This window comes from Agelaius tricolor, unplaced genomic scaffold (genome assembly GCF_023055355.1).
Source record: "Agelaius tricolor isolate 1412-34295 unplaced genomic scaffold, bAgeTri1.0.p SCAF_27, whole genome shotgun sequence".
Lineage (NCBI taxonomy): Eukaryota > Metazoa > Chordata > Aves > Passeriformes > Icteridae > Agelaius > Agelaius tricolor.
The window spans coordinates 9,526,058-9,647,362 of NW_027269287.1; the positions used below are offsets into that span (position 1 = coordinate 9,526,058).

At 38.1% G+C, this 121,305-nt stretch overlaps 1 protein-coding gene across 1 annotated transcript; it reads right to left on the bottom strand.

The window, feature by feature from the left end:
• Positions 1 to 16,105: 16,105 nt before the first annotated feature.
• Positions 16,106 to 88,141, bottom strand: TMC1 (transmembrane channel like 1). The gene is made up of 22 exons (XM_071448651.1): positions 87,988 to 88,141; positions 84,730 to 84,860; positions 82,801 to 82,945; positions 66,145 to 66,207; positions 65,641 to 66,010; positions 59,981 to 60,121; positions 47,183 to 47,273; positions 46,349 to 46,430; positions 43,347 to 43,453; positions 41,783 to 41,881; positions 38,115 to 38,257; positions 35,548 to 35,692; positions 33,359 to 33,553; positions 31,155 to 31,334; positions 30,786 to 30,938; positions 29,475 to 29,603; positions 26,464 to 26,531; positions 24,667 to 24,906; positions 22,051 to 22,176; positions 20,401 to 20,479; positions 20,171 to 20,306; positions 16,106 to 19,432 (listed from the first exon to the last, which is right to left on the bottom strand). The coding sequence occupies exons 1-22, from the start codon at positions 88,139 to 88,141 to the stop codon at positions 19,167 to 19,169; spliced, it is 3,243 nt and encodes a 1,080-aa protein (XP_071304752.1). The 3' UTR covers positions 16,106 to 19,166.
• Between the last annotated feature and the right edge of the window lie 33,164 nt (positions 88,142 to 121,305).

Genomic DNA, 121,305 nt, shown 5'->3' on the forward strand with positions numbered 1-121,305 from the left:
TAAAAATAAGCTGCAGATAAAAAAATGGTAAAATTATCTGAAAATCTTTAAAAGTGGCAATGAACATAGTATTAGTGAAAATAGATACAGTAAAGGATTTCATATTTTAAAAGAAATAAAAAGCCATTTGTAGAGTTGGTGGATCTTAAAAAATCTCTACTATCTTCTGCTTTTGTATTTAAGATGAGAAATCTCAAAGAAGAATAAATAAGTCAAATTAAGCCTATCTCTTAATTTTCTCTTGGATCAAGAGGGTGATTCTGAAATTATATTCCTGATTTTCCCGACTTAACTTCTTTACCTGGAAGAAGGATACAAGGGAGCAAAACGGAGTTCGTTTTTGGTGACCTTAAGCAAGCAGGCTCACATGTGGTTTCTGGTATGGTCCAACCACTGTAACCATTCAGCTCTTAGAAGCAGACTAGGGCTAATCAGAGTGTTCTTTGGCAGCACAGGACTGCAAATCCAGTCCTACCATGGTGCCTGTGACTGCAAGCCCAAGCAAAGAATGACTTTGGAATATAATGCAAGGAAAAGAAAAACACAGCATAATACAGCTCTTTAGGAGAAGGACCGACTGGACCCTTGTATGCACTGTTGTTTTTTTTTATCATTAGAATGTCTAAAATATTTTAATAGTGTTCCCAACATTATTGTGAATATGTATTTTAGATCAAGACCATTTGATAGTCTTCGTAAAAGAAAGCTGGTAATCATCTTGTCCTGTTAATTTTATTTTTTCAATGTGATCAAAATGTGACTTCTAGTAGCAACTTGAAGTTGCCATATTTCAAATGCCTTGAGTCAGAGAATTTCTTTTATGTGTATACTATGTATAGGGAAAAGAGAGAGGGAGAAAGGAAGAGAGGCAAAGTCTGTCATTCAGCCAAGGTTTAACACCCAAAGTTTTCATCAGAGTCAAATAGAGATTTGCATTGATCTGATGACACACTGAAGTTGTTCCCACGAGATGCCTATGTAAAGAGATATACCCTTTGGCATCTAGTAAGCTTAAGGAATTCAGTACATGTGTCATTCCCTTAAGGAGTTCAAATGTGTTTGAAGGAGGCAAACAAGGGCTCAATAAATTTCATAGTCTGGTCTGACTTACATAAGCACATTTGCTCACAGTATAGGATGATGCCCAAGCCAGAAAAAAAAGAAGAATATGATCCTACTTGTTCCTCAACTGCCAGTTTACTGACTCAAAGGTCAGGGGTGGATTTTTCTCAGAAATGCATTCACTGTTAGTACTAATCACTCTGTTAATAAAAGAAATGTCCTTTCAAAATTAGATGTGTTTCTATGTTCATAGTATTAGAGTCTCCATCTGATGGTGAAATATCTTTGCTATGTCTTTGAGTTATATCTGTGCATGGGTATGATGACTTGTGATCTGAACAGGAATAAATGAGGACTTAAACTCTGCAAATATTACACAGGTGATTAAGAAGGCCCTTTCTTTCTGGGACTGAATCATTATCATGTTACTCCCATTATGTGCCAAAGCAGCGCCATTGAAATTTACTGGAATGAAACACGAGAAGAGCATTAGTTGATCTCTATGTAAATATTGCTTATAACGTTAGTGAAGTTGTAGTCAGTATTTCACAGAGGATGAAATTTAACGAGAGAAATGAGCATGTCCTTTCAAGACCCCTGAAAACTGACTGCTAGTGTCAGCAGCAGTTATTAAATGTTTATTTTATTTTTTGAAACCATGACATTTTTCCAATAGTTCTTGAAGGCAATGGCTGTCTAGGTAAATAATATAGAGCAACAAAATGGGACTACTCATTTTTCTAGTGAACTCTTTTTCTAATCCCCTAACACTAATAAAGGCACTCCTTTAATATTCATAGAAATATGACTAAGGATATGATTTTGCAGTTTTGTTTGAAGGTTATTTGTTTCAAGCAATTTTATGCCACACAGAAAAGCAAGCTCTAGAAATCTGGTCACTTTAGAACCATTTTCTTGCCAACAGTGAGGTGATCCCTGCCCCCTTCCCTGCCTCCAACACACTAATTTTTTTTTAAGAGAGAGGAAGCTTTTGAATGGCAACAGAAGGATAGAAGCACCCTTAGGCTATTTCAGTCAAAATAGTGAATTTGTAAGGAATTCTCATTCTGTTTCAAGAAAGAAAATTACTGATAATCCTTGACTACCAGATATGTTGGCCTTAAGACAGAGAAGAAAAGATATGGAAAAAATATTCAGAGCAGGAAAGGCATCTGGCTTGGATAAAAAGTGAAAATTCCCTGATGAAATAGGTTTTAGGGAGGAATTTGAAAGATGTGAACTTGGCAGCCAAAAAGTTTTTTGGGGAGAAGAGTAGGCCATCTGGGAGGCAAAAGATAAGTGCAGAAAAGACAAGTGCAAGAAAAAGAGGAGAAAAGGAAGGGAGCAGTAAAGGAAGCATAAGGAGTCCAATGAGGAACAAAAGCAAAGGATCACCCTGAGATTCTGAAAGATCTCATTGTAAGATCTCATTATAATTTTGAAAGATTTAACATGAACTTTAATATACGGCGTGTTCTTCTCCAGCCCCTCTATCACCATGTTTGCTGTCAGACTATTTTTGAGCCACCCGATCCTTCTGATCTCCTTCTTTCCATTCAAGTCATGGTACAATTCTCTTGATGTTAGTGCTGTTTTCCACATATTCTCCCACTGAAAATTGAGATTTAGATAAGTCCTTATTATGGAAAGTATAAAATAAAGCAATAAAAAGAGGTCTCTGGTAATTTGAAAATAATAGTTCCCTGTGAACTTAGTAGGAGGTCTGAAGGACTGAATTATAACTTTTGTTATGCTGAGAGAAAAACAGTGACTTGATGAACATAGTGCTCTGCAAACAAAAGTAGAAAATCTGGAAGCACAACACAAACTAAGTCAGTCAGTTTAATGTTGCATGAAAAATAGGGCAGGATAGTGACCCAATAAACGGAACTGTGTATTAGGTGATCTGACTGTTGAAAATCCAGCTTGTGGAACAATCCTCAAAGAGCAGCAACAAGGATGATACCTACGCAGTTTGGGAGCTTGTCATGGAATGGACAGGCCAAAGAGTGGCAACACAGCCACACCACTGGGCCTCAAGAAATAAGAAGCTACAACTGATGATATCCAGGCAGCTTATGGTGAGGAGCAAAGAACTTGCAAAGGGTTCTGGGACCAGCTGGGAGTGCCCATGCAGCCCATGATTGGCCAGAAGGCTTCTAGAACATTCTATGAGAGACTATATAGATGAATAATGAGATGATTGGCTCTTGCAATTAAAAGATAACTATTGTGTGAATATTAATAAAAGTTTTAGTGATGTATAGTTATATTATTGTAGTTTAAATGTCCTCTGTTCTCCCCATAGGTCCCTTTTCCCCCCTGTATTGTGACCATCAGACAGCCAGGGTTATCTAGGACAGGTAAAAAAGAAGGCTGCACATGTGTCCCTTGCATGGGGCAGCTGGGAATGGAAAAGTTTGTTGCTTAGGGGGTGCAGCATGGCCTGATCTCCACTGAAGTTAAAAGAAAGCAGTCTCTACCAATGAATAGCGAAGAGCTGACTGACAGACTTTGGGAGGGGCCAGGGTTGGCTGATGTAACCCCCAGGGATATAAAAGACTGAGCATCCAGCTTGAAGATGAACCAGCCACATGGAAAGACTTTTTGGGAGTGTGAAAAAAAAGAATGGAAGTGTCATGTGAACCTTCTACTTGGAGCATAAATGTTAGCACCTACTTTAGAACTCATACTGTGGACAGGCATGGTGTATTGCTAAGCACTATGTGTTAAAGAACTGACTCAGCTCCTAAAGGCTCTAAGTCCATTGTGTTGACGGCAATCTTTTAAAGGCAAAAGTTCCTGTGAATGAACAATCATGGTCAAAGCAAGAGTGAGGAAGCAACGGAGAGAAGTAGTCACAGCTCAAAAAACAAATTCCATGTAAGAAAAAAAACCCTAAACACTTTGCTTTTTTCTAGTCTCCCCTTAATATGATTGAGAAATTAAATTTTGGAGTTACTTACATGCAAATTAGACATTATGGGAAGAATCCCAGCTATTGAGCTAAAGATACCTTGCAGTCTGATATACAGCTTGTTTCATATCTTACATTTTTGCTGATTTTGTGATGGAAGAGTAAGGCTTCCTTTTGTTTCTCTCTAAATCTCAGCAAGCAAACAGAGGAAGACAATTGAACTCAATGATCTTAAAGGTATTTTCCAACATTAATGATTTTATTCTACTTTATAAAAAATGCCATTAACTCTAAAGAGAGGTCCAGCTCTTTGAGAAATTATCCTAGGACCCTAAACCTTACACTCAGCAAAGCAGGATATGTGTTTTCCTCACAACAGGTTTCTTCAGTCTTCACTGTGTAACTGCACTCCTTTTCAGAGAGGTCTACATTACCTTAACAAAATAATATCTAAAGGAAATATGTCCGTGCATTCACTGATACAAAATAGATCATGTCTGACAGTATGTCATTACCTCAAAAACCACCTAGACTGTATCCTTCTCTGTATGTGATGTACTAGCCACCACTAAGGCAGCCTTTCTAAAACCTTCAACATTTTATCTTTCACTTTTTCTTGCCTCTGAGAATATATAGACTTTATAGCTAACTTTCACTAGGGTTTTTAATGCTAGAAATTAGGCTGTTTTATTATATGGCTTTATGGATACCAGAAGACCACCTTTTAAACTTTTTATCCAAATGAATAAATTTTTATGAGATTTGTTTGTTGCACATGCCATTTTTTTTCCTATTTATACTTTACTGACAGAAAAACCTGTATTTAAGTCCTAATCCTATGCAACACAAATATGTTGCAATTCCTATGCAAGTCATTTTATTATGGAGTATATTTACAATAACAGAACGTGGCAAAACTTTATTTTGTAAAAGGAGATTATAAAAATAAAAAACTTTGACAGACCAGACATATAGAAAGGAAGAGACATATGCCTTCTCTGTCTCACCAAACATGCCTGCCCAGGTCAAGGTCACAGTGGTTTCATTGCCTCTTTCTTTGCCTACTTCCCTAGCAAAACAAACTGCCTGTGAGAAGAGTGGGGTAAGCCAGTTTGATGCAGATTTTTGGGGGTGTTTATGGCACTAATGTAGCCGGAAAGCATCTGGAAAGAAGAGATTCACAGCTAATTAGAGTTCCTTCATGTTTCTTCTCCCTGCATGGGAGAAGCCAGTTGTGTATTAACAAGATTGACTCCTAGAGTCCAAAACTTTCCATCATCACCAAATCTAGCTAAGTCTGATATTTTTCACTGTTAAATCTAGTTTTCAGAGTTGTCCAAGCTGGCACTGCTTTGTGAACAACAGAGACCACTTCTGAACACACTATAGCCGACACAAAATTTTCAGTCCCATCTACCAAGATTTTTTAAACAGAGAATGTCAGCTGTCACTAGCATTAATTTTGATGGCTTCAGATAACCTTGTCATTCAGACAAATATCTTCTATGAACATTGATATGCTCTGAACAAAAGTTCTTCATTGGAATCTAGTGCTTTACTCCCGCAGGACTGCTTGCATGGCATTCTTCCTTTAACTTCCAAAAACATGGTTTTGTCTGAAAGACACCCTCTGAATCTTTTATACTGAAAGAAAATCCACGTCTCTAAAATAATCTTTGTGTTGAATGGTTCATGGAATAAATGATTTTGAAGATGAGACTAGTAACAGTGGTATTCAGAGAGGAAAATGTAAAAGAAATGTGAGGACAGAAAAAAGAGCACATCAGTTTAAAGAATCTAGAAATAAGTTAAATATTTAAATCTAAAATTCTTACTGTATAAATAAGACATTACATGATTAAACAAAAATAATCTGTTTACTTTTTTGTCACTGTGCTCTCTGTAAGAAATCTTACTTCTTTAAAGTACTCATGCTCAAAGCTGTGAATGTGTGTTAGAGTGAACTACAATCACCTGTTAAAATCCACAGCTGCAACGTCAAGTCTCATTCACATGAATGAGACTCACACGTGAATCATGAGATGTCATGTGAATGAGATTCACATTCTCGTTCACATGACATGAAGGCAGAGGTACTCACGGAAGAAGCTGGACAAGATTTTGTCTCCCAAAACCTTTACAAACTTAAAAAAAACAAAGCTTGAAAAAGGAATCAGAAAGAGAGGACATAAAATAAATCAAGGATCCTACTGAAGTGGGAGGATATATTTTTATGTCAAGAGACAAGTTGTGCTGTCTGTATGGATTTGATGGAGAAAACCACAGTGGTAGAAGTAAAATGTCTTGTGTTATTTAACAGGCAGCAAAATATGGTCAATTATGAAGTTTTAGCATTTGTAAGAATGCATTTTTAGTTATAAAATTTGAAAGCAAAAGTAAATTAAACATTCTATCCCCATGATATTTTGAAACCATTACCTAAAAAGTCCAGGTCCTAAGATTTATGGTTTTTCCTTATATATCTCCTTAAGAAGTACAATTCCAGGAAGACTAGAGGTCAGCATATAAAAAACTTAGATTTGAGAAAAAAAAATTTACACTAGCCCTAATAAATAGATTCAGAGAATTCATACTAAAGTTTAAAAAAATGCAAGTTCAAAAAATGAATGAAATGCCTGCAGGCATCAGTAATATTGACAGTGACACTCCATAGCAAGCAAAGACAAGAAGCTGTTTGTGAACATATGCAGAAAGGTAGAGCAAATAGTTTAACTTATGTGATATTTCTCCTTTCTTGCCAATACTAATTAAATAGATATACTTTCTCCTTTCTTGCCAATACTAATTAAATAGATGCAAAAAGGAGAAGTATCATCCACAGATAACCTACTAATATGTAGCATGTTCAACTCAATCAGCTCAATCTTTAATGCAGTTATTAATGTGGATTTCAAGAAATTTTTTTAACATCTGTGAAACCTGTTTCTGCTGCTATGACATTTGTGACAGATGGGCCTTATTTCCTCTTTGTGGTAGATACATTTGTCCTTTGCCATAACATAATGGAAACACTTCCTCAACAATAGCAACCAAAAAATATATAGATGAAGAAAAATAATCTGTCAAAAGAGTACCTGCAGAAGGATTTATTTAAAGGAACTATTCCTAGCCTCAAGGACATGATGGCACTTTAACTTGCCTTGTCTGTCAGTGCAATAAGAAACACATGAATTAAGTACTGCAGAACAAGAAAGGATTCCATTTTAACCTAGGGTTGAAATATTATTTATTTCATAATCTGCCTGCAAGTAAATAATACATTTTATGTCACAATCCCATATAAATTATATGCAGAGTTACAGTAAAAACTGGTTATTTTTTAATTTTTTTTTTTTTTTTACTCTTTGTGGCAATCTCTCCTAGAACACACTTAGAAGACTGACAAAATAGCATAAATGCTACCTGTAATACATCCTTGCTGTCTGCAAACATTTTCAGGAGGTACCCCGAGCTCTCAATATCCAAGTGAGCATTTTAAAAACATTGAAAAAAATCTGAAAAACCTTGTGAGCTAAGCACCAAGATAACAATTGCAAACCTGAATAGGCAACTACACATAGCACACAGGTAAGCAGCAAGTTTCCTGCATTTTCAGAGAACAGCCCCTATCATCTCCGGGTTCTGGAGTCTATCTCTGGCAGAGATGCTTTTCTTTTAGTGAAACAGGAGAAAAGGAGAAAGTGCGATCTACAGAGCAGTTTCCTATAGTGACATTTTCTGGAGAGGCAAAAGACAGTGGGAAAAATCTGGAGAGACAAAAGACGGTGGAAAAAATCTGAGGTAAGAGATTTGACACTGGAGTCCTGCACAACAAAATCCATTTGCCACCAGGACCTTAAGACAGAAAAGTGGGAGCCCTACCCTGACAGTTCACACTGTGGTCTGCAAAGCTTGCAGCTCACAGGATTTCAGCCTGAAACTGAGTTGGTTACTCCTTGTATAGTTTAGGCATGTATTGAGTAGCCTGGCTTTTAGCACTTGAAACAATCAAGTTTTAAACACGTCTAGCAATAGTGTAGCAGATATATGGGTACCAGAGTAGTTTTGTTAGTGGAAAGATGTGTTCACAGAAACTTCAGACAAGGTAGAAAAAGAAAAATTTTACTCTGTCATTCAGAATATAAGCCATGGAAGTGGAAGTTATATGCCTGTTTTGTGGGTACTGACCCTCGGTTGTATCTCTCAGCTAGGTGGAGCGGATACAGGAAAAGTATCCTTCCTTAACCATCTAACAGAGAAGTCTTGGCTGAGTCACTTTGGATGGTCATGTGTTTATAGACTAGCCCTAGCAAGAGAAGCCAAACTGAAAGAGCAGATTCAAGTGGCCTTGCTGGAACTTATCCAAAGCTCATCAAAGGTACAGAGATTATACTATCACTTGAAAAGCAAGGTGTGTGATTCTGCTATGTATCTTTGGCACATCATAAAAGAGTACAGACAGATTATTCTAAATAAGTAGTAAAATATTTCTAGCAAGGATGCTGTGAAAAAAATTATCCTGATGATGAAAATGAAATGGATAGAGAACTGGCTGAATGGTAGATGTCAAAGGCTGGTAATCAGTGGCACAGGGAAGAGTTGGAGGCCTGTGATCAAAGTTCAATATTGGGCCCAGTATCAATGTCTTCAATGAAGGGACAGATGCCTCCTCTGCAAGTTCACTGATTGAGCTGGGAGGAATGGCTGACACCCAAGTTCTGTGCATCCCTTCAGAGGGTCCTCAACAGGCAGGAGAGATGGGCAGAGAGGAACCTTCTGACATTCAGCAAGGGCAAATGCAGGATCCTGCACGTGGGGAGAAACCACTCCATGCACCCGCACAGCCTGGGGCTGACCTGCTGGAGAGCTGCTCTGTGGAAAAGGACCTGGGGATCCTGGTGGACAAGTTGTCCCTGAGCCAGCAGTGTCTCTGTGTGGCCAGGAAGGCCAGTGGTGTCCTGGGGTGCTTCAGGAAGAGCACTGCCAGCAGCTCAAGGGAGGTGACCCTGCCCCTCTGCTTGGCCCTGCTGAGGCTCATCTGGAGTGCTGTGTCCAGTTCTGGCCTCCTCAGCACAACAGGGACATGGAGCTCTGGGAATGGGTCCAGGGGAGGGGTACAAAGATGGTTAAGGGACCAAAGCATCTCTCTCATGAGGAAAGGCTGAGGGAGCTGGCCCTGTTCAGCCTCAAGAAGAGAGAACTGAGAGGGGCCTTATCAATGTAAGTATCTGCAGAGAGGATGCCAAGAGGATGGAGCCAGGCTCTTCTTGGTGGAGCTGAGCAGTAGGGCAAGGGGCAATGGGCAGAAACTGATGCACAAGAAGTTCCACCTGAATAGGAAAAACTTCTTTACTACATGAGTGACCATGCAGGGGAATAGATTGCCCAGAGATGCTGTGGAGTCTCCCTCACTGGAGGAAGATTATTTAAGAACTGTCTGGACACAATCCTGTGCCATGTGCACTGGGATGACCCTGTTTGAGCAGGGAGATTGGCCCAGATGATCCACAGTGGTCCCTTCCAACCTGAACTGTTCATGTGATTCTGTGATCCTGGAATTCTGTGATGATGCTGTTTTATATTCACACTTTGCTGGAATATGTTTTCTTAATTTCTTGCTGCAAGATTCCCATACCATTTTAGTTTTCTTGTGACTTACAACAGACAAAACAGATTTACTCCACACTGCATAGTGGCAGCTATAGCCTAGGTTACTTGGGCTTGTTCTGGTGGGGAAATTGCCTGGAGGGAGTATTGTTTCCTGATGTAAATTTATTTGTTGTAGTCAACTAAGAAACAAAGTGGGAATTGGATATACCATTGTTGTGCATAGCACCTGACTGTTCTACCTTAGATTGAGTTGAGAACAGAATCCTTTCTGCATTTCTATATTTTTTTGTGTGTTAGAGAATGGAAATGTGAAGTCTGAAGTATCCTTGAACTTTTTCACTCATGATGTGAAAAATGAAGGGATATGTGCCTTCATATACCTCTTGAAAGGGATGTCTCAGCTTTTTAAAACAGTGTTGTATTTACCTCCATGGACAGTTCGTGTGGGGCAGGACAATCCCTCTGCCCTATTCTGTCACAGTTTATAAAGGCTGTGGATTTTTCTTCAATCATATCTTTGCATGTAAGTTCTCACTCCTGTGGGGTTTCAGCCATGATATGAATTCTTTGCAGAGATGTTTGCTACCTTTGTTGAAGGAGCTACAGTTTGCAGTTTATCCAAACACCTTTGCTCTGCAAAAATGTTTCCCAAATTATCCTCCATAAGACTTATCTGAATGTTACTACACATTTATGCATTTATCCAGGGAAATGAAAATCAGTACTTAATCTATACTTAGTTATTTTAAACAAGACATGTAAGACACAGGACATTATTTTTTTGACCAAATAGAAGATTGTGAAATTAAAGTTTCCTTTGATGAGTTTGGAGTTTGCCTTTTCTGTATATAATGTTTAAATCTATCTTCTGTATGTTTGCCTCTTCTGTATATAATATTTAAATCTATCTTTTTGAACAAGCATCACATTTTGTCATATTTAAAGTGAGAAAATAGATGGACTAATTTGGTTTGAAAAGTACCTATAGATCAGATTACATGACTCAGCAATGTTGATTTAAAAGCAGAAATCAAAATACTGATTTTTAAGCAGTTACAGTACCAGTTATTATCTCTAAAAAACACATTAATATTGGACGGGGTTGCTCCCCCTGAATTTTTCCATGCACTCTGTCAGATGAACTATTAATTTTTTTATTTCTTTTAGATAGCCACAGAACAGCAAATGTACCACTGGCATCAGTTGAAACATCCTATCAGCAGACTTCTGGCCCTTCCACAAATTCCCAATTGATCTGAAACTAGTAGATTCAGATCAATTCTGTCAACTTTTATGGGATCAAATAGAAAGGATTTATTCTTTTGGAGCGGTGTGGCCGGTAGAGCACGCCCAGGCTAGGTGACCAGCCCGTCTCCAGCCAATGGGGCACTTCCCCAACTCGTGGTCAGGTACCACGCCTAAGGCAAGGAACTGCCTTGTGGACGTTGGCCACTGAAACTCCAACCCACAGGAGAAAGAAGAAGCATCTCTCAGTCTCTCGGTGCAATTGGGTTTATTGGGCCCCAGAGGGACCAAACACCCCCAACAAATCCCGAGGCTGAGAGCCCCAAAGCGGGGAAAACTTCGGGTTATAAGGAAAGTGGGAGGGGAGGGTGGTAACAAATCAGGAGCGAGAAGGGAAGGATACATTGAAGATTGACACAATGGCAAAACCAATCATAGATAACTAAGGGAGGGGCCCCAGTCCCTGAGCCAATCACCCAACACCCTGGCCAGAAGTTTCTGGAAAAAGAGGCAGGGGTGCCAAGTGACAGGCAGGCAACCGAGGGTGGAGAACTAAAAGGATACATACTGCAACCATGGTAACTGGGGAGGGGTTTGGAGATTGACATTTAACTGAACCAGGGCAGGACCTTACAGCATGACAATGGGGGAGAACAGAACAAACCCAAAACGAACAGCAACATTCTTTCCTAAGGCAATTACTCACACAGATGGTGGGAATTATCTTATGTTATTCTGACCTCTACTGGCGAGAAGACCAAAGGTAAATGTAATTTTATTTTTTAGTTTTCTTATGAGGCAAGTGGAAGACAAAGAGAAAAAAACCCACTTTTTACATCACTGTAAGCTTTAAAACCATTTTTTTATTATGCATACAAGTAATAGATTAATTTATATCTCATGGCCCACATCAGTGTGAAACAAATGGTTAGGTACTCACACACTTAGATTCTCACTTAGTAGCTCCTAGTTCGAATTAGAGCAGCTTTGTAGTGGGAGCCTCACAAACCAAAAAACATCTAAGCTACCTCAAAATGTTCCCATGTAGTTCAGGACATGATGTCGTCAGTAAATTTCACAATACAAAATGTTAGAAATAAAGAATTGGCTAGGCAGATGACTTTTTTAATAAGTTACATTCAACTTAAATTCAGCAATTAACAAAGTGAGGACATCAGGTGTTCTTTTGCAGTCAATGAATGTAAATGCTGGACTATGATCTCTTTTATCTCTATTTTTAAGTGATAGAATGAATAGGGTAGAAACTGAACTAAAAATGATGTCTACAGTTAGCAAGGAAGAAAGGCAAAGAGCAAGATTTCAGGAGAGAGAGAGAGACAAGGAAGAATTGAGGGACATTTTTCATCAAGTTCATGTACTGACAAGAAAAATGTGATGTATTTGTCTTTCTTCAGTTAAAACTGGGGAACTACTGAGACAAACTATTTCCTATTTCAAACACTCTGGAATATAAAAATATAGAAAGCATTTTACCAATCAAAATTAATTGAGGTGAGAGGCTCCTTCAAGGTAAAGGTGTGATTGAAAGAGTTAATGAGTGCCTTTTAGAAAGCCTTAGTCCTGTCAGGGATACCATATAATCTTTAAAAGTAAACATAGCCAGCCTGGGTTCACTCAGATAAAGGCCTAAAAATCCATACATACAACTAGCGACATTCTGGTGGTATTCTGCAAAATTGCATATGGACCTGAGTATAGAATAATGAGGTAAACCCATACATTAAGTAAGCAAATATCATTTTAGCCTCTGACTTGATTAAAAGCAAAAGGAAGAGTACTGGGATTTCTCTCTGTACATCAGAAGAGGAATCAAATTATGGAGTCCATGTGTGAAAGAAGCCAGAAAAAGACTGTCTGGCTGGTCTGTGCTTTCAACAGCAGTGGTTAAATACAGGAACTATCCTCCTGCCTCAGCCATGGTATAACCATCCCAGCACAGTGCCCCCAGTGAAATATGCATGCCTAGCACACAGGGATTGCTGGTTTCATAGAAAGAGTATGGCTATGTTCATAAACTGTGAGGATATACAAATATGCTGTGCCTTTTCTGTCCCAGATATGGGGCATAAAGGAGCAGCAGCTGCAGGTGGCAAGCCTCTCAAGCAAGCATGGCAGCTCAGGAAAAAATCAGGAAAAAGTCAAATCCCGATTCTGCTGGGTCAGATTGGGTCATGGGACATAGCTGGACCAGCTTGCCACTAGGAAAATGGAGCTACAGCCACCACCACAATGCTGCACAGAAAAGGGAAAGAAAGTCACTTCCCTCTTCTCATCAGTATCTGTCTGCTCTTCAATGATCCTGCTGCAACCTTCCATGGAAGTATTGCTAAAAGCCTGGTTCACAGGGAATCCAAAGCCAAGGTGTCTCCATACTGGCATGTCCCATTGGATGAACATGCAGGAGACAGCTCGGAGATTTAAGTCCTCCTTGATGTGAGGCAATGTTTAGAAGATGAGGGCCCACAGGTTGTTGACCAGGATTCCCACTGTCATCAGCATCCTGATGTGGAGGGAATGTCTGGGGTAGAGAAGATGATGCCTAAAGATTTTTTGCTTTTTATAAATTTTTTATCTATTTGTACCTTTTTAGATTTTTATATATATAGCTGTATAGTTTTTAACACTTTCTTACACTTTAGAGATTACCCTTTCTCACACATTTATGCCATCTTCTTGAAATTCTGTTTAGTCTTATTTTCAAGAAAAGAATTTCTAACAAGGGCACCCAGGTTTGAACCAGCATTTAGGAGACATAACAAAAGATGGCATGAGGAACCCCTCAGAGTCTTTCCAATAGGGCAGGTCCAAGGGTGGGTTAAGTTACCAGGACAACCAGTCTTCTATTCGATGTACCTGCTAGATGTACTAATGAATTAAATTGACTAAAAGTGTGGAAATCCAATAAAGTGCTTGTGCATACACAGCTATGTTTTGTGCACTTGAAAGCTTTCATTAAAGAGCTGCTCATTATGTTATTACCACTTTAATATTGTTTGGAAAGCTTTTCTTTTGATTCCAGGCAACAGGGAGCTGCCTGGACAATGTGCTTTAATCATAGGTTTTTCATTGCCCCTGGGAGGCAATACTGAAGCAGAAGAGGAAACCAGATTTCAACACATAACATGCTTTGGAACTTAGGACATCAGTGGTGGATGATAGGATAGATAGATAGATAGATAGATAGATAGATAGATTTACTCCTAGTCTTGCCTGGTGATAAAAGCAGCATCATATTATAAGGCAGATAGTGGGCACTAAAATTCTCTGAAAGCTGTTATTTATAGCAAATTGTCAGCATGCCCCAGAGAATCTCACTTCCAATACATGTTGTGCCACTTTCCTCTGTTTCTGGAAATGACAGAATATTTGCTTTCCACTGTGCAGCAAAGTTCATTTGAGGATAGGAAACACCAAGTGCCAAGGAGCTTATTCTGGCAAATATTAGAGAGCACAGTTTAAACTGAGAATTCCCATCTGCATGAAGCACACAAGAGCAGCAGTGGCACAGACAAAACTGTCAGTCTGCTTTCACATGGTAGGCCAATATAGACAATAAGAAACTGCTTGTTAAAAAAAAAAAAAACAACCTCTTTCTATTTTTAATCTGGAACAGATCTGATTATGATCCTTCAGCATCATTGTTTTTTGTGGTCATTAGAGATACCAGGACGTGGCAGAATGTTGGCGCTGGCAATCAGAACATGCCTTAAAAATTGTATGACAGATTTTAGAGTCTCTCAGTCCTAGGTATTTACACATTAAGGACTTTAAAAACACAGTTGCATGTCTCAAAAAAACTGTCAAGGCCACAGAAGGAGTGTGCCATAAGATAAACCACCACAGCAAGAACTTGAGACAAAAAATTATGACAGGGAGGTACTAATTCCAGGCCTGGGGAGGTGAAATCAGGTTATCACATTATGACTAACATATGTGAACAAAAATTCCCAGTGTGGCAAACTGTGGGAAAGGGAGCAACTCTCATATACATACCACACCAAGTTATGGAACAGCATCTGCTACTACCCCACAGATACTCGAATTCCAGATACTGGAATGTAAAAAGGTGAAAAATCCCCAGCAGAACAGTTTTTGGATACCCACAACTGGGAAGCCAAGGGTGAAGAAGAGCCAGTGGGATTCGAAGAACAGAAGAACCAGCCCCTGGATCCGTGGGTGCTGAGTATCTTCAGCTTGATCTCTCTGTCTTTCTCTCTACCCATCTCTACACACATGACTTCTCTTCTATAAATTTTTATGTCTCTACCTCACATTTAGAGTTAAATAAAATCCATATTCTCAGCTCATTCTATTATTCTCTGATATTCTTTATTTCAATGTATGGTCTTATTTGCACTTTAATTCGGGCAAAGGCATCTCTCACTACTCAGATCCTAACAACCAGCTCACCAGGCTTACCAGCTTTTGGGGAAAATATTTTTAGTGTATTAAATATGGTTCCTTTAAACAAGTGAGTATGACTTGCAGACTTTCTAAAACTATCTTTTATCCAAAATATCTGGACCCATGGCTCTCTCTGCAGAGCAGTTCTCAGGTGATTTAATAAAAAAAAGTTTTGAAATATTACATTTACTTTCAGCTAGCAAGAAATTAATCCCATGCTAATTTCAGTGAAATATTGCTACATATTTTCACACTGTAGGGATCAGATTGTTTCTTTACATAAGTTATGGTTTAGATTGATATCTTTCCAGAGGTTATTTGTGTTTTGCTCAAGAACTGGCCTTCATACTTTGAGAACTTACAAAATTATTTTAGAATAGTTTGTTTCCTATAATTATTATTACATATTGCTTTTTATCTTTCTTGAACTAATTTTTCCAGATCTTAAAAAAAAATTTTTGCTTATATATGTTTAAAAATCCAAGAGTCATTCCCTATCAGTTATGTAACCTAATTGTCCCAGTCTTCTGTTAGCCACTTCTCTCTCTTTTGGATAGCTCATTGCATGATAATAGCTTTTAGTTTGTAGATCAATCACTTGAGATAGCTGTGTGTACCATTTTGTAGTTGGAAAGTTCAATACTTTAAAATTATAATTTTTATGGGTAAAATTGGTATTGATTTACAACTATTGGCTCTAAGAATTATGGATATAACTCTTATAATATAACTGCTATAATGTAACTGATGCAATATTTTGAGAAAACTAGTTGTAACTATTATTGACAGCAAATTACAAAAAGGATTTTTTTCTTATCTATTTCCAAGAAAGAGACAGAAAAAATGTTCTTGGTCTATTTTTTTTATTAAGTTCTTCACAATGGATTAAGAATGTGAAATATTAAAAGCTCTCCACAACAATGGAGAGCTGGCAAGGACACAGACAAAGGAGTCAAATGCTAAGTAGTGAACATTATTTACCAAACATATTGTTAGTTGTGCAGAATACAATGTACACATATAAGAATGGATCAAAGTGGAAAATCAACCACAGGTATTGGAAATTCTCTTTCCTTTTGTATTTTCCAAACTAAATCAACAATAATTTTGAAAATTTACATACCTGTGATATTAAGAGTGGAGGCTATTATGTAAAAATGCACAAAACATTTCAACACAAAGTCAATGACTAAAACAATCCTCAAAGTGTGTAATACTATTCTTCATTATTATTTTACTAACACACCACCAGATGTGATTCATAACTTTCTATGACTATGCACTGCAACTGAGATGTTACATCTCAAAAGAAAGCAAAATATTCTGATGTCATATATTAGCTCTTTTCTTTAAATTTTCATACTAAGCAGAATAAAATAGTCAGACATTTGAAGTGCAGATCAGTACATTCTGCTGTTTCCCAGACACCCAGGGAGATTATATTTGTTTCTACATTGAATTATTATTATTGCCAAATATCTTTCAGCTTTTTATGCTTCTAATAATGTAAGTACAAGCAAATACTCCACAGAGAATGTTTACACCCAAATATGATACTGGTAGTGTTTTGCATCCTAACATTATCTACATTTCCATGTTGTACTGAAAAATAAAAGTGTCATAAAATAGAGTGATGAAATACCTTTACTTTTAAGTACCAAAGAATAAAAATAAATATCTCATTTTCAATCACAGAACAACATCTAGCTTTGCTATTGTTATTCACATTGGCTATTACATGCTCTGCATATACATGTATTTTATGAGAACACATTGATTGTTAAAAATCAGTACAGCATACAGATCTAACAGAAAGCTCCCCAGAACAATTTCAGCTGGAGATTCTTTGCTGTGTCTCTCTTCCATTCACAATGAAAAGAAACCCCACCGAATGAAATACTAAAACCACTAACAAGGAGAAAGTCTTCAGCATCCTCAGAAAATTTTCACTCCTGACAGAGCAAGGAATCATTATTAAGGTCTCTAGATGGGATATAAACATCCCTCTACATTTTAGGGAACCAGACTGCATGGTTCTTACAAGTCTAATTTACTCCAACACCTCTTGAAAAACTCCCCAAGCTCTAACATATCTTTAAACTCAATTTCTTCAACTTTTCTATTAAAAATCATGTATTTTCTGAGGAATATCCAGAGTTTTCTTATTATGAAATGCTAACAAACAATGAACTAAAATGTCTGTGTAAATCGATATTTCAAGATAGATCAAGCCCAACTGATAGGAAAAAGATCATTAGGAGAAAGCTTGTTAAAAGCATGAAAGCATTGCCATACTGGGTTTCATGTTTAGTTTCAGTAAGAAAACTGGCAACATTTTGTTTCTGGGCTAGAGACATATGCAGTTTAAAAACAAATCCTATTAGAAAAATTACCAGTTAATAAACAGTTTGAATTGCTATACTTGTTCCATGAGTCTGAAGTTCATAGATGAGAAGAAAGGTGAAACAACTTACACTGCACTTATCTGTACTCTCTCTGACTTAAAATGTAAGACTCACAGCACCTCAGCTGCAGATACATCTAGTATCTGCTCATGGAAGCAATACAACAGCCAAGTATAAACTGAACTTTCCTTTGTTTAATCCTTCCAAGCTCTGGCAATTGATTTAAAGACTGCTGTAGCTGGAGGTTGGCTCACTGTGGTTTATGGGGATACACAGACTATGCTGAGGGGTTTTGTAAGCCTCTTTTTTTTTTTAAATCCACAATTTCATTAGATGGAGGTTGTTTTGCGATGTCACAAACTTGTTTTGTACAAGGATATGGTTGAGATTTTTCTACTACACTAAATGAATCTCTGTTTTACAGAAGGCCCTCAAAGGAATTACATGTATTTTTTTGGAAGACAGTAAGTTGATTAATTTTGTTTCTATTAAGCTTGTGAGTCTTAAAATAATTATTAAGACCAATGTTCTGAAAAAAGAAATAAGATCAGAATAAAAAAAATCAACCTATCTTATTGAATTATGTAACATCAACTTGCCCCTGGGCTTATATCTATCCTGTGCTTCCACAAGACCTGTCAGGAAAATAACCTGTTCCACTTCAGACTACTTAGAGACCAATACAGGCATCCAGTCATAAATTCACAGAGAAGATTATGCAGTACATACTTTTATATAATGTTACGTTTCTCTATACTACTAGGGTATTTAGGAGAAATTACTCATTAATTGTTTTATCTCTATTTCCCAAATATCTTTTCTAGCACAGGAGATACTCCTTTACCACTTTGATTTTTAAAATGTATTTCTAGTCTTCAAGAACGTGATAAAACTATTAGTAGCTGAAAGTGGTAGTGTAATAGGAGTTAAATTTTCTTCATAGTTACAGGTGAACCACTGCTTTTCTTTTTCTTTTTTAACCCTTTTACAGAGACTTTAGATGGAATCATGCAGATTTCCCTAGTTTTGGTCCTAGTTTCTCCATGTACAATCTGAAATCTTTGGCTAAGCATATTTGAACTGCAGAGGACAAGATGCATGCAAGGTTTACCTGACTCTCATAGGCTTTATACAAAGCTGTGCTTTCAGTGAAATGCTCTTCTTAGGAAAAGATAAAGATAACAGGGACAAAATTTCAAGCTTTTAAAAAAAGTCAGCTGAATACAAATTGTTTTCCACTATTCTAACAAGTATCCCCAAAAAAATCTGTAATTTTAGCAATTTATTGATACAGACAACACATTTTCACAATGCCTTCAAATGCAAGATATATGCCACGTTTTCTTCTGATGCTCCCATGCTGCAGAAAACTGAAGCACATGGGTTTCTTCTATGCACATGAAGATTTATGACAAACATAGCAAGGTTCTGCTCTTACAGGAGGGTTTATGACCACACTTCTATTCTTCAGTGTCTTCTTAAGAATATATTCTTAAGGCTCCTTATCTGTACATGGGAGGGCCCCTAGGCATTCCTGGCTGCATCCCTGGGAGGCATGGATTTCCAGGTGGATAGCCTGGCATTCCAGGCCTTCTGGGCCCTGGTGGCCTTGTCACAGCTATGGATGGTGGAGGAAGGTTTCCTCCTCGGCTCTGTGGAGGATAGTGGCCATTCAGGACAGGGCCAGGATGCTGGAGAGTCTGAGATGAGCTGGCTTCTTGTGGCTGGCCCGTCTTTGATCCATTGCCATCCTGTCCTTTCTTGCTGTCTGAAATGTGTTTGGAGGACAGAATTAACAAATGATCATGCAAAATCCGAAGCTCCCTGACAGGGAAATCCAGCAGCTGCCTGACTATCCTAGATTGCAGTAGAAAATCTGGGGCTCCCCTACCCAAACCTGGGCTAATGCTCCTTCATAACCTTTGTGCTGTATTTTCCATCCATTTTTTCTGCAAGGCTCCCATGTGGGTATGTGGGCAGTTTGTCAAAATGCACTTAGATATCATCTATCAATGAAGGCAGTTATTATGCATGGCTCTTCCAAAGACAATCATCTCTCACCTGGGCTTCTTTCCTAGGCTTGAGGCTGTTTAGTGGCTGTAGGGCATGTGTGCATGATGAGGGAAAGGAAACAGTGAGCAAAATCCCTCAGGACAGACTTGACACCCACCTGCGCCAGCCAGGCTTTCTGATAAGAGTTGCTTAATGTGTTCTTACTACACCTTCTCCAGGTGAACCTGGCACTGGTGATAAATACTTTCCTGCATAGCTCTGCATCGACAAAATGCCACAGAAGGCTAGAAGATGTAGACTTTGACTGGTGTGTGATAGATAAGAAGGATCACTGGAGCTTAGACCAGGCTTTTTTCAGCAGGGTTGTGACTTTCAGTTTAATATAGTTCAGCTTTTTACTTTAATGTTGCTAGGTATGGAATAATGTTGCAGTATTTCTTAAACAAGCCAAAGAAATAAATAGGCTAATAGAGACATTCAGACCAATTCTTACCTTTGTTTGGAGTGGACTCATCTTGCTTGTCTCCTTTAGGCTTTGCCGGTGGTGGTTCTGTCTCAAATGGATTTTCCTCTTGTTCATTTGATTTTTGTGCCTTTTGTTTATTTCTTCTTTTATTTTCTTCTGCTTGCTAATGACAGGGAGAGAGATGGCATTTTTCAGTGACCCCAAAGTCTCTCTAGTATTTAGTAAAATACAAAAAATCAGTAATTCTCTATTCTTACACTTTGTAACTTCTTTTTAAGTTCCAAGTTAGCTTCCTTGTAGGATTTGGATGTTGCGTTGAGATAATAAATGCTCAGGCTAAATTTAAAAAATAATAGTTTCTTGTTAGACAATGATTTAATTAGAAAGACTCAGAATATTCCTTTAGCAACCATTACAGTTGTGATAATATAAGGGTGGTATCTTTTTCTCCTTTTTTGTGCTTAATCAGTACTAGTATTTTGAACTATAATGAACAATGTGCTTCCTTACATTATTCCTTCTTCAGAAGGCACTGTTATTTCAGGGGGGAAGATGAAAGAAATTATTCTATCCATTAATATTCTACATTCAATCTTATAGTATTTAAGAAACATGTTTCATTAAGTAGTGCTTAACTCTGAAATTACTTCTATAGAATAACTTACAAAAGTTAACTAAGTCTCATGACATACCTTAAAAATGAGTAAATCATATTTATGAAAACTCCTTAACAAATATAGTAAACAATCGGAAATACTGTCAAGAAAACAACCAAAATCACATTCCTTTTGGTTTTTTCCAGTTATTACTTCCTTCTTCTACTAAGAAAAAACATAATATTTTCATTTTTCAGCGTATAGAATTACTATTGTGACAACTTTATGAAATTAGTAGTTTTCACTGTCCTGATTTAATAAGAAAACATCTGCTATGAAGTCTTTAATTGACATAAGGAGTAAATAATTAATCAACACATGCTGTTTCCTCTGCTTTGCCTGATTTTGTCTTGTATTTTTCCTCTTTCTTTTTTTTTTCTTCTGTTTATTTTTAGTGTCCTTACCCTTTACAGCTAAGGGTTAAAATAGAATATGGCATCAAGAAAACCTTGGCAAAATTTCGTCTCAATATTTTATATTGCTCATATAAAATCCTTTTGTAATTTATATTGTGCTCTGTAATGTCTACATTTACTTGCAGTTCTGCAATGCAAAGTTAAATCCCAGTGTATCTTTGCATAGAATTAAATTTTAGTTCAGCAGTATGCTAAATACCGGATATAATAACCCTATGAAGCAAGTTAAAATGTCATGATAAAATAGGACTCAATAAAATCTCCAAGAGCAAATATTCCAGGGCCATTCTTCTTTACCAATTACTGAGTTACAAAAACCTCTACTAGCCTTGTTTCACAGTCTCCGAAACTCTGTCTCACGTCCCTGTCCCAATAATATAGAGTATAGTGTTTATCAGTTAAAGGCACTGAAGATCAGGTTCACTGAAAGTTACTGAGAATAACTTTCCTCCATGATGTTCATATTTCTATCGAACTTGCTAAGGATTTACAATGTGCTGTTGTGCATTCTGGACAAGATGATCAATGTCACAGCATTACAAATTCCCTATGGCCTTTTGCATTTTAATAGTTTTCTATCTTTTGTGGCAGGAACAACATTTTTTAAAAGCATAACTAAACAAAAAAGAAAGCCATTGAACAAAAAAGAGATATCAACGCTTCTGCAAATGCGTATTAAGTATGTTCAAAGAAAAAACTCATGAATTGTTCAAGTCTCTCATCACTGCACAATTAGCGCTGCATTTCTTAGATATTCAAGCAGTGATGATTCAGAGTGAAAGAAACTTATCAGGCCTTAGATACAGCAAGCATTGAGTTAATATTCTGTACGTACACCATCAGCAATATAAAGGGTAGGATAAGTCCAGGGTTAGAGGCATAACCAAATACCTTCCCAAACCAGGAAGGAAAGTCGTGCTCCAGAGTTTCTGATATGACTTCAAACATTCTAGTCTTCCCACTATTAAACAGAAAAGTTGACAATATCACATACAATTATTATGGCAACCATGAATATATAAGCTAATCAAGTCGCATCAAACCTGGAAAAAGGATAATATAAGGTATGTTAACATTATTTAAAACTTTACACTCTGGAGGGAATGTTGTTTAAAGTAGTATTTATATATTCTATGGGGGAAAAAAGACACCAAAATTCTTATTGTATGCTAATAGATTTTGCCAGGTTGCCACCCAAATTATTTCTCAGTGAATCAGTGTATGTGTTATGAACTCCATACCAGCAACCAACAAACAAAGCATTATTTGTGCTCTATGAAGACATGGGGGAAAAAAATCAAATCCTGTTTTTTATGTTTGACAAGCAAAAAGTGGTCAGCAATTATTTTTTGTTCCACCCAGTTCTTCTCATCTTTGATGTGTGACCAATGCTACACAAGTCAGTGGCTGTGTTTCAGGATATTTTTGCTGTTGTTGTAGGAATCTAGTTACCTTCATATGTAATTGTTCCAGCTTATTTATCATTTTCTCCTTAGATGATTTTCCTTCTGAAGTGTATCAATAGATGTTCTGAAAATCCCTTTCTGTTTATTTTGCCTTTTTCTATGCCTCGGGGCACAGAAGTTTGTAATTTTTAACCTGAACAAGACTGGTAGAATGGGTCTCTGTGTATCAATTCTAATTAGTAATTTTACTTAGTTGTAGGAATTGTCACCAAATTGCCATGTGATTGTCCAGTCATTGAAGTTTTCTGTCACTGCTTTTCAGTCTGGTAAAGAATTTCTTACAAATGGGTCTTTTTCTAAACTCATTCTCAATGTTTACATTCTTTCAATTAATATAAAAATTTTGCAGGTAAAATTCTTCTCTTCTTTCTCTTTATTTGCACACTCATAGTAGATGAGAAATTCCATCCTCTGCTCTCCTCATGCTCTTCAGCATGCACAAAGCTTTTTCTGTGGTGCTGTTGCTGATTCTGTCCTTTCTTCCCTACTCCTGACAGGTCTTTGTTGAATTGTGTATGTTGCTTTAATGAATTGACTATAATTAAAAAAAAAAAAAACAAACCAAAACTAAACCCTGAATGATTCACAAATTTCAAAAAGGATGGGACTCTGAGTTACCATCAGGAAAATGTTTTGGTTTTTAAATGTAGAGGAATGCTCTAACAGTATTTTTTCACCGGCTATTCCACTGTACTATAGTGGAATATATAGACTGAGGCTGAATGAACCTTCATCACTTTCAAGTGCTCCTCATCAAAAGTTACATTGAAAATTTCACTTTTTGATGAAGAACATGACAGAGAAAAAGTGGCAAGAATTATCCTTCTCATTTTGAAGAGTAATCTCACCATTTAGTTAATACCCAATTCAATAATTGCTGCTACTGAGATCTGACCACAAATATTTCCTTCAATATAGTTTTGCTAGGACTCAAAAAAAAAATCATAATTTTTATCGCTTATTTTGTTGTAAATTCTTCTCTAAATTCAAACAATTTTTTGTGTCATCAGAATTTTTGTCATGTCATGTGGTTCTCTCTTTTAGCTACCTACGACTATTGCAATGACAATCTCTGTTATTCTGCCTTTCACCAAATTTAATGTGGTGAGACTTCTGCTCCTTTACAAAGTGCACTGGGGATCACACAGATGTCATTCTACAGCAGTAATGTATTGTTTAAACCTTTCCTTGCAACCTTTCCTAGCCTCTTTTACAGTTCTCCTACTCTTGCTTTGTAAATATTTTGTTCAGAAATAAGGCAAGAGACTTTTAAAATTTTTAATTTCTTGTCTTGTCTTCTGTCAAGCGATACAACTCATTATAAATTTATCTCATGCTACCTGGCAGGTAAAGATGATTCAAATGATCCTAGACTTTCCAGGTACTAGGCACAGAAGGAGAAAGTGTGGCAAAGTCTAAACTACCTTGAATTCAAGATGTGTTTTCAGGGCAGGCCTAGCTTTTTAGAAAAGATCCATGTCTATGGAGGCCTTGAAGACTTCAGAAACAAATTCAGCTTCACAGTGGTAGTACAGACTCATGAAATTCTGGAGAGAGGCAAGGCATTCAAAGACTGAACCACTGCATATTTATCACACCCTCAAGCATTCTGATCTGCCCTTCATACAGGGCATACAGACATTTCCTGAAAGCCATCTCTTTCAAACACAACATGTCATTGCTCTACTCCGTAAGAATAATTTTTCTTCAGTGCAACAGTATTTTTTTTTTTCATTGAAATTAACAAAAAGAAAAGCTTTTCTGTTCTACACATCAGATAAAACTTGCTAAAGAATTAGTCAGTTTTCCAAGATTCCCACTTTGGGAGTTATCCACAATGGGAAATGCATCTCAATTAAACACTCAGCATATCAGGTCCTAATACTTATTATAGAGGCACTTTTTCATTACTGCCTCATTTACTGTGATGTGTGGAAGCAGGTCATTACAACAATTGTAAAAGATGGTGGTAAAATACAAAGAACCTGAAAGGACCACAGTCAAAAGATGGTGGGATGGAGACAATGGTGTACACAGCAGGCAGTGTGGAGAGAAAAAGGATGAAAAGCAGCATGGCCATGTAGAAGTTATTGGATCTGGAAGCCTTGAAGACTCGTTCCTGGGGGACATTGCAGCACATCACTGCCCAGCACTGCAGATACATCGATGTGTGGAGGCGGAACACATTGATTGCTGGGAGACATGGAGCATAAAAAGATCCCATCCTAGAAGAGAAGCAAATAAATAAGACAACCACTACTGACAGATTCCCTCTGTCAATGTGTTTTGCACACTGTGCACTTAGAAATTCATATGGCCAACTTTATGGGGTTTTTAAACTGGTCTTTGGTCTTTTTTTTTTAAAGATTGAATGAGTACAAAGATAATTATCTGTATGAACTTTCTGTTTCAAAGTTCTCTTTCTCTGCAAATTAAGTGAGGACTTGGTGAAATGTTATTCACTCTTAATTTTTCCAGGTAGCATCTTGCTTGTGTTGTGTCAAAAAAGGATAGCCTTTTGTTAAAAAACTAGGTATGACCAATTCCTATAGCTAGGTATGAACAAAATTATTTAATTCATAATTTATTATTTTTATTGATATACTAGCACTTTTTTTTGAAGGATATCTTTGCTTAATTGACATTTATTTTAGCTGATATTTCTGGGTTAATTTAGTGCTTCATGCAAACAATCTCTTTATTAAGAGATTTAAACAATCTCTTTATTTAACCATCAGTTAAATATGGTTTTTTTCCTTATTATATATGGTTGCATGGTTATGACACCGAAAGATTTGGCACATTTTTATTTTCATCACACCTGGTTTCTTATGTCATGCTGACTGAAGAGCATCTGAATTAATTTTCCTGGCCAAATAGTACAGAATACAAGAGATTGGGAACTTGCTTCTTCCTTAATCCTTGCTCTTGTGATCAGGTGACAAGGTGAGCAAGCTAAGCTGCTTTGCTCCTGAGTGCCTCAGACATTCTACTTGGAAACAGGAAATATATTTACATTAGGGTTGGAAAGACCTTCTGAGTACAGAAGAATGACAGGCTTTATTATATTAATGTATCCTCTTCCTCTTTTCATGTATCTTAAATGAAAAGATAAAGGGCTTTACTGAAGGGACGGCTTTTACCACACAAAAAGTCTAATCCGCCAAGTTAAATTAAATGTAAAAAATTAGGCCTTAGCAAGAACTGAGAAGTCAAATGCTTGCAGAGAACAGTTCCTTAGGAAGACTGAGCATGTTGCATGAGGACTCTACATGCTGGTGCTCTTTACCAGTCATGTAAAGTCCAAAAATAGAATGAAAACCTACACCTTTCCTCCTCTACATCTAAGGACTAATGCTCCAGTAGTAGCATTGTTTACACATTCATGTGACTGCACAGATAAGTATAAATACATTTGCTTTAAGGCCTTTTTGCATAGGAACAGGGGAAAAGAATGGTAAGGTTCACTGAAAGGCTAAATTTCAAAGCAAAACACTACAGCAAGTAGTCAGTGACCAAAGCGTAAATTTAATCTATGCAGATTTTTACTGGTTGGTCTTATCAACTCAGTGCAAAATCTTGATATATGTGATCCAATAATCTCAGTCCATAACTAGTTTTGAATTGTTCCAACTGATTGCAATGTACCAGAGTTTGGTATATATTGCATATACTTCCATCAGATTAAAGAAATGGGATAGGGTCAGGATTTCAGAAAAATCCTTCACAGATACAGATAAATCCCACCATCCTGCAGATAGAACATGCTTTGCCACACCTACCAGATCATGCCTTGGTTAAAGATCAGTCCCAGCACATTGCCACTTATATCAAACTCAGAATATGATGGCTGAAAGAAATTATACAGATGTTTTCATTAGGTTTGCACAAAGTGTTTTAAAATGAGTTAGAGCAGATGAAGACTGTCACTTTGAGGAGTAGCACCACACTGGCATCATGTTGCAAGGCCTCTTGTTGCATCTTATCAGTGAATAATGAAATAAATTATATAACTCAAGGCTACAAGGTAGTCTCTAATATAGTTTGCAGCATTTTACTGAAAATCTTTCTGACATTTGTTCAGAGGTAGGTGTTAATGGAAAATTCAAAATCATTCTGGGTACTGGGTAAATTTTAAAGCAACAATTCAGAAAATTTCCATTGGAGTGACCTCTGGTTGTCAAAATATTTTGTCCTCCAATACTGCAGCAGCAGTGAAATTTCATGTGATGAATGTGATTTAATTGATTTAATACCCAGTTGAACTCTTGCACTATTTTTCTTTTTTTTTCATATTCCAGCAATTGCACTTTAGTTTTCCTTTTGCATTGATAGAGGTTGCCAATCATTTTCTTTTCTGGATACCATATTTCTAATTTGAGTATTTGATTCTAATTTTTCCTTTAGGATTCAGAACTTTAAGAACTTTATAGGGTCTCATTATCTCTTTCTTTGCTGAAGAAAGCCCTGTATCATACATTTTTATTTCCAGTATGGACACATAAATACCATAAAAATTGTTTAGTCTTTTATTTCTGAACTAATAATTTGACCCTTCATTTTGGTTTTTCAAATCTTTAATACTTACTAATCTCTTATTTTACCTTAATTATTTATTTCTTATTTATTAAAATTTCCAGTTGTAAACATTGAATACACTGAATTTAAGCAACAATTGAATGGCAACAGATGTTATTCTGCATCCATATGCACCAGATCAAAACTTCCTGCTAAGAAATTGATGGCTTTAAATATTTGGCTTGTACCTGAATGTCTGTTTCAAATATATTATTTATATATTTATTAATATTATTTATATATTTATACACCGTAACAGGTGTCTTGCATGATTCACCATAATGATGGACAAAAAGACCATGAATAATACATATATTCCAGTTAATAATTGTATTGATAACTGATAGAGGGTAAGAGGGGTAAGAGGGGCATGAGATGCAAAAATAACAATTCCCTTACAGCTGAAACAAGACAAAGTCATTCTACTGAAGTCTTCAATTAAAGCCACAATTTTGACTTGTACTGTGCTGTGATTTTGGAATATCTGAAGTTTCTGCACTTTTTCTGTGTAATTTTATACATATACACATATATATATATGTTTACAGTGAAGTGATACATTTATGTCACATGTATTTATGAATCTGCTAACATAAGGGGAACAATTAAAGAGATTACTAATATTACACTTGAAAAGCAGTTGACTAAAGAGATCTTTATAGGTTAGAATATCAAACGAAACATGGAGATATTAATAAGATCATAGAGAATCAAATAATGTATGACTGCTTTTTTTAACGTAGGTACTAACATTAACAGATTAAATAATTTGAAATCCAATTTTTAAACAAATACAAATAAGGTCTTCCCACACAACATGCAAGTTAATCTCTGGAATTCTTCACCAAAGGACATCTTGATAATCAAAAATATTTTCTTTTAGCAAAAGGCTTAAAATTAATGCATATATATCCATGGCCACTAACCACAGAGACATAGGTATAGCTACTTCCTAAGAAAGATTTTCAAATGAGCTATTTCCAGAAATTCAGTGATTTCCAGTTTCAACTTCCACTTGTTGTTTCAGGCAGCTTACTGGACCTGGGGACCACAATGGACCAGAACATTACAGACATTCCTATATTCTGCCAAATAAAAATGTCAATTATAAAATGGTTTGAGGATCCCCTACAAGCAGATGTGTTGTTGTTAATTTTTCTGTTCATGCTAGATTCAAACTCTTTCCATTTCATTTTGATATTGCAACAGTTATTACCTGTTTGACTACAACCTGCCTAACCTTTGTATCCATCCCCACACTAGTCCTGCTGGAAGGTAAAACATAAAAATAATGCTGAAATTTCATGGGAGTCAGCAAGTAAGAATGAGATTGCTGCACCAGAAGCAAGAGTTTTTTAACAGAAAACATGAAAACTTTTACTTCCTCTGGAAAACTGGGACTTCCCAAGATGCAGTTCTTAGCAATGTGAGAATTTTTTACATGTATGAAGATAAAATTTTGATAAAAGAAGGTGTAAATTACAGCTATGACTGCTTATGTAGAGATACCCTTGATAACCTTAAATTATGTAGACTTTTTCTGTACTTCTCAGTAAGTACAAAACAGGCTTCAGGAGTTTCACAAGCTCTGACAATACCATGACTATTACTTAAAAAATGAAAAACAGCATCAGACCCTGAAAGCATAAGTAGCTGACAAATTTAGCTTGGATCAAGTCAGTGTGAGATGACAAGTCTCAACTTCCAAGTGAGGAGTTCTATGCCTGCTTATGTTATGGACCTTACTAATTTTACATCAGCTAAACTAATTCTAATGAAATACAGATATATTTATATATCTATATCTATATGTTTATACATTTATACATATAATAATACTTCTAGAACAGGATCTTTCATAATTTTCTCCACAAGAACTATGTGCTTGAAGACCCTATCCAATGAATGAGATAATACTCTGTGAAGTATTCAAATAGTATATGTGTGAAAAATGTGTGTTCTTACAAAGAAAATAAAATTTTCTCTTATAAAATAAAATAAACTACAGAAGTCCTAAAGTTACCAAAGTCTAAAGAAGAAGAAAAATATTAAGACATAAGCAAAATGCAAAACAAACCTAACACCATTTATTTCAGGGATTTTGAAGTTGGTGTATCTTAACCAAAGTTAACTCTAAAGCATTGAAAGGAAAATGAACTCTGTTACTAAATTGTGAAGTGATGGGTAACAAAGACATTTAAAATCAGATACTTACAAATCCGTACTCCAAATCCCAGCACCAGCAATAATTGAAAAACCTAACAAAGACAGCTCTCAAAAAATCGCCGATTAGAATTGTGATGTATGTTGTCATCATGTCAGAGACTGTCAGGCGCACAAATTCCTGTTAGAGCAATATTCTCTTTTAAGAATACATTTAAGCAATTAATAGTTACAATAATAATTAAATACTGTACTAGATATTTATTTGTGTTTATCCTGCTCCAATATGGACAAAACTCTTGACCTTCCTGCATTCACTGATTCTGTAATGTGCTAGAACTACTGCCCCTCATTTTCTAGAGTTCTTTAAATGGTTTTGACCTCTTTGAGAAGATTAAAAATTTAAAAAAAAAGTGAACAGCTTCTTTCTCAAAGAGTTTCAATGTCCAGTGGATCTGGAGAGAAAGGAAGAAAGCCCAAATGCAAATCCTCATATGAGCCTCTCCTTTTATTTTAGGCTTTTTATGTTTCATTAAAACCTGCTGTAACAGGCCTTACCCTGACAGCCCAGAAAGCTATTACTCTCCCTGATATGAAATTAAGGGTAAAATTATTTCAGTTATGAGCATTTGGTGTTCTTAGCTTCTTATTCAGCATCATTGAAACCAGAGGGGCTGATTTTTCTGTCTTTATGGTCCCTGCTAGAGATGTATTCATTTAGGAGGACAGATTGTCAGAGTGGTGGAGAAACAGCAAAATTTATTCAATATTGAGTTTGTTGTCATGGACAAATCAACAAGAATGAAGTAGGATCAGCTAGAGGAAAAGGGTAGGTTAGAAAATTGTTTGGAAACCACATTTTAAATTAGTGGGTCAATAAGAATGAATGTCCAACTTAATCCAATAAAATATTTGAGCAGATTTTCTACTAAACTTTTATTGTCCTTTGGCATTATTTTACTTGGCTAAAGACAGAGATGTCTTCTCAAAAGCATACTGTTTTAAGAGCTGTCTTACATACGTGTCCCTTCTGAGTTACTCCTTTATTTTTTCAAAATTAGTAGACAAGCAAGGCAAAGATGGCATCAGGAAGATGAAAATAAATTAGGGGATAGAGGAAAGGAGAGGGAAAAAATAAATACTTTCCATTCTATCAACTAACAGAAGAAAGAATTTCCTGTTAGACAGGATTCAAAGAAAATAAAATAATTTTTAAAAAACTTTTAGTTCAAGAGAAAGTCCCACATCTGCTTCTCCTCACATTGTCTCACTTGTTAGCCAAAATAAACAGAATTTAGATATCATATCCTGTAAGAGACTGTATGATCTATTTTCAAATCTGAGCTCCAAGCAGCTACCTTACCTGTCCTACCATTGTTTCCCAACATGGTCCTCTGGGGACATCAGCAGGATCCACCTGTATTGGAGGAGCAGTTGAATTCTCTGGAATAGTACCATTGTACAGACTGGCTTCCCATATTGTCATGTTATATTTGACTATCTTTTCTTCTTCCAGCTAAGTAAAGAAATAAATCAGGGGGAAAAAAATCAACATGAGTTTGTTACCAACCCTCAAGATTGTCTATCCCAAAATTCCCATTGCTAACTTAGGTAAATGTAATTTGCAGAACAGAACTAAAATGCCTTTCACTGATGTGTCTGTGGCTGACTGGAGTGCCTCAGTGTTGCCCAGCGACCTGTCAAACATAGTGAAGGGAAGAAAATATCTTGCCTTGAGGTTGATTTCATCCATTAGGGCAATAATGAAAGTGTAGAGATTGCCAAGAAAAAGAGCAAAGATTCTTCCCAGCTGCCATCTTAGAGCTATTCGAGGGTGGTAATTTTCCAGAGAACTGATTACATCAAATAAAGTTGGACAGAACATTCCTAAAAGTGACATAACCGTGTTCACCTGAGGAGGGAGAAAAAAGTTTACAGTGAAATGTCAGAGACAAATTAATCTATTAATTCTGATTTGGGTGAAAAATATATTTCCATTACTACTTTTTATTTGGTATTTGATTTAATAAAAACCAAAATCCGCTCTGAGTATCACAAGTTGATGAAATCCACACACAGTCCCAGTCTGCCTCTTTCAGCTAATTCCCTATTCCATGACTCACTAGACAATTGTATCTGAACTGTGTTCTGAGAGAACTAGGAACTGCTGATATGGAGAGTGAGAGAAAAAAATTTACAACATTAAAGAGAGAGAAGGGGGGTCAGAGAGAAAAATGTATTTTCCACAAATTCATCAGCATCCTGCTATTTTGCTGTGAATTTCAGGAACATATGGCAAAAAATATATTTACCCGGGATTCCTCCATCACATATAAGCTGTGTTCAGTTCCTTAATGACTCTAGTGTAATGAAATTTTCTACAAAAGCAGATTAATACTTTCATAAAGAATGTAAATTTTTAGAGCTTTCTTCTTCCTTGTACATAGGAACTGCACTTTTTTTAAATTTAAAATTGTACATTAGGTGTTGGGATTTTTTTCTGATCAAATCCTCAATTCATATATTAATGATGCAAACATAAGAAAATTCAATCTATAGAATAAGAAAAATGTGTGAATTTCACTCAAAGCCAAATATATTTATTGTAAAATATTGTAAAATATTAATATTGTAAAATATGAATATCCAATCAAGGACAATGTTTTGTACTCACAAATATGTTAATTACCTGTCAATAGGAAAAATTTTTAGCAAATAATGTCAGTATTGTTTTATCCACTCTGCTTTAGAGACACACCTGCTCCAGATCTTAGTTCTGTCACCTTAGAAGCATATTTTTATTACAGAAAGAAAAGAAAAACTATGAACATAAAGACAAATATTACCTACTTTCCAGATTACAGCATAAACAAATATAACAGCCTTTGGTAGCCCAGTTCCTCTTAGTACAAATCTGTTACCACACCTTTAAACTGAGAGAAAGCTGAATTCCTCCAAGCTCTGTTGTCTCAGAGCTTGTGTTGCCTTAAATCAAAAAGTTTTGTACACAATTTTTTCTTTCCTATCAAAATAAAATGTGATAATAACTAACTTAATCCACTCTCAAAAGTCCTATTTCTCTGGATTCCAGAAAATTATTTGATATTTTTGGATATTTGATATTTTAATGTTACTTTCTCAGTCAGGCTTTGGTGTTGAAAATTCTGGATTGATTTTCCTTGTTCCATCATCACCCATCTCACCAACTTTGTGAGACTAACACCTTTCTTGCCTTACTTTTAAGTCAGATATGCACTTTACACTCCACCTCAGAAGATAATCTTGAAGTAACAAACTAGTTTTACAACACACACAGTAGTATTTTTGCTAACAAAGTAAAACTTTCCCAGGTTTTCAAAGAGCACGCTAACTTCAGGTGCATACATACGCTGCTGTAGCAAACAAAATCATCATCTTCACTATACACCCCTATCAGGCAGGGTGCATCTGCTTTTGAGGAAAGCATTAGGCACAGATTAGGCACAAAAAAATTGCACAGGACACTTGGACAGGGCAAGTGGAACTGGAAGGCATTAGCCTCAACCTGTGCTACACTGCAGAGTTGTATCCATGATGTCTCAACTAACTTTCTCTGTGCCCACAGATCAATCAGTCTGTTTGGGCCAGTCTCAGGAGAAAAGCAAGAAGAGATTGGGTTCTTTGAAAAGATCTCATGAATCCATAGAGTATCTGGAAAACAACCCTAAGAGCACAGAGGAGGAAATGTAAAGGCCTCAAATGAGCTAAAGCTAAATACTGAGGGATATTTGAAAGAAGCAAAGTAGAAATTTGATGGAAGCAGAGAGACATAAGCAATTCTTATGTTAGATATTTCTTACCCACACAGAGTATTTAAACTACTGGGGGGAAAAAAGGCAACATGCAAAGCAGAGGAACACAATTTCAAACCACATCTATTATAGAAATAGCACGAACTTCATTTCTTTCCCACCACCCGTAGTTCTCCAGACCTTCCAAGGCAAATTGCTGGGATCTTCTGACAACAAAAAAGATGAGGTAGCCACTTCCAGCAAGTGTGCATAGGGCTAAGAAGTTAGCAAGAACCCTTAAGAATCGAGTCAAATGAATATTTTCTTCTTTTCGGCTTTCCTGCTCCTCCACAATTGCTTCCTGCACTTGTTAGAAAGAGAAGAATATTATCAATACTTTATTGGTCAAGGCCCCACATTGCTTCAATTGTTAGAAGTCAGTTAAATAAATTACAAAGATGCAAATGGACATCTGGGCTTCATGTTTTGAGATGAATGTATATTGTCTCATAAAATCCTGTTCAGGTCCTGGACGATTCTGGAGTTTTGCCAGGGTTTCCTTTGCCCCTGTTGAGTGTGCCCACAATGAGTCTTGTTACACCTGTACTCACACTTGTACACTATGTCAAAAAAAACCTAGCACATTCTTTCAGCTTGCAAGGTGAAATAAGGTTGAGTGATACAGCAACATAAATGTGTGATTGTCTGTCAGAAAAGGAAATGTCATGTTTTTGAAATGCGCATTTGTGAGAAAAGAGGTAAATGCTTTACTCTGAAAGTCAACAACTCAGAAAGAATGAAAAGATGTGGGAATCCCCCCAAAAAATTGGACAATGCAGAGCTTCAGACTGCACAACAAAATGTTTACCCCACATTTACCCTTGATCATAGCTGATAAATATTAAGACTCTAAAGCAACTATAATCTCCAGTTTTTACTCTTTCCAGGTGAAAGAGCTTTTGGTCTGGAGTATCCCCATAAAAGAAAGTTTTGTTACAGCTTCTACCTTCATTTAGAGATCTGTTGCCCAGAGGGGAAGATGATTGGCATTGTAATAACTGCCTTTCATGGCCCTGCTCCTTTTACAGCATGTGTTCGTCACATAAATGACCGGAGACTGCAACAGCTTTCAAACAAAACTCCCATGACCTCACCCAAGCCAAAATTTCATCCTTTCTCTCTGAGGTTCCTTGCTTGTTTGCAACAATTACAGTAAATCTTCATGAGTTTATTTCTCAAAATTAAGCCTTTTTCTCGACAGATTTGTATTCTTTCCCAAATAGCTTTCAGCATCTGCTCTAATTTGGCAGGCAGGCAAGCTCAAGATTCAGCACTTTCAATCAGTATTTCTCCCGTAATTGCTTTCTTGGAATCTTCTCTTGATGGCTTACACTTGAGGGCAGTTCTCTGTTATGCCTGCAGCTGAGGAGGCTGGTAGGGTGAATGGGGTGTGCTGGCTGTGGCACTGCTGTGGACAGGAAGAGTGCTCAGCTGAGCAGAGCAGCCAGTGTCGCAGTGTCACACTTGTCAGTGTGACTGCGAGCCTGGCACCTTCTTCATTGTCTCACAACACTACACCTGTTGTTCCCTGTACATTACATTGAAAATTAAATCTTCTTTTGCATGCTACACTGGCGTGTCCCAGCCACCCCACAGCATAAACATATTCATTAACATTCAACATATAGAATATATCCCGTCCACTGTTTTCACAGCCCTGCATCTTACATCTTGCCCCAGATTCCTTACATGACTACTCTTGAAATCAATATACCCTATACACTGGAAAAAGACCTAAGAACATTGCATTGCATATTGGGCTATATTTTATAATTAATTTGAAAGTAAGACATTTTCTTACCTAAAAGCAAGTAGAAACTCAAAATTCTGAGGTCAGTTCTTCTGATAAATAGCCCTATACAGATTATTCTATTATTTTGCCTTATATCTCTTCTCTGTAACAAGAGAAGTTGACAATGTGAGGTTCCCAAAAGGGGAGCAACATTTTGAAAAAAGTTTTTCAGACAAACACCATAGAAACTGGAAGCCATCAGAGATGAGAAAAAAGAAAATATTATTTTTACAGTAGAATCAGTTTTCTAAAACTGGTACTGTCAGCAGAGAGGACACAAAAGATGCTACTGTTATTTCTTTCACAATTCCAAAGGGAAAAAATCTGATAGCAGGACACTGCTATCACAGGTCTCTGATAGAGACCCAGAAGGGTGTACAGATGCCAATTTGAGTACATGTTTCTAAGCCTCAGCACACCTTACTCTTGACCTCAATTCCACCTGATTCACACCAGTGTGAAAGCCAAATTGTATTGCCTCTCCTTAGTAAACTCTGTTTTACCTTAAAGCTTGTTGTGATGGAGGCAAACTTATTATCTGCTGTCTCAGGATTGCCAATCAGATAGTCCCAGCTTGTGAACATTTTCCAGCTGAAATTAAAACTAGTGTCATCCCCACCACCGTCATCATTTGCATTCTTTGCCATTCTACAGAAAACACAAAGACACAGGAAGACCTTGTTAGCACTAGCTCTGCTTTGTGAGCATGACTTTTAAATGGTTCCTAATTTCTAACTTTTTTCCTGAAAAAACTCTACATCATTCTTGCTGTCAGTTATGCTTTATTAAATCTTTTTTTCTGAAACAAGTGACCAATATGGAGATTTTAATATTTAGACACTTTATGAGCTCACAACAAACATTTTGATGAGAAAGAATGAATGCATTTCATTAACCTCTCAGAGAAACTCTGCTGGTAAGCTTAATAGAAAAACAATATTGAGAAAAATTCTTAAATAGAAAGGTGCAGAGCATCCTGAACTGCAATAGACTTTATCAGAGAATTCACAAATAGAAAAAGAAGAAAAATGGAATAAGCAAAATATTCTAAAAAAAAAATTTTTAAAAATCAATGCATAAATAAAGCAAAACATAAAACAAAGAATATAAGAAATATTCTAAAATAACAAGACAGAAGAAAAAGTGGTTTTAACATATAAAATAGCACTCAAACAACAATCTTCCCTATCATCTCCTGTGCATATACTAAAATATTTATTACAGTGTCCAGAAACATCAGATTATTTCTTCAGAGAAGTATTTCTTCAGATTAAACTTAATCTTGTCTTCAAAGCTCTCTGTTTTAAAGGAGTTTCATTCATGTAAAAACCATGGTATTGCTTTGCATACTTTGTCACCTAATTCAAGAAGTCATTAAACACAAGGAAATAGTGTGCTGATAAGATACACACAACTTAGTCATCAGTATTGCTGGTCAGGAAAAGGTAGCACTTATTTTAAATCCTAATAATCCACCACAGCTATGCTATTAATAATAATGCATTCTATGTATTACATTTTTAAAAGTTCAGTAAAATACATGCTCTGAAATCTAGATTGAGAATAGTAAGTAAATACAGAAAACCTTTCTGAGATGCCAAAAATCAGTACCAAGGTTGGTCTTACCCATAAGAGTCAGACATCACAAGAGGTTCTTGATAAAGTCTGCCCAATTTCTGATTTATAGGCTAAGGCATTTCCTTCTCAAGAGTTTCTAATGAAATTATGAACATTGTGGTAAGAATATAATTTCTTTGCGATCACAAATGTTTCGATTTTATGTTATACACTACAAGAGTTGAAGAGAGGAGCCCTACATCTAAATATTTCCCCTAAATAAAATAATAGTGCTTATAGTCCTCAATATCTCTTTCACATAGACCTTTCTCTGTTCTCAGCCAACAGCAGAGAAATTATAGTACCTCCTGCTACATTGCTTTAAGCTTCTGTGCTCACTGTGCTTATTTCTGGAGAAACAGAAAAGAGCAGAAGATGGCAAGAACTCTCATATGACTCACGAAATATTGGTCATCATTAGTGCCATATGGCCAGATGGAAAATTAGCACATACAATGTTTTTTTTCCTTAAGGATATTCCTTTGTTTTGGGCTATGGGGTTTTCCTGCTATCAGGAATATTTTTTTGTCTGAGTGAGAGTCATTGAAATAAAATTGTCTGAGACTAAGACTTTTCTAATCTTGGTAGTTGTTTTATCAAAAATATTTAAAAACCTATTTTTGAACTCAATTGCTATTTTATTGTACTAGCTTGTTTCCTCTACAAAAATACGTATATGTGACTGAAGACATTTTTTTCCTCAAATGATTGTTGTCTTATGCAGGAAGACAATTTGAAAATAGAACATGAATTAATCTAGTGCTCATGCAAGTGAAAAATACTGGCTTCAGAACAAAACAATGGAAGTACATTAACTGCATTTTTCTCTATGTTTGAAAGTGTCTTTGAGTCTTGAACTGCAAGCTTCTTATTTTTTCCACAACAGGCTTTTTATAAAACCACTGCTAGACATGTACTACTGTGTTAGGTGGTCATCTTGCTTGAACCAAGGGTATTAAAGATTATATTAACTGGCAGCATTTACTGTGGAGTGTGAGCTACATGCAGAATTATTTGCCATTTGCTTCTTCCTTGTGTTCTTCCTTCATAAAAGTGTTTAACTCACATAAAGTACCACTGAAGGTAGAATTATGGAATTTCCTGGATTTTAGCTGAAAATCTACTGGATGCCAAGTATTATGAAAAGATGGGCTGACAGATCTCTTCCTCACTTTACACATTCATTTTTAATTTTGAAGTTCAGGAGGGAAGTATTTTGTTATTTCAGTAAAGATTTATTCACACTTTCACAACACTGTAACACAACTTCTGGTGAAGAATAGATAAAAAAATACAGGTTGAACACGTCTTACATAACTTTGACCTTGCACTTGGTCTTGCACTGTCCTGTACTTAGAATTACTGCATTTTTAAAAAAGACAGTCTCCAGGGTCAACAGTGAAATTACCTGCCTTTTTGAATGTACTTTTTTCCAGAGCCAAGGAGAACTTACGTTCGAGTGACAATCATAAAGCTATAGCCAATAGACCCAACTCCAACAAGGAAATATGAAAGCGGCATCCTGAACTTGAGCCACCCGATTGTCCTCTGGTTATTGTAATAACCATAAAAGAGTACAGAATACTGTGCAAAGCCCTGAAAAGTCAGAAAAAAGTTATAATGTTACTTTGTTATACTTTTATATATAATGCATATAATCAGTAAATGTGTCAATAGCAATATATTAAAACATTCATTTCATTGAATTCAAATTAGTTGCAAATATCACTATAATAAAGCTCACAGGATAGGAATAGTGTACCTTTATTTTAAAAAGACATAGGATATTTCGTAGCAACTTCAAAATCTTTTAGAGCTGGTCATTAACAATCCCTCTACGATTTAATGAGTCAAAACTTCATCATCAACATACTTCTTGTAAAGAAAGAAACATATTGTCTTACAAAAATTGTTTTTCAGATTACTTGCAGATAAAATCACATTTTTTAACTTAATTTTCACCTTTCTAAAATTTATTTGCCTGAATTTGATATGAAAATCTCGTATGCCTTCTTTGTCTAATAACAGTTGTCTGCTGTTCATTGGGTGATCATTCAGTATATATGATAACCAATAGGCAGGGGCATTTTATAGGAGATTATTCAGTATGTAATTTTTTTGCACACTTAAACTCAGTTCTAAGGCTGTAAAAAATGCACTATAAGTTCACTATCTTTCTCTGCAATCCAAAGTCTCTCTTCTAAATATCCTAATATGAATTTCCCTCTCTTCTATGGCTCAGACAGATGATTTTTCTAAATTTCAACAGTACATTATTGACTGTAAAAAATTGCTGGTGTCTGCATGGATGAAATAGTTAAATCTTCCTGGTAATTCTCAGGTTAGTGCAAGAACTGATCTCTTAAAAGAAGGCCAAAACCAGAGCCTTTACCAGGACAGCTCAGTGCATCCACAACAGTGGCAAACCTCCAGCTGGATGTAAGAATTCCAAGTGCAATATGTAGTATTTCACTGCAAAGTTGGAGGATAAACCATGCATAATTTTGACAGTAATACAATAATAGGAAGGGTTGGTGAAATAAAAAACCATTTGCTATCCTTGTTTTTCAGTTGCCTACTTCCCTTAAAATTAGTAACATCTTCCTCTTTTATTTTTTCAAAACATGCACTTGATTTATTGAAGCTTTTCCTATACATGAAATGAGTCTCAGACTTATTTGAAAATGAGTCTCAGGCTTATTTGAAAAACCTAATTCACAATTCTAAACTGAAAATTAAATATTAATATATGGCACACATAAATATTATTCAAAATATCTTGATCCACATATCTCATTTTTCTTCATCTCTGACTAGATTTGAGAGATGTGCTTATGCATGAGGGATAAAAATATGCTCATCTCTAATAAGGCAAGTATTCTAATGGAGCACATTTCTTGCTAAGTACTAGTAAAACATCTACACCAGTCAGGACACATTCAAATTCAATAGTATGTATATTGCATATTTTTGGTCACCTATAGCATCCTATAATTCCAGGTTTCAATATAGCCTAATGCACTCTGCAAAGCCTTTTGGATCCTCAAAAATCATTAAAATGCCTTTTTAGTCTCTGTGTTCTGCAAGTCAGGGGTAATTCCTGCACTGTGTGTCATTCAGTTTGTTGATTCCACAGCACTTCACCATAAGATTAGAAATAACTTCAATTCTGTAGAAGTGTGCATGGAAGATGTCTTTCACTCCTTTCTGAGCCTAACATAAAAGACTACTGATGGAATATGTTATTGCAATAAAGCTTGAGACTCTGATATTTTATGACTGGATTATAATCTGAAAACTATATGTTAAAACTGAATTCCAAGTAGAATATATCACAATCCAAATACACTTCCCTTTGCCATGTCAGTAATGTGAATCAAGCACAAGAGAAAGCAGAATGGGCATGTTGAGCTCATCTTTTCTTGTCTTAGAGAGTGGTTAGGTGTTATGATCCATTTATAAAGAGATGTCTCTTCCCAAAATAAGGTGACCATAAGAGACCATACTCTGAATTCAACAGCACAGATTTTACTTAATGGTAAGTGTGAGGGGGAGAGAGACACAGAGAGAGAGAGAGAAAGAAATGGGAGTGAGGGGGTGTAAGAGACAGAGAGAGAGAAAGAGGAATGGAGAGACAGAGACAGAAATTGAGTAGAAAGGTAAAGATATCACTATCACCACATGGATTCATGTGGCACCCTGCCAGTCCCTTTTCACCCTGGTCTTCTCAGTGGGGGAGTCCCAAGACATTCTTCTTTATACAGTCCAAGTTCCAAGTGTCCACGAGGTTCCCATAACTTGGGATGGCATGTGCTTCCTTTCTTGCTGTTTGCCACAGTGGGAATTTTTGTCCAGATGCTAACCAAAGCCTGGAATTAACTACTGCAGCATCTGTGCTCATCTCAGGTTCCATTATGTTGGCTTATCTAGTGGGGACAGTGTTTCCTGCTGCATTTTTTAATACCCTTACGTAGGGCTTCAAGTTCTTGGATTTTGTTGGAGTTTTGTTTAGGATAAAATATTGATCAGTGATGTGTGATCATTTATTTCTAAATTACCTGGTAGCATACAAGTGTTGCTAGCAGATGAAAGGTACTATTTCCTGTGATTTTTAAAGTACAGAGATGACAAGACACAGATGTCATTGTCTTCAGGGAATATATGAATTCTGACATACCTCAAGAACTTTTTTCCCCTCAATCTTTCATGTCTTTCATTGCCTTATTCTATGTTTATTATGTTTGCATTTGCTCCTTTTGTTAACTGCTACATTGTTACTTATATTAACTGCTACATGTTACTTGTATTTTTTTCTTCACACCTGTCAGTTTATTTCTGACAATTTTTAAAAACTTTTCCTGTCTTTCCACCATGCCTTCATCTATCTTCTCTGGAACACATTTATTTTACAAGCTTTGTTCTGATATTCTGTATAAAGCCCTTCTAGCCTATTCTCTTGGCAAAATCTTCAAGTTGCTGTAATTCCTTTTTTCTCCAATATTTCCCTAATATTTTTCTTTCTCATTTTATAATTTCAGTATCATTATCTAACTCACTAGCCACATGTTTAGATTTATTTTTACTGTCACTCAAATACACAACCTCTAATGCACTAGATGAAATGAAATTTTAAGAAGTAGTCACTGCAAAATGTTATATACATATGTTTTCAGAAAGATCTTCCAATGCTTTTTTGTCCAAGGAGAATCCATCACTGGCATTGTATGCAATCAAAGGGATAAAATGTGGAGTTCACTATTATTTTTAATGTATTTTCTTTTCTTTTTTTTCTAATTCATATTGCATTTTAAAACTCAGAATCTTAATTATATAAAAGCAGAAGACCAAATTCACACTTCAGAAATGGAAAGCCAGTACCCCAGAATGACAAACTAGCTTTGAGATATTTCCCCATGTAATTTTGGATTGCTACATATACTGAGACATGCTTGTGAATATCAAGCTTCATTATGCGTTTTGTCTGAAAGAAACCTCTATACAGAGAGCTTGGGAAAAAAAATATAAAAAATAATTTTCTTGTGAATTATGTCCTGAAATACTTCATATAAACAACTGAGCATTAAATAATGAAGTAATTATATTGCAAGATCATGCACTTACACTAAAATCCCAGAGGGTAGCAAAATTCATAGCAGTTGCTTCTTCAGCTCTTGGGACAGTTTTTCTAGGCAAAGAGCCATATGGTTTACCCATCAAAGCCTGAAACCAAAAAATGAGAGTCATTTCTATTTTAAAGAAAAATAGCAGCAAAAAAAAATGGACAGTAAACTGTCATTTCTTTGAAAGACTGGTTTTATGTTCCTAAACTCTCTAATGAGAAAGTCCTACTTCTACAATTCCCTTCACTGCTCCTCACGTTATTGATTGCAACTGTGTTAGCATATGCATTCAGGGATGTGTTCTAAATTTAAGGTTCCACTAGTATCAATGGATTGCTAACTGTGCCTCTTACATTCAAAGGCAAGAGTGAAGTGCATCCATATTTCTCTAATGAGTGGTGTTTATCTTACAAAGGCCAAAATTTTAATTTTGCTTGCATTATGGATTTTACTGGGATATTTCAAATGAAAAGTATGGGAAGATGCTAGGGAATCAGTTTTTGGATTTTGACATTTTCCCTCCTGTTGGCAAGATGCTTATTCAGGCACAGTGTATCTCCTCATGGGGTCCTTTTGAGGCTCGCTCTGAAAACTATTGGACATTTATTCTGTTTTGGCTTCTAAGGAAGATCACAAAATGACAATGCAAGAATATGCTGAGTTGAAGTGGACCCACAAAGATTATCAAGTCCAACTCCTGGGCCTGCAAAAGATCATCTCAAAGAGTCCTATCATGTGCCTGAAAGTATTTTCCAAAAGCTTATTGAATGCTGTCAGACTGGGAGTTGTGACCATTTGGGGACAGGCTCTGGGGAGCCTGTTACAGTGCCCAGCCATCCTCTGGGTGAAGAATCTTTTTCTGATATGTAACCTAAACCTAAAAGCCCTGCTTTTAGAAGGGCAATATGATGGCTCAAAGAAACCATCTCTGAGTTTCTTTGGAAGTATTACAAAGAATAGGAAGTATCACATTTCATAGAAGTAATTTATGTCTGAGTCCAATATCTGCTCTCTGTACCACTCTTAAAAGAGATGTTGCACAGTGTGAAATATGAGAGGTCTCTCGTGACTTTATAACCCTGTTACGCCTTATCAACATGTGAGTGTTACATCTGGAAGGATCCTCTGAGCCTCATGTGGATGCATCTTTCTATTGCAATTCACATTTAGACAAAATAGTCCCCCTGGAGTTTTCTTAGTCTCAGTTCCTCTACTTTGTTATGCACAGAACCACCAAAACCAACCAAACAAACAAATATACAAATCCACTTCCCCAGACAACAAAAAACCCCCATATCTATGTCATCCCAGACTGCAAAATCCATTTCAGAAGACAACCCTAAATATATTTTTACATTTTTCTGTCCTGTTTAATTCAAGACCTCTCTCTGTAGAGACAACTGTCCACAAAGGAAGCCCATTTTTACAGGTTTAGTATGGTCTAATACTTGCAAATGGAGCATAAAGAGACTAAAAACCTGTTTAAAGCTGCAGGCCTATGAAATCTCATTGCAAAGACAGAAATCCTTTGGGCAATCCTCAAAGATAATTTAAAAGACTCCCACCTCAGGCACCATTACAAGACCAAAGGTCAATCCAAAGAGAATCATATTTATTCCATACATCCAACGCAAGAATATGAAATAAGATGCTACTGATGAGCCAAAGTGACCTGTGAAAACACAAGATGAGATTAAAAGGCAGATAAACTGGTTCTTTGAAGTTATTTTATCTAAGGATGCATAAAATTTATTAAAAAGAAGTAAAATCAGGAGAGGCTTTTACACATTTGATGGATTCAAATTTTAATTAATTTTAAATTCCAATTAATTCTAAATTTAATTTATTTTAATTATTTTCTTTATTACCATAATTCTAATAATTTTTTTGCATATTGCATACTAGGTGTCTTGAGATGGCTGAAAAAACAAGAACAAAAATATAAAACTATTAGTTAAATAGACTTTCTAGGGTCATACAAAAGCTGTGATGCTTGCTATTATTACGTAATCTCTAGAAGTATGTTTCAATTTTTATCTTTTTTTCTGTCTGATGTGGATTTTAAGCATTCTTGACATGCTAAACCAGAACCAGCCCAGTTTTAATGGGAAGCAGTGCAGAATTAGCCAGCAAGGAAAGTCGTTCCAAGATGATAAAACACTTGCCAGTGCTGTTATTAGAGTGCTGACCAGACTTTTTTTCACTAGAGATGAAAAACATTAACTGCAAGTGTTTGTACCCTTTCTTTCTCTTATCTTCTGTTTATGTGCTCCATCTGTAGCCAGGTGTGCAGGCAATCCCATTTCTAGGTGAAGTTTTTGACCTGAGGCACCCCTGACCCAGACCTGTGCACAGATTACAGGCTGGAGGGGAAGCACTGAGAACCAAAAGCCTGTTTTGACCCATGCTCTGTAAGTCAGGCCAAACAAAAATAAAAGCTCAGATTCAACCCCAGTTTGCTTTAACACAGTTCTGCTGACTATAGGAGAGCTGTCAGTTAGAAAAGTATTAGGTTTCAGTTCCATTACCATTCATTTTCACAGGAAAAAATGACCTTTAAATAGGTTTTTTATACACAGTCTAGTTTGGCAGCCTGGAGCACACTGATTGCAAATGAAAAGTAAATCTCTCTGTTCAGAGACACTTATTTATATCATTATTCCCAAACTCTTTTGCAGACATATAACACATTCTTTCAGTCTGTAATATGAAGTTAATATATCTTGTGCTATTTGGGATGCATATATTCATATATGCATATATTACTGTAACAGCTCAGTTGGTAGAAAATTTAATACACTTAAATGGGTATAATACCAAAATATAAAAAGAGGAGGACTAAGAGACATTTATCACAGCTGTGCAAAGGGAGGAACAAGCCATTCTGTCAAGAATTTCAGTATTTTGAATCTACTTTATTCATAGTTCAGAATTAAACCATCATTTTGTAATTTTGTGTGAAGTGGCCAATCTTAGCAGCAACCAACATACTGGGAAGTCTGGAGAGAGGTATAAATCAAGAGACTTTGAGTTAGTCTATCTGGTTGTGAGATGCAGATTACCCAATTATAACCAAACTATAGCCCTTGGGGGACGCTACGGACTCAAAAAATACAGTGCAGGAAATTATGAATATTTCTGATTTCAGGTTACTTTTGTAGACCTCTCCATGCCCCATTATTTCCTGTGCTCAAATCCTAATAGCCCTGTAGTATTGGGAATACCTTCTTTTCATGCATTGAGTTATGGTTCTTGTATCAGTTACCCTGATGAAACCTCTGCTATGCATCCATTTGGAACATTTACAGTGAGGTAATGTGTTGGAATACCTGCATCGGTATAGTTACTGCAAGCCAATGCACAGACAACTCATGTGCTTTATTCTTTTTCACCAATCAGGCAAGAACAGACACCTCTGGTAAGTAAAAAGCTTAACTATGGATGAGGACAATTTGGCCATGACTGCCCGCAGCTGCATTTTCAGAGTGGGAAGAGCCAAACAGGGGCCTGTGACAGGGAACACGGAAAATGTCACAAATGGACTGCACTAGCTGTGAACAAAACCAGTCCGAGTTTCACCAGTATTTCTAATCCACTCTGAGGTGCAACATGTTCTGCGTATGAATGAAATTGTTCTAAGTAGACTTTAGCCATCATTTGCTGCACCCACAGCCTCACCACATAAGGCATTGGCATGAAGATTGGTGTGCATTTTATAAATTTCATCAGTGGAATAGGAGTCGCCCTGTCCCAACACAGGTCTGTGTGATTCCCATAAAGTCCTTTTGCACAGATAATACTGAATATCTGTTCTGTAAAGAAAAGAAGCATTTGAATTTTTTAAATATAAATATATCATACATTAGTCAGCTTCTCCTTTAAACATCAGAGCCCCAGCATTAGATTCACTTATTGTCCGCATGAGGATACAGCACAGCAGAGCTTGATACCCTTTGTTCTGAAACCAGTCTCCCTGTTCTATAAGGGACTTGCGTCTTGAAGAAGGGAGCTCACCATTCATCACTTGAACACAAAACTGAATTGTGACAGACCCCTACTCTCAAATCTACCCTTAGTACTAACTACACTGCCTCATTCCTATATGGGGCATCCAAGACCAATATTGCACTCTCTGTGTTTTATTATGTGCCTGAAAATGAGAGAAAGAAAACTTACATGAAGCTCAAGATTATGAAAAAAAGAGGCATAAATAATTGAAATATTTGCAGTATAGTCTATATAGTATAATCTGTAAAAAATAAATATAGACAAAATAAAGTGAAGGTGAATAAAGTGAATGGCTAAATCCCAATTAAACTTTTCTAGGATTAATTTCAACACTGGCTCTTTAACTGCTACCTATATAGTGACAATTTTAATCGGTAAAGTGATATCCTCTGAAGAAAATTTTCAACTAGTTATATTATCAAGCTTAATAAATATTAGTGAAAAAATAAATACTCATTGATTTTAAACTATACATTGAATACAGACGCATATACTAAAAAAAATTATCATTTGGCAGACATCAGAAATATCATGCTAAATCCTATTCTTACTTACTTACTTTCAATCTCCTTAATTTTCATTTCCCAGGGTATGCAGGCTGTCTTAAAATTTTCAAAATCTCTTTGAAATTTCATCCATTTCTGGAAAGAGTCAGAGAAAAGAAAAAAAAACAAAAACCACAGCATTATCTCAGTGCCCAGATGCTCAGTTCTTCTTGAGCTAATGTAACCCCTTAATCATCCACAAAATCCATTGGCAGAATCCACAAAGTAATTGTTTGTGAAGAGCCATCTCCTTTTGTTTATTTTAAAGTCTTCTACTGGATTTGTGTGAAGCTCCTATTTCTACCACAAGAAGAATTATTACCTAATCACTTCCTTTCATGAAAATCTTTTTTTTTTCTCTTTTTCTTTTTCTTTTCTTTTTCTTTTTTCTTTTTCTTTTTCTTTTTCTTTTTCTTTTTCTTTTTCTTTTTCTTTTTCTTTTTTCTCTTTTTTCATTTTTTTCTCATTTTTTCTTCTCTTTCTCTTTCTCTTTCTCTTTCTCTTTCTCTTTCTCTTTCTCTTTTACAGAAGGCTGTCTCAAGGGAAAAACTGAACTTTGGATTCAGTCCACACAAACACCCAATGCACATAAAGACAAATTAGCTTTCACAAGATATTGAACCCTTGCAAACTCCTGTAAAACAGCTGATTTTTGTTTTGATGACAAGTTTCAAAAATCAAACCATAAGCTTTCATTAGAAATATTTTCATGCAAGAGCAGTGAAAACAAAAGTTTAAAATCCATAGAGAGACAAGGAACTCTACTGTGGAAGATGAGTACCCATGGCAATAATCTCCAGAAGGCTTCCCATTAGCTTTACAGGAAGTTAGTGAAACAATCAGTTTACCTTGGTCATCATCACTTTGTATGCATAGAATTTTTTTCCTTTTCCTTTTCCAAGAGCACCTTCAAACTTCTCAACAAAAAGCTGTGCTTCCCTGGAAAATGAAGGCAAAAGAGAGATATAGATTATGTTATAGTAAATTTTATATTGTCTCTATCATAATAATGTTTTCTTTTTTCTCCTCATAAAATCTTGTTACCTTAGTAATGTTTGAACTAAAAGCTCAGTATTTTTGTATTTTGCAGAAGACTCTATATGTAATGTGTATGTAATGCAAAAATACAAGCAACTTCATTCACCTGATCTAATACATATTTGGAGCTAAACATATTTGGAGCTCTCAGATCTGCCTTTGTCCAGTCAAGGTTACTAAATATGTTTAATCACAGTAAGTCAGTAATCTGCCTTTTGCAGTTCAGCTACTGCCTATTTATGTGATGCACAAACAGTTATTCCTGTTATTCTGACAGTTATTCCAAAAGAAGAAAGAAGCATCTTCATGAGACATTGTGGGTCCTTGGCTGTGATCACCTTTCTTGCTTTCTGTAATCCTTTGCTTTTTCCTACTCTTCTAAGTTCTTCCTTGTTCTCTTCTTTGATAGTGAATAAAAGTGAATAACCATTTTAATTACCAACATTTTATCTCTTTTGTGTCTTAGTCATGCTCTGGATACCTTTGACCCTCTCCCCTCTGTTTTCTCAGCTTAGGATGCATTCCCATGGACAGAGATGTGTACACTAGAATTCTGGTTCCTTTTGCACACCCCCTCAATACTACATTTAATTTAGCCCTTCTGAATTTCTGTATGTATCTTCTCTAGCTGTACCATTCCCACAGTAATTTCTTTCAGACACTGGTCCCCAAAAGGCTAAAATTTTGCCTATAGAGATATAATTTAAATAATATAAAGATGAAAGGAAGAGTTTGAAACTCTTTTTAAAATGCATAAAGCCCATGGATAAAAACAATAAAGAAATGAGGTCCAGTGCATTCTAATGTTTCCTCTATTTAATCCAATTTTCATGTATGACTTTCCACTATGTCTCTCCTGAGAAAATGTGCTCTATAGGCTAAATGTCCTAAACCACTGGACAACAGACTAAGGATTCTTAACTCTCAGTGTACGCACAATGCTGTAAACTGTTTTGTTGTCACACTGTATAACTTCAAAGCACTCTATATTATGTTTATTATTATTATATTGTATTGCCCAAAGCATCTGGGAGAAGGTAGACTATTGGGAAAATACTAATTGTGATGCATATTGATGTTGATGCACTTTTCTTTCTTTCAGAACTGCTACAGATAAGTTTACCAAGTGAAATTAATTATCATGCTAATATTTTCTGCTCATATATTTTATACAAGAAAGGAAAAACATAGTTTTAAACAGCAAAATCTGGCAGCGCTAATGACAGTATAGCAGTGTAGTTGAGATACAAGAGAATTAAAATTATATGAGAAGAAGGCCATTAGCCATGACATAACTTTTCTAATTTAATGGTTAAAAATCTCAACATCTATAAAAGTAGCTGTGTATTTTTAGTAACTGCAAATGCTTAGGGTAATCGTCAGTCTGAAGATCTATCAAAGCTTTTCACAACTTAGACATCCACTGCAACAGTTGCTTTAACTTGCAGTACCAAGGATAAGCACACATAAGTGCAAAATTGTGTTTTTGAATTTCATTTTCAGTCATTGAGAACTTTCCTTATTTGAGAGTCCTCCGAGAACTCTCCCCTTCCAAGTGCTTTCACCCAAACCCTGCTGGTGAAACATCAGGGCCAGTGTAAGTTCACCTGGCCTTCTCAGGACTACTGCATGCATTTTCCAGCATTTGAAACTATAAATGCTAATCTAATCACCTTTTTTTTCTCTCTATAGCAAAAGTGAAGATTCAGATTAGAAAAGATAAAAATACCCAGCCACCCCCACAGCCACAGAGCCCACCTATTGATCAGATCAAACATGTTTCTTGAGGATCAAGTCAGTGTACTTTTAAAGGTGTAGATCCTTTATTTCCAATCTTGTGCTTCTAGATCACATTTGTATTCTGGATCGTTACATCTGATCTTTCTGTATTTAGCTAGTACTGACACTGATTGGTGATTCTTTATTTTCAAAGCCACTCTGAGTCCTTTACAACACACTGCTCACATATCATTTTTTCATTTTGATTCTCTGAAAAATCAATTACATTTCAGCACTTCCAAGTAAGTAGTAGAAAACAGATTAATTCTGCTTCAGGAAACCTGTGTCCAAGGGTTGCCTTTAAACCCAAGCCTCAGGATCCACAATCTTACTGCTCTGTCAACAGATATAAAGGCATCCTGACAGCAGATGGCAGCTTCCTCCCAAATTCAGCAGACAGTGCTGGAACAGTGCCATAAAAGCAGGAAGACTCAATAAACTGCATACCTACCAATCTCCCTGGTCAGCATACTGTATTCTACAATCACTTCTATCACTGGGTAATTCAGGCTTGTTCATGAAAATTTTCTGAAATCAAAACCTACAGAGTAGAAATCTTGTGTTTTCAGTCACTGGTTATGTTATGCTGCAGAATATGAAATTTTCAAATTTTAAGTCAGGGTTTTTTTTAGAGTGGAGCAATAAGTTAGAAATTTAAGAACATTATGTGAAAACAGCAATAAATACATTAAAAATCCTTAATAGCATATATGAGTACTTTTTACATCTATAGGTGAAACACTCAAGCTCTCCACAAACTTGTTCTGATACAAAATAAGGCTAAGCCAAAACAGGAAGGAATTTTCCACTATCAAATTCCTAAAAAAAATTTATCTTAAACCCCTTTTTGAATTGTTTTAAATTACTACTGTAAGGTTTTCTACTGGAATTAGTTTTTCTTATCCTCATCTGCCTCCTGGACCCCTAAAATGCAATCTTTCAAGTGTAATCAGTATTTAAGCTTTTTCTTCAGGACAAACCAAGAAATTGCTTTCTGGAGGTGGTGATCTGGACTATAGATCTTATGCTGCTGATGCTCTTGAATGCTTCCCTGGATTCTGCTTTACCAGTGGCTGAAATTTCCTCTCTCCTTGCACCCCATCATTCCTAAATGTTTTATAACATTATTTTCACTGATTTTCATTTGGTTTCTCTGCATTGGATTAAGTTCATCATTGCATCACAAACAGCCATTTCTTACTGAGTGGTTTCAAGTGCAGTCAACTGAGTTGCACAAGAAAGACTGGACCAAGAAAACTGTTGGATCCACATGTGCAGAATATTTATGAAGATATTTTCATGTTTCATCATAGAAGCATGAAGCAACTTACACTTTCATTTTCTTAATAAATGGCTTTCCCATTCTGAAAAGTTTGTTGTATAATTGCTAAGTCCGAATGGCGGACTTGCAGTATCATTTTCACTTTCATTTTCATTTATTCTGGTCTAATAACAATGAACTTTAATTTATTTTTTTTATTAATAGAATTGCTGGTATTAATGCATTGACCATTAATGCACACAGATCATGACAAGAAGATATTTCAAACATGCATTAAAAATGGCAGCAATAATGTTTCCAATTCTTGTGAAGTAATGGCCAAAATCATCACAATAGTTAATAATCACCACATAATTAATAAAAGAGTAGCACGTGCTATATGGGCAAAAGAGAACAGAGTGAATGGAGTTAAATCCATCTGTCATCCAGTTGCACCAGTGTTCTCTAGGGCTCAGTACTGCGGGCAGTCCTGCTCTATTGATGTCTGGAGGAGGAGATCAAAGGCACCCTCAGCCACTTTCCCTCCTCAAAGGAGGTTGTAGTGAAGAGGGAATCAGTCTTTTCTTCCAGGTACAAGAAACAGGACAAGAAACAGTCTCAAATGGTTTCAGAGGACGTTTAGATTAGATATTACAGAAAGTTTCTTCACCAAAAGTTGTCAAGCATTGGAACAGGCTGCCCAGGTAAGTGATTGAATCACCATCCCTGGAGGTTTTGATAAAATGTGTAAATGTCATGATGAGGGACTTGGACTAGAGATGGACTTGACAGTGCTGTGTTAATGGCTGGACTCGATGGTCATTAGGCTCTTTTCCAATCTAAATTGTTTTGTATTATTGTTATGAAATTGAAAAATTACAGAAATTACTTTGTGAAAGAATAGTGGAAGTATTTTTTCACTGTTGGAATAAAAGAAATCAAGTTACCTTTGATGTTCTACAGGCATATCTTACATTTTCGTAGTTTTACCAATAACATTCTAAATAACATTTTCATATTGCTTATGATGCTGGAGCCATCAAACAGAATATGCGTTTTCTCTCCTCATCTTATCTTCCCCCACCAGCTCTGAGGCAGATTACTCATGACTTCTGTTTGTAAGTTACTTAAATCTCCTGACCTTAAAAGTTCAGCATCAACTTGGCACCATTCAGTCAGGGACTAGGCTTGCCATGTCCTTTCCATGTCTGTGATACATGTTCATCTTAAATATAGTTCAACAGATTACTTAACTAAGGTTTCTACCTTGATGTCTAATACCTTTATTTGTACAACCCTGTGGATTTCTGTCAAATTTTTACCTTTCCTCCGTTTCTTTTGTGCTATAAATAACAGGAAGAATAGGCAACTCTTAGAAATACTTTAGAAGCCACAACAAAAAACAAAAGTACATGTATACATATTCATGCCCACTTGGAAGTATTGTGATTTAACAAACATGAGGATGTGTCAAAAACAACGCAGACCAACAAAACCAAGCTTTGTAATCACTGGTATCATGTGTTAGAGGTAAATTATCTGTATCACAAGATAGGCCAAAGTGTCCCCCACTAGCTAACTGTGAATTTACAGAAGCTTTAGAGAAAGCTTATTAATTGAATTACAGATGCAAGAACCAATAAATGTTTCAGGGGGCCAGGCATTATTGTCCCAGAGAATCCTGAGTTAATTATTAATACAAGGTGTGGAGTTACAGCTTCCAAAGTGCTAGGTGTACAGTACCTCTGGCACTTCTGTGCTGCAGAGGGGATGCATTACAGCTCTTAGAGCTTGTTGCTAATGAATATGATTTGAGTGGACTAATCACATTTTTCAGTAACAGTTCAGGAAAGTTTCAGACTCTAAGAACTAAAAGTGCAATAAAAAGAAATGTTGATTGTCCAGGACTTTTGTAAGTCTTAGAAGATTGGCTGAAAACAGACTTCAAAACAAATGTTGGGCACAGATCACTTGAAAAGCAGCTCAGCAATAATAGTGGGCAAATTATATTGTTATTTAATACCCAGCTGGCCTCCAAGACAGCCAGTCTGGCCTCCAGGACTGTCAATCTACCCACAGTAAGAGAGATGAAATACTGATTGATGGGATTACAAGGAGTCCAACAAAAGATGAGAAATTTCCACCATCTCACATGTGCATCTCATACATCTTTGGGTTTGTATGCTTATAAAAGTTCTTATTTCCAATTCATTTATCTTGATAGGCAGTCCAAGTCCTGTAATAAAATTAATTATGCTAGAAAAATACTGAACAATCACCATAATGTATTCTGTCCCTAGCATGTGGTCTGCTATGATGCAGTGACCACATCAGTGGAAAAGGGAACCACATCAACCTGTTGGAGCTAGTCCAAAGGAGAACTGCCAGGTTGCTCCTAGAGTAACTTGGTTAGAAGGATGGAGCCAGCCTCCTATGAGGAAAGCCTGAAAGAACTGGGTTTGCATAGCCTGGAAAAGAAAATGTTTCAAGGTGACCAAATTACAGCCTTCTAGTACCTGAAGGGGACCTGCAAGAAAGGGGAGGGACTTCTTGTGAGAGGCTGTAGTGATGGGTCATGGGGGAAAGTCTTTCAACTGAGATAGAATAAGTTTGTATTAGATATTAGGAAGAAATTCTTTACTGTGAGGATGGTGAAGTGTTGTCACAGGTTGTCTAGAGAAGTTGTGGATGCCCTATTCCTGGAAGTATCTGTGGCCAGGCTGGATGGGGCTCTGAGCAACCTGGTCTACAGAAAGGTGTCCCTTCCAATGGCAGGTGGGTTGGAATAAATTTAATATTAAGGGCCCTTCCAACTCAAACTGTTCTATAATTCTAAGCAAAGAATAGATTCTGCACTGCACTGATTTTTCTAGGGGAAAAAAATTAGTTCTCCCATCTTTCCTTATGACATGTGTTTAATTGGAAGCCCTTCAAAAAGCCTAAACTTGATGTTTTACTATCTTTTTTTATGTAACTTGTTATTTCACTTGTTTTGATAGTGTACTAACTGTCTTGTGGTGTAACTTTAAAGAACAAGTTGGCACATCTCTGGGTTCATGCACTCAGTTCTCTAATTATATGTTACCATAATAAGCATTGCTGTTGGATACAAACTGTTCAGTTACTAATGGAATTTGTGCTTTTGTAGCACAGAATTTTGTCTATCTAAAGCGCCATGAGCACTAATAAGAGAAGTGAGATGAGTATACCAGAGGCAAGCACAGTATTTAAACTCTTCCCTTTTCTTCATATTGGTGCAAAACTCCATCAGAAAAATGTACAAACAAGCATGTGGTTTCCAAAATCCAGACTGAAACTGTGATAGATTTCCCTGAAGATTTTCCAGCTTGCAACAGTTGAAGCTCTGGCCCATTAGTTTGTTTGGGTTTTTTTTCAGTGCCTTCTTCTAATCAAAAAATCACAGAATCATAGAATGGTCAAGGTCGGGAGAGCCCTTTAAGGGACCTTATGTGCATCCATCCACCCAGCACTACCACTGTAACCCCAAAACCACTAAACCACATCACCAAACACCAGATCCAGATGTCTCTTGAAAATCTCCAGGGATGGTGACTCCACCACCTCCTTGGTGCATCCTATTCCAAAGCATGACCACCCCAGCAGCAAAAAAGCTTTTTCTAGTATCTAATTTGACTCTCCCTTGTCTCAGCCTGAGGCCATTCCCTCTTGTCCTCTCACTGCAGGCACTGTATCAGATTTAGGCCCCGACTCACCTCAGCCCCTTACAGGGAGCTGCAAAAAGCAATGAGGTCCCCTCTGAGCCTCCTCTTCTTGAGATTAAACAACTCCAACTCCCTCAGCTGTCCCTCATGAGAGATGTTCTCCAGTCCTTTCAGGAGCCTTGTTGCCCTTCACTGGACAGGCTCCAGCCCCTCAGTGTCCCTTTTAAAGTGAGGGGCCCAGAACTGAGCACAGACTTGAGGTGAGGCCTCCCCAGTGCCCGGTCCCGGGGCTCGATCCCTGCCCTTGTCCTGCCGGCCACGCTGTTCTAGACGCAGGCCAGGGTGCCACTGGCCTTCTTGGCCACCGGGCACACTGCTGGCTCATGTTCAAACAGCAGCCCCCAAGTTCCTTTCCAAAGATCAGCTCTCAAGCCACCTCACCCCAAGATTGTAGCACTGCACAGGGCCTGCTGCAACCCCGGTGCAAGACACAGCACTTGGCCTTGTTGAACCTCCTGCAGTTGTCCTCAGCCCCCTGATTGAACCTGTCCCTCTGCAGAGCCTTCCTGCCCTCAAGCAGACCAGCACCCCCGCCCAACTCAATATCATCTGCAAATTCAATGAGGGTACAGTCAATTTCCATGCCCAGATCATCAATAAAAATGTTAGACAATAGTGACCCCAAAACACAGCTGTGGGGAGCACCACTAGTGACTGGCCATCAGTTGGGTTTAGCTCCACTCACCACCACTCTCAGGGCCCAGAAAAGCAGCTAGTTTTTACCCTAGTGCACCCATCCAAGCCCATTTTTCTGGAAGGATGCTTTGGTAGACTTTATCAAATGCTTTATTGAAGTCTAGATAGATGACATCCACAGGCTTCCCTTCTTATACTAAGCAGGTCACTTTGTCATAGAAAGTGATCAGTTTGGCCAACCACAACCTGCCTTTTCATCAGTCCATGTCATCTGGGCTTGATCTCCTGATTGTCCTGCATAACAGCACTCAGGATAATGTTTTCCATAAATTGCCAGGAACTGAGGTTAGGCTGACAGGCCTGTAATTCCCCAGATCATCCTTCTGATCCTCCTTGTAGACGAGTGTTACATGTTGAGTGTTAGTCAGCTCAAACTTCTCCAGTTAACCAGGACTGCTGGTAGGTGATTGAATGTGTTTTGGTTCTGTCACCACTTCTCTTATTCCTGTGGGGTGGATCCCACCAGAACACGTAGACTTGTGCACATCTAATTGGCATAGCAGGACACTAACCATCTCCTCCTGGATTGTGGCGGTGTCACTCATTTCCCCATCACCAACTTCTTGCTCAAGGAGCTGGCTATCATAAGGAAAACTGGTTTTGATACTGATGACTGAGACAAAGAAGGCATTAAGTACCTCTGCCTTTTTCTCACTCCCTGTCAGTACACTACCCTTCGCATTCAACAAGCAATGGAGACACTCTTTTACCTTCCAATTACTTCAAAAGTCTTTATAGAAAAATTTTATTGTCTTTAAAAGTAGAGGCCAATCAGGTTCTAGTAAGGCTTTGGCTGTTCTCCCTACATGAACTTGTGGCATCCTGGTAGACCTCCCAAGTTATCTGTCCCTCCTTCCAGAAAAAATAGATTCTCTTTTTGTCCTGAGATCAGGCCTAATATTAACCAGCCTGGCCTTTTCCCTAATGGCCTGGCCTTTTCCCTTCCTGCATATGGGGACAGCCTGTTCCTGAATATTTAACATTTTCCTTTTTAAAGCATATTCATCCTTCCTGGACTTCTTTGCCCTTCAGGACTGACTCCCAAGGGTCTCTGTCAATCAGTCAATCAATCAGTTTATTCCCCTCTAAATTTCAGTCTCTCAAGTAATAATTAATGATCATTTTCACCTGGTGGTTCTTCAGGTAACTTTGTGCTGACCTGAGTAGGCAGTGTCAAGAAGAAATGTCGCAAGTTCTCATCTCCCATAGAAAAGGTAGAGCAACAATACTCACAAACCATGTAAACCAGTAGAAGGAAAATTACTAGAACAAGAAAACTCTTCTGAAGGTGAATATTTGTCTTAGAAATGACAAAAAAGTCTGGACTCTCTATACTCAGCAGCACAGACCAGCGTGTCCCCAGCCCAGAAGTCTATTGCTTAGGGCCTAGGAGAGTGGGGATGCTGTTGTAACATCTTTTCACTCATCTCCATGTCTTCTTCCTCTCTTTTTTCACATCTCCAGACATGTGAAGATCTGACCACAATGTCTCAAGGTGAGCTTAGAGTCTGACAGTATCAATACAGCTCAACTTGAAACTGCAGAGGGACACTGTATCAGAGCAGTATCCTCATCAAGTCACAGTTCTTCAGAGAATAATCATGTGCTGTTTGAAATGCATCTTTTTAGACACAGGGATGTAAATTAGAAGTTAGAGTTGATCTAAATAGCCAATGTAGTTCTATTAAGAATGCCACTTCTGCAATGAGCGCTCAGCCATTTTTTAACAGAAGGCATCCTCTGCAGAGTAACTAGTTCTACATCTGTGCTCTAAAATGATTGTTCATTCATGCATTTTTCCAAAGAATGAAGGAAAATATTTAACATTTTCCAAAGTAATCACTAGAGTTAAGCATAAATCATCTTTCCCACTATATACAGTTTAAGCCATGAAAATTTTTTCCTTTGAAAATGCTTAAACAACATTTTTAATTGTAAAAAATGCCTTGCTCTCTTATAACCACAAATTTCATTGGAAATTAAATCTTTCTCCCAAAATTGTTTGTTTTGACAACACTTCTTTTAAAAAAACAATATTTAAAATTAGAAGTCCCAACTGATGTTAATATTAACCATTCAAAATAATATAAAAAAGTATTTTTTGGTCTTGTTTTGTCATGGATAGGAGTATTACTGGATAGCACTTTTCTTCCACTTTTGGAAATAAAGATGCTAATACAGAACAAACATGGAAGTGGGGGTTGGCTTATATAATTACATAACATTTATCATAAGGGTGAGAAGAAACCTCCAATGAAGCATCTCTCAATTGTGAAAGCTGGAAGACTTCCAGAAATAGGGCAGTTTGCTCTTCTACCTGTAAGGAGATAGTTTGGTTTTTTCACCACAAATCACACAATATTCTAAATCCTTCACAGAGAAAGAAGCAAATGACAGGAGGAAATACTTACTACTAACTATGTTTCAATAAGAGTTTCAAGAGCCAGAAATGCTAAGACAAGGTTATTCAAAAGTCACATATTGATTTAAAAGTTTAAGGCACTTACAGCCAGCACGTGTCCATTTTTCTTACATACAAGAGCAATGCCAATAATGCCAATCTGTTAGACTAATGATTCTGTTATGAATCTTAAATTACTTGCTAAAATACAGAACATAGATACCTTAAAATATGCTGATACTATTGTAACTGTAATCACAATAGAGTCCCCATTTATAAGATAAAAATTTTACTTCAAGTTGCATAAAAACTCCAGGTCTTGTCTTGTAACTCAGTTGAACTTAGGCTCCAAATAAACAATTACAAAAGCAGGGGGTCTAGAAAATACGCTCTATAACTGTATTTTGGCATGTATATCCTGGGATCAGAAAATAATTAAATGGTTTAGGCTGTAAGGAATCTTATAGATCAGGTATTTCCAGACCCTCTGCCATGAGCAGAACACCAGGCCAGGTTGAGCAGAGCTCCATCCAGCTTGTCCTTGGACACTTCCCGAATGGGGCATCCACAGCTTCTCTGGGCAGCTTCATCCAGTGCCCCTCCACCCTCACTATAGAGAATATCTTCCTTACATATAGTCTGAAACTAAATTCTCTAAGTTTTTATTACCATTTTTCTTTAAGGTTTTATTACTTCTTGTCTAATTACTACATCTTCTTATAAAAATCTGTTCCCATCTTTCTTAAAAACCCCCTTTAAGTGTGGAAAGGCTGCTATAAGGTGTCTCCAGGGCCTTCTCTTCTCCAGGGTGAACAACCCAACTCTCATAGCCTGTGTTCATAGGAAAGCTGTTCCAGTCTCCTGACTATTTCTGTGGCCCTCCTCTGGACCCGTTCAAGCAGGTTCATGCCTTTCCTGTACTGAGGACCCCACATTCCAGGTGGGGTCTCATTAGAGTGGTTTAGAGGAGCAGAATCCCTTCCCTCATCCTTTTGGCCACGCTGCTTTGGGTTTGGTTTGCTGGGCTGCAAACCCACGTTGTAGGCTTTCCTTTGACTTTCCATCCACCAGCACACCCAAGTCCCCCAAAGGGCTGTCCAAGCAGACATTGACCACCAACTCCCTAGGTGTGACCTAGGGAGCTGGTCAGACAAATTCAGACAATTTCTTAGCAACCTTACAGTCCACACATTTAATCCATATCTTTAAAATTTGAGGAGAAGGATTTTGTGGGGTACTCTGTCAAAGACCTTACAGAAGTCCAGCTGAATAACATCCACAGCCCTTCATTTGCCCACTGATGTAGTAACTTCATCACAGAAGGTTTGCTGGTTTGTTCAGGCAGTTCTTTCCCTGGTGAAGAAGTGTTTATTGTCTCAAATCACCTCCCCATCCTCCAAGAGCCTCAGCAGAGGTTCTAGGAGGATTTTTCTGTGAATTATTGTATTAATAGAGTGTTTCCTCCAATACCAGTGCTCACAACCAGAAGTATAGAGGAAAAAATTACTTCTGTGCCAGCTTTCTTTGCCAGATATCCCAAGGCCCAGAAGTGTCTCTTGATCATCCTTGAGCTACATGTTGCAGCATTATCACTGCCCACATAGAAAAGCAATAATGGAAAATAGTCTAAGGGACATACCAAGTCACGAAGTTTCCTTGGAATTGCTATGAATTATGGGATAGAAGAATGGCTGTAAAAATGGAAGCTTTCTCCATAGGAAGACTATAAACAAATGTTAAGTTTATGTACATGGGGATCCTTCAGCTGTAGACTATCCAAAACCTAATCTGCTCATTTATATTTTGTGAAAATTGTCTGACCTTCACAATTCTACTCTACATCTCCCAGATACTGTTTCCTTTTACCTAGTTTGATTCTTTTCACTACCTCTTTGCAAGTTTACCCTTTCCAAAATTACCTTACCTTCTAAAAGGATAAATCTATGGACTTTCCACACCATATTTCACATCTGTGATTTCTCTTCATATTAAAAACTCTCTGCAGGACAGACCATCCTTTCTCTGCTAGATATGTTTTGTTGGTGTCCTGGTATTGCTGCAGCAAATTAGTTATCAAAAACAGGGGAGCATAGCAGTTTTGTGAAAAGAGTAAAATTCTCTCCATTTACTCAGTTCCTGTGCTTGGTGGAAATTTAAATGTAAAGAAATACTTCATTATTGCCTTCCAAGTAAATATAGCGATAGGTATGCTAGGGCAAAATGCAGTCTTCTATGTGGCATAAATAAAAATACGTGAAAGTACAAGTTCTGTTTCCAAGGAGTTTGCTTTCCCATAAGCTAATGTTTTTTCCTTTCTTTAAAGTCAGATTAGGGATAAAAATCCTCTCCTTTCTCTCTAGCAATCTTGATGTAGTCCTGCAGTTTCATAATTTTTCTGAGAGATATTAATGAGCTATTAATCTCACCAATGGAAGAATTCATCAACATCAACCTAACTGAAGAAAAGGAAAAGATTTGCGCTGGGTTGTAATGGAAATTCTGAAAACAAAAAGCTTAGCTTTCCATATTTGATTTCAGTTCTACTGGGACAAGAAAGCAGTGATCTGCAGCACCATTTACCTCCACTTTTGGTGAGCATACCTCCTAGGGAAAAGAGATTAGCTGTGGTCTGAAGTTAATTTTGTGAGTAGGTACAGAACTAAGTGAAAATTCAGAAAAACAGTGCAGAACAAAACAACAGACATTCATTATGGAAATCAAACCATACTTCAAGACAGACAACTTCTTCTTCATCTTCCATGGCTTGTTTCGTAGCGTGGCAATAAGTTTCTTTTTTTCTTCTACCTCTTCTTTCAGCTTGGCCAATTCCTCCTCTGTAATTGGCTCCTCTTCAGATTCAGAATCAGAGCTTCAAACAAAAGCAGGAACAAAAAACATCACCAAACCTCAGATAGGACAGATGTTTCCACAGAAAAACATACTTCGTGTTAATTTCTGTTAAATTTGAGGCTATATTAATGCCTTCACACTTGCACAGAAGGGAGGACACCCTTCCTTTAGACTTGTTATTAGTTTTAGTATGAAAGGCAAAGCCTACATACAAAATGCAGAGCTGGGGGACAGTGAGCAGCACTCTTGAGGTAAAATCTGACAGTCACATTGTTTCTGCAGCTGTAATTATCCTTCTTAGAGTCCCACCCAAACTCACTATGGTCAAGTGAGGATGCTCTAACTACAGCCATAAAAGCAAACTCCTTCACGTCAGTATGTCACAGTAGAGACAAATGACAGCCCATACACTTACCAAGGCAATAATATTTCATAGATGGGAAAAAATTCAAAGCCACATTTCAGCAAGCATTCAAGGAAAGGAGGTGCAATTGTAATGGCATCTCCAGGTATGTTGTGTCTGTGATCTGAACTCATTATCCATTTATCAGTTTGTTGTATCTTTGCAAAGAATTGCTGATTAAAACAATATTCACATTTCTAAATTCTGCATAGATAACCTTTTCTTTTGAGCAATCTTGCATCTCATGTAATAGCATGTAGCTATTCATTGGCAACAAGTGTTTCTTCTTTTTATGCAAGTGAACAGAAAAATTATAAAAAGGAAATCAATAGACTGACTTTCTGTCCTAAAAAGCTGACAGTGACAACTACCACTAAGTGATCTCTTGATGATAACAGTTTGACGCATTTCTGTCTGTTCTTGTTGTGCTTTCTTTAGCTTCTTTTGTTGATTTGCTTGCCTGTTTCTTTGTCTTATGAATGTTTGAAACTGTACTGAAGATTTGTTTGGGGTTTTTTAATGGTTTCTTGGCTTGATTGGAGAAAAATTAATTCTGACTTTATCAAACCAGTAGTTTTCAGGCTCTTTAGCTCATACTTCACCTTTCTGAGAATTTGATATCCAAGATCTGATGTGAGAGCTGAATTATTCATTACCTAATGTATAGGTTCTATCTCCTGAAAAATTTAGAAATTATAAAACTTTTCCTCTACCAAAACAGGTAACACAGGTCTTTTTAGAGATCTAAATGGCATAAATGACACAAGAGTTTACCAGCAAGAATACTTAAAGGATTCAAGATAAAGACATAAAATAGAAGCAAAATACTTTTTGAAACACAGAAAAATACAAGTTTGTTATTGGTCATCTGCCTATAGTCTTCATTAATTTTACTTAATTATAGGGAAAGATTAGGGGATAAGCTGAAAACTTTCAGACAGAAGTTAGCAAAGGAAAGAAAGAAGCTTCCATAGCTAAGGGTCACCTTGCTCTTAAAGGTTAAAATCCTATTTATTATCATAGAGCCATAGAATCACAGAATGGTCCAGGTTGGAAGGAACCTCAAAAATCATCTCTCTCTAACCCTCTCTGCCATATGCAAGCATGCCATCCACTAGATCAGGTTGCCCAGGACCCCATCCAGTCTGGCCTCGAACACTCCCCAGCTGTGGAGCACCCACAGCTTCTCTGAGCAACTTGATCCAGTGTTACACCACACTTGGAGTAAAGAATTTCTTCCTAACATCTAATATAAATGTGTTCCCTTTCAGTTTAAAACCTTTGTCCCCTGGTCTGTCACTGTCTGGCCATATTAAATTTCTTTCTCCTTTTCATAAGCTCCCCTAAAGCAGATCTCCCCAGAACCTTCTCTTCTCTAGGATGAGCAATTGCAATTCTCTCAGCCTGTCCTGTAGGAGAGGTACTCCAACCCTCTGAGCATCATTGTGGCCCATAGTGAATAGACTGTCACCTTAGAAAGTTGTACCCATCAGTCTTATTGTGTTGGGCTTTACATGGCAAAAAACAGTATCACAGAAAGCTTGAAGCTACATGAACAAAAACTGCTACTGAGAACCACATCTATTTATTGGCACACCAGAATTGTGAAGAGCAAGTTAAGAATGGCATGAAAACTGAAGTCAAATGGATAAAGGATAACAAAGTGATTTGTGCATAAAATTTTGAGAGAAAATGCAAAGAGAGTCATGTCTTCATGATGAACAGAAGGATTAAAAGTCTGATTTGAGAGAGCTCAGAATACATTGTCGCAATCAGCTGTTCTCCATTTTACTAAGAGGAGTGATGTGCCTGAAATTAAACATGTCCTTTGATGGAAGATTGCTGGGTTATGCAAAGCTGGAATTTGCTGGTTTGCAATGCTGCAGTGAGAGAGTGGGAAACATGAAGGCTTTGTGCTAATGTAGTGAGCTTACTGAGAAAAGGAAGCTTAACAGAACACAAGAGGTAAACTCAGGATAATATAGGCTTTGTGCCCTTTGCCAGCTACTGCTTTGTTTGTCTTTACAAACATGTCTCATCTTACATTCTTCACCTTCCTTTGGAACCAGAAAAATAATAAAAAATCCAAATTCCAGAGTTTCTTTAAGAAATCAGAGTTTTCTAGTGTGTTTACATTATGCAGCCAAACTTGGTGGAGTAGCAGCATACTTTTCCTTCAGCTCAAGTGGTGGAACACCATGTTATTCAAGTCAGGAAACCAGAATTCTGTCTTCTGCATTAAAAAGTCTTAGCCTTTCATGAAAGGTTTTTATTCACACATTTGAAAGTCAGAAGGGTTCATTGTGACCCACAGGCTAACATAAAGCACCAAGTGTCAATAAATATCTTGACATAAAGACCCCATCCTCCTTGGCTCCAATTCAATACACATCTAAGTCAATGGAGTTCTTGAAATCAAGTGATTCTTCCAAGTTGAACACACAACAAATTTCTTCACTCTAGTTTGGTTTTACGGCCTTATTATACACCTCTATTTTGGTTTTAGTTTCATCTCCTCTTTATGGATGTAATCTACTTTTCTCATTATTTCTGTGTATAGCATTAAAAATTAGGATGAAAATGTTTTCTTTGAGCAAGGATATTACATGATAAGACTGGTAAGACTTTGAGAGTATAGCATGACAATTTAATAAATTTTACTAAATTTGAAATCTTTCTTTCTAGTTTTTTTGTGTAAATTCTATTTATACAGATAATCCCTATAGCATTGCCTGTCAGTTAATACTATTCAGTTACAAAAAGAAGTAGTGTCTTAATCTTCCATGTACCTCCAAGCTTTTGCAGAAGTTTTATACTCTCAAGTGAACTTAATAAAAGTCAATTTACTCACAGATAGAGCTATGCAGTAGGAAGAATATGATGCCATTCTTTTTTTTTTTTTATGTGACAGCACAGAGTTTCTAAAATCAATCAGACAAAATGAAACAAAGCAGTAAAGAACTAAACCATTTTTTAACCCATGAACATCTCCAACCCTCACAGTGAGATTAAAGGAGCAAGTTATCATTGATATTTTGGGGTTGATGATTATGAACAGGGTAAAGCAGGCTCCCCTCACACCCTCAATAACAGGCAACAATCAGCCTCATCAACAATCATTAACATCTAAGAACAGAAGATTTAAAACTCACCGAGAAAGAACTCCTTTGATCATGGCATTACCCTGGGAAACTCACTACCACAAATTAACCAAGAGTGGAATATTTAAGTTTTGATAAAACAAAACAACTAAACCAGAAAATCAATGCAGAGTTCTTCTAGCATTCCCTTATGTCCTTTATGTAGACTAAGCAGTGCATGAAGAGGTTTTCCTGATTTAAATGAAAAGTACAGAGGAGGAAAAGGGCAACTGCAGCAGATTCAGATTCCTGTGATCTCATGAAAATGAGGCATGTTGCTAGAGTTTAGCAAAAACCACCATGACAGTGGTAAATACAATATTGTCTCTCTGCCAAATAGTTCCACTTTTCATTTAGGGAAATTTTTCTTGTATTTTCTTTCTCAACTTCTGATTTCAGGGTTTTCCTGCTATTTCATGCTGAAACACTTTGGCAGTTAAAAAACTGCATCAGCAAGGTCTATGCTTAAGCAGTATAGAGAATTTGTTGTGATAGGTCCTCCTGGATCTGCTAGAGTGGCTGTATTTCTATACTGCCAACCTTACTTTCCATTCTGAAGTCTTACAAACCCTTTATCTCAATCACAGCCAAACTGATCACCAGCCTGCTATCCTTCATTCTTACATTATTTTATCTTTTCTTTTGATAATATTTTAAAATATTCTTATTATTCTTCAATCTTTTCAGAAGCTCCCGTAGGTCTAAAAATATAATACTCTTGAGTTATCTTTGAGAGTGTCCTCAGTTTTTCCTGTTGTTAGGCTTAATACTTTAAGATCAATGTTTTGTTCAGGCAGCAATTTCAAGTTATATAGCCCAAAATTATTTATGTATTTTAATATTAAAAACTTTAGAAGACAATGAAAAACATTGTGCCCTGGTTCAGTTTTCTATTTTCAGTGGCATTTTTTAATTAACACTGAGTAAATGTTTGCAATGAAGACAAAAATAAGCAAAGGAACATAGGTTCACACAGTCAGAGCTGTTGCTCTGTTAGTACAGAAAACTGCGCACAGGAGTATAATTGCCATCACAGTGAAGAGCCAGCAGAAAGAAAAATTTTAGGGTTTCTCATTCTCATTGGGAAGGGAAATTAAGTAGAAAGGTATGGAAATGGGATCACAGACAAATTAATACAACAGCATATCTTACTGTATATTTTCCTTTTAGTCCTGCTGTGCTCTCCAGTGATGCCTCTGGGAACAGAAACAGCTGTAACAAGTGATGACTGAGGAATGGGAGTTTCTCTCCCTCTCCATTGAGATAGCTCCATTTGCTCCCTTATACATGGCTCCCAGGGCTGCTTCCTTTCAAAAGCACAAGACAAGGGACAAGGAGGAAGGGAATGCTAGGATGGCAGAGAAATAGAAATATTTTTCTGAAGGGCTCCCTGTCACTGGAGTCTTATAAAGACCCCAGGTTGCATTAGATACTTTGGAAAATTGAAAAGTGATATTTCAAAGGAAGTGAGTGGGAGACAGATTGGAAAATCCCATTTTAGTTTTTGGTTCCAGGTTCTTGAAATTTGGACACTGATATTAAATAGCTGGCTCAAAACTGGCTGGGAAACAAGAATGTGATCTTCTGAGAAGCATCAAGATTTTAGTTCTATACTGGAAATAAAACTTGGCTTTCTTAGAAGGTAATCAGCTTGGAGTTTGTGGCATTTTAGTTTCTCAAAAAGAAAAAAGCAGGGCAGATCTCACCACTTTCTACCACCTCTACCACTTTATCTTCTCCTCTGTCATTTTCACTCCCTTTCTCTAGAAAGCAGCTCACATACTTGGAATATAACTAGATATGACTTTCCAGAAAGTTTCCATTTCACTCAGCTGTCATTTCTTCATTGCAGGACAAAGAATATCTGTCCAGCTCCAATTTGACTGTCACAAGTAAGGGAGTCATATTGACTCTTGGTATTTCTCAGCTATAAGAGAAAACAGGTTTTATGTGGGACAACTATAGTTTTATTATAAGGGAAAAAAACTTAATTACCCTGATCCTGATTTCTTTTTGTCTTTTTTCTTCTTGTTGGCCTTCTCTTTTTTCCCTTTTTTATCAGACTTTTTGTCCCCTTTCTTCTCATTTTTACCTTTCCCACTTTTACCCCCTTTTTCATCTTCATCTTCTTCATCATCTTCCTTGGATTTCTGATTTGCTTGATTCTTCCTGGCTTTTGCAGGTTCCATATCAGAATCACTGGCCTCATTTCCAGCTGCTCGTCCTCGTCTACGGCTTCTGTGCCTGCGAGGCCCAGCTCTCCTCATCCCACCTTCATCATCCTCATCGTCTTCATCACCATGCCTGTCTCTCCCTCTGGCATGTCCTCTTCTGGTTCTTGGTGTTGCTCTCTTCTTCCCTTTATCTGTGATTGATTAAAAAACATAAAAACACATGAGAGGAGGGTGTATGTTAGAAGGAGACCTTTCCTCCTCCTTCATTCTTAGTAATAATCAGAAAACATCTGTGTCCAGCCTCAAAGTAATCCAGGTCACTGACCTGTTTCTTTGGTATTTTCTTCATTCTCAACTGCACTGCCCCCTTCAATGTCATCACTGCCATCTGTCAAGTGAAAAAAAAAAAGGCCAGTGGATATGAAGGGTAGATCAACGATTAGAAATTCAGGGGTTTCAAGAAATTCTTGGCAACCACTGCTTTGTACTTCTTTACAATATTTTATGAACCCAGCCTTTCAGAAATATGGCAAACAGTTTTCAAGAGGTAAGATGAAGACAGAAAAACCAGTTACACTTTCCTTCAGCACTCAAATAAATACACCTCAAAGGGACACTGGGAAGAACTCTTTTTATGGAAGCAATTTATAGGTAAAGAGGATGCTAAAAAAAACCCTAAAATTTGGAGAACAAGGATGAAAATGCTTCTCAGACAATTCTCTGAGATTTTCTTAAATATGAGAGATAAATAACTTGCTGAAATTAAAAAAATACTAAAAGAATCATTTTCTGATTTGACTGGAGGGCATGAAGCTCCAGACTTGCAGCATAGCTGAAGAACGCCATTCCTGAAGAAAGAGGAAGTTCCAGCAATCAACTGTCTAAGCACAGGGAGAAAACTTGTTCAGCTCACTTCTACGTTCTACCACATACAAGTTCTATTCTACCACTCTACCACACAAGAGGTTTTTAACATTGAAGGCTTTAGAGGGATAGTCTATTTTTAGAAAATTATAGTGTTTCTCCTTAGAAACGTCTTGCTTAATTTTTCATTCTCAATCATTCTCAATAAGCTCAATGAGAGACAATGTCTGTGCTACCTATCAATAAGCAGAAAATTATCCACTTCATTTGCCTGGTACACTTTGAAACTGTGATCATGGATTTATAGAGAATAAAGTAAATAATAAAAATACTTTCATATGTATTATATCCATCATAATATCTAATTAATATCTAAATAATATGCATTCATACATATTATTACAAATAATAATTTTCATACCAAAGTATTCTTTACATTGGTATGAATATATCACTTAACTTCTAAGTAATCTGAAACTGCTTCTGAAACTACTCCTGATATTCCCTAGGAAAGATTCTTCAGAAGAAATATCTGAGAAGCCAAGTTCTAATGAGCCCTTCTGAGGTATTTTTGAGCTTGTATGTGTGGCTAAACACTTTAGACACTTTGGTGGTATTTATAGAAATAGGTGGTAGTAGGAAATTAATGAGAAGACTAACAGAGATTACCATGAAACAGTAGAAGTAGCCAGTAGTTGTTCCACTCCTATATAATCTGTATGTTCCATGTATGTATTGTCCAGTTTCCCCTCTGGACAGGTGATAGGTGCTGATCCTTATAGCAGCATTTTTTAGGTAAGAAACTGCAGTATCTTCCTTTTTCAATAATCTCTAACATTTTTGAATTTTTCTTTATATCCTTTCTTCACACATTCCCTGGTTGCCCAGTTTCTCTTATAAATTTTACTAAACCACTAACAATTAATTGAAAATTTATACACAAATTGATTTATTTAGGCACTGCTGTGGCTAACTTCTTGACTTTGCCTAGTATCAAAGAAAAGGAGTAAAATGAAGAGTATGTCAGGCTGCAAACAAGGAGTCCAGGGTCTTCTTTCACTATGTGCAGTAACAGGCAAAATTTTATGAACCAGATTTTAACTGGCATATTAAAATTGAGTCTAACTTCCCTACACAAAACATCTAATTGTAATTACCTCTTTCTACCAGTCTGACAGCATCTGCACCATAATTTTTAAGATTATGCAAAAATATTGTCATTCAATATCATCATTGGAATGTGACAGTAAGTGCTCCTTTGTCCTGCCTGGACACATGCCTTCTGCTGCTGACAGTAACAGGATCTCTGTTGATAAAGACCATTGTGCTGCTATTGAAAGCTTGCAAAGATGAAGACAAACACCTCTAAAGAGATACTTTGCATGCAATGGGAGGGCACTGCCTATTATCAAAACAAATGTTGTGGCTGATCTCCGATGGCCGAACAGAAATTCCCAGGAAAGCAATTTGTTGGTTAGATACTGGCCTCAGTGCACCCTGATGAGCCATACAACAAGCAAACAAATGGACGTTTATCATATATACTGAAACGTGCATCAGCAGTGAAGTCTACCAAGCTTGAGTAGATGTCATATTGACATAACAATGACAGTGACAAGGGATTGTGAGACACAGAGACTTAAACAAGGTAGAAGATATCTGCTGGAATCTGTTTAATTCTAGTAGCATAAGGATAGCAAATTCACTACACTGAAAATTTGAGATAAAATTCTAAGGTAATTTACAGATTTCAGACTGCTTGGAAAAAGCATTGAAAACACTGCTGTGGGTGAGTGTATCTGAATATTAAGTTCTGTATGTTAATAGGTTTTTTTCATCTGAATTATCAGGCACCTGAGTAATAAAGAATAATTTTTTTAAAAAATAAGGAAAAAGCCAAAAATCAAACAGAAATAAATATTGCCATAAAACAAACCTAGAATGCATGACCAGTGATTACATGGGGCTATCAGCTAGAAATGGGTATTATAGACATGTCCAGCAAGCACTAGTGCACCTTCAAAATTTATGTCTGCAAAGATTTAAAATTGTATCTCCAAACTGAACTTCATATGGAGAAAAAGTGTGTTAACATGAAGACTGTTCGAGGTGTTCCCTTCTCATTCTGGTATGTCTATAAAAAAAGACATCTCTTCCAGGTCAGAGGCACATGCAGAGAACATTTTGCTGAAGCTCAAGGTAGAACTAAAAGTTATTGTGACAGCACTGATAGCAGTTGGTGCTGTTTAGAAGAGAAAAAAATCTCCGAGGAGAAGGAATGGAAGAACTGTGCTGAACCACATATATGTATGGGTTCATGGGTCACAGCCACCCCACACTGCTCCCACATTGCAGCTACCCCTGACAACTTGTACTTCAGACAAGCTGCATTAATAACTTTTGTGTCTGATTGTTTTGTACTTATTATTGAAAGACCAGTGTTGATAGTTAGCTGGGTACTTGAGTAATAAGATAAAAATTATTATTATTATTATTATTATTATTATTATTATTATTATTATTATTATTATTATTATTATTACTACTACTACTACTATACTATTTCAGGTTATAAACTCCATTATACTTTTCAAAGAGGAAAGGAACAGGCTAGGCAGCTCACAATGCAGCAATTGTACACAATTGGTGCTTGTGTAAAAGCCTGTTTCAATGAATTACCAGAGAAGCATTTCTACAATGTTCAAACACAGATAAGGGTTTTGATGACACTATATCTAAATGCAGTTTAGTACTTAATTTAAATGTTCTGCTGTAAACCACAACATAGACAAACAGTAGAGTTCATTCCTCAGGCACTGTATTTTCATCCTATGGGGAGCCAAAATGCATTTTTTTTATACTTTGGTTTGTAAAATTGTACTATTCGTTGCAGGAAAAAAAATCCTCACTATATGAGAAATTTGTAAACTAATCTTGAGAATTTTTAAACAGATCATGTGATCCCACGTATCAAAAGTTCAGTTAATCCTCCTGTAAAAACAAGTGTCACAAAAGCACTGTCTACAATTACCAATTTTTCCAGAAAAGGGTTGATAGAACCCCTTATCTTCACAGTGTTAATATTCATAGGGCTAATAGGAGCCTTTGACTCAGCTAACTTGAGTTAGTCTGACTCAGAGCAAAAGCTCAACTGCTACACCTTCCAGGATACATCGTCTTGTCCTAATGACTGTATACTTGCATATGTATCTTTAAGTATATTTGAAGATATTGTCCATAACTCCTTTTATTCCAGGAAATCCAATCACATTTTTATTTTTTTTCCAAGTAGTTTAAGGGAAACTTTCTCATCTTTCTAGATTAAGGGCAGTGATAGTGTAATCTAAGTAAGCTATCGTTTTACCCCAAGTCTTATTTAGACTATAGCCATAAGTAAGACTACAAGACTTAAAGAAGGTGTCCTGAATATGGACTCAGACCAACCTGCAAGTAACAGACACAGGCAGAATATCAGACAGCTCAGGGAGAGGGCTCTAAACATTGACATGTTGGCTGCTGAGGAAACTAAGGGCAGGAAAAAATGCATAACACTCTAGTTTTTGTTCTATCAGGTGTCTGTTTAGCAGATCATAAGAATAGTTTTACCCTTACCTTGATTTCCCAAGTTGTTTTTATACCTTCTATCAGAAGCTATTACCCAGATTTCATGCTTTGAATTTTTTTAAACTTATTCTACACTGACATAGTTTTATGGACTTTTCACTGTGAGAGGAATAATAATTCTTGAAACTAACTCATAAAACATGGCCACACTCTTGTAATATCTGTGCTCCCACTACTACTGTGTAAAGCTGACTGCTGCTAAGCAATTCGGCATTTTGGTGCTACAAAAAATTCAGTGGAATGCAAAGTAATACGTATATCAAAAATGCTGTCTGACTTTTTTTGTATATATTATGAAAACAAATTTCTACTTAATTAAGTGTCAAGACAATGAAATGGATCATCTGCCAACAGAGACCTGTAAGCAACTACTGCGTTTGTCTCTGAACTGGACCATGTCCTGTAAGTGCTGGAAAGACATCAGCCGAGGTAGATAATAAACTAAGTGTTCAACAAGAGGAAATGTCAGAAATGCAAGATTGTATTAGACAATAAATGCCTGGCAAGTACTAGTCAAAAAAGGGTAGTGTTATGTAACACTCTGTTCTATCTATTTACATATATTTCTATATTATTCTTTCTAATCATGTTTATATGAGAGTATCTCACAATAAATATCACTGGAAGTAACAATAAATATCACTGGAAGTAACACCTGTGAAATACACCAGATATACTATATCTCTATCACAGAAAGTCTGTTGGAAAAGTGAATTAGTGAAGGCTTCACCATGTAAGATTTGTGACTTTAACACTAGAGACCTCAACCTCTTAGTGTCTTTCCAGATTTTGGGAAGAATACCTTGGCTCACCTTGGGCACAAAAGAAGAGAGCTTGAAACACAGAAATCTCAAATAAAAATTACATTTATAGAGCAACCATAACACTCGGTATTTCAGACTATGCTTTATTTTTCCTCTGTTTTTTCCCAGTAAGTGTCACAAATTTTACTTCCAATGAACAAACATAACAATCACACAACACAACTCAAAAAATGCATCCTGACCAGCAATACCTATGGATTTATAAAGTAAAATAATAATCATTATTCAGTTACACACAAACTGGCTAATATATTGCTTGTTTTTTCCATCAAAATTGGCAATATCATAAATACCAAAGTAGGTAGAATATTTATGCTTCAATGTCATAAGAACACCAGGGTCTTGGAAGACTTACTGGTCTTAATGTACAATGTTGTGCCCTGCAGGCCTGTGTACCTGAATCATTTCCAGAAATTGCCTCTGGGGCAATGAGCTTTCCCGCTGCAGGAAAGAAAATTTGCCCACCTAATATTTGAAATATTTTAAATTAGTATTTGAAAACTACAGCTGGAGACCAGAGGGAGCAAATGAAATCCATTCAATCCATAAATAGCTCATTTCTTCTCCATTTGTAAGAAAAAATTACTGATTCTCTACTGAGCTCACATAGGTCATGTTGACACTGTAGCTAGTACAATATGCATCATCTGATTGCGCTCTCTTTCTTCCCAGGTCTCTGCTGGGCTGCACTTACACATGGCAAGGTTTGATAGCTGTCTCTCAGTTTGAGGGTCAGGACTTCTTCTAGCCTAATCCTCCCCTCAGTGATAAACAAGTTGTTTATTGCATTATTTCAGTGCAAGGATTCTAAAATCTGATTTTATTGTTATAAAGACGGATCAATGAGAAGCCCCTCAGTATTTCACCCCCTTCAGGGATATGTGCAAAAGTTTCCAGGCCTCTGTAACTCACTTCATCTCTATGTTCTCCTATCTGTGCCCTACAAAGGTCTAACCTTGGGGTGCTTCTCCTTATCCAAGGCTAGCGAGCTGACCAGCTGACCAGCTGGCAGGGCACATTGGTTACTGTAATAAAACAAGACAGCATTTGCACTTGGTCTTCATCACACAATGGGGCAGTGGGTGGGCAATTTTCCATTTTCATTGCAGGCTTTACTGCAAGAATTAGGATCAGAATATTAAGTGTTCAGTGCACCCTGAGGAAAAAAGACTGAGACTGCAGTAAACTGTACCAATCTGGCCTTTTCCAGTTCTGAAATGGGATTTATTTAGCTCATTGTCATTCACTTACAATGCTGTTAAAATGGGAAGAACACATATGTATATGGAGAAAAGTGTTTATATTCAAGTTAAAAATGGAGGGTTCTTAGTAGGTATGAAGTCAATCGTATTTTTTATTATTCATGAGAAGAAAGGTATTTTAAGGTTGATAACTAGAGCTGACCAGTTCACCACATATTCTTTTTACTATATTTAGAGGGTAATAGGCACTTTCCAACTGCTCCCTTTTGAAAATCCACTATGAAGATTTTTGACCTAGGTTGTCTTTTCCTGTATGAGATGTGAGAAACAATGAATTCACATTCATGAGCTCATCATAATGAGTTCATGAATATGAGTTCATGAGTTCAATCATAATAATAATACATATCCTACTATCTTAGATTTTACAGCAGACATGCTGTGAAACATGGAGAATCACCATACCAAGAATGGTTTCACTAGAGATAAAGATACCATAAAGAAAAAATGCATTATTTGAAACTGTTGCAAGAATATTCCTCGGGACTATCAGCAGTGATGACATAAAACCTCCTGTAAAGAAACTGCAACTAGATTAGCTCCTGAACTCTGTGCTATATAGCTCCAGCCCCTGGACTTTTTAAGTTAGGAGTGGATTGAGAACTACATTCTGGAAGTGTCTCATGGTTACTTTTAATGGAGGTTCAGCTTTTCATATGTTCTGAAATCATAATGCAGTCCTAAGCTGACTCACATGCTCTCATCTCCAAAGACACACATAACTGTCATTGCTAGGTTTTACTGTAAATTATATGTACAAGATAAATTTCCATGGAAAAACAAGAAGTGTCAAGGAGTGATCATGATTCAGAAATAAAAAACTTCAACTTCTCCAGATAAAAAGTGTACAGTATTGACTTGCCATGGGAATGATATCCTCTATAATTCAAATGAATAATACAATCACTGAATCAATACAAGTCAATTCAGTCATGTTTTTTCAAGTAAAATGCAGATGTTAATGGCAAACTTAGAACCTTGTTAGTCATAAAATTTGTTCATAATAAATTCATAATAAAAATGTGTATGTTCTATGGTCATGCTCATAAGGTTTCTTATGGAGATAAAAATTCTTTTGTAGTCATTAAGTATTTTGCCTATGCTGAATTAAATTCTGTGATTCTCTTGTATTAAAATGAGTTCCATTAGCATATACTGCTGGAAAATTAAATTGATCAATAAAGGGTGTTGTAGAAAAAAAAAAATGAGGTGGAGAAAAATAAGAGGATCTCAGACAATAAAAGGAAAGCAAATAAGATGAAATTTTAAAATGAACTGCTTTTTATATTCTGTAAAAATGCTCAGCAGTCCCTTATGATTTTTTCTATTGAAGCAGAATATATTTTATTAATATTGAGTGTTACAGTTATGGATTAAAAATCTAGGAAGCCCTGTTAAGTAATAACAACTCTGGTACTTAGCAAGACCTAAAGAGTAAGTCCCTTATTTTCTCCCATGCTGAAGACAAGAAACATCATGCATACAGTAGAGATCCTTGCTTTAGGAAGAGTAGCACTGCTAATGAGAACTGAGAACACTTCTCATATTAGACTTGCCTTGCACATCACCAGAACAAGACATTAGGCATTATTATCGTACAAAAAACATTTCTTAGATCCAGAATAGTGTAGTATTAATATAGAAATACTATTAATCTTACTCTGTAGAATGTTTGATGTTTCATACTAGATATAGAAAGCGGTAAGAAAAAGAGGCAATTTTTATGCGCCTTACAGAAGCCACAAAGTAACACTGTTTTCTTAGTATTTCCTACAAACTACATGTAAGTATAAGACAAATAACAGGGCTGTAGTCACAATCTTTTGATTTACTAATCAGTGGAAAAAAACACTATCATGCTACAACTAGTCAACTTCCAAATAAAACACATTTCTGAACAAAAGATAATGAATTGTGACTAACAAGATTTTATATTAAAAAGAAGTAGAAGAAAACAGAGTTTTCACACTATTGAGCTACATGCAGAAAATGAATATGTGCTTAAGTTGCATAATAATATTTGCAATTACCGTTTCCCTCTGCGGACTTGTCCTGTTTAGTCATTGTGGTGTTTCACAGGGCTGCTGCAGGTGCTGGATATACAGGAGAGCATCTGAAGGCTGGGTGGTTCAAGATGAAGCATCCCACAATATCATCCTGCCTGTCATTGAATGGGTGGCGCTGGTGAAGTTTCACTCACTGAAATATAAGAAGATACTAATTTCGTAAGTGATAAATCTTTCATGAGTGTTTAGTTTACTATTTAGGTTTGGCATACTAGGATTAAAAGAGTCAAAGAAGTTGTTTATTTTCTATTCTTATTGCTGAAAAAGCTCTTCTGCAATCTACTTACCTATGACAAACATAGGTTTAAGTGCTTAAGTGCCTTACTTAAGGTTGCACAGTGTCCACATGAGTATGCTCTCATGCTGTATTCAGATCTACAGTTCTGCACATAGAGAAAATTACACAGAATATTCTTCTGTCACAAAACTCAGATTTTACCAAAGACATGCTTAAATTGCATAGCTTTAATAGAATACCCTGGCACTGATTTAAAAAATCTTAGCAAAATGAGGTAGATTCTGACTTATCTGCTGGTTTGCATTTGCACCTCCTTGCAGTTCTGTAGGATTCTTGTTTCTGCCTTTATATCCAGATATTACACACTGAGATTACCAGTTTTATGCAGATTGGCCTTTGATCTATATTAACAGTGGAAGAAACCCAAAATGTACTTTACAAGACAAGTCAGGTTTGGAAATAAAAATCTGAAAGAATATGTTACAAATAAAAACAACACTAAATACAATTCTTGCATTAAGTATTTGTAATTAACTACATAATTCCATCATAACTCTTTAACTGAAATTCTTTCAGTGTGACCCAGCTGAAAAAGAGTGTGATCATCTGCAGAACAGCCTACCTTCTCAGATGCTCCTGAGTGGTGTCTGGATCGTCTTACATACAGGACTGTGAAAGCCATTTTTTTCCTTTGGAGCTGTCATTCAGGTGTCTGAAGGAAGTTTATCTGGAAATTAATCCAGTGAGGCTGACTACCTTACCTTTTCATTTTCTTTTAGCATGGAGCTGCATGGGTTTTTTGTTTTGTTTTGAAACATATTGCTATTTCTCTTAGAGTATTAACATTGTATGTTTGAAATATTCCCCAAGAGATTAAGCCTGCCTTCACAGTTGTAAGAGTCCCTGTCTTATATAACATTTTTTCTGAACTAGTACCTTTCCCTTTTGCTGCATTCTTATATTAGTCATTTCATAATATCCTTGATCTCTGTGGTTTTATTTACTTGGGAAAGACTTCTAATAAAAACCAAGAAATTTAGGAAAACATTAAAATAATCTCTGAATATCCCTAGTTATATTATGTTTCAAGTATTCAGAAAGTAATAATCATGTTCTTAAAATTCAGTTGGTAGACTTCTGTACTTCTTTAATAACAGAAAGAGGAATACCTTGGGAAGACTGAGGAGCATGGATTTGCAAGTACTTGCAAACAGAAGCAGTCAAAAAATTCTAACAAGGTATTTTGCTGTTGCAGTCAAAATGAGACCAGAGCACTGGTCCTATAAATTTTCTTCAGAATTTAAAGGCGAAAATTCACTTACATCTATTAGCCACATTGGAAAATATTTTACTGGATATATGAAAAGGAAAGGGAAAAATATTGAAGGCTGACTTATCAATCTTACCCAAAACAACTGCAAAACACAAAAATCAGAGATGCAAAGGCAATATTTTAAAAGATACATAAATAAAAGAGTTAAATATGCAGTCTGATGTTGTCTGTGGGTGAATATTTTCTATAATGTACATGAATTGTGAACATTTAGTTTTGTTTCTTAAGGTCTCCTGACTCAGTTAGCAACTAGATTTCATTAAATCCTTTTATCACAGCATAGCTTGTTAGTGTATCTAGTCTCATTTGTAGTTTATATTTGTATCTGTACAGTTAAATGTTTCTTTAAGTTCCTTCTTGCTGCCCTCATCAGTATGTCACTGTGGGGCTGCGGTGCAGACTGGATCACTAATCAAAGAAAATAGTCAGTTTCTTAAGTCAGCTTAGTGCAGTGATCCCATCCACAGCACAGTCCACAAACAATTGTATTAGCACAAGAAGAAGTAGTCAAATTTTGACATGATGTGGGAAAGAAAGGGCAGCCAGGGTCAAGAGACAGGAGACAGGAAGAGGCTGCAAAAATTTCAAGAGAGACTTGTCACTGGAGCTAACATAGCAAGGAGATATGTGCTAGATTTCCCTTTACCCTGGGGGTTAAAATACTAATCAGAGATTGAGAACAGTTTTTATTTATACTGGGTTCTCTTTACAGCATACGAGGCTTGAAAGACAAAAAACACAAAACTCAAAAAAACTCCAAACCAAACCAAATAGACAAACTAAAACCCAAACAAACAAAAAACCCATACAAGCTTTAATTTAGCTCTATACAATAGCAATGAAATCAGAACATACAGAATGCTATTGATAAATAAAAATATATTAAAATAGTCTCAGTGCAGACAAGTTTAGAGAACTTGTCTTAGTCCTGGTGGAATTTGTTGAACACTGTGAAAGTGTCCATGTTGGCAAACATGTCACATTTTATTCCCTTTGTTCAAATGTCCATCTCTTTGTCAGAAAACAGTTACTATACATTCTGAATGTATAGTATGCATGCTGAAGCATGCATAGTAGGCAAAAGCTGAGTATGGCAATACACAATTATCCCTACCTCAGCTGAAGACTCGTAATGAAGAAGAAGTGGAATGTACTGGTCTGCATACCCTTCTGCACACTGCTGAAGTGATAGCCATCTGCCAAACAGATACATCCAGCTAGGGAAAAGAGCAATGACACCAAAGAATGATGACTTAACCATGTTTTGTATAAACATTAATGCCTCAGTAAATCTGCAAGCATCAATTTTGCTTGTAAACAGCTTTTAAGTTACAATGCCACAACCTATGCACAAAGAACCTCTGTAATTTCCCTCTTCACACTTCTATAGAGCAGCTGAAAACCCTTTCTACAACCATGAAGTGCACTGAATGTTGTTTTTTACATATTTCAAGGTGAAGTTTTCCTCTGTTTCTAAACTTAATGCAAAACATAGGGCAATCATTTTTTTTCTGTCAGACCTTGCTAAAAGTTACTCTTTTCAGGATGGGATTTTATAATGCCATTTTGTCTAGAGGCATGCAAAACGTATATTCTGCCTGTCCAAGGACATGATAAAATCAGGCAGTTCTGGAAGTAGATACAAAAACAGTCTGAAGGCAAGGCACTATCACCTTGCTGGCAGAAACACCTTTTTCATCCTAATGTCCTACTTAATGTCAATCTTTCCCTGACTCCACATTCAAATGACTCCGATGAGTCTGAACAGCATTAACTGGTAAGTCTGTGCCTACTACCCTCATTATCCCACATCTTTTCACAGCTGAGTGGACGATTTTGCCAATCAGTCTGGGAGCAGCAGGAGACTGCAGCAGGAAGCAGCTGAGGTGGGATGGGGGTCAAAATTTCCCCTAGGGGCACCAGCCTGCAGCAGTGCTAGCAGAGCAGGGAGGTGACACTGGCACTGAGGGGAACCTGGTAAGGGTGAAAGCCACCATGACAAATCAGATTGATTCATTTCATGCCAGAAACTTCCAAAAGCTGACTTGCATTCTTTTCAAATACTAATTCCCAAGTCAACGAGTTCAGCTGCTGAACATTGACTAGGGAATGTCATAAACAGAAACACAAGTAACATTGCTCTGATGCCTCTCTGGTATTGACTGAGAAAGGAGTTACAGCTTAAATCTACTTGTAGAAAGGGCTTTATTTGTATAGAGATCTCTGAGCCCCTTTGGAAAGGAAATCTAACAACCAAGTCAAAAAACTACAGGGAAGGCCAACACACTTTTACAATTACTGCTTCTAAAGCCACTAGTAATTTCTCTGACATTTCTGAAATATTATATTTCAAGTTTTTCTAAAAAACTGGAATTTAAACCAAAAGTACAGCGGGATGTAATCTTCATTAGAGTCTCATGGTAGACAAAAGAACTGGGTTGAAAGAAAAAACATCAAAAGCCTCACGAAGAAGCCATAAAAAAATTCTAATCAATTTATGTGAATAAATATATTTGGGTGGTATGATTTAGAGGGACTTATCCAAATTGGTCTTGGTCAATGAATCTATCCTGCTCTATTAGCAATTAGAACGTCTTATTATCGCCTCAAAACTCACTTTAAAATCCTTTAAAACCCACTTTAAAATCCTAAATATTCACTAAAATTCTCTAATTATTTTTTTAATTAGAAAAGGATATATTTAGAAGAGTTTCTGCAGATCCATATATTCTGTTCTTTGCACCACTTCCAAATTTTTTAGCTGGAAATGTTCAGGAATTTCATGTGAAGATAAGCATATATATATTTCCTCTAATGATAGTACTACTTAGAATTAAATAATTCTACTAAGTATCATATTCTTGTCTTTCTTCTAGCCAAAATTAATGGTTGAATGAATGGTCATTAATAGACCTTTCTTTATTAATATCCAGCAGTACACAATGGCAGCAGAGATTGCCTGTGTGACTGGTCCTAGCACCTGCTGTGCTGACAAATTGGCACACTGCTCGAATAATTGCATTTACTACTTAGTTTTGGCTGCACCTGGTGGAGCAACTCCAGATTTATTTCCATGACTGGAAAAATACTGCCACAGGGATACTGTGTATCCCTGGATACACAGACTGAGGCTTGAAATACATGCTTAAAACCATAAAATCACATTCTCCTAAAAACCAAAGCTATAAAGCTAAGTACTCTTGAAAGAATCACTTGTAATGTAAAAGATCCTTTGAGGAAAAAACCCTCATCATTAAATGAAATAGACACTAAAACCTGTCTTAAATTACTATGATTTGGACAAAATTCAGATCATCAGCTAATATTCTAAAAATCTTACAGAAAATGACACCATTATGACATGCTGCTGAGTTCTCTTCACATAATCTTTGGAATTTACTGGAAAACAAAGGCGACTTTGCAAGACTTTTTTCAGAATACCCTTGTCTCCTTGTCTTAACAAAACACCATTGCATCATCATTTAGCAACTCAAGATCCTTGGGAAAAACGACACCTCATATTCCTGAGCACAAAGATTTCCTTCACTATAGTGACAAAAGGCTTCAATCAACATTTTAAATCTATGGTGTTCCTGGTCCTCCAAGCCCTGGCTCAGCCTTCTAATTATCCCCAAGAGGAGGTGAGACAGCTGAGTGTGAGCCATGGAAAGAACTTTCTTTTCTTCCTAAAGTTTCTTAATGTCTCAGAGGTTTCAGTATCCATTTTCTGTGGGTAACATGCCATGTTGCACAGTCCTGGCCTCTCAGCCAAATTCTGGGAAAAATTTTTACAATTCTGTTAGCTCACACTTGTCTTCATTATGTGATGCAATACTCACTCATTAATTGCAATTTTACACACACACATGTTCATGTCTGCCAAATTATATTAATTGACTTGATGCTCCTCATTTATGCAGAAGTGGAAAAATTATTTTATTATTTCCATCACTTTTTGGCCTTACACACACACATACATACATGCATACAACAGAGAGTCAGATAGAAATTTGAATTACTGGCAAAAAACTCCAGTGGACAGGCACTGGAGCAGCAGGGTAACACCAGATATTGGTGGGGACACCAGTGAGGACCAGCAGGGCTCTATCCTCCGCCCTGTTCCCTTCAAGGTCTTCATTAACAACCTGGATGCGGAACTCAAAGGAATACTTGCAGATGATACTTAATTGGAAGGACTGTCAACTCCTTCAAGGGCAGAAAGACCTTGACAAACAAGAGAGCTGAGCAGTTAACAACCACATGAAGTTTAACAAGGGCAGTGCCCTGGCAGCCAGGAGGGCCAAGCCTGTCCTGGGGTGCATCAGGAACAGCATCACCAGCCAGGCAAGGGAGGGGATTGTCCTGCTCTGCTCTGCTCTGCTCTGCTCTGCTCTGCTCTGCTCTGCTCTGCTCTGCTCTGCTCTGCACTGGGGCAGCCTCACCTCCAGTGCTGGGGGCAGTTTTGGGTGCAACAGTATAAAGCAGACATTGAGCTGTTAGAGAGCATGCAAAGGAGGGCAAGGAGGATGGTGAAGGAGGGGAAGCTATATGAGGAGTGGCTGAGGTGCTTTGTCTCTTCAGTCTGGGGAAGAGGAGGATGAGGGGAGATCTCATAGTGGTCTTCAACAGCCTCACAAGAAGAAGTGAAGAGGCAGGCACTGATCTCTGCACTCTTGTGACCAGTGGGAGGACTCAAGAAAACAGCACAAAGCTGTGTCAGGGGACATTTAGGTTGGATATCAGGAAAAATTTTTCCCCTAGAATGCTGTTGAGCACTGGAACAGGCTCCCCAGGGAAGTGGTCACAGCACCAAACCTGACAGAGTTCAAGGAGTGTTTGGGCAATGCTATCAGGCCCACAGCATGATTCTTAGGATGTCTTGTGCAGGGCCAGGAGTTGGACTAAATTATCTGGATGGGGTTCTTCCAACTCAGATTATTCTGTGATTCTGTCTTTCTATGACCTCTCCTGTGGTTCTGCAGTTTCAGCTATCAACAGATGGCAACGCGTGCCAACCAGCTGCACCTTAATGCAGGAGCTCCCCACACAGCAAAACCAGCATCAAAGGAAAATCACAGTCTCATTACTTAGGAAAGCAGTGGACCATTCAACAGATGTTTTGCTAAAAATAAGCAAAAGAGAGAGCATGAAATTAAACTGCATTAATCTTGCATGGTGTCGGTTATGTCTGTTCTTCCAATGACTTGTTACATATAAATTAATCAACTGTTTGGATGGTAGAGATAAAATACCATTCTTGGTCAATCTGTCAGTGATATAAACAATGCACTCTTTTATTTCACTGTATGGGAATAACTTCAAAGCAACACCCGGCGAGCAGCTAACTGCAGGAGAAAAAGGCTCTGGAAACAGTCGACTTCTCGTATGACACGCAAACCTCACTTTTTGGCTGGTGTTTCTTACAGTAAATGGATGCTAATGTGCACAAATTGTACCACTCAACAAAGCAAAGAATAACTACAGAAGAAAGCAAGGAGATCTATATGCTTTATTCCATCTCTTCTTCCATCCAGGAGGAAAAAGTAGAAGCTTAATTCTATCTCCATGTATTCAAAAGGCACATGAATCAAAAACATAAATGTGGCTGTAAAACGTAAACACCTGCAATTAATTTTGTGAACTCATCACTACAGGAGCAGCATATAGCAACAGAGAAGACAAACATAACTACAGAGACAGGTGGACATGAATAAATAAATATTTTCAAATATACTGACCTTGCCATTCACCTGTCCCCTCTTTTTAAATAAAGTCCAGTTTTCTTCTAATGATAAATCATATAAATTTATTTATATGGCTAAATCCTCCCTTCAAAACTATGGCTATTACTCCCATCCTTACTATCATATTAAGTCTGTAAATATATATAAGGAAAATGCAGGAGAATGTAGGACTAGGTTTTCAGCCAGTCCTAGAAAAAACACATTAGCAAAAGCAAAACATGGTAAGATGAATCCTGTAACTGGGGTTCCTTGCTGGAGGGTTACAGCCTCCTTCAGGAGGCATAGGCAGAAAAGGTAAGGTGAAGGGGTTGTGTTTTATGTACTGGATGGGCTGGAATGTATGGCTCTTGCATCTGGACGTGACACTGTGGAGACCCTTTGTGTAAGAATGAAGGGAAAATAAAATAAAATAAAGAGGATACAGGGAGAGCAAACTTCAGGGTGCAGAAGGAGCTACTTAGTAAGGTCCTCTGAGGATCTGCTTTTGAATTTACTTGGGTCCATGCTGGTTGCTTTTCTGTCAACTCTAATGAGTGACAATTTCATAGGAGCAGGCAATTTCAAAGTGTCAGAAGTCAAGCTAGCAAGGCAGAATACCAGCTTGGCTAAGCAGGGATCTGCTTCCAGAACTTAGGCAGGAAATGAAGGTGCGCTGACATTGAAAACTGGGACAAACAACACGGGGCAGCTACAGCAAGGCTGTTCCCTGTTGTAAGAGAAGCTGTTTCTCCTGCATGCAAAGTTTGATTGGAGTTCAGGCTGCTTCGCACTGTGAAGGACAACAAAAAGGGCTTTACAAGTATTTGAAAAGCTAAAGGAGGATCAGACATAACACTGGTCCATTGCTTGACAAGGCTGGTCATAAATAGGGATATGGACAAAGCAAAACTAAAGCCTTTTTCAGCTCTTGTCTTCAACACCAGTAGTGGGCCCTGGTGCCCTCAGAGTCCAGTGTTAGAAGACCATGACTGGGGGCAAGATACACTCTCTGTCAACTCCAAACTTGTTCCAGACTTGCTTCCTCACCTGGATACACGAAAACCACTCCAAGGGGGCTCGTTCCAGGGTACTGAGAGAGCTGGCTGATAGTATCCCTTGACTTCTCTCCATTATTTTCAACATCTTGGGAGTCTGGAGATGTCCCAGTGGACTGGAAACTAGCAAATGTTGCCTGAGTTTTCAAGAAGGGAAAGAAGGAAGGCTGATAATTACAGATCTGTCAGTCTCATAGTGCCTGCTGAAATTATGGAGAAGGTTGTTACTCTTTGAACTACTGAAAAACACTTGAGAGGCAACAAAATCATTGGTCACAGCCAGCACAAGTTAACAAAGGGAATGTGCTGCTGAACTACATTAATTTCCTTTTATGACAAAGTCATGCTAGTAGTTGACTAAGGGAAGCCAAAAAAAGTGTGTGGTTTTTAATTTTAGCAAAGACTTTAGTAATGTCTCTCATTGTGTCTCTCAGTATTGTTACTGATAAACTGGCCAGCAAGTTGGACTTAATGATACTTTGGGTGACCAATTGTCTGATGGGTTGGGCTCAAAGGATTTTATTAATTGGGGTTAGAACAGGCTGGCATTTAGGGGCAGTGCTCTTTAATGTTTTTTATAAATTATCTGGACACAGGAATCAAATGTAAATTCACTTAATAATTTTGCCTTCCATACTAAACTGGGAGTAACTGTGAACTCCTTTGAGGGTAGAGAGGTTTAGAGAGAGATCTGGATGGACTAGAGAACTGAACAATCATGAACATATGAAAATGAAAAAAAGAGAAAGTGCTGGATTCTGCATCTAGGATGTAAAAATCCTGGGGGTATGTACAAACTGGGGGATAAGAGGCAGGGAAGCCACCCAACAAAAGAGACTTAGGGATTTGGATTGGTGGCAAATTGGACATGAGTCAGAAGTGTCCCATGGCAGCCAAAAGAGCCAACCATTCCCAGGAGTGCATTAAGCACAGAATCACTGGCTGGTCAAGGGATGTGATTGTCCCACTCTACACTGCACTGGGGTGGCCTCACCTTGAATCCTGTGTCAGTTCTGGAGGGTGACCAAGCTGAGGATGAAAGGACTCAAGGGCACGATTTAGGAGGAGCATTGAGGTCATTTGTCTTGTGAATCTTGGAGAAATGAATGCTTGGGGAGACCCCACTGAAGTGTAGCAATGGAGGGGTAACTGCTGACTTCCTCTCTCTGGGAATCAGAGCTACTTTAGAGGAATGAAGCTGCTTAAGAGGAAGTTCGGATTGGTGTTTCAGAAAAGATTCTTCCCTGAAAGCATTGCCAGTCACTGAAACATCTCTCCTGGGAAGAGGTCACAGCACGAAGTCTATCAGAGGTCAAGCAGATAGATTATGGATAATGCTCTAGTTGTATGGTTAGGCCTGAGAGGAGCAGGGAGATGCACTCAATGATACTTATGGCTATCTTCTGATCTGAAATATTCCACATTTCTGTGATTCTGTGATTAACAGTTTTGCTGTTACTTGCATGTACAGTGTTTGAATGTTTCAGTGGAGGCACATGAGCTTCTCTCCTGAGATACCTTCAAAGGCAGCAGAAATGGTAAGGAGCAGGAAGAACTAGGATGCTGAGGTATGTATAGGGTTGGCCTGAATACCAGCATGAAGACTTTGAAGGTCTAGGAGCTGGGTGAAAATCTCTGAGGGTCTGGGTCCTGGACGCAGAGGGAGAAGTGAGGAATCTTCTTTGGGATGCAACTTACATTATAGTCCTGGATGAAGTAACACACACAAGGCTGGTGCTTTTGTCTAATTATTACAGAGGAAAGGAGCCTGTAGATGGCACTCCAGTACATGTAACACACTTCTTGGGGTTGAAAAGGAATGTAACGCCTGCTGTTTTACTTGCCTAATGATATGGTGATGATCTGCTACTTATCATTCTCAAAGGAGAATATGAATCTCTTGGTGATGTCGCAAACGCACGTGCAGGAAAGAGGCATCTCCCTGGCAGTCAGCATAAGTGTTCCTGGAAGTCTCCACAGTCCCCAGGGTGCTCGTGGATGCTGTGACCTCTACACTGAACCACAGAATTTTCTTCGCTTCAGCTGGACAAGCTACAGAAATCAATTAGTCAAGATGTTCACAGGAACCAGAGTCATCTAGGACTTAACAGAGGAAAGTGTTTCAGAAAAGTGACAAGAGGATATCTGTACTGTGAATGCACAGAACATTCTTGTTTTCTGACAGGATTCAACATTTTGCAGTGTTTCCTTAAGGAGTGTTGTTTACCAACATGAATGAGTTCCAAATTTCAGCTGGCCGTTATTATTTTCTCCTGTGGAGCAGCACAGATTGGGCTGTACTGAAGTAGTTAAACGGGCAGAAGCAATGCACTTCAGATTCAGCCTGCTGTGCCTCTGCCTAGCCAAAGGTGGAGAGCTGGCACTGGAGCATCCCCAGGCCTCACTAAACCTTTCCAATGAGCTCTGATACCTTTAATGAAGAAACTGACGTTAAAATGCTCACATTGAATTTTGTGCTTTGTGAAGTGAATCAATAAAAAATTGTGGAGGCAATGAGGTTTTTTGTCAAGTATAATGTTGCTTCCAGACTCTTTAACACAACATATTATGTCTTATCCTTTTCGGGTTTCTTTCATCTTAATAATGAGGTCCTGCTGAAGGCTTATATCCTCTTTAAACTTTTTTTCTTGTTCTAATTGTAAAGAATATTTTTCATTGCCTTCATTCAAACAGAAGTTATCAATTTAAGACAAAGAAACAAAGCAGTGGAGTGGAGAACAGTGGTGTTGCTTTAAACTGAAGTTGCCAGAAGAGGGGAACCTCAATCCATCCCATTCCTACCAGTCTCGTGTCAGGACCAGCAACAGATGCTCACAGTCTAGAGAGGGATCGCAGGTCAGCAGGAGAGCTGAGACAGTTCAAAAGAATTCCAACCACTGCAGTTAGTAAGTCAGCTTCATAGGAGTCATATCTAAATGCCCCTGTCCAAATGCACACAACATGGAGAATAAACAAGAGGGATTAGAGATATGCACATGTCTGCAGGACTGTGATCTTACTGGAATCACAGAGATGTAGTGGGATGACTCCTATGATTCATTCCAGTGTTGGAATGGATGGACACAGGCTGTGTAGGAGGGACAGGCAGTGGAGATGAGGAGGGGGTGTCTCTCTTCATGCCAATGACCTGATGGAGTATATGGAGCTCTGTTTGGGGATGGATGAGGGGCCAACTGAGAGCTCATGGGTCAGGACTAAAGGGAGGGCAGGGACAGATGACGTAATGTGGGTCTGCTACAGACTGCCTGACCAGAAAGACCAAGAGGATGAGGCCTATTGCTCTTATTGACAGATAGGAGCAGCCCCACATTCTTCTGAATGTCAAGTCCTGGTCCTCATGGGGGACTCCAATCACCCTGACAGCTGTTGTAAGAACAGCACAGCAGGGCAATCCAGGAGTCTCCCACCACACAGTGATGACAACTGCCTTCTCCAAGTGAGAACAAGCAGAGGTGCCATGCTGAACTTTGTTCTCAACAACAAGGAGGGGCTGACAAGGAAGGTGAAGCTCAAGAGCAGCCTGGGCTAAGTGACCATGAAATGGTGCAGTTCAAGATCCTTGCAGCAGTGAGGATGACGGGAAGCAAGCTCACTGCCCTGGACTTAAGGAGTGATGTATCCTTCCAAAAATTCCAGGAGGTGTGTATATATGAGCAAGAAGCTCCTGGAAAAACTCAAACACAAAAAGGAAACCTACAGAGGATAGAAACAGGGATAGATAACCTGGGGAAAATAAGGATTGGAAAATCTACAGCCATGATAGAATTAAACCTTGGCAGGGACATCAAGACCAACAAGAAAAATTCCTACAAGTACGATGGTGGTAAAAGAAAGAGTAGGGGAAATAGTGGAGTCACTCAAAAAGGAAATTGGAGATTTCCTGGGAAATCCCTGATTAGCTGGGATATGAAGACTGAGGCACTCAACAAAGTTCTGCCTCAATCTTCCCTGTCAAGTACACCAGCCACATCATCTGAGATGCAGAAGGAAAGGGCAGGGGCTGGGAGAATGAAGAGCTGTTGAAAATCAAGTTCAAGGCCATCTAAGGAAGATGAAGGTGCACATATCCATGGTACCCCATGACATGCATCCACAGATCCTGAGGAAACTGGTAGATGAGATGTCTAAGCCACCATTTGTCAGGTTTGAATGGCTAGGCAGGGCATAGCCTGGTGAAGATCCCACTCACTGAAAGAGGGATATAAGGTCCCTTTTTAAAAAGGAAAAAAAGAAGACCCAAGAACCACCACAGACCTCCTAGTCCCACCTTTGTGTCCAGCAAGACCATGAAGCAGATTCTCCTGCATGTTAAAATAGGTAATAATTGACAGTCAACAATATTTCTCTAAGGGCAAATCATTTGTGTTGGGTTGGACTGAGCTGGAGTTCCTTGTCTCATATCAGCCCTCACAGTTCTGTTCCCTGCATTGGTTGGAAGGTGGTTGATAACCCAGCAGTGTTTTGGTGCTGCTGAGCAGGGCTGGCACAGCACTCTCTCTCCAACATTCTCTCCCATCAAGAGGCCGGAGTGAGCAAGATCCTTGGAGGACATGCAATTAAGCCACCTGATCAAAACTTAACCAAAGGGATGGTCCATACCAAATGATATCATCTCAGACATAAGAGCAAAGGAAAGGGGAAGGAAGGCAGGCATTCATTGTTTACAATATTTGCCTGCTGGAGCAACTGTTGCATATGCTGAAGCCCTGCTTCCTGGGAAGCGGCTGAACTTTGCTTGCTGATGGGAAGTAGATAATAAACCTTTTTTCTTTCTCTTCTTTCTTGTGTGTGCACAAACTTTCACTTTGCTTCAGTAAATTGCCTTATCTCAGCCTATGACTCATTTTCTTATTTTCTCTACCCTGTCTAGCTGGGGAGGGGAACAATAGAACAGCTTGGTGGGTGCATGGCATCCAGCCAAGGTCAGCCAACCACAATCCTTTTTGATTCCCCATGTGGGACTTGAGGGATTGGAGACAATGGCAGATTTGATTGCAATGTACTAGATGGAACTTACATTCAGCTAGTGGTATTCAGCTGGAAATGAGCAGGCTCCTGTGCTCGCCATGGGGTTGTATTTCCTGACTGAATATTAGAATCTAGAGCTTGTCAGTGGCCACCTTTTGCTTTTGCTGCTGCTGTAGTGCTCATCACCTACCTGTGTTCTGCCTGGGAACTCCTTGATTATGACCATGGTGAAGCACCGGTGCTGCCTGTGCCAGCGTGGTGCTGCTGCTTTCCGTGCTGGGAGACTGGACAGGATGGAGCTCCAGTGGGAAGAATTGAAGGGACTGTGGTGTCAATGACACCATGATGGAGCAGAGATCACCTGCAGCCCATGGAAGACTAGGATGTAAACTGTGCTACTGGTGGACTCTGGAAGGAACCCCTCATTTTTAGCCAAGCTGAAAATAAGGGGAGGGGTTTGTTGCAGGGTTAAACCAGACAACCTGGTCTAAAAGGAACAGGGGTGGAGAATGTAATGGATAGAGCTTTAAATTATTGTAAGCCATGAGTAGAGTTGCATGTTTCAGGACTTATGATAAGAGAAACTTCCCAAAACAATGGAGGAGAAGCCTTACAAGAAGCAGTTGCAGCACAGCAGTGACCCAACCTGAGGCAGCATTGGTGCTCAGTAAATCCATCCAACACACCACCTCTCTTGTCCTGAGGAACCACCACAACAGATGGACCCCAAAATCATGAATTAATTTAATTCAACAGATATTTGGTGGACACTTTATGTGCATTTTTCAGGGGTGGTCCATAGACTAAGAGAGAAATAGTGTGTATATCTCATAAAAGAATAGGAAGTGGGGTGGTCATTACTGGGGTTGTGGGGGACCTGATGCCAATCTTATGCACTCTAAAGAACATACTCTAGTAAATTGTGCAAATCAATACCTTGAGATATTTTGACAGGACACTACATTTGTACAAGCTAGGTTCTATACACAAGCTGTAGTCAGCATTCCTTACCCAGCAAGTTTCCAGCCTGGTTGTACTGGTGAGTAAGAAAATTTTGCAATTTTTTTGTTTCTTCTTTTATTTCTATTTCTGTATCTTCTATTATCATTTCATGGTGTTTTTCTAGGAATTAACTGAAGAATGCAATAATGTAATTTTTTTTCTGAGATTTTGTGAGCATAAAATGAGCATAAAATGTATCAAGCTTCTCCAGGACTAAAAAGAGTCACTGTTGACCGGAGCCAGCAGACTGCTGTAGAGGTTGTCCAGATGACTAGTGGAGATCCTAGCTCAGGTGAACACTGAAGCACATGCTCATGTGAGGCACTTCAGCAGCCTCATCCATGAAAAAAATTGGCCATCAGATGTTTAAATGACTAATCATGTTTCTCCTTACCAAATGGCATAAGCATGAGGTGTTTGTTTCCCAGTAAAGCCAGAAGCCAAACCCCCATCAAGAATAGACCATGTTAAGGCCAGTGACTAGAGAGCACCCCAACCATTTTCTTCAAACAGTATTCAAATCAGACTCTGGAGGTTTGTGGAAGTCCCCACACACATGACAGGACACTATTACAATTCACCATGTCATTCATCATTATTCTGGTTTTGTACACCTAAATCCCTTGAAATACAGTTTTGAACCTGTACAAGTTATGTAATTCAGCAGCAAGAAAATATCAGATCTTTTGTGGCAATTTTTTTTCTTATTTTAACATGTTACTCAGTTAGGCTTTATGATGAACCTAATAGATATTTCTGCCTAAACTAATTTGCAGCTTAGTCTCTTATAAGAGATTTACTCCTGCTAATTTTCACTTCTTTTTCTTCTCTTATAATTTAGTTTTTAAAAATACTACACACAGCAGATATTTTCAACCAAAAAGATTGACTTTGATGAGATTAAACTAGAATAGATTTTATTATTGTATTTTTTGTACTAATATGCTACTTTTTTGGGGTAAATTTTTAAAGTCAAAATTTCACTGGCAAATTATGCAGATAAGAAAAAATAATACAAAATTCCATTTTTTTATGATAATAGTTAAATACTGTGTGTATATATATAAGTCAAATTTCAGTATTTTAAGGAGCTAACATCATTACTTTATCTTTTTGTATTCTTTCTGTACAGTAGGGAATAGAGATGGTCCTCCATCAGCAGGAGCCTTATCAGCATGTCTCTACTTGTTGGCTTTACATTCATCATTAAAAAATAACTTGCTCATACACACCCACAATTTGCAACCTGGATTCTGTGCCTGTCAGAGTAATTAAATCATTACTGTCAGCAGGTCAATCAAACTACTATGGTGCACAGAGGTTGTACAAGATTGCCAGTGATCAACCCTTGGTTGTTTGTATAAAGAGTTTGCTCAAGAAACTGCTGTCTTCCCAACTGGCAGGAAGCAAAAGAACAAAACCACAAAGAGGAGATATGGTTTGTGCTCTGTCTCTGGTTTCTCATTATTCAAACAGCAAACAATCCAGCACCTAGGTTTTCTTTTGTCAACATAAAAATGCATATAACAAAAAATGTATGCATTTTGTATCATGGCTCTCTTTATATGTGCTGGTTTACTGTCAGTCAACGTAAAGACTGTTAACCATGGTTGAATGTGTTTCAGATTAATTACCAGCTCCTGACATTATGCCAGTTGCATCATTTAACTGCACTGATCACTACTAGATATGACAAGTTCATATATCCTAGTGTTTGTACTGCACCCCATAGTTTAAAAATGGAAGCTGACCTTCCTGTTTTTAACCACACTGATCTGTCATGTGAGAGCTGTGCCACTCTGGTAGAGGGTGCCAAGTGTATCTAAGTTACTCATTGCCTCGTGAGCTAAGAAAACATTGTGCTGGACTGTCCGTGCCCTGACAGAGGCCTCACCTAAATCAATGCTTGGTGAGTTGAGGCTATGGGGACATTCTACAGACAGTTTCCATAGCACAGGCATCTGTCCAGGCAAATTAAGTCCTTTAGACATCTTTGTTTTTCTTCAGGACAGAAGAGAGAGCTCAAATGAAAATATTCATTAGGATGCAGAACAGCCAGTGAGACTCACATGTTTATGTAGAACGGCTCTTAACACCCACTGGAGCTAGTGGGACTTAATTAGAGGAAGTTTCCAAGAACATTCTCATCTGACGGCCCAGACATGGAACCACACTGGATTAGTGGGCTCTCATGAAAACATGAGAGGCACTAACAATTAGTATCACACTCCAGTATAAGTCACAAGTACTAAAACATCTATAGGGAAGGCTTCTTGCAAGACTGAAGTCACCTCTTCTACCTACAGTTTGTAATTTCCTTCTACCTCACAGAATTCCTAAAAGATAATGTACGACTTAGCGCTAAGAGCCCATACAAGAATTCTGAGTTAAAATTCTTCCCCATGACAAAGGAGGAAGTCACCCATCTGAGATGGACAAGCCCCACTGTTCCCAGCAATGTCAATATCCCTGACTATGCATGAACATGTTAGAAACATTTTAGATGAGTGAGCAGAGAGTAGTATTGTTAAAATGCACTGGGAAAAACAATATCCCCTGTCACTTTTGCCATCTTCAAAAATATTCCTAGGACATTTTTCAAAGAGCAAACCACTCTTCTAATGGTTTGCTATTTTAAAATAGTTCTTGTACTTTTGCATAAATATAAATAAGAGCAGTTCTCCTGGACTGGACTGAAGGTTCCTCCTGTGGCTATAAACTCTATGACCACATAAGCACATCCAGCTGTGGAACACAGGCATCTCTGCCTCTTCCCTCTAGTGCCCTCCTCACAGCCTCTCACCTTTTCCAGTTGACAGACCTCCCAAACCTGACACAGTCACTGTGCATTAGCCAATCCTCCAGAGAATTCTTTTCCATTAATTTGTTCATCAACCCATGCATGATTTAGGTGCCCTTTCACACCCTGACCCCTATCAATCTGATGAACCAGCAGTTCTGCTTGTTGATTCCTCCCAACATCCATTTTGGAAGAGACAGCAAACAGATGTCCCTGCCAGGTACATTGCATTTATGATTCAACAGATCCCTGAGGAAAAGCCTTCCCAGCTTTCTCACATATCTCAGCCACGGCCAACCTCTGCTGAGCCTGCCACTCACCATGCCATGCATGCCACACACAGGCCAGCTGGAGGTTTACCATTGAGGAACTCGGGCTACGTTTTCCTTGGGTAGTAACAGTGAGACCCTGTGGAGACAAAGTAGGATAACTCACCACAAGTTACAGTGAGAGAGACCTGCTGAAAGGTGGAGCAGGGGCAGTTTGGACCCTTGGGACATCTCTGTAGAGATAAGTGGGATTCCCAGAAGAAAAGTCACACATTGCCACTTGGAATTAAGAATATGGCTCTTGTTTGTTGCATTTGTTTGTTTATTTGTTCATTCTTGATGCCTTTATGCTTTCATTGACTGTTAAAAATTGGGGGGAAAAGCCAAAACCAGCACCTACATAAGACTAAAGAGCAATGTTCTTTTTCTTCTACAAGAGATGAGGAGGAGTTTGGCTTTTTACATGCCAAAAAATAGAATAGCTAAAGCAATCTGTTTCACCATTTGACATGCATGTGTGCAGGCAATGGGAGTGGGATTTTTCAAAGCTCCCTTCTAACACCCCGAGCCAGAGCATGCACACTGGAAAAAATCTTGCTTGATAGCGCCTGTGAAGTTTTCTCTTCCTCCTGTTCCCATTTCTCCACCTTGGATGGTCTCCCTGACTGAGACTCAGTGTCAGGGTACAAAAACAAGTTCCCTTTGTTTGCATGCAAAGATGCTGTCTCTAGGTATGCCTCAGGAACACAAAAATATTTTTGAGACCCAAGACAGAGAATCACTGCACCATACACAAAAAATCCTTGAGCCATTCCAGAGACTAACTCTGCTCTCAAATGCTCAGAAGCATGTCTCTGCTTGATCAGAGCAGGCACCTGTGCTTACTTCTTAAATCAAGTGTTCAACAGCTCCACAACTGATTTTAAAACCAAGTCATCATAGAAGAAGGAGAAGTCAGGAGCTCAAATCTGTGTCAGAATTTCAAAACAAATATTAAGCAACATAAGAAATGACTCATTCATATTATTACAGGGCTCCTCACTGGTGCAGCTGGATGAAGTGAATAAAAACAGGAAGAGAAGCATGAGCTGCTTTTCAATGATTTTTTCAACTCAGACACAATAGCAATATCTGCTCCATCACATGTGAAGCTGCCATCAGAGGCACATCTTGCAGGACCTTCCCCACCAGTAAGAAACCATCCTCTCCAACAAACTACTTCCCCTATCTGCTCCGGACTATGCAAGAAATCAATTAGATGCTTATAACACTGCTGCTGAAAAGCCTGTGAACTTCTATTGTTCTTCCGGGGGAAAAAAAAAAGAGCTATGAATAAATTTAGTACTAAAAGGTACTAAAGGCCCTTTGGCACTTTTTTATTTCTTATTTCCAGATGATATTCTGGACTTGCAGACAAAGCAATCAGGTAGCCAAGGAAGTGTCAGGTTTCCTACTGACCTATTTTTAAACAAAGGAAATCTATATCCCTGGAGCTGATATCAGAAGATGCTCTCAATAACTCTGCATATTAAATAAACCTAGTGGAGGGAATACTGAAAATATCTACTTTCCACACACTCTGTAATTACCTATTATGTCTTTGATAACAAAATATGTCTTCTTATGCTCTAAATTGCTAAAGCTGTGCTCAGTGTTAGACTGGAGAAAAGTGTGATCACTGCTGCCATCCTTCCTTCCCTCTCTGGACCATGTCTGGCTGCAGGCTCCCTGGAAGCATTGGATAGGACAAAGCAGAGGCACCAGTCAAGTTTCCTGCTTGTATTGGGGATGAGCATAAAGTAAATCTGAATTATTAATGCAGAGCTATCTCCAAAGCAGGTTATTTGTTAGTAGCTAAAAGAAGAGGAAAAGCTAAGAGGTTTTACTAAATGATATGGACAAGAAAAGGGCTCTGATGAAGTCACTGGTCTTGGTGTGATTTAGTTCAGTTGAAAAGTTAGTGTAGCTGAACTAAGCAAAACTAATTCTTTTTGCAGCAGCTGAAGACTCTGTGCACACAGTAATCTCTTACTCATTCCACTAAGGCTGGTCCTGTGGGACAGGACACTACAGGCAACCAGAGTTAAGGCAGTAGTTCTTGTTTTCAATATACGTGAGCTTGAAAATTCTTCTCTGTGAAAAGCCCAATTTCCCTCTTTTTTTAAGTATTCATGCTGAATATGGTTAATACATTTGTGGTCATATGATGCACCTTCTTCTTCTTGTGTCCCGTTCAATATGGCTCTAATACTAACAATTTTGATTCGCAGACCTTATAGCATTTAGTAAACTCTTTTTAGAAAGCCTGATTTTAGAAAGTCATTTCTTATGTTGCTTAATATTTGTTTTGAAATTCTGACACAGATTTGAGCTCCTGACTTCTCCTTCAGAAAGCCTGAAGAACTCACATGCTTTTGAATTTATTCACTAGATCTTCAGCTATCTGATTTAGACACTCTCTGCTAAAATAAATGAGATAGTAGTTTGTAATGTGCCAAATGTTATGACACGGAAAACTTCTGTTAAAAATATGCCTAAAGCAAGCTTCTAATAATGTTCTTAAAATGGTGTCTGGCTTCTCTGAGTTAAAGCTCTTACTTCTTAGGCAGAAGATGAGTGCTCAGATTTTACACTGTAGTGTGATCTGTAAGAAATCCTCACCTATGCACTAGATTAAATAAGATAAAGAAAAATTTATCTTTTTTCACCACACACAAGGAGGGTGAATCTAAGACCTTTATTACATTGTTAAGATACTGTTGTGAAGGGAAGGATGTAAACTGAAAAAGACAGCAAAATGCCACGTGGTGCTCTAGGCACAGGCATGAGGAGCACACAGATCTCTCCTAGATACCTGTATAGTTCAGAATCCATCGTATCCTTCAGACTATTTTCCATTGTCTCTTATCAGCTGTGTAGCAACACCTATAATTTACAACAGTAATTGACATTTCTGAGCCTGCGAAAAAGATTTTTTTTTTCACTTCATACTGTCTTCCATCCCTTTTAATAAAAGTAAGAAAATACAGAAATTATCAAGCCATACTTGCTTGCAGCTTCCAGTAAGTAAGCAATTCCACTAGTAAATAGAGTTATGGTTCTGCTTTCTTTCATTCACCCAGCCTCCTCAAGGAAATTATTCCTTCTAGTAGTGATTTTTTTTTAATTGTCTTTTTTTTGTGTCATATTGTTGAAGTACTACCCACATGCAAAATTGCTCCATGCACTGACTCAGATATCACAAACCAAAGTGCATCTTTATTTCCTTGTTTTTACCAAGTCTGAGTTAAAGCAGGAGAAATTATCCCCAAATTGTAAGTCTGTTTTAAAACTTGATATAGCTACATCTCAAGGAAACCTCCAGTGTGTACAGTGTTCATAAAAACAACTTGTCAAATTTCTCCCGACTGGACTTCACTGAAGTCACAGCAGTCACCAAGGCTTTATCTCTTTAGTAAAGCCACACAAGTGGACTCACTAGGACACTGGTAGGGAAGGGCAGTGGTGCCCAGTGGCGACCCCACACCTGAGCCATACTGGATGACAATTCCAATTCACAAAAGCACATCACAGGGGAGGAAGCCCTTCACACCCTGACAGTATGTTTGTTTAATATCAAAGCAACTCATCTTTTCCTCATCATAGTACCATTGACAAAGCAGTCACATCGAATGGGACCTAAAACTGTACAGTTGACTTACCTGCATTTAAAAAATAAAACTTAGTCAGAGTGAAAAAGAAAATACTTTAACCATTATTTAGAGAATGGCAACGCTGGATGAGGGAACACATGGCTGTTCTCTTAAGTCAGCAGAGAAGAACAAATAAAACCACAAGTTATTCTTGTGAATTAGGAAGCACAACACACTTCTTATCTTCTATTGTCAAGAGTCATGTGAAATGGTTTCTTGTACAAATAGCTTCTGAGGAGAGTACCTTTAGAAAGTGTTTCTCTCAAGAACAGGATCACCTCATTTGACAAATTGGTTTTCAACTACAGGAAAGAGCTGCTGAATTTTTGTGAGAGTAGCAATCATTTCACAGGTTTTTTTTTTGAATGAGGAGACAGACTGTGATTCAAACTGCTAGTACCCCTTGTATTCTTGGATGTTTCCAAGTTTGCATCTAACAAAAGATTATCTCATTTCTGTGTTTGGAAATACCAGACTTCCTATTTCTCGTTGATCTTATTTTCATCAAAGACATTCATCTGCAGAGAGATCAAGTAAATCAATTTGAAAAATAAATATAATTATTTGATAAACACTGTCCAAACAGATCACAAAAAGAAAATGACAAGAGCAAGTGAATTATTACAATAGAAAATTGCACCTTCTGAATATGAAATATCAGTTGGATATTAGCTACCAAAAACCTCTCCAAAGCAGGTTCATTCATGTTTGTCCATAAAAATACTGGTGGTTCTCACCACTCCTTCACCAGTGTCCCCACTTTGTGAATCCTGCCCAAAATGTAGTCAGGCTAGGGACAGAAGGGACCACTTCAGTCCAGGCTGAAATCTGTCTCATAACTTTACATACTGAGTTTCTACAGTTGTGTACCACATGCCTTTTTCTTAGCAAACAGAAATTCCGTAGTCTGATCTGCAGCCCGAAAGAAGGGGTTACTGAAGTGCCTGCTCAGAAAAGTGGTGAAAATTAATATGACTTTATTCTTCACTTTCAGAATGTTAAGGTTTACCTTTAATAGTCTTCAATTACAGAATGAGAATAGCTATGGGACATGATATCCAGCCTGGGCCCACAGCATCCTTGTTTCAGCTCTTCAGTTGTTACAGCTCCTTAAGATAATTTGGTTGTGAAATATTTTTTCTGTATTTTTTCCAGCTTTTGTCACAGATGAGCTCTGTAATCCAAGCCACTGTATGATCTCACAACCAGTGATATCTTTACAACTGAGCGTGTATGTAACTAAATTGAGCTAACCCCATTCATAAAGGCAAATTTGGCTTGGAAACTCATTTCCTCTGTGACAAAGAAGGGTGGAGTTAAAGCTATTCAAGAATAGGCTGAGAATAAAGGCAAGGGGTAACAGTCTTCAACAACAGCACCACTGCTTAAAAGAAATACTTGTTAAGTCAAAGTTTCTTTATGAACAATACCTTTCATTAAATGTTTTTTTTCCTCTTTTCCAAAGACTAGTTATTAATAGTTCATGCCATGCAAATGTAGCCATGATTAACTGGCTAAAGAACTGCATCACATATTTCTATTGTTTACTGAGAGTCTGTAACAGGTGGTATTAAAAAAAGCAGAACAAAACTTGAAATGTAATGTGATTATATACTTCAAAAAGTCCCAGCAGTTATAATCAGCTTCAGTCAACAAGCTGAAAAACGTTCTACATGTCTTCTACATGTTTCCTCAAGTGGCAAAACTGAATAGCCTCAAGGTCTTCAACAAAATTTTCTCTGGGGAGAAAAAATCATCTGGATAGGTTTTTAAAGTTGAAAAAATAATGTAAAGCTTTTGAGACATTAAGGCTTCTTCAAAATATCACACATAGGGCCGGGAGGGAAAAATAAATGCCAGGTGATCAATTATTTGTTCTCTGCAGAAAAGAGAACTGCTAAAGAAAAAACAGTGAGGATCAGGTAGGAAAACAATAAATCAATTAGTAGCTTCTTAAAGAAGATAACAGCTACTCAAACTGGCACTACAATTTGCGGATTTGACCTCAATTACTGTCTCTGTTTACTGATCAGAAATTAAACTTAACACCACAGGTGCAGTTGCAGAGAAAATGGGTGCTTCTCATAGCTAGTAACCTAGAAAATGTAACAATGTAAATGAACTGGTTTTTCTATTATTAGGCGTCCAGTAAAATCTTCTGCAGCAGTTAAAAACGTCCTTGTGTTTAGCACCTATTTTTCTCCCTGCAGAGTGGATGTGCAGTGATGATAGTCACCAAGCACATTGCCCTTCCTGCTCTAAATGAGTTATCTTTATCTTCCTCATCCTTATTCATACTTGCAACACCAGCTCCTTCTGATGATAGACTAATTACCAGGACTATTGGGTAATGCATCTGCTTATTAGCACTGACAGGAGAGCAATGGTAATATAAAGGGCCTTGCTGTGTGCAAACAGCACCTGTTTCTTCTACTGTCCCTAAACCTGTACAGACACTCAGAAAACCCAGCCTTGAGTGTGACAGTAAGTGGTTACTTGATAAAAATATGTTTGATTCCATGTGGACTTTAGCTCTTACATTGTTCCTTCCATCATCCTTCTAAGATTTCAAGGAAACAGATTATTAGCCTGCATTTAATTTTTCTAAGCATTGTTTTGGCAACCAAATCCATTGTGACTTACATGAGCATTTTAACTTAGATTTCATTCTCAGCTTTCCTGAATATGGCAAATGCAATTAAATATGAATAAACTGTCAGGAAACAGCAGAAAACTCACATCATACGGGGATAGCTCATTTACATAAGACTTTTTTTTGGTATTCCTGGCACACAGATTGCTCAGGGAAAACCAAAAACCCAAGTTAATTATGCAGGGGACTAGAGAAATGCTTAGCTGGCAAATGGGTGTTCTGGTTCATGGTTGGTTTTTACCATTCTCTGCAACTTATAAACAACACTGGAAAATGGATTACAGGAACACTCTCCTGTCCATTCAGAATTGGTTTATCCAGACAGCCAATTTTAATTGATCTACCTGACTTTTCCTCATATGGATGATTCACAATTCATGAGATTCCTTCAACTAGAGCAAACTTTTCCTGGCTGATGGTAGCAGAACTGGCTCTTCACCTAAAAGAGATATGTCCAGAAGTGGGCAGACCCCCTTCTGGATGATCCAGAGCTTTTGGGGATGATGGTCAGCAGCTGCTGACCAAAGTACACTACCTACCCTGAATGACAAGAGAAATCAGAGAAATGCCAAGAGAGATCCTCCCCAATAATATAAACCCACATTCTTTCAGATCCTAATAGACTTGCCAAGTCCCTAAAGGAGCATCTTGAAATTAAGAGGACATTATACAGCAGGCTCCTCCAGAGAGTCACAGATTTGTCAAGCAAATGTAGTTAGAGCATTACAATAGAATACAACAATACGAACATACAAGGAGGTAGGATGAGCATTTATTGTTTTTCATTACCTAGAAAATTTTATCAGTTATTGGCTTTCAGTATTCTGTGGGAGACAAAATATTTGCAATCCTTAAATCTGTGAACCCTGAACACTGAATTCACTACAGAAAAGAAAAAATCTTTCCCAAGGCAGGGTATATTTTCAAGATACCTCAGACACTTAATTCAATAGAGAAAAAAGGTTCCATAAACTAAAATTATTATTATTATTATTATTATTATTATTATTATTATTATTATTAGAAGAAGAAGAAGAAGAAGAAGAAGAAGAAGAAGAAGAAGAAGAAGAAGCTTTTCATTTTGATAGCATCACAAGCATAAATGCTGCTCTACCAAGGCATCTTCAGTCAAGCACTGCACAGGCCATAAAATTCCTGCCTTGAGGAGATGGCAACCAAACTTCATTTACTCTTGAAAGCAATTGTGATACACTATTGTTCTTTACACAGCTTAAAAGATGTGTACCCCAATAACCAAAGTAAATAAATGGCTGATTTGGCAGTCCTTTTTGTCCAGAAAGCAATAGTTTAAGAATCACCTAAGTTTAAGAAATTTTGTAACATAATTAGTTATAACAAGCCTTTTTTTCATTGCCTCATTTTCTCTTCTCCTCTCAACAATATTATTGTTTTTATTTTTAAAAAAGGATTCCTTTCAGCAGATATTTATAATACCTCAATACTTCCAGCAGAATCTTTGATTAAAAAAAAAAAACAATCATGAGGCTACGTATAGATGCAGTCAGTTATCCTAGGAATTCCTTTCTGCAACACATTTGAAATAAGTAGAATTAAGCACACCATGGGAAGATGCAGTGAAGTTCCTGCTATGATTCCTCAGTGGGCCCTACTCCCCCTTCCTCTCCCACTCTCACTGAGGCACCAAAGGGCTTCCAGTGTATTTTTCAGTCAACACTTCTCACCCATTGACAGGATCTCCACTTCCACACCTCTGCTGCTCTCCCATGGTGAGCATGGCCTTACTCAGACAACCTTTTCTGTATCCTGAGCTACTGTCTTGAGCTATAGGAGGAAGGCAGACTGCTATATTGTTGCCTTTATTCCGGTTATGTCTGAAAAATAAAAGTCTCTCCTATGACCACACCTTCTTCATCCCCCCAAAAAAATGGTTGCCCAGTTACAAATGTAACCTTGCTGTTACATTTGTTTAAAACTTTGAGCTTTTCTGTGTTATCTTCAAGTACGTGCAACCCTTGCCTTCTGTCCTCTTTTCAATTTGCTTTTGTGACATTTTTTCATTTCCTTTCATGTAGAAAGAGATTCCCACTCCGACAGCTCTTCTTTGATAGCCCCTTCAGGCTGCACAAAACACTTTCTCACACAGATCAGACTGCTCCAAATGGTGCTGCTGCTGCAGCTGCTGCTGCTGTTGCCGTGTGCACTGACCAGCATCCACTTACCATGGAAATCATGACAATGCATGTGGAATAAAGTGCCAGGACTAATGGCAGGAATAAACTTTGCTCCTGCAGCTATATAGGCCGCAAGGAATAGTATCAAAGCAGCTGAACACTGAAGTGGCTCTTACTCCATCCTGACTCCAATTCACTCTTAATAACCAAGGCTTTTTTCAAAGAGCGGTAGAAAAGGATGCAAAATGGAAGGAGGAAAAAGTGGGCTGGAGGCATTCAGAAAGTGCTTTTAACAGCCTTTGGAGCAAATGAAGATCCTTGTCCCTGGTGGTTTGACATGAACATTTTTCCTCTATAGATGAGGTCTGCACAAAAGCACTTGTAAAGGTGAGGAAGATACAGATGACTCACCTAGAAAAGAAACAGTGATGTGGTCAGTGAGTTGTTTATTTGGCTTCACAACATCCTGCCTTTTTTAATTGCAAGGCCTCTCCAGGTCCTCCCAGGGAACCACCCACCCCTTCTCATGTCTGTGTACCCTATCTGAAGGTGATTTGCCTCTGAAAACAGGGAAGATTTTGGCAGCAATTTTAGTGGTGTATTACTTGCACTAGCGTTCTCACTGTTACTGTTAATTTCTCTACAGGTCATTATCTCCACTTTTAACTTTGTTTTTAATCCCCAACACCAACCAAACTACCAATGTCTTTAGGGATTTCTGTTAATCTTGTTTTTTCTTGTGGAGAATCTTGTTTGTTTCAATAGCAATTAGCTTTTATTGTTTTACTTCCCTCTTTTGTTTCACTTGGTCTTCCTCCTAAATGTTACTCCATTGCACACATTCCATTGTGTGTTTGGAGAGTACCTAGCACGTCACGGTCACTGCACATCATTGCCACTGCTGTAAGAAAAAGGTCTTAATTTATTGCTTAGGAAATATCATGCCATGTTATTTCCTGAAATTTCTACAGTCACCTGAGTCTTAACCAGTCAACCCACAAAAATTCAAAGAAAACACATAAAGGAGAAATTATATTTGTAGCAAGTTCAGTCAGTCAAGTAAATACATTAGTATCATAACCATCTGCACTTGGTATCAAGTGCAGAGGGTTTACTTTAATACTTCATTTCTAAATGTAGGGTATCCAAACAGAAGGATTTCTAAGAAGCATCAATATTTCTATAGGGACATACCCTAATCTTTCCTTTTTCATGTTATAGAGATTTCTTTATAAATAAGATCCAAGAAACAGCTATTAACTGTACTTCTTTAGTTGAAACAGCCTGTCAGACATCACTTAACTGAAGAACTTTGGCTTTGGTTTGGGAGAGTGTTGTGAGCTGTCAATTTACTTTGAACGAAAAGCTTTGTTGTATTCAATGACTTGAATCATCCTTGCTATGAACAGCCCAGGCTAACAACAGCCAGTAACATCCTAACTCTTCATTCACTCACTTGGTGTCATTCTTCTACAGGAATTCTCTTCTAAAAAAATTCATTGAAGAGCAACCTTTTTATGTGCCTGAGTAAATCAGAGTCAATAGAAACATAGAATGGCTTTAATTGGAAGGGACACTGAAGATGGTCTAATTCCAACTCTCCTGCCATGGGCAGGGACACTTTCTACTTCTTCAGATTTCCCAAAGACTTGTCCAGCCTGGCCTTGAACACTTCCAGATATGGAACATCTACATCTTCTCTGGGCAAGCTGTGCCAGTGCCTCATCACCCTCACCAAAAAGAATTACTCCCTAATATCTAATGTAAACCTGCTCTCTTTCAGTTTAAAACCATTATCCTTGTCCTATCACTACATGCCCTTGTAAAAAGTCCCTCTCCACCTTTCTCTCAGCAGGCCCCCTTTAGGTACTGGAGCACCGTACCACTCCTCTAAAACCCTGTCAGCCTACATAAGAAATCCAGCAAGTGTTCCTTACCAGCTGAGCGACTTCCTGGAAATCTGCTCCTGACAAGAACATAAGTCCTTTTTCTGCTTGTGTGCTGGGCTCTTCCCAGCTCAGCAGCTCATGTCTGCTGGACTGAAATCACCCACCATGCTCACATGCTCAGCAGGTCAAGCTGGACTCCTAGCAGCCAGCAGCTCTGGAGCAGACTACAGTGCTCCCCCAGTGTATCCCATCATGCGATTTATAACCCTGTTCTTTTTCTTGTTTTTCTCCAGAGCCGCTCACACAGTTTAACTGTAATCGGAAAAGACTGAAGGGAAAGAGTGGAAACCCAGTAGGGAAATCCCTGTCTATCTGGGTTCACCCACTCCTCACATGCATATTGGGGAATTTTGTCTCAAGTGCTCAACAAAAGATTACTCACTTTTCAAATCCAACTTGTCCATACTCAAATTTGATGGAATTTGGGAACTGTTTGCATGAGGCAAACTTCATCCTTCCATGCACAAACATGTAATAATGGAGGAAGATTGTGCTGGATAAGGACTCTAGATGATGAGGACATTGAGTCCAGGCTGTGTACATCTTGTCCTTGTCACTCTCACTGACTAACTTTTCTTTAATTTGGGTTTTGGTTTGGGGAGGGAGGTTTGTTTTGGGTTTTTTTCATGAGCTTGGGGGCAGGGAGGTTCTATTTTGGATTTGGGTTTTGCTATTTGGGAGTTGTTTATTTGTTTGTTTGTTTGTAATAAATGCTTGAGAATAGAAGAGAAACAACTCCCTGAACAATTTATTCTTTATCAAATACCATACAGGCCTGAAGCAACATGTACTAGGGTATTTTAGCACATTGTATGGCAAAATATGTACTTCCTTTGTTGTTAAACATGTGCAATTTAATGAAATAAGTATTAAATAAAGATTATATTTTAAATGCCAATTGAAACACACAAAGATGCAGCAATTTTTTTTTTTTTCCCTGGCAAGGAAAATACTACAAAAAAAACTACTTTCATATCAAGCAATTTTCAAATCAGAGGAATATCAAAAACATCAGACAGACTTTAAAATATCTGGGGCATAACTTTCAAATATAGAATGTCACCTAATTAATATCAAGCAAGACACCTTTTTTTCCAAAAGGTGACGTAACACTGCTACCAGCATTTAAGATTCAAACTAGGTTAGATGTGACTGAAACTTTGTTATACTTACTGTTTTGTGAACACTGGGATTCAGTATGTTTTGGAGAAAGCAGCTGAAACTTCACTTGATTTTATCAGTGTTTACTTATCAGCTCTATGATATCTACAAAACAAGAAATGAACATTTGATTTTTGGATGTCAACAAGAGAAAAAGTGTGCCTTTTCTTAATTACCTAGATTACCATAAAAAAACAGGTTAGGATTTAGAAAACTGTGAGAACAGTTCTTACACAAAACCAGCTTATGGGCCTGGAATTCCAGCAAAGGCTTAGGATCCTTCCCAGATAACTGCCCACATTGTTATAGTCAGCCTGGTTGCACAAGACTGTGTTTGAGTCCTATTCCATCTTCCTCCTGAGGTTCCAGACTGTCACTTTCTCTCCCGTGTCTGTAGGATCCTCCATGGAATATTACATCTCCCTACATAGAGATATTAAAAATAAACTACATAAAAATCCTCTTAGTCCACTTGGGTTTTCAGATGAATGGGTGAGTTCAACATATTATTCTTTTGTGTTGAAATAAATTAACTTGTCCACATATCGTGAGCACAATATCTTGATCATAACATTGTCGACCTCCACACAAATCCTGCTAATGATAGTGCCTCTGTGAACAACTCAGCAGGATCCCAATTTGGGATTTTGGGGTGACACAGGGCACAAAGAACATAACTAGTCATGCACATGCTGGATGGAGAAAGATTCTCACTTCAGCCAAGTACAAGAGAGTAGATATAGAAGAACATAAAGTCACAGTGACCTCTCCATTCCCTGATCTTAGCTCCCACTCATAGTCATACCCATCACCCCACACCCACAGGAACCTCTCCAAGGATTAAAGGGAGTTCCAGGGCTCCTTTGCACTTCCACAAAGACCTCCTTCCAGCGATTAATCCCTGCCAGAACCCAACCTCCCCTTTATGTTGGACACAGATGGGAGACACAGATGGGATGGTCATTTTCCAGTGTTTGCAGCTTCTTTGCTGTGTCTCCTTGGGGTAACTTTCCTGCTCTGCCTGCCACCAGCTGACCAGACAGAAACCAATGGTATTTAAACCAGGGCTAGAACTGATTAATTAACTTTATTTTTCCTACACTATGAAACTTTTAATGAAGGTGTAACACTCGTAAAGCTCTAGATAAATGCTAGCCTAGACAAGTTTAAATGAAACAACAGAAAATATTTGCAACTGTTCTCTCAACTGTATCACCATTCTTTAATCTCCTTCTCTGTTAAGTATCTGGGTGCTTATCTTGATGCCCTTTACCAAAACATTTGAGGTCTGACAAGATTATATTAACAATAATAAATCTCTCATCTTTCTCATGATGTAGTAGTTGGAACTTGATTAGGAATAATTTTAGGCATTGTTACTCCTGTGTTCTCCTCAGGGAGCAAGCAAGCCTTGTTTTCTGAAACACTAGTAAACAGGACTATGATGAAACAAATCATCGAAGTAAAAGAGCTGGGGTGTGCAGCCCAAAGCATTTAGAGAAATGCATTAGTCATACCTTGGAAACTAATCAAGAATTTGGGGAAGGGGGGCAGAAACCTAGTGAGGTCAAAAGGTAGGCAGAACTAGCTGTAAATAACTTCCCCCAAGATAGCTGACTAACACAACGTGCATGAGCTGAAACTTGTTTATTTGAACCCTGTGAACCCTGTTGGTTAAATATCTCAGAGCTGGAGGCAGGTGCAAGACATGAAGGTTACTCCCTAGTTACTAACACTAAGCAACCTGCTCTCCCACACCTCTCCACTAAGGGCTGGGATGATCAAACAAAAAACCCTTAACCCCGGGGAAATACATTCTCCTCTGACAGGTGAGAATGGTCCTGAAAAACAGCATGCACATCCGCCCTTTTTTACACACCACATGTTTGGTACAGCCCAGGATTAATAATGGAAAGGAAGGTGGGACACACTGCTTTGGAATTTCTCATTTATTTTTCTCAGCATCTCCTCTCCCTCTTGTTTTCCTTCTCTGCCCATGTCATGACATATGAACTTGACATTTTGTTGCTGGAAACACATATTTAGCAAAAACTGCAGAAAAAAATAGCACTGGGCACTAGTGAAACCACCCTGAATAAATGTGGAAAAAACCCCAAGCTAAAACAAAAAGCACTCTCCTAGAAGAAGAGCTTTAAACAATCTCTAAAACAATAGGATGTTATTCCTTTGTGATTCTTTTTCCAGTCAGCTTCTGAATAGTGGATATTCACACGTTTCGTCAATGAAATTTACTCGTCTGCAGATATTATCTATATTCTAACATGTTTTCATTATAAATTTTAAGGAGGGAAATACCAGAAGTGAGAAAAAAGAGTAAACTATTTCACTGCACTAATAAACCTCTCAAATCCCAGCAGTAAAGCCAAGCTGTAATAATCATGTCAAATTAAAACTCCTGTAGTGCTCTAAGCCCACCTAATGGCTTACTCCTGCTGCATCTCAGGTCACTTAAAATCAGTTAGGTGATGTCTACCCCATTTCACAACTGAACTCAGAAGCTATCTAAAATTAAAATCTGAAGGAATTTGTTTACAGCAACCTGGTACATATCTTTTCCTGCTGAGATCAGACTATGTCAAAATGCCCCAGTTTCACTGTTGGAGTGGAAAGATTATTCATATAGTCAAAATCATGACAAAAATTTTAACAGGAGAAGGATGAAGGCTGTACATAATTGCCAGCTGAAGTGAGAATAGTTTGTGAGTGCAGTTCACAACAAGGTCACTGCAACACCATACTTTCACAAAAACACACCTCTCACTAGGGTAGTGCCTCCTTTCCATTACTGTCATAGTTATGTACATTATTGGAAGGAAAGAAATGCTCCCTGATGCCCATTACTCTCTGGAAAGGGAGGAGAAAGAAAATTACTTTGCCATTTTTAGAATTGATCCAAATTTCTTGCTGTAACAAACACATATTAAGTATATAAGTTTAATTGTCATTATCACCAAATAAAAATACCTAATTTTTCCAGAAGAAATGCCAAACTGACATTGTTCTGTTTGAACTGCTGTTCATATGTAGTCTCATTGAATATATCCAAATATCAACTTATCGGAGTTTAGTACAGCAAAAGCTGCAAAAAACTATTAAAAAAAAAAGATGTTTCAGGCAGTAAACTGGTTCTTCAACAATTGCAAATTGACATTCATGACAAGAGTGCAACTTAGTTATTGTTATTTCAAGGGATTATACTAGAGAAATAATAGGTTAATATTTGTAGTGTAGGATTATTCAATGAGCTGGTTCAGGATGAGCCTGATAAGGCATAAACAAGTTTTGACTAATTATCAACTAGGTCAACATAACATTGTGTGCATGTGTGTTGTGTGTGCTGGATGAAACTTACATTGTTATGAATGTGTCAGATCTGCAATACTGATTACTCATCTTTGCTTGCAGACAGACACAAACACTTACTTGCTGTCAAGTGTGTGTGCCAATTAAATCACAGAATCACAGAATATCCTGTGCCGGAAGGCACCCATCAGGATCATCAAAGTCCAACTCCTGGTCCTGCACAGGACATCCCAAGAGTCACACCATGTGCCTGAGAGCATTGCCCAAACACTTCTGGAACTCAGACAGGCTTGCACTTCCCTGGGGAGTCTGTTCCGGTGCCCAGTCACCCTCTGGGTGAAAATCCTTTTCCTGATATCCAACATAAACCTCCCCTGACACAGTACCCTTATGAATTAAGTAGAGAATATTGTCATTCAGGTTAGTGGTGGTTCAAATATTGCTGCTTGGTGAATGAATTTTCTTGAGTTTTTTAATAACTTCCTGTTCCCTTGTGTTACAGAAGCTTCACCATCCTAAGAAACTAGAGCACAAACTAAAAGAATCATGTCTATAATTCAGCTATTTGTAGCCCAGCATTACATCAGAAGAGTTCTGAGTTTGCCCTCAGTGCTTTCTGTGCAAAGTTTGCAGAATAAATGGCTTTGACATATCTGTAAGCCCACAATTGCTCCTCCACTTGTACTTTGTGGTGTTTATTCCATAGAGCTCAAGGAATGTCATACACCTGCATTCACACTTGTTCACTGTATAGCTGTGTCATCCTCTTCTGCAGTTACCAAGTCAAACCTAAGCCCTACATGCACGCCACTAGTCCCCCCAGTCACACCCTGGTGATAGGCCAGACACAATTCCTTTCCTGGCACCACCATCAGTCAGGAGCTACAACTGGATAAAGATCATTACACTTGAAATTTTAAAAATGCTTTCCACTTAACTTCCACTAACAGTTTGTGGAACCACAGAAACTGGCTAATATAATGGTTTTATATTATCTGTTGCAGGGAAAATAGCCACACTTTACAATATTGTTTCAAAACAATTGGAACATTCTGTTTAGAGGAATTCTGTAGTGAATGAATGCAGCCGGCCCAAGAATCTTCACAGAGTGCCAGCATCAGTCAACATTCTGCTTCCTGTCAGCATTATGTGTGAAAAAGAGTCAGATTCTTTAACATGTTAACATCTACAGATGAATGAGCAGTCTAAAACTTTTGAGACCCTCAAATTTATACCTGCAAACCAAGAGGCTGAGGAATCAAACATACCATTGTCACAGAGCAGACAGTTCCTGAATTCTGAGAGTTGCCAGACTCAGATTCCAGTAAAAGAATTTTCCTTCCTTCTGCTGATGGCTTGCACTTGGCTGAGGCAAGTCATGGTGACAAGCAGAGTTGTTCCGGCTCCAAAGCTGCGTCCCAGGAAACAGGTGACCAGTGCCTTCGGGTCCCCAGCTCCCAGACCACCTGCACACATGATCAGGCTGCAGGCTTGTTCAACCACTCTTATTGCATCTACTTATATAGGAAAATTGTTAGTCCAACAACTAGCAGAAGATGGTAAATAGTTCTTACCAAGCAGCGAGCTCTGTCGACTGTTAATAAGTTTGTTTTAAAGTAGTACAGCCTTGCTCTGACTTTCAATAGAAAAGCTTTGGGTTTGAACAGGCTTCCAAAATATTTAGAACCACACAGACTACTTACACTGGTTGAAAATTACCTGTGAAAACCCAAATTTTTGTAGGTATATTCTACAAGAAGTATTCCAAATTTAAAATTGCAAAGAAATTACTGAATAGGTTATGTTTCAAATCTTACTATTATTGTCACTGTAGAAAAAATCCTGAAAAAAATGCTTTCTGGCCTAATGTTTTGCTTTTTCAAAAGAATAAGGCACAGTTAAGGTCAGACAAAAGAAAATTTTTAAAATATCCAAAAACCCTCTGTTCAATTTTCAAACCAAAAGGATAGAGCTGTAGTAGTATGAGGAGATATTGTCTTTTCCTTCACTCTGACCAGTGCCTTTGAGACCAGGACTTCAGACTGCACAGCTGCAAACCCCATGCTATAGAGTACAGCCTGTAGTATCATGAGTGTGCTTTATCCATGCAAATCATTCCACTAACCTTATTTGGACAAGTCATTTTCTAGGCTGATCTATATTCTCCAGTGTTCCCACAGTTTGTGTTAAAAATATCTGTTGAGTGAGAAATAAATTATTAATGAATTATCAGCCTCAATTTCCCTTCTATATTTGTCAAGCAGATCTGTGTTTCGTGACTTACCCTTCCACTCCACTTGTGGATAACACAAAATCCAGGACTGCAAAATGAAGGACAGCCTTCTACAGAAGGAGGATAGAGGACGAAGGAAAGAACTCTCTTTCCTGTTGAAAAGGAAATAACACGGATCTTAGCTAATAATTTAATGAGATTTTTTGTGGTTTTTCTCACATAAAGTTTCCTCATGCAATTATTTGGACTTTTATCCAAATCAATGTATTGACAAATTCATAATTTTAAATTCCTAACATGCAGATCAGTTCAGCCCAGACAACTGGAACATTTTGACACATGTATTTGCTTCAACACTAGCAGAACAGATATGAACATTGGGGTTTACAGAAGACTGAGAGTAGAGTTTATTTCAAAATCTGAAAAGGTGGCAGCTTGATGGAAGGGTGGAGTACGAATTGTCACCTCCTTAGTGACACTGATTGCTTTGCCTAGTTTCTTGCCTGCTATTTGTCCATTTAAACACCCTGTCATTGCCAGGACATTTTGCAATGGAGGAACCTTGGATCTGCTGAGAAGGAAAACACTGCTCAAACATGCACATTTTTTGAGTGTTAACAGACCAGAATTTCTGGACACGAGTGAATGACATTGCACAGGAGAAAACAAATTATTGCAGCACACTTATCTCTGCTGTCTTTCACCTCAAAAGGTACAACACTACCTGTCTGGGAGCATCTTGTGGCAGTAGGCCAACAAGAGAGCTGTTGATAGTGGGCTGACCTCCGACTTGGCCACCCAGGCAGACAGGACCCAAGCCATGTCACACAGAGTCCCCTCCAATGGGACTGCAAGCCCAGCTGACCCTCTCGAGTACTTCAGTCAGTAGGCAGCTGTGATCAGACTCCTGATCCATGAGATGTCATGCAGATTAGTGTGGGGTGACAATGGCCTCTCTGTTTTAAAGTGAAGGTCAAGATGTACCAGTGCCAACTAACTCTGCACACTCCTGCAGACCTTCATCCCATGCTGTGACTTAATTCTTTCTTCCCAATCCCCTGGTGGGCTCTGGGGCTCCAGAATAATGCTGTTCCTTGCCATCAGCACAGGTTAAAATAATATGGACTGAAATGGCCCATGTTCAAAAGTAAAATTCTATTCTGCATTCCTAAATCATGCAGAAGTCTACACCAGGAGTCTTGTTTTACCCATAAGTAAAATGTTTGTTCATGCAGGTAAGTGAACTGTGCAACTCACAGTCATGTCTGATATAATGATGGATATTTAGTTCCTTGTGTATGCACTTATTACAGGGATCCCTGATTTTCTGAAAGAGATTAGCTTTTTTCCTGAGGAAGAAAAATCATAAAAGTGTAAACACTTTTAGAGTTTAAAACATTCAAGGAAGCCAAAGTATATTACAGTTGTGCCATTACTTAGAGGTCTTTTTGATTTTTAAATGCAAGTCAACACTACAGGGCTGGCACAACCATTTTGCATGCAAAGGGCAGCACCATCCCTCAGGAAGGAAAGCAGTGAGTTCACAAAAAGGTGGATTTCTTTTTCCCTTAGTGTCAATGAGCCCTGCAGGCTGAAATGTGCCCATGTTTGATGGTTTAAGGACTTTACTCAAGTGGTTCTTGGCAGGTGTGAAATAACTGTTGAAAACAATCTCATCTGTAAAACCAATTTGGCTGCACCACATTTTCTCTCCATATACCTACCATGTGTTGACTGATAGAGTGTGAATGACAGACATTAAAGACAGAAAGGATCTATTAACTCATGCAATCCTTCTGCTCCCAGGACACTCTTATTCCCTCACTTGCATTCAGCATTACCTTCAAGTCCTTTTATGAAAGGTGCATACAGACTTCCACCAATTCTTTGCCAATGCACAAGTCTGACCCTTCCCCAGTTAGAAAAACCTTTCTAAAGTGCAACTTTTGTTTAATTTCATGGCATTATCCCTTTGGCCTGTCCTTGGTATACTTTTAAGTCTCTTTCTGTTTGTTTTCACTTTTGCCACATTGTTCCTGCCAAATGCAAAGGAGCATATTTGCAAAGGCAGCATTTTTTAGCATCCTCAAAATTTTTCTGAGCACCTCTGTATACAACCAAATGGCTGCTGGTGAGCAGCTATTAAAAAGAAATCAGAATTATACAAAAGTGCAGCAACAGACTTCTGCTAGTGGAGGCATGACTGAACCATTACTGATGAACAGTGAGCTTTCCTGAATGCTTCTATATCTCGTGCAATCTGTTTATGAAATGTTAAAAACAATGTATTTAAAAACCCCCAATAAGTCAAAATTTAAGGTTTTCTCTTGCTGTTTAAGCCTTTCTACTGAAAGATGAAATGAAAATGAAAGATGAAATGAGATGAAAGACAAAATGAAAACTGAAAGATTTGTGTAACTGGACAAGTCTTCTGCATTCTTAAAATGTCAGTTTCTTCCATGGGTAATTGTATATGTTGCTTTCAAGTACACAGGTAGCTTCCTGTAGAATGCATTTTCTCTTACAATCTATACTGGTGGTAAAAATGAAATTGCATGCCCTGAAAAAACTATGCCACTTAGACCATGCCAGTTGCTCAGTATGCTGAAGCCCAGTGTCAAGAACCAGACTCTAGATTCTCTTCCTGCCTGAACCTCTTTCCTCCAAAGAAAGGTGAGGAAAGGTCCCCTTGTAGCAAACTGCAAAGGTGGCGATGCCATAGAAATCTGAAGCGCTTGTGTGGTTCAACATTTGCCCTGAGGCGATTCAGCATTTGATTTAACTGAGATCTTCAGCTGCCTCCATCCTCTTTCTTCATGAAAAAAGTTGCCCTTACCTGACAAAAAGGAAGGTAGGAAGATTTTACTACTCAATTGTACCTTCTAAATTGCATGGCCTTGGGGGGAGGCTCAGAATCAGGACTGATCATTTTCTGACTGTGTCAGGTCACACTACACTCACTAGTGCCAGGCAGCAGTCTGAGCCTCAGTAATGCCCCACATTTTGCAATTATTGAACGTAGAGCTGGAAATTGAAGGTGAGCACACAAAGCTTATTTTCATAGCTTAACAGCCCATGGTATTGTTTCACAGTATCAGAAAAATAGAAGATAGGAAAGACATATTCTTTGTCCAGTCTTAAGCTATCCTCTATCAACAAATTCACTGTACATATGAAAGTGAGACAGTATTTTCACCATGAATCTCAAGAACACTATATTACAGAATCACAGAATAATCTGAGTTGGAAGGGACCCACAAGGATCATCACGTCCAGCTCTTCAGAATGGCCTGTACAGGGATCAAACCCACATCCTGGCATTATTAGCACCATGCTCTCTGACCAGCTGAACAATATTTTCTAGTTTGTAGCTGTCTCAAATCAGTTTCCTCCACTTTCTCTGAAGTGTTATATCTTATCTCTAATTGGCACCAGAGCTCTGTCAATAAAGCAATCATCACTAGTACTGTGCAGTGGCAGTTTTATGAAGAATCTTCAAGTTTTTACTCTTTTGAATTGCCAACAACCCAAAGTTTCAAAATTCTTCAGAAAGGAAATTCAAGGACCTAGGGATAAACTATTGGAATAGTCAAGATATCTTAAAATATTACTGTATTACTGTCAATTTTTTGACTGCTATGTTGAATTATACATAATATAAAGAATATTGTACACATACTTAAGAGAGATAAAGGTATGCATTACACCCTGTAACTGTTCCACTTAAATATTGATAGGGAAATCTTCATGAGATTCAAACATTTTCCTGTTCACTTTGTTGAAGAGGAATGCCAGCCTGCAAAATAGCTTGATTTCCTCTGAAATTTGATATTACCACACTTTTGTGGCACATTTTCTAAAAAATGCTTGTCAGAAATGTAGTCTGGCACTTTTTATGTTTACTTTGCTCAACGGCAGTAAATGACATCTAGACATATGCCAAATACATTTCTATTTTGTTCCTTTCACGTATACTAAAGTATGCACAGTGTATGCCTCTTAGTGGACTCCAACATGTTCTGAATAGAAGTATAAATATTTTCCAAGTCATCAGACACACAAACTTGATGTGCACACCTTCTTAACATAAATTTTACTCAAGAGAGAGAAAACCACATGGTGTTCTAGTTTAAAAGAAGGGAAGAGGTATGGGCAGAAATTTTTTACTCAGTTTTGCGTGGAAGAAGGAGGGATGCTCTGCTGCCTTTCAGACACTTGTGCAAAACTGCCTGTAATTTTATGGTTCCACAGAGACTTGTCACTTTTCCAAGTGTTAAGTACTGCTTTTGTTTTAAAATACAGTTCCCTAAGGGACTATGAGTACTGGTGAGGGTCACAGAAGAACTCACTGACAGTTGTAAAAAATGTTCAGCTATCAGTATGAGTTAAACAGTGCTGGTAGGTTAGGCTCCACCTTTAATTGTTTATATTTACAACATTTCTTTTAAGAGTCCACACAAGCTGTGTGTTCCTGAGAAAACAGAGAGTAGCCTTGGAGGACAAAAATTGTCCAGGGTTTTATTTTCTCATATTGTCAGTTCAAGGAAGGACAGTAAAGAGCCCTGAACTTTGAAAATGTGTTCTGATTTTAAAAAATTAACAATCATTTTCAGATACAGGGCTAAGGTGGATTATTAACCCGATATAGCAAGTTTCTGATTGCTGTATTTCTCTCCATTCCCATAATGAAGATACTCATTACTGCAAGACCATAGCAGTTACACCTGCTTCCTCTTACCCGGGGAGTTACACGAGAAAGATACTTGGTGTCTTTATATTCTGCACCAATCGATAACAAGGCATCAGCCTGCAATCTAGTTTACAGAAAGCTTTGTGTCAAGACACTGCAGAGTAAATGTTTAAAGCTTAGGCTGCTAAGCTGCACCAAATAGGTCTGCCTGCACACCTCATGCACATGAAAAACAGATTATTGAGTACTGCATTATTTTTATTCAATTGTATTTTGGTAATGAGGACAATGTATTTGGCATCCATTCACCACACACAGAGAAAAGACAGTTTGAACACACACATGCACACACACAGTCTTCTTTCATGCAGCTGGGGAGAGTATTGAAATTGTGGCCTTACATAATGTACAGCAAATAAATAAGCAGCAGCTAACTGTAAGACAAAAAGTAATTTGATCTCACATAGTCCAACTGAGTAAATATAGCTGCTCTTCATTAAATTTTGGGTTTCATTACAAAGAAAGATGGACAATGAAATGAAGATGAGAAAATTGTGAAGAGAAGAAAGGAGTTTGCTCCCCATTGTTACTATAATCTCAGCATTGTCTCTATCAGTGCCCAGAGTGGCAGTCTGGTTCTACTTCCATGTCCTTAAATTATTATTTCCCTCACTTAACTATTTGTATTGGGTATGCATGGCCAAGATTTTGTAGCAGGGTGGCTACAAAAGCCACCAAGGTGGCTTCTGTGAAAAGCTTCCAGAAGCTTCCTCCATGTCCAGCAGAGCGAATGCCAAGCGGCTCCAAAGGCCAACATGCTGCTGGCCAAGGTTGGGCAGATCAGAAATTACAAACGACAAAAAAAGTAATTGCACCATTGTAATCATGGCCAGAAAAGAGTGAAAGGAGAACATGTGATGGGAACAGCCCTGCAGACACCAGGGTCAGTGGGAAGGACGGGCAGGAGGTGCTCCAGGCACCAGAGGAGCCCCACACCAGAGCAGGGGGATGCCTGAAGGGAGGTTGTGACCCCATGGGAGACCTGTGGAGAGAGGAGCGCACGCTGGAGCAGCCTGTCCTTGAGGGGACTGCACCCCATGGAAGAGCGACCCACCCTGCGGCAGTGTGAGGGGGACTGTTGCCTGTGGGACAGACATCAGACATCAGAGAAGTTCCTGGAGAACGGCTTCCTATGAGGGGGATGCCATGGTGAGCTGGGGAAGGACTCCTCACCCCGAACAGGGAGAGAAACAACATGGGATGAACTGAGCATAACTCCCATTCCCTGTGTCCCTGCGCTGCCGGGGGAGTGGTAGAGCTGGGAAGGAGGGAGGCATGAAGGGAAGGTGTTTTTAAAGTCTGTTTTACTTCTCATTATCCTGCTCTGATTTTGTTAGTAATAAATTAAATTAATATCTGTAAATCTAGCCTGTTTTGCCTGTGATGGTATTTGGCGACTGATCTGTCCCAGTCCTTATCTCACCTCATGAATATAACTTTGTTATATTATCTCTCCCCTGTCCACCTGCAGAGGGGAGTGAGAGAGCTGCTTTGGTGGGTGCCTGGCACCTAGCCAGGGTCAGCCAACCACCACTGATGAAGAAAAAGAATTGTGACACGTGAAGCAATAATGAAACAGTGAGATAAATATCCTGCATTTTCCAGCCAATTGCTTACAGACTTTTTGAATTAGTATTCAGGATATTGGCAGTCTGCTGACCTAGCAGCATCTCTGAGTACAGCAGTGGAGTTAACCAGCCTGGCAGTTCAAACTCTGCACCCTGACATGGCTCTAACTCTGGTCTATGGCATTTTATGACAGAATAGAAATCTTGCCATTTTGCAGTTAGGCCATAACTTGGAAGAACTGAGACAACAACACAACTTATAATTAGTCTAGGATTGGTAACTGATTTTTTTTTTCTGAGATATTTTTGTAATCTTAAAGGACTTCACCACCAGCTTATAAATGGAGCTTTGGTGCAAAAAGGCAGGACTACGCCCAGACTGCTATAGAACATGCCTATATAATATTATTTTCTAAAGAGAAGCTAAGTTCTAGTGTCGTGATCAGAATTATTGTAGTTTGGGGATCATATCAAATAAGAAAACAAATTCTCTAAAAAGTAGTCTAGAGCAGTTGCAACGAATATGTACACCTCACTTGTGCAATTCCATTTATTTCAGTGACACCAACACAAGCCAACTGAACACAGAAAATTGTTTAGAGGTTTTCTGCTTTCTTTGAGTTATATCAAAGTCATGTACTTCATGGTGAGTATACCATCTGAGCAGGCACACAGTGGCAGCACTCCAGCAGTGAGTTGATGCTTTCAGACAAAGCAGGTTTGGTTTGTCTGATGGTTTCACTTGCTTGTAATAGTGCTGACCTTCATCCCCAGTGGTGTTTTCCTAATATTCCGACATAGGCCATGGAGCAACTAAGAAATGCTATGCCCCACCTTAAGATTGCACAAGAAAAATCCTGGGATGTTCTCCTGCTGTCTCATATCTGACTCCTTCAAACAGCGAGTGCCAGTGGACAGCCACAACCACAGAAAGGCAACCCACACTTGTCTGATAGTCAGGCAGATGCACTACACCCATGGTGTGTGTACCAGGGTCACTGCAAGCTGTCTGCGAGCCAGGCATTGTGCTAATCAGCAGCTGTGACAGAAGCTTTAGAGGCCTGCACTGGTTTTGGCTGGGGTAGAGCTAATTTTCCTCACAGTGGCTGGCATGGGGCTGTTTGGGATTTGTGTAGAACACAGGGTTGGTAATAGAGAGATATTTTTCTTCTTGTCAAGCAGAGCTTACACAGTGATTTCTGATTTTCATCCTGCCATGCTGGTGAGCAGATTGGGGATACATGGGAAGTCACACTCTGTGTCCTCTGCAGCTTCACAAGAAAGAGAACAAGCATGAGACCAAGAAAAGAGAAGCCTGGTTCAGCAAGAAAAACACAGAATAGCTTCATTTAGCACATCATGGTCTGGGAACAGAAAAGAGTCATCATCAGGGAGAAGAGAGCAATGCATGGCTGCAGAAGACAAAGAGCTGTGAGTTTCAGAGACAGGGACATACACATAGGAGAGCTCCTGCAAGCACTTAGAGCACCTGGAAGCTCATGATGTTCAACTGGTGCCTGCAGGGGCTAATTAATACAATGCTGATAGCCTGGCAAGCAGAACTCATGACAAAGGTGAGCACATCTCTTGAATTACAGTTATTGCCACCATTTTCCCTCCAACAGTCCTCAAGACAGCTGCTGACAAAATTTATGGATGATACTGTGTATTTTCCTGCCTTCTGAATCTTCCTTTTCTTCCATCCAACAGCTGATGAAGACTTGATTACATCAGAAACTAACAGTCACCAAAACAGATGCAGGGGAACCACAGAGCATGTTCTAGGGAAAAAGTGATCCTTGATGTGTCATATCAACCCTAGAATCCAGCTCTGAAGTACTGGCTCCAATATTGTCTGAAGCAGTCCAGGATGCATTGCAGAAAGAGAAAGACATCAATTTTCCAGGCAAGTCTCAGTGCACAAGGAAGTCCCACTTCCTAAAGGAGAATTGCTGGGAATATGGTGTTAGAGACATCTCACACAGACATGAAGACATCCATTTGGCAAAAGAAACCTTGACTAGCATATTGGGTCGGGTGTCCTAGTTTGTGGGGTGTGAACCACTCACCAAAGTCTCCTGAGAACACACTTTTGCTTCACCTTCAGTGTGTCTTATTGAAGTCACATGCCATCATTTTATTTAAACATTTTGGCCTGTTGACTCAAAGACTTCTGTCCATGGAATTTCTCCTCATGCTTTGTAAAATGGTATTTTCCAGCTGTTTCTGGGCAGTAACATTTGGTTTAATGGGCAAAACGAGAAAATTAAATTACATTTGCACAAACAATAGCTCTCTCTTAAACTGCAACTGCTTACATGCTGTGCAAATAGTGCGGGCTTTGTAGTATCAGTAAAATCTTGGTTTGAAAATCTCAATTTTTGGATTCAAGGTTTCTTACATCTTGGAACCCCCTTGGGAACTCCGGAGGCTGAAGGAGTTAATAAAGCACCACCTTCACCTCCAGAAGAATCAAAGCAACTCAGTTTCCACGGGTCACTGTTTTCACTACAAAAGAATTCTCTAGCTGAATGGTTATGACACTTCAAGGCATGCTTCTGGGAGGAAACAGAATAATAATTCATGCCTGCCAACAGAAAATTCTCTGCCCAGCAGCACCAGCCCTTGTACAGATCTTTTGCAGAGTGGCAAGAAATTCCTCTCCAGCCCCTAAATTTGCTGGACACTTCCCAGTGCTTAGCTCCATGAAGACTATCTGTATACAGCCCTGAATTTTTCTTCCCTTTGAGGCAGTGTTGTTGGAGTTTCTGAGTCACAGATTCTTATGGGCAGCTGTTCCTCATGCACAGGGTTTTCAGGGCCTGCCACTGATGTGACTTCAGGTTAATGTACAGGCAGTCAGACACCAAAGTGGAAGACAGCATGCTTTGTTAGCCATATGATCTGTTTCTGCAATACCTTTCAAGCTCTCTGAATATACCAATTTCCCTTCTTCAACGATTCCCAGGTTTCATCTGCTTGGCCTGCTACTTTGCTGGTTGTCCTCCATGTCTAACTCCTCCAAAGACAAGCCTCTTCCATTTCCCTGTACTCACAAAGGTTATAAACATATCAAACAGTTTGCAGATACTGTGTAATGTTCAGCAGCAGTGTTCCAGGAAAGCTCTGGTGCATTTTGAATGTAAATTTTCTGATCCTAATCATTCAGACTTCTTGATAGCACAGCCAAGCACAAAAGACCCCAGCAAAATAGCTGCTGGCAATCATGTTAAACTATAGTAATACACTGCCAAATGCAGATCTCTATATCAATGTAGCTTTGGTTATTACTAAGTTAATTCAACATGCACAAAAGTCCCAGATACAATTAATACTCGTCCACAAAATAAATTTTCCCTTATCATATTTCCCATTCTGCTATGACCTGGTCACGCAACATGATTTTTTTTTTTTATATTGGCTGAGTTTATATCTTCTTCTGTGTCAACAAGGATTGCTACAAAACTTCACATCAGAAATATGGTAGTATAGCATAACTCAGAATCCATTGAAACAAAAGGGAATATGGAACTCCAAAGAGACTCAATAGGTCTCAGTGAGCTAAGATTAAGGGGAAAAATGGCATTTCAATACTTCACTCTTGTACTAATTAAATGTAATCACAGCTGACAAGTAGCTCTTCTCCCCAGGGGCTTACTGAATCTGCTTTAAAGCTTTAATTCTCGATTAAATCAAAGTATAAACAGTTCCAAAAGGCATCAGAGACAGCACAGCCACTACTGGAACATTAAAATATAACATCAGCCATTGACACAAATCAACTGATTTCTTATCTGTCCTGTACTTGTCATGATGAAACCCCCTGTTCATCTCAGTTCAATACCATTCTTTTCCTCTGCTGGCACTCAGTAATTTGCTCCTTTCTTTACCAGCAGCAATGAACTGTGGAGGTGGAACAATGAACTCTTTCATGGACAGAAAGTTAAGAAAAGAAAACCCTTTTCACTGGACATTTTTTGCTCTTGGTCTCTCTCTTTCTTGAGACAATGTCTGCCTACGTATTTTCAAAAAAGGGAAGGGTAAAGAAGACATTATTATAGTTATAATGGTCCAAAAGGGTACCCTTTTCATAACACATCTTCTCTTACCTGCACAGATAGAGAGTTCAAAGGGTAGATCCTTATTGATTATATACAGGCATTCTTTCATAAATGCTGGGAAATCTCTGCAGTTACTCATGGTTTGACACTGTCTGTATATTTGACACCTTCATACTGAAACAGCAGTATGGATGGGCAGGTACACCTTGGGTGGGGATGGCAGGTGGGCTGATGCAGACCCAGGACCCTGCTGTGCTGAAGCACAATTTTGGGGAACAGAGCCAGCACTGCTGAGCTCCCTGAATGCATGGCAAAGCCCACACAGCCATGTTGCACAGTGTTAGTGACGCACAGAGCAGATCACAGCAGATCACACACTGCAGGTGCTGGGCTGGGCAAAGCTCCTCCGTCTGCTTGACTCACCAACCCATCCTAGTGCTGCTGCCATCATCCTGCCAATGTATCCATGCTGATAAAACTAAAAAGCAGAGACCAAGCCAAGCACTGATGCTCCCCAAAGCTGCCAGTAATTTTCCTTTAAGACCTTGATATCAAGCCCAGCAAGATTTAAGCACCTCAAAATTTGAACCAAAGCTTTATTTGTTAATCAGTAGCTATAGCTAGACAGTTATGATTAAGCAATTGCACTGTGAATGTTGTATGCTTGGCTAATCCTTTGTTTTAAGGGAAATTGATGGCAATCCCAAGGTGAATGGGGTGTGTGGATGAGAGCCACCAGGGCAAAGCCAGCAGAACTAAGCAGAAACTGGGGGAAAGATTATTCCAGCAGTGAGCCATCATAGCCACTGTCCACCTATTCAAAACAGACCCCAGACTCAAGCAAAGGGAACAACTGCACCTACAGACTAAGAAGCATAGAAAACAAGAGATATAACTAATAAATAGGGGTTTGAGTATTAAAAAATGAAAAAGTTATGTAATTGTAACCAATGAATACTGATTTATACATTGTTAAAATGCATGAATAGTGTAAAGTTTTAATGATCCATGAGCCAGGATTTCATGGGCTACCACCAAGCTCACTACTTAGAATAAAATTTAGAATAAAAGATAGAAATTCCTCACCTCAGTGTGTGAATTGGTGCTATGCATCAGGTAACAAGCTCATATCTGAGACAACAATGTTACCCCACTAATTACTAAAATTAGTGAAACTCATGGAAGGTAAAGGAGTTTGCCCATGTGGAATAACATGTGACACTGGAGCTTTCCTCCCTCTTTCAGTGGTGCACCAAGAGGTTGAATAATGACATACATAAGGATTTCTAGATATTTTTTTAATCAGATCACAACAGAAATTTATGGTTTTAATTACAGCTGGTGAAACTGGAGTCTGTATTCCATCCCCTCAACCACAAAGATCTTTTTCCATGAGATTTTGATTTAAAAAATATGTTCTTATTGTTCCTCTTTTCCAATGTCTGTGTTTCTCTAAGAACAAACTCAAAGGCCTTGTTTAAGCAGTAATTTATTTTGTCCTCCAACGTATTCTTTTCATTAGAAAAATACTCTGTCATTTGCTACATGGTCTGTGTCCTCTGAGAAATTGAGCAGCTCCTGAAAAGTGTGAGTGCTTAGCTCCTCATAAGGGAGGTCCAAGACAGCATCCCACAAACAGCACTGAGAAGGAACCAGGAAAAGGCTGATTTCAATTCCCATCCATCTTAAAAGCAGATGAATAGCTGCTGCGAGAACAAAGCCTGTGTTCGCTGGCAGAACCAAATAAAAAATACAGTACTATAGGCCTGGGATTTAGATTCTTCTCTGAGCACCTTCACATTTAATACTCAGCATCTCAGACTGGAAAAGGAAAGGAAAAGGAGAGTATGCTATATGTCATCAAGGAAGAGAGGCCAGGAGCTCAAGCTGCAT

What these genes read in the sequence shown, in the direction of transcription:
- TMC1 (XM_071448651.1), bottom strand. Translation starts at nt 88,141, where the DNA reads ATGGTGTCATTGACACCACAGTCCCTTCAATTCTTCCCACTGGAGCTC. An exon ending in CCATCACAACAAGCTTTAAG is followed by an intron (nt 33,554 to 35,547) that starts GTAAAACAGAGT and finishes TAACAAGTGCAG; the next exon opens with GAAGCAATTGTGGAGGAGCA. An exon ending in GGGAAACAATGGTAGGACAG is followed by an intron (nt 29,604 to 30,785) that starts GTAAGGTAGCTG and finishes TTGCTCTAACAG; the next exon opens with GAATTTGTGCGCCTGACAGT.